The sequence below is a fragment of the Copadichromis virginalis genome, linkage group LG6 (assembly GCF_057382275.1).
Source record: "Copadichromis virginalis isolate Kocher_CV1m ecotype Utaka linkage group LG6, C_Virginalis_male_GT1.1, whole genome shotgun sequence".
In the NCBI taxonomy this organism is placed as follows: Eukaryota; Metazoa; Chordata; class Actinopteri; order Cichliformes; family Cichlidae; genus Copadichromis; species Copadichromis virginalis.
In genome coordinates this window covers 30,853,510-30,975,405 of record NC_140623.1, presented here as the reverse complement: position 1 = coordinate 30,975,405, position 121,896 = coordinate 30,853,510, and the positions used below count along the sequence as shown (strand labels likewise).

Below are 121,896 nucleotides of genomic sequence, written 5' to 3'. Positions count from 1 at the left end.
AAAAGACTAAAGTTTTTGGTAGGCCAACCGGAAGGCTGGCGACAAAGGTGGGGACCCTCAGGCGACAGGCTGGGACTTCGCAGGGCACATAGTAGGCTCCGGTGACCCCTCAGACCACAGGTTCAGGCGGCACGGGTCCCTCTGGCTAAGTCACTGAGGCATGCGGAATCTGCAGGAAGCTGGAATGGGTCAGCTGAGCACCCAGCAGACGCAGGAAGTTGTGTTCAAGGACTACTGGGGTTCCAGAGTTGGCTGAGGCCACAAATTCATTCTCTGGATAGGCTTTGGGCAGAGCCTCAATCTCTGGGGGAATCCAGTTTTCGCAGCAGGGGAAACAGTCTCAGAAGGATCTGACCAGGAGGCACAAGCATCATTACTAGTCTCAAAATATACAGTTACAGGAGTAACAAGCTTAGGAACACAATATTCAGTCTCTGGGGCTGTTGGCTGATACACACGACACACTGACTCAACTTTCTCAGGCTGACCAACACATGACAGAGTGGTGTAATTGACTCGCTTAGGAATATGATTAACTATTTTACATGGTACTTGCTAGGAAAAAGCAGTTTTAGGCAGAGCTGGCTTGGCAGCAGAAACAGTTTCAGAAACAGGGGTTCTGTACAGACACAAATTTGCAAAAAATGTGTAAGTGTATCTTAAGTGTATCTTGTACTACAGAAAATTAAGATAATAAAGCAAAACATATTACAGAATTTATGTAGCTTGCCACTGCAGCTAAGAAATTACAGAGTTAAGTTTGTGAAAGCTATTAAAATGCATAAAGGGACCAAAAAAGTTAAGACCCATGTCCGGTGCAATCCACTCTAGAGACCCCTATTCTCCTTCTGACAGCTAGAAAGGAAAGCATCTTCACCCTAACACGCTATGTTGTACTGGGCAGCTTGTTATAAATGTAGATAAATGTTTAATTTATGCTACAGTGTTGTATCTGTTTGCCCACAGACAAACATGCTCCTGTGAAATCCTCCAAAATCCAAACTGCACATTGCCCAACATGCATAATGCTGTGTATTGGCCAAATACTGATTGGTTGACTAGTGGACCTGTCAGGAAAAGAAGTGACAGCAGTTTAGTACAAACGAGAGACGTGCAAAGAAAAAAAAGAAAAGAAATCAAAGATCAAAAATTACATTATGAAAAGTAGGCAGTGGCTGCTATGGACACATCTAATTGCTTTTAACACTTGGTTTAACCTCAGCTCCTTATATGTTTTAACTTTGCTCTTCTCTGTATTTGTCTGACAGATCAAAAACAGCACAAGGAAACCCACAAACCAGTTGTACCACATTTATTGATACTTCCACATCAGAAAACAGACTCTCTCTCTCTGTGTAGATGGGCGGTCTGAAGCTGCCCACAGACTGCCAACGGACTGTGACTTAAGACCACAGAATGAATAAACAAGTCAATTATAATATAAAATGCATGTTGCTTTAAAAGTTGATTATTTATTTATTGCAATATTTGCAATATTTATTGCAATATTGCAATTGCAATTGCAATATTTATTGCAATATTTTTTATATTATTATATAATATTATTGCAATATATTGCAATATTTATTGCAATATTTATTGCAAGATCAGTTTTGTTAATGTATTTTTTGATGTATTCAAATAAGTACTTATTTCATATATGTATATTTTTACCTTCACTTGGTTGCCCTGAAATCATAATTCTACAGAATCATGATGTGACTACAGCCTGGCTTTTTTCATTAACTACTTAGGTCAGGGTCATAGATTATAAATGAGAGGCAAACCTAAATCATGGAAATAATACAGTTTTTTGGCTACGCCTCCTCCAACGCATGGATTAGAAACGTATTAGCAGGACAGTACTGTGAACGTTAAAACTACAAACCCCAGAGGTCTCCATATTCAAATCCTTTCCCGCTGATTGGATAACGTAGGATCCAATCGCTTGGTCGAGACGTGTCTCGCATTCATAGCATCCTTCTGTCATGGCGTCTATTTGGGCTAAATCCATTGTTAACCTGCAGGTCTTGGCTGTTTTTTTCTGCCTAATGGTATGTCTGCCACCGGGGGGAGGACAGAAGAAGAAAGAGGTAATGTTTCAACCGTAAAAATGTGTTTTTCATGTAAAATGGCCACGCTACTCACTGAAAGGGATGTGCAGGTTTAACCTACCGGTGTTTTTAAGCTAGTCTGGGTTAGTCAGAATTCCCAGGAAGTAACTCAGAGAGAGGCTCTTGACATGCCGTTTCTTAGTTGCAATAAATTCCATTGGTGCCAATATGTGTTTTAAAGAAAAGTCTTATAAAAAGGTGTGCTTGTCACGTTTTCTGCGTCACTACGCCCTCCTGTGTTTCTGACGATGACAAAAGGACACGCATGAATAAGCAGAGCAAGCTAATGCGGGCTGTCAACAGCTGCTGCATGCAAAGTGTGTTTTGTTTGGAAAGAGTTTCTATTGGTGCTTTTTGGCACTGCTCACTCAAACACTGGTGCAGTGTGGCGAGTAATGACTTTATTTTGAAATCTGTCAGAATAGGAAGTGTTACGGTTTACTTATTAGTAGTTTAATAATGCTGGTGAGGATGCCAGAATACCCACAACTGATAGCAGCGTGCTGAGGTTTCTGTGATGCGCCGGTTGCCGGATTAGTAAAAGAGGGTGGTGTGGTTTTATTGAAGTTATAGTGGAACAGTTTAATCCAAAAGGATAGTGAGGGGAAAGTCATTGTAATGTATTTACAATATGAATAAGGTCTGTTCACCAGCTTTGTATTTGATTCATTAAAGTAAGTAATACATGTTCTGAGTTACAATATAAGCCTCCTAATTATATCAACAACAGGCATATGACACATATTTTAGCAATTTTGGGATGATGTGCAACGTTGGTATTGTTTTATTATTTGTTCTTGATTTAGGGGCGATCGTGGCTCAAGAGTTGGGAGTTTGCCTTGTTGCCGGAAGGTTGCCGGTTCGAGCCCCGGCTCGGCCAGTCTCTGTTGTTGTGTCCTTGGGCAAGACACTTCACCTACCGCCTACTGGTGTTGGCCAGAAGGGCCGATGGCGCAATATGACATCCTCGCTTCTGTCAGTCTGTGGCTACAGTCTACAGTCTGTGGCTACAACTGTAGCTTGCCTCCACCAGTGTGTGAGTGTGTGTGTGAATGGGTGGATGACTGGGTGTGTAAAGCGCTTTGGAGTCCTTAGGGGGGACTAGTAAAAGCGCTATACAAAGAAAGGCCATTTACCATTTAGTTCTAGTCATAGTCTTTTGACTAAATATGGACGTAGTGTTTTGTGGGAGAAACGTTTCGTCACTCATCCAAGTGACTTCTTCAGTCTCAGCTGACTGCAGGTTTCCCCAAATCTTATAAATAGTACATTTGCATAATGACTGGAACCAGCCCACTAAAGGAACAATGGGCTGGGAGGTCAGTTCCTTAATCATAATTATGCAATTATCCTTCAGTGGGCTGATATTTTGGGGGTTTTCATGAGAAACAAGGAGCATGACAGCTAGCTGAACCACCCTTTCAACACTGTTTCCTGCATGCAGATCAAATTGTGAGTGTCTAACCTTATTGCACAAGAGATTTCTTTTGATTGAAGCACTTCATCTTGCCTTTCTTCTAGGGATGTTCCTAGTGACTAATTTCTAAATCAACTAAATGTGAAAAAAGAATTAGGCTAACTGACCAGTCAAAAACTAAGAAACCCTGAGCTACCAAGTTAAATCTGAGAACTGTTTAATGAACATGTTTAATGACAAAGTCTTATGTTTCCAACCTCCTTAATGGCATATGTGTCAAGACTTAAAATTTTAACAACAGGCTTTAGTAGTTTTTGTTTGAACATGTAGTTTTTATTGCTTTTGATAACATCAAATGTAGATATCATCTGTGATGCAAATATCTAAAGAAATAAAAGTGTAGAACCTCATGCTTGTTTGGTCATAAAATCTTGAGCACCTTTTGTAAATGGCTCTTGACTGCACTGTCAACCAAAATGGTTATCATATTGGGTGGTGATGCAGGAAGTGGAGTCCGCATCTAGTCAGATTTAGAAGTAGTTTTAGGTAAACTCGTCAGCATTCAGCACTGGAGCTAAGAGTATCGGACTGTGTAGAAAAGAGCTACAAAGCACAGCATGTATCAGGCTCTTTTTTTCCATCATATGTTTTCCTATTTTATTTATTGATAGAACATCATATTTTTAAATATATGTAGCCAGACATTTTGTGCTACCAATCTACAATCTACACAAACACAGTAAAAGCCTGATGCTCCCAGCATCAACTAGGGAGTTGAAACAGGAACACTTTATTTTTAAAACCTTAACATTCTGTAAATTTAGACCAAGCCATGTTTAAAATTACATTAATTCTGCTTTTGAACTGTTTGCAGTACATTCATCTTTAAACTAGCACTCCTAAAGTTTTTACCCAACAATTAGAATCAGTGATAGTGCCACTGGCACTGAAAATGCAAAAGTGCAAGGTTTTTTGTTTTCAATTTTGACCTATTTTATAATAAAAAAAAAAGATGCAAACTTTTTTGTATTGTACTTTTTAAAACATGAATACAAAGGGCATATTAGATGCTTGCCTGTGACTCTAGATGCTTGCCTGACAACACAGAATACAGAATTAAGCATTAAATAAGCAGGTTCAAATTTAATAAGCATAGCCACAAAAGTATAAAAATGATATATTAGCTCTCTGGGATATCTAGATGTTCTAGACCAGATTGGATTTTATAGTCCTTTGCCATTGTAGGAATTTTATTTGTCTACATAGTCATGATCAGTGGATTTGTATGTGGGTAACTTCAGTTCAATAATAGGTTTTTGTTGGTTTATCTGCAGAGTTGATTGTAACTTGTGTTGTGATTCTATCCTGTAATGGTTTCCATTATTAAAATCACAAGATCACTTTCTTCCCTTTCATTTCCTTTAGCTATATGTGGTGAAGTTATTTACCTAAAGTCTGATGAACCCTGCTGACTATAGTATGTTGAGCATTTATATATTTTTATAGACCACGGGACTTGGATCAAGTCAGAATGCTGTTGTGCCTTTCCTGTTGGACCACTTCATCAACACCTTTTTTCTGAGCTGACTTTGAAAATGAATAGAAAATTAATTGAGTGGACTAATTGTGGAATGAGTATAAGAAAGAATGCATTGACAAATACATGACAGGTGAATGAACATCTGAATGAATGAATTGAATGTGTCAACTAATGAATGAACAAAGAACTGACTGAGTGTAAGAAATGATGAATAAATAACTGATTAGCCACTGATGAAAAAGTACTTGAATGAGTGAGCAAATGAATGAATAATTGAAAATGGCAAGTTTGCCTTGCTGTAAACCCTTTCTGTCACTACTTCTAATGGCTTGGGAGGTGTATCTGTAATTAATGTGCCATATTGTATCTAGGAGACTTTCAATAATTATAAAGTAACAACTTCAGGCTTGTGTATCTTTATGAAAATGAAAAAATGAAAATGTGTTACTATATAAATAATCCGTTTTGTGTAGTTTGTGGGAAACTGTGGCTGGTTTAAACCAAATTTGTAATGTCTTGTTAAGTGGCAATGACAATGAATAGATTTAAAAAATAGATTATTATAAAATTCTTATTTGTAACATTATTCATGCAAGGGTAGTAAGTGCATCAGTGCTTATTTGCAACAATGCTTTGCTTCACTTTCACAAAAATGCACAGGGGAGTTGCCTGTTATAGTCACAGTCTGTTAGACACTGACCGGCTCAAGGACACCTCTGCATTACCTAATGAGTGGCAGAAAAAGCATTTCTCAATTACTTACCCGGCTTAAATTTATCCAGCTATTATTAGTTTGCTTCTCTGACATTGAACCGCCTCTCTTTAAAACTTTGGAGTTAAAGTATTTTGTCTGCCAACATTTAACTTTGGACCATCCTTTATAAAGTACCAAATAGAAGAGAGGAGGTAGTCACACTTACACACACGCACACACACAAACAAAACACACAGCACACACACACACACACACAGAGTGAGAGACAGCCATACTTTCGATGAGCCACAGGAGAAATATTGAGGGGTTATAATGCCAGTTGCCTGCCAGAGGCCATAGCAGGAGAGGTGGAGGAGGCGGAGGAAGATCTCATTTAGCTGGAAATGGACAAAATGGTGAAGCAGCACTTTGTATTCCTCTCACCAATTTCTGCTCTCCCTCACTGCCCTTTCCTCTGGCTCTGGCCAATGTATGATTTAACTCTAAACTGTAGTGAAGGATAACATGATCTGAATGTTAAAGGTAAAGCTGTTAAATATTTAAATTTTCTTTTGTTAAAGAAGTACACATAGGTTTGCATATTTGTTTGTTTTTTGGCTTTAGTCACTTAACTGGAACTAGATCATAGCTTTAGCTAGGGCTGTGCGATATGACCAAAATCTCATATCCCGATATAAGAATTCTATCATCCGATAACGATATAAATCACAAAAATGTAACATTTTCTGTAAATTCTGTGAGTCTCGGGCAGCTCGACTTGCGGGAAGTGTTTCCAGCTGCGCGTCATGTAGCTGTATTCGAGTGTTTTAACAGATGCATGAAACGATACATTTTTAGACATAAGTTGTAACGGCCGCCGTTTTCTTTGTGAGTATTTATTACACGGCGTGCTGCGGGGGAAGGCCTGTTCTAACGTTTGAGTCTAAGGTTTATTTTTTAGCACCTGGCAGCTCTTGTTTACTTTTTCATCCGTAAATAATCTGCTCTTTCACGTGATTCAGTTTATTTTGAAAAGTCTCAACAGGATCTTGAGCTTTATTGTGAAAGGTTTATGTGGAACATAAACAAGCGGACACGCGATGCTGTTACCGTCGTTGTTGCTAACCACAAAGCATAAAAACAGGCGCTTGTCCATCCGTAGTGTGGTTATATTAAATATAAGAGAAAGAGAGAACTTTAAGAAATTAATATAGCCGTTACATGGAGAAACCTTTGGAATGCAAGCATGCTGATCCACACAGGTATGCACACAGGTGTACACACGGGTATTCACAGACGCGGACTACAGCTTTCTTGGCTGCTGCCTCAAAGCACATTGTGCGCTGTCTATCTTGCGTGCTGCACAATATCGTTTATTATTTAGTATCTACTGATATCTACTGCTAGCTAGTTTATTGTGATGGTGCCAGGTTTTTTTATTATGTTGCTCTTTGTTGTTTGCTTTCGCTTCTGCTTTTTTTCTCCATACAGGTGACCCAGGTGTTTTTTTTGGGGTTTTTTTTGTTTGTTTTTTTGTTCCCCCCCCCCTTCTCACCGTCTCTTCTCCCCTTTGGTTTTCTTTCTCTCCCTCTCTTTCTTTCATTCTTTCTCCCTGTCCTGTCCCGTTTGTAGCAACTGAAAATAAAATAAATTCATAATTATAATAAAGGTCAATCAAATGGACCAATATGGCAAGGCCATGATGATCCACTTGGTAAAATAAATCCGCTTGGCATCTTTCTTGGCCTTAAGACAACAATTCTGATGGCTAAAGATCCAAATGGGACACACAAAAAAAAAGAAGAAATTAATATAGCCACTACAGTGTACATCAGAACGATGAAAAAATATTGCCGTAAACAGTTTATTTTGCGACACCACGAGACAAACGATAGCGTAAAATGAAGCGATAGACGTTTTTATATCGTCATCCGATATATATCGTTATATCGAACAGCACTAGCTTTAGCTCATATTTATTATTTTATTTTATTTTATTTTTTGAAAGTTTTGTAATTATGACAGTCATCCACATGAAAAAAACAAACAAAAAAAACCCCTAACAAACAAACAAACATAATATGCACTGACAATAACATAATGGCACAGTGAAACCCTCAGATCTGCCCGGTCTGGGGGAGCTCCCCTCCACCTCTTTATGTCGTCAGGTTTTTGCTACTGTCCACGCAGCACTTTACAGTCCATCCCTGATGATGTTCGGAAGGGTATTTCCAGTCTCTTTTATGAGCTGCCTTCTAAAAAACAGTGACCACGTCCTTAGCAGGCCTTCCTTCTTCCAGTAGTTGCGTGAAAATACTTAGTTAAGCTCTGGTTATATAACCCACCACCCATCATCCCACATTACCAAAAAAATGTTAGCTCGTATTTATTAAAATACATTTTTGAGATTTTGTCCAGTCTGCATACAAGGGATCTCTTATTGATTCTTAAATAATGTAATTGAACATTCTATGGGAGGAAGTTCAGGCAAGTTAGGATGGTTTGCAAACTGGAATCCGGTTGTTCAGTGATGACGCGACGAATCCTACTTCCGGGTCTAAAGTATTCTACGTTTAATATGGCTTTTGTGTTGTTAACATGTTTAATGTTATGTATTTTCTTCTATTTGATCTCAAAAAGCTCCTAAAACAGTCAGTGATCACTGTTGACCTCCCTCGGCTTTTATTACCGCTAATCATTTATTTAAGCTCAGTTTTTAAAACCTTAGGATGTAACTACAGCCCAGCCCATGCAGCAGTATATGAATGACTAACCTGGTATTATGGATGGATTATCTCAGTTGTTCTCCTGGCTGAAGTTTGGTCCTTTTACAGCATCCTGCCATGCGATTACATTTGTTCCTGACCACCGAGAACACTCACGTTAACTTTTATCGAGTGGAAAAAAAGTTAGCTTGTTTACTTGGCCAGTGGTGTTTGTGGAGAAGTCTGACTATGCAAGCTATGGATTAGAGCAGCAATTTGCTAGCAACCAAAGCAATCAAGAGGAGGTTTATGGTGCAGTCCTTTGCCAACAGGTCAGGAAATTCACTTTTATCCTAGCAACCAGAGATTGCCAGGAGGTCATTGCCCAGTTTCTTGGCCTGTGTGTCAGAAGGCTTAGGATATTCTTGAAAAGTATATTGGAACCTCTATTTGGAAACATGTTTGCATCCTCCGTACAGAATGAAGTAAATCTCCTTTGTCACTATGAGTGGACAAATAACAAAAAGCAGAAAAATAGGTAAAATCTGTAGCTACTATAAAAACTTTGTGACCTACTGTACATTTTGCACAAACTGAACATTGTTCTAGCACATTTATTGTTGGCATGTATACTGCGTGGACAATCGGGCTGGGATTTGATTCCTCAAAACCAATTCTTAAGGTGTGCTGGCAGAGCACATCAAATTTTTATTTATAGTTGATCTAAACAGTCACTCTGGTTTGCAGAGTTAAAAGACAGCTATCATGGGCACATGAAAAGTGCCACAAAATCTTTGAGCAAGTGATGAAAATAAAGGACAGTGAGAGAGTGCTAGAAAGAGAAGTTCAATGTCTGGCTTATTTATCACCTCCACACAGCTGCTTCTGTGCGAAGTGGGAATGAATGATGGATCATTGTTTTCTGAATGTTACAAATATTTGCAACATAGACAATATCTGATGAGTGTTGGAAAAGTGTAAGGTAAAGCATTAAAAATGTCTGTAGTAACTCTGATAAATTATTCTTTAGTGGTAAAAGGAGAAGTATTTAGACCGGGGGTGTCAAACATAAAGCTCAGGGGCTAGAATAGTCCCGGCAAACCATTTGGCTTACTGGAAGGTTGGAAAATGTAAAAGACTGCAAAGATTGTGTGATTTTTAGACTGTATTTTCATAAGTTTCTAAGTTATGTTTCCCACAATGTAAAATGTGAAATGAGATTGAAATTCCTGATCAAGACTGATGATAACAAAAAACAAATTAAAATAAATAAACAAATAACTTAGGCAACAGTACTGAAGCCTGCCTTGTTTTTAATTCCTACTTTTTGTGACTAAGTTAGAGGAAGAAATGGTCATTGAGAGAGAAAGAATATTTATATCCCTTCAGTAAGCCCTCGTTCATCACACCGGCTCTGCTAGATATTAGAGCTGGTTGTGTTTCTGTCTCAAGGCTGACCGCAGCACAAAGAAAGAACCGGTGTAAGCACTTCCTATACCTAGGTATGTGGAATCAGGGGAGGTAAAGAGAAAAAAGTTCAGGGCGGCAGGCAAGAAGAAATTATATATCAAGAGAATTATATATCTTCAGAGAGATAGCGATTGCAAAGTAGTGGGCTTGCTACCACACCCAGGGACCAGTCTAATAAGTGGATGGGAATAATAAGAGACTGCTACCTCTGCACACAGAGGCCCAATAAACTACTGGGTAGGCCCTTCAGGGCATAACCCAAGCCACTTCCACAGTTTAGACTGGGGCTTATAAAGCTGTGTAAGCAGTACTGACTCTTGGTTTTCTGTCTGACTTGTTCATGGGAAATGCTAGCTTACAAGTTACAAATTTTGCTGATTGATTTTTAAGAACCAGCAGATACTGAGAAAATGTGTGGTTCTTTTTGTTGTATCATGTTATATTTTGATGTTTAATGCACTGTGCTGATTTATGTTCTTGAATTTGCATCCATTACCATCTTAAAATATTAAAATATTAAATATTAAAATTTACACGAAACACTTAAGAATCTAGTCAATAGGGTTTTATTTTTGAAAAGGCTGCAGTAGCTTTTGACATCATGCATTAGTCTCTGATTAACCCAGTTTAGCTGGAAACATTATTTATTTGGCACATTGCTGGATTAATTAGAGAAAAACAGACTAAAGACTGTCCAAAAAGGGCTTAAGCAATTTCTGTTAAAAATAACACTACATGTCACGGAATTGTGATTGTTAAGAAGTGCAGCTTTGTGTTTGAGTCTAATTTTAGTCTTTTAAGTGAAAAATAAATTAATAAATAAAAGAAGATTAAATTCTGCAAGACACAAACAATTTCATTACTGGGAGGAATGTATGCTGTGAAGATGATGCTTCTGTCACAGTTGCTTTATTTCTGTCAGAACTTCCTCATCTATCTTACTAAAAACTATTTTATAAGACTGGGTGACTCAGTGATTCTCCATTTTATATGGAATTATAAACCCCATAGAATTAGGAAGGACCAATTCTGCAAGAGAATGAGGGAGGGCTGGCATTACTTAATTTCATTTTGTATTTATTACGGGTCCACTGTTTCTTGCTCTGGTTTTCATTGGATAGATGAGAACTTCCTGGATGGTAAGAGATAAGGCGTGCATTGCTATAGCAATCATGTCCCCTACTTGGAGACATAAATCTTGTTATAGATAAAATCTGTGTTCCATACAACCCCATGATCTATAATGCAATCCATAATACAGGGTGGGCCATTTATATGGATACACCGTAATGGCAATTTAGAAGTCGGCCATCTTGGATACAACTTTTGTTTTTTCATTAGGAAGAGGGCCATGTGACACATCAAACCTATTGGTAATGTCACAAGAAAAACAATGGTGTGCTTGGTTTCAACTTGACTTTATTCTTTCATGAGTTATTTACAAGTTTCTGACCACTTATAAAATGTGTTCAATGTGCTGCCCATTGTGTTGGAGAAATGCCAGCACAGGCATCCAGTATCCGTAGTTTCAGGTGCTGCACACCTCGTATCTTCACACAATAGACAATTGCCTTCAAATGACCCCAAAGATAAAACTCTAAGGGGGTCAGATTGGGAGACCTTGGGGGCCATTCAACTGGCCCACGACGACCAATCCACTTTCCAGGAAACAGTTCATCTAGGAATGCTCGGACCTGGTACCCATAATGTGGTGGTGCACCATCTTGCTGGAAAAACTCAGGGAACGTGCCAGCTTCAGTGCATAAAGAGGGAAACGCATCATGTAGCAATTTCAAATATCCAGTGGCCTTGAGGTTTCCATTGATGAAGAATGGACCCACTATCGTTGTACCCCATATACCACACCAAACCATCACTTTTGTTGCTCCAACAGTCTTGGAGGGATCCATCCAATGTGGGTTAGTGTCAGACCAATAGCAGTGTTTTGTTTGTTAACTTCACTCTTTACATAAAAGTTTGCCTCATCACTGAACAAAATCTTCTGCGTGAACTGAGGGTCCTGTTCCAATTTTTGTTTTGCCCATTCTGCAAATTCTGTGCGCCGATCTGGGTCATCCTCGTTGAGATGCTGCAGTAGCTGGAGTTTGTAAGGGTGCCATTTGTGAGTAGCTAATATCCACCAAAGGGATGTTCGACTAATGCCACTCTCCAGTGACATGCGGCAAGTTCTACGCTGTGGGCTCTTGCTGAATGAAGCTAGGACAGCCACTGATGTTTCTTCATTAGTGACAGTTTTCTTGCGTTCACATTTCGGCAAATCCAACACTGAACCAGTTTCAGGAAACTTAGCAAGCAGTTTGCTGACTGTAACATGGGAGATGGGTGGTCTCGTAGGGTGTCATGCATTGAAATCTGCTGCAATGACCCGGTTACTGCGTTCACCAGATATCAACACAATTTCGATCCGCTCCTCACGTGTTAACCTCTTCGACATGTCAATGGCTGTGAACGAAGAGAAACTTGTAAATAACTCATAAAAGAATAAAGTTACGTTGAAACCAAGCACACCATTGTCACCCTGTACAATTAAAATGTTTGAACTGGAAAAAATATGGAATACTAATAAATATTGGACCACTCTTTTTTTTCATTAATTAATTTTCTTTTACATTCCTCCACTTTGTGGAGGAATGGACCATCCACTTTACTATTCTGTTCAGATATGCATACTCAGAATGCTTATTTTTAGTTGGTCCTCTCTGTCATTTCTTTCTTGTGAAAATAAATGCATTTTTATGTTTTACAGGTCAAGAGAAATAAATATTGTATCCAATTGCCAGTTTTTCTTCTGTTGCTAATAAAACCCAAACCCAAAAAGGCATAATGGTGCCACATTTTGCACATAGAAATGTTTCATTGTACTTCCAGTTAATTCAAGGGTTATTTTGTTTGGATCTTGCTCATTAGCCATAGTTATCTGAATTATTGATGCACTAGTGTCAGGCCTGCTTTCGGAGTGACTGATGGCCCATGCTGCTATGTCATTTTCCACCCCTGTTATTTCTCCCTTTCTATCTCTGTTTTTCCCCCCCTTGAATTTCCAGCATGTGTATCTAATTTCTGAGTGGGAAAAAGATTTTCCACCCTTCCTCCCATTATCCACCCTCTTTCTGCTCTCTTGTCATGTCTCATGTTTTTTTTTTTTTCCAGTAATCACCCTTTTCTGCCCTGCCATGTAACATTTTCATAATTATGTTGTTAGAGATGAAATGGTATGAAAATTTTATTTAATGATTATTGTGACCAAAATGATCACAGTTATCATAATCATTGCACAACTAAAATATGTGGAAAATGTTCAAGAAGTACTGATGCACACAATGATTTATAATTAATTCTTCATACTGCATATAAAATGTGCAAAAATGCTGCTTTTGTAGGAAACCAAAAGTTTGGGTCGTCTTTTGACACATAAAAACATTTAAAACATTAACTAAAAGACATTCCTTTCCCGTTCTATAGGTTGCATTTAAGCAAATGAGATGACCTAGGCCCACTTTACAATATGGAGTCACAAGATGACGATGATACAATGAACGCAAAAACTGACAAATATTAACAGTCATTATTTGAGTCTACTTTTTCTGTTGAAGCTGTTTTTTTTTTTTTGTTTTTTTTTTTTTTTTAACCGACTTGAGTCTTACCGGCTTTTAAAGAACCCTGTATTTGTTTGGGTGACTCTGCAGCCTGTGACCATTTGCAGTCAGTGAACATAGTCTGCAGACACACAATGAGAAAAGTAACACTGAACTCTTACATTATTGACAAGCTTTTCACAAGTTAGATAGAGAAGCTACGATATTTCTGTCCTGCTATGAAAGTGTCTACATCATACACTGAACTAAAAGTTAATTTAGCCTGCATTCACTATAATGTGGAGGTTATGAAGAGATTTTGTATGTGTCTGTACACAGGGTGACCATTTTCTCTAAAGTTTCTTGGCACTCTTAAAATCCAAAGTAAGACCGAACTTTAGACTTAGTCCATTTCGACAGCTGCAAAGCCTTTAAAACACTTCTACTGCCTCCCGTGTTTTTATAGACTCAAAGCAACCTCATGATGCAGAATTTCTTTGTTTGTTAAACTGTAACAAAGACATTGCGGTGTGCCCACAAATTACACAAAAACGTGGTAGAAGGCATGTTTTTGTTTAATTAAATTACTATTTTGGTATAAACATAACCTTAGAGATTCACTTACTAAACAGAAAATCTACCTGCATTTGGTGCTTGGCTGTCACTTTTGAACCCTGATCCCTACACTTCTTCATTACTCATTATGGAAAATGCATTGTTGCCATATTGCTTTATATCTTTATATTTTATTTTTTCCTGTCAACTCTCTTCTCATTCCATCTTCCTTTAGACACCCCCCCCCCCCCAAAAAAAAAAAAAACAAAAACAAAAAAAACCAACTTTATTCCTAAACTTCTGTCTCCCTGCTTCTGTTCCCTTTCTGCACACCCCACCACTGCATCATCCCACCACCACAGTGACAGGGCTTGCTACATAGCTGACATGAGGTGCCATATTATTCTACTGTGTATTATGTGTGTATGTTTGTCTCAGAGCGTGTTTGTGTGTCTGTCTGGCTTGGGGCTGATAAGACGTCGTGGTGTTATCCTCCCAGACAGACCTGTGTGACACTGATGTGTTCACAGGCCACATACGCACTCACACAGAAACATATTCAAGTCCATATTATATGGACTAACATATATACATGTGTACATTTCATTATGTACTGGATTGTTATACTGAATGCCTTTAGATGTATACATGTATGTATTTATTAATGTTAAATTTCACAGATAACTTGTTATTCTTTCTTATTTTTCTTTCTGCTTCAATGGATGAAAGCTAGTGTTAAAATGGGGCTAAAACTGTGTGTGTTCTTTTGTGTTCCTCTGCATGAAAAAGAGATTTTAATATGGCAGACTTATGACAAACACTTGTCATAAGCGGGTAAGTACAGATGTGTTAGGGCAGATAGTAGCTAGGAGAGACAGATTTTTTGTTTTGTTTTGTTTTTTGACCTGGGCACAATATTTAGTGTTAGTCCATGTTAGGGAAGGCTATACCAAGAAATTGAACAGGTAATGCGTTATTAAATTACGTTAACATTGCTTTTTGAAAGAATGTATTTGTCCAGAGGATGTCAGTAATTGCTGTCGTGTTTCTGGCTACTTCTCATTTGCTCAGTCAAATAGTCTTGGAGGCCTGTCATGCAGCTGGAAGAAGCTGTGTTGATGATTATGTTTGGGGTTTGATTTTCGTGATTATAATAGCAGAAAAAAACACCTAAAAGTACTGTGAGACTAATGTTAGAATCTGCTCATCTTTCTCCAGCTAAATATATTTACTAAAAATTTCAACTCTAAGACTCCGCAGTCCTAGAGATCAATTGGCGACTCCCTTCAACCACCGCTTTCTAAAAAAATTGGTAAATGCACTATATATTTTTTTTCTAGTACTTCACGAGTGCTTTCTGTCTAACAGGCACACACTTTCATACTTCAATGCACGCATCAGAGAGCAGCTTGGGATTCAGTATCTTGCCCAAGGATACTTCATGCGTATTCCCCAACCAGTTGTGACTGGTTATTGGCAGTTGCTGTAAAATTGACTGCTAAGCCCCAGTCACACAGGCCTAGAGACTGATCAGCAACCCCCTGGTAACTGCAGGTCATATTCCCCCAATTTGTTGGTAGGAGGTTGCTTGCTGTTGCTACATGAAATTTTTACAAAATGGTATCCATTGCTGCGCTGAAAGCATCACCGTCCTTGCAATCACTTTGGTCACCAGCAAACTGCTGCAGTGGTCCATAGTTTGACCATAGTTTGACTCAAAGATGTTAATGTTAAGTAGCAATGGTAGTGACATTCAAATTAATTGCATGCTGTGTGGTCAGGTGTTTGAACATGTTGGAGATATTTCCCCTCTTGTGTTCAGTGATGAGGTTATTACACAAAAAACTAATTATTACACATATTGCAGAGAAGTCTTTTCTTAAAAGTAATGCAGTATCTTACTTAATTACCCCCAGGAGAAAATAATTTGTTAAATAACTTTTCTTTCACGTTTCTGTTTAAAATGACCCCAAAAGTATAGTCTAAAGTAATTACCATTTAACAATATAAACCTCGACTAGTCAACGATTAGTGGACTAGTCATGATTAAGTCAACTATCAAAATCGTCGATGACTAATTTAATAGTCGATGCATCGTTTGAAGATCCTGAAAGACGCAGGAATAAATAGTAGGATTTAAGAGTGTAATAATGGACTGAAACAGAGGATGGCAGCAATACATCTACAAGGATGCCAGCTGCCGTTAAATACCAGAAAAGAAGTAGAAGCAGTCTGTGGTGTTGTAGCTATGTCCAAATTCAGGGGCCGCACCCTTCGAGGCCACATTTATAGGCCAATTACATCACAACAACGCAACAAATGTCCAAATTCGAAGACTCCTCCAAATGTGGCCAACAAATACGTACTCCTTTTCCCCAGATTTGAAGGATGGGTCGGGTGTATCCTTCGTGGCCCAACCTATCCCAGAATTCAGAGCACAACCCAGCCAGTTTCCAACAATGGCGGCAGCTGCTTAGTTTTAATATTACTCTTTCTGGGTCACAAAATAAACTTTTAAGATATTTTCAGGTGAGAATGTAGCTGTGTAAACTTCAAATATCTGCTCGATTTATCAAGGCATCACATATTTGCAAAAGTGCTCCGTTTTCGGAGACGTCTGTTACCCACCAGCCTGATAGCTGACTGGGAGGTCAAGGCTCACTAGAGCCGGCGAGAACAGCGCACTCCCATCCCACATCGTTTTCATGTGACGTTATTTTTGTGCCACTATTCTGAGCGCATGTAAAAAAAATTTGCAGGTGCAAGTGTCGCATTTTGAGGAAAAATTTATATTGAGCGAAGAAAGCTAAATTTGAGTGAACAGAATTGATTGCTGCGTGCAAAAAAATTTATTTTAGTGTTCCAGCTGACCGGGTGGTCACTCGGGTTAAATGTAATATATAAGGCTGAACTGACAAAAAATCGGCCGACTACACCACCAGGTGTTATAGGAAAAACCATAAAGCCTTTGAACTAGAGCAGGGCGATATGGCCAAAAATATTTATCACGATATATATTTGAAAATTTGCGATAACGATATAACTGACGATATAATTGTGGCGAGACAAAATACAACTCCACAACATTACTAGCGCAAAAACACAACCTTCCATTTATTTTCACTTAAACAAGAAGCTGGTTTTTATGTACATTAAAGCTTTATAAAAATGTAACAGTGCAAATGCAAATTCCTTGCTGAAAGTTTAACCAAAAGGCATTTCCAGTAGAAATGGGCTGACATATCCTGAGCATAACCATGTATAATATCCACTGAAGTTAAAAAGAGGTGCTTTGCAACATTAAACTGCAGTGTGCAGTACGTATCTTTCGGACCATAAGGTGCACGGGATTATAAGGCACATTAAGCGAAACAAAGCAGTCAGATAAATCAAACTTTATTAAACTCATTCTTCTTGCTTCCTCCACTTCTGTACCATTGATTCATTAATGTTGAATTCTCTGGCAGCTTCTCTATTCCCATGTTGTTGCAGTATATTAATGACTGACCTCGTATTGTGGATGGATTATCTCAGTTGTTCTTCTGACTGAAGTTTGGTCCGTTTACAGCATCCTGCCATGCGATTGCATTTGTCTCTAACTATCAGAAACCTTAACGTTAACTTTTTTAAGTGGAAAAGTGTTAGTGTTCGTCCTCCAGCTTCACTGTTTATATTATGCTAACATAGCTGTGTTGCTAGCGATCACGTAGCACATCATTATATACCAGCTAGCCCAACTTCAGTAACCCTATAAACGTCACTGCTGTTTAGTTTCCTGTCTTCATTTATGTAGGAAGTGATAGCAGAGCTGTACGTTTGATTTTTTTCAGAAATCTCTGTCTCTCAGTCAGAACATGCTAGCGAAACTAGCGAGCTAACTTCCGCTAGCTTCCGCTAGCTTCCTGCTAACTTCTAACTCGTTAAATGTAATAAATTTTGTTTTCATGGATGCCTGGAAGTTAAACTTCATAGTTACACCTGGTAAAGCAGCAATGCTGATCGTTTTATTAAAGATGAAAGAATTTAGACAGTTTTTAACTCTCAGTGATGTTGCAGTGTTCATTTGACCTGAAGTATATGGAGTTTAGGACCCAGATTACTCCCAGATTTAAGAGCATCTTAGTCCGACAATAACGACGGCCGCTTGCATGTTCTGCAAAAAAATGTGCTTTGTCATGTATCTGACGGACAAACACCAAACCAGTTCCACATCACTGAAGTTGCACCATTTTTACAAACCAATTCTGGTTCATTTGTTTCACTCAACAATCGGCCATGTGCGTATGAAAACAAAGGCACTGCGCATGCGCGTTTTACTCATATTCTATCGCGATATTTCTTTTTCCTATCGTTGCCTAACATTATACCGGTATTACCGTGAACGGTATAATATGGCCCAGCCCTACTTTGAACTAAAACAAACGCTGTTGTGACAGTGATGTACACTGTCTTGTTGGTATATATGTATGATTTGTATCACCTTCATGTTTCCCTCTCACCACATATCCAAACTGATATCATGACCAGCAGCTTTTACAGCTGTGGCTCCAGCAAACAGCTGATACTAGAAACTAATATTAAATAAATTCTAACAACAGCTGATCAAGCTTAAACGTGCTGCTGTTGTTTACCGCAACATCTGCTGCTTTCCTCTTTCTGGCGCAAAGTGGGCGATAAACAAACAAGAGATGATCAGCTGATCATTGATCAGTTTCATGATTGAAGTAGCAACAGGAGAGGAAGGGGATGAGCATGAGAGAAGAAGAGGCAGCTGACAGCGTAAAGACAGAATAATTCCAGCTTTGTGTCTTTTTCATTCTAGCTGAAGTACGGGACGAATCGCGTTCCTTTTCCCCTCAATATTGTAATTGGTCCAGCCCGGAGTTGATCATGACCAATTGGCTAATCCACCACCTTTCATTGTTTATACCATTACAAAAACAAACAAACAAACATAAAAATGAAAAATCATTATTGGCTCATCGCGCAAATGCCCGGTATGCCCAATGGCCTGTCCAGCTATGCGGTCAGCTGGTGGGTAACAGGTATCTCCGAAAACGTTAGAGCACTTTTGCAAATATGTGATGTCTTGATAAATCGAGCAGACATTTGAAGTTTACACAACAACATTCTTGCATGAAATTATCTTAAAAATTTATTTTGTGACCCAGAAAGACTAATATTTCAAACTCCACCACTCTGTGTTCCTTCGCTACTGCCTTGTTTGTTTTGGACGAAATGGATTCTGGGATATTGCATTTCATCATTTCGATGACAGCCAATCAGATTTTTTTGCATCCAAGTCTGTGATTGGCTGGTTTTGTGGCACAAATATAACTGTGTACAGAAAGAGTTGAGCGCGCACGGGCAGAAATGTTGAGAGCGCAAGCAACACATTGCGAGCAAGCGCAAATGCAAAAACTGAGCGAGAGGGGCTGCTATTGTGTGTGTGTGTGTGTGTGTATGGATAATAGCAAACACTAAAATACATTTTTTGCACGCAGCAAGTCAGTCAAATTTAGCTTTTCTTCGCTCAAAATAAATTTTTCCTCAAAAGTTTTTACATGCGCTCAGAATAGTGGTACAAAAATAACGCCATATTTTCAGACCTCCCGCGGTCTTTTGCTACTCAGGTTAAATATGATATATAAGTCACTTAGATAACTTAAAAATGTTATTGTTTGGATTTTTTCAGTGTTTTATCTGTTCCTGAGTTAATCAGTTTGGCTGAGATTAAAGTTATAGTTTCACACAGCTGAATAAACGTCAAAGAGAAAACTGATTAAAAAGAAGTGTGAGATTGTAGAGAATTTACTCCTGTGTCCTGTTATATTTTAGGGAGCAAAGAACAGACGGCTGAGTTTATTAAACTCCAAATCTGCAAAAAGTGTAAGTTTATCATCTTGTCTTTACTTTTAGTTAGCACATACCTTAAACACTTCAAGCTGTAAGCTAATGATAGTTATATAAAAGCAGATGCAGCGAAATACTACAAAAGTAATTGGATTGAGCTTCACACTGAAAATGGGTAATGACCCAAAGCATGCTGCAAAGCAACCAAAGTATATCTCAAGTAAGTAAACTGGATATTCATCAGTGCCCAAGTTGGTAACCTGGTCTCAACCCAATAGAGCATGCTTTTCAGTTACTGAAGTCAGAGAGACCCACAAACAAGCAGCATGAGAAGGTGGCTGTACTAAAGAGCTGACAAAGGGAAGCAACATTTTTTTACACTTAGTATTTAAACTTTTGAGGATATGAGAATGGGGAACTGTGAAATGAGTATATAGAAATGATTATGATTTTAAAAAGTTAATTCAGTGTGGTTGTTTAACTCTTTTAATTAAAGTGCTCTTGAAACATCTTGAATGTTTAATTTTAAATCCATTGTGGATGGATTTTGGATGGATTTTAAATCTACAGGCAAAACGACATGGGTGTTGTCCAAATAATTACGGAGCCAACTGTGACACAATGAACCAAATCAGTTTAGATTAAAGCTGAATGCCAAATGTCTTTTATTGTCAGACCTCCATCTATTTCTCCCTTTCACTACTATGAGTTTACTAATTTTGGAAACTCTTGCTCTTGACCCTATTGGAGTTCTAGACAGGATGAAGTGTCATCAATTTTAGAGTTTTTACTTAAGACAGTTATCTGGGAAAACTAAAGTGAAGTCACATTGCTTCATTTAAGTCATATGAATCTAATAACACCACTGTCTTATTTGAGCAGTAAAAACCTAAAACTATTACATACATGGTACATAAAAACTAAGAATCATACATAATGTATATCATTTAAATACAATAACAACATGATCAAAACACAGGACACTGCTGGTGACAAATACGTGATCTCACACCTAAGGATGGGAATTGATATGAATTTAGCGATTCTGATTCATTTAAAGCGCCTTGAGGCAACTTTTGTTGTGATTTGGCGCTAGAGCTGGGCGATAGAACGATAACGATATGTATCGCGATATAACTTTTACTCGATAGAGAAATTAAGCTATCGCGATAGACCTCGCCGCTCTTGTCCTCTAAAAAAAAAAATTTAAAAAAAAAAAAGGTCAGCCAATCCAAATTCAGTAGCGCAGAGCCGAACCAATCACAGCCGCAGCGTCACGTCGCGTGACTTGTTACGTACAGCACAAGTGCCAAGCCGCACGTGTGTTTGTTTGGGAAGCAGCCAGCGCATAATGGAGGAAATGAGTGTGCCGACTAGAAAAATCAACCGAGCGTGACCGAAGAGAAAACAGATGATGGTTCCAATGCCGAAGAGATTGTCGAACGGAAGAGCCATAGAAGTTCCGTAGTGTGAAGGTATTTCGGCTATTTCAAGTCTGACAAAAAACAGAGTAGCGTGCACTGTAAATTGTGCCGAAAGCAAGTCTGGAAATACAATAAACTGGTGCATGCGTCACACTGTGCGCCACGTTATTGTTTCGGTGAAATGAATTTCTACAATACTGTTACTGTTAATTCTACTCTCTGCAGTGTTTAAATGCTTACATATACACACAGTTACTGTCCCTCCACACATACGACTCGGTTCTGCTTCTATGCCCCAGCTTTGTTTACTTTTTCCCACCGAGGCTTCTAGACTTCTGATTGGCCAACATTTCTGCACGGCTAGGAATCTAGCGCCACCTGCTGCTTTGGCATGTTCATAGCAGCGTTTTCCTTCATTTCTGCCTTTATGTGTGGACGGGATTATTTTTTAAAACGAAAACGGAAAATCTCCGTTTTCAAAAATACCCGTGTACGTGTGGACGTAGCCTCAGTCTCTGACTGGAAGCGCTAATTCGTCATTCGGCTTTTGTCAGACTAAAGTAACTGTTAAAACTGTTTGAAAAGCTAAGCTATACAACAAGGAGAGATTGAGAATTTCCTTTTAGTTCTCAGTTTATTTGATATTGACAAAAGTTAGTCAGTTTTGTCTGTTCTTCTGTAAAACAAACTAAGATTTATTTTTAGAATTAATATTTTGTTTCTAAGTGGAATTGACAATTTAGTCTGTTTCGTTTGTTCTATTTTGAAACTTAAACGCTTTAGCGGCTGCCTTTTGTGTAGTTTGCAATATTTGCCTTTATTTATCTGAAAAAGTCTCATGTTCCTTAAGTACATCTACCCTGTTGAACTTATTATGGGAAATAAATATTTAAAAACAAGCTGCTGATTATTTCACATTTTACTTGTGAGCAACGGCACATTTAAATCTTACAAATATAGTTATTTGGCTTATATCGTGATAGATATCGTTATCGCCTGAAATGAAAAAAACATATCGTGATATGAAAAAATCTCATATCGCCCAGCTCTATTTGGCGCTACATAAATAAAATTGAATTGAAATTGAATTGAATTGATTGCAGTGCTAATATCACTTATCTATTTGAATCCTTATCAGTTCTCATTGATTTCTCATTGGCTCAGCTTTGGGAGTCACCAGTGACATAAGTTACTTACTCCCAGAGCAAGCAATTTGTTACACTACTTGTTACATTGCTTTCTCTGTAAAATGACCTAACGCATTGTCATAATTACCATTAAACAATAGAGAACTATAGGATAAAATCCCACAGACCAACACAAATCCCTATCCTAATGAGGACCCACATATGATCTTATTCCTAATATTTGGGTATGAAGAGAAAGCTGACTGGACAAGGCAGCTTTGAAAATTGGCACAAAGAGATTTGAAAGCGATTGCCATAGTGATTATATTTTAAGTGATTATATTTTAGAAACATGAACAGGTAGAAACAGAGGCTGAAACCTGCCTGTTCTGGGTCAGGGAACTGTGCTGGGGTCAGCATTCACTCAACTGTAACATCACTTTGAGTTCTTGGCTAGCTTAGCATTAGCATGCTATCTGTGCAGATGCTTGCAAAGAGCTGACATTCTGTTAAAAGTATAATGAGGTTGTTTCTGTCCTGGATGCAGTTTGCACTTTACCATTGCACTTTTGTGCAAAAAAAATAAATAAATAAAAGAATACAAGTAATGTTTATATCCACGTTGCACACTGTGTCACTATTTTCCTCCTCTGGCACACAAACTGAAATCAGCTGATTGCAGCGCAAGTGCAAGTAGAACTGATCAGCAGAACTGATAGGCAAGCAGACTAACAATTTCAAGTAATTGAACTGGGTTCCCAATTCCCATCTCTAGTCATGTCACGCTTTTATTTATTTTAAGTTTTTGATTCCTATGTTGACAAAAACAACAACAAGTTAACAGAAGCCTATGCTGAAATGCAGTAAAACTTTCACAAAGACTCTCTTGACTGGAAAAAAAGAAAAAAAAAACTGTACTATGACTGACAGATCATGTCTAACAAGGAGCTTGATTTACGATGATTGCAGTTCTTATTTTAGCTGAGCAACTCGTGGTCACGTATCATCCATACTGTTATTGAACAGCCAATTAGTCTCGCTTGATGAGCTCAGACCGTTATCTGTTTAGCACTAGTTCACCATTTCCCAACTGACACCACTTTGCAGTTGGCTATAAGACAGCTGGGCTATGAGAAATAACATTACTGCAGTTGCTCTAAGTTCTGCATTCTGAGCAATTGAACAAGGGCTTAAGCTTTTAATGCATGGGTTTTATTTCCAGGCAGTAAAATAAAAAGGTTCTGGACAGCAGCTTCTCTGCATTGGCTTTATGCTGGCTCATTCTGAAATGGCCTCTTTAGCCTGTTTGCCACCCCACTCTGGTGTATGTGCTTCATTAAACTAAGGTTAAACATAAAAAATAAAAAAAAGTTGCCATCATTAGATAAGATGTTTGCTCACAGGTTATGTTGCTCAGTCTTGTCTCTTTGCTTACTCTTAGCTTGCTTAGAAAAGCAATGCTAAATCCACTGAGTAACCCATCATATTAGAAGATTCTTTATATAATCCTGATTTATGTTAAACTATTAGTTGAAAATATTTTTTAGTATTGTTTTTTTCCACAGTATGCACAACAGTTTCCTTTGCAGTGTATTTTGTTTGAATATGGTAGTAATACATTAGAACAAAACAAATTGTTGTCTGACATTCAGTCTCTCTTGGATTCATTTGAGCAGAGATGTAGTGACTTTCAGTAGCCTGTTATTTGATTGAAATTTTAAATGATTGTTATCCAAGTGATATTATCCATGTTGAAGTTTAAAAACTGCTTGAGAAGAATGGAGGAAGAAAGTACGCAGACCAGACAAAATGTAAGGAAACTGAATTGTAGAGCATAGACAGTAGATTTGAAGAAAGTTCAAATTTCTAATTGATATTCTTTGGAGGTTTTTCATAGAATTATTGTTGAAAGCTGTGAGAATGAGTGAAACTGCTTACCAAGGCGTGAATGTATATCAAATGTGAATGAGGCTTATTAGGAGTATGTCTGTACTAATACTAGGAATAGATTTTAAAGGCTAATGAAGTAGCAAAATAGGCCAGTCATACTTTTTAAAAATATGTGTGTTGTGCACTTGGCCCTGACTGAGCCTATTAAAAACTTTTTTTTTTTTTTTCGCCTGTCCCATTTGGTTCTTTAGCCATCAGAATTGTTGTCTGAAGACCAACAAGGATACCCAATGGATTTACTTTGCCAAATGGATCATCGTGGCATTGCCGTATTGGTCCATTTGGTCGATCTTTGTTTTTATTATTTATTATATTTTATTTCCAGATGTTACAGACGGGACAGACATGAGTGAGAGATAGGAAAGGGAGAAAGAAAGAGGAAGGAAAGGAAAAACAGAAGGGGAGAGGGACAGTGAGAAAGGGGGGGAGAAAAAAAATAAAAATCTCCTGGATCACCTGTTGAGAGAAGAATAGAAAACAAGCAAAAAAAGACAAAAAAAAAAAAGAAACAAAGCAACATACTAAACACAACACCATCGCATTAATCTAGCTAAGTGTAAACAGCAGTAAATACTAAATATTCAATGTTGTTGTGCAGCACGCAGGACAGATGTGCTTCGAAGTAGCAGCCAAGAAAGGTGTAATTTGGGTCTACGAGCAGTGAACACCCGTGTGCATACCTGTGTGGATCAGCGCGCTTGTATTCCAAAGGTTTCTCCATGTAACGATCTGCTAGGGAGTGTGGGGGGGCCACAGCCCCGTCCTCCAGGGTGTGAAGCAGGTATGGAGGAGATCAAAACTCCAGACATCCAGAGGCCCCCAGAACACAAGAAACCATGGAAGACCAACAGAGGGGCAGCCGCGCCACTGTTCCAGTAAGAGCTGAGGAGAGTCCCAGATGAGGGTTCACTCAGCAGCCGCGGAGCAGAAGCCAGGGGGAGTCTATTAAAGCCTATTAAAAACTATTGATGTATATCTCAGACAGGTGTATCAATCTAAACTGAGACCCCCCCCCCCCCCCCCCCCCAAAAAAAAGAACCTTCATTTTTTTTGTTGTTAGACAGGACAAGGAATGTGTTTACTTTTTTCTTTCTCACCTAATTGAAGTGTGCTGAAGTGTATCTGAACTGAATTACTTGTAACCATAGATCTTGTGCTGTTGGAACGCACTGAATGGTTAATTAAGGGATGAAACAAAATAAATGGCTTTCAGAATAATTATTTTAAAATATTCATGATTTAGTGTCCAATAGTGTCCAAAAAAAAAAATGTAATAGTAAATGGTCGATGGTGCTGTAAATTTCTTGAATATGGTCTGTTATCATATTAAGAAGAGATTTTGTGGCAGAATGCATTTATAAATAAGTGTCATTTCTGATTACATCCTTCTTTTAACATTTTTTTTTTAAACGTATGGCCATGAACCAGGCTTTGTTTGATTTTTGAATCAAATATGTAAATATGTTTGAGTCCAGAGTACTTTATTGGCATGGCATTTTCAAGAACTGACTGACTACATATACACCCTTCAGATTTACACATTTCTCTAACATGCTCCTGTCACTCTTTAGATCTCATCTCTTTATTTTTTGTATAGTTTTAGTGCGTCAAATGGCAAATTCTTTATCTTTACATACTCATTTTTACACAATAGCCTTTCACACCATTTGACTAAAGTCCTTGAGTCTTCTGCTTTCTTATTTTTCCTCTGATTTTCCTGTAAGATGGATTAAGAAAGATGGGGGTTGTAGATCAAGCTGTACCACCATATTGCTTCTGTGCTTAATAAAACCACAATACCACCCACAACTGAATTGTGCTCCTAAAATCACAGAGCACACTGTAAAGATTGGCCCTTTCTTTGTTCCTCTTTTAAAAGTTTCAATTACACACTCAAATTGTGTGTGAAATACTAAATGAATGCTGCACATATTGCACATATTGCCACAGTAACAGTGTAACACATACATTTTTGTTTGTTTGTTTTGTCTTTTGCTCACTTCAAATTGTGAGGCACATTTCAAGTAGAGAAATTACTCAACTTAACTTAACTCATTAAAAAAGCCAATCTAACATTCGCTTCGTTTCTGTTCAAATTTAAAGGAACAGCTAACACATCTTTAGGGCTCCACTTAGGTATTCTTGTTAAGAATAAAATGATTTTGAAATGGTTTTGAAATACAGTGCTGTGCAAAGGTTTTGAGCCACCCCTGAATTATTATTTTTTTCCTTCCAAGGAGCCAGACTTTCTTGTAAATGTTTTACAGTAGTCTTGAGGAGTAGTTCTCCAGTAGTTGTCTTTGGACGTTGGCTCAATTGTCACTTATTTTTAGTCCAGTCCTTATTCCTGAACCTTTTCAGAGGGTTATTTATAATAAAATCAGATTTATAAAGGTCAGTTTTATAATAAACTCTGTTAATAACACATTGAAATATTACAAAGTTAAAGGTCATAAAACGAAATCTTATGAAATTGTTTGCAATGTGTTAGTTTTTTTCCCCCCTTGGTTTCTCTTTTTGAGGATATTTCAATGTGTCTTTGGTCTCGAACAAACTGTTATTTCTCGTCATTCCCCCCAAAAAATGTATTGCTGGCTAGTAATATATCACAATTTAAAAGTTTACCATGTGCAACCGTAAATAATTTGGCCTACAATGCTGCCTTGTATTCCTTCAACTATGTGTGGGAAGGAAAATAATGTGATGTCTAGTAAGATATTCAGTTCAATTCATTCTTATTTATATATTCATTCAATGCTGTCTGGAAAGCATCTGATTACCAACTTCTTAATTTTTCAGCGTGATAATGATCCCTAACACCAATGAAAACACATTCTAACACCTTAGTGAAGTCCTGGGAGCTGGGACATCAACATTACTGAAGCTGTGTGGAATCATACTGGCGGATAATTGAACAAAAGGTGCAAAGATCCAAAGGAGAGCTTTGCAGCATTCTTCAGGAAGTCTGGAGATCTATTCCTGGAGACTATTTACAGAAATTACAAGAAATCTTTCCTAAGAGCTCAAGCTGTATTGAAGAATAAAGGTGGTCAAACTAAATAATTCAATTCAGTTTTATTCATATAGTGCCGAATCACCACAACAGTCACCTCAAGGTGCTTTAGATTGTAAAGTAAAAACCCTACAAAAAGAGGGAGAAACCCAAACAATCAAATCACCCCATTTGAGCAAGCAACTCCCTTTCAACATGAAGAAGCCTCCAGCAGAACCAGGCTCAGGGAGAGCCAGCCATTTTCCGTGACCACGTGGGGGTGAGAGGACGGACCTTCAAACTTGTTAGGATTGTGCAAACTCTGTTTTGCCCTGTATGCTGTATTTCCACGTGTGTTTGCAATTGTTTTAATAAACTGCTGCACAGATTTGCAATTTTCCTAGAAAACTATAAAGAAATGAGGGGTGTCTCAAGACTTTTGCAAAGAACTACAATTTTTTGCAGTGCACTGAAATTCATTTAGATTTGGTCCCTTCCAGAAAATATAACTTTAACAATATAATAAAGTTCCTCTTAATGATTAACTCTTCAACGCAAAGCAACATTTGTGTCCTTCTCGATGGTATAAAGTCAGGTAAGCTAAGCAGTATGTGTTCATTCTAATAGTCCTGTGGAGTAGTTGTATGATTGACCTACCTTTTCCTCATCATGGAATTCCACTAATTTTTAATAATTTCAGTTAATATTGACCTTGTTCAGGTTTAAAACTGATATTAACTCACATTAGACTTGAGACCCTTTCCCAGTAACATAAGGTTTTAGTTTTTTTTCTGACTGCCTGACCTTCTTCATAACTTTTTCTTTCTCAGTTTCTTTTTCTTTATTACGTTCTCTTTCTCTCCCTCTGTCATCGTTACTTGTTACTTGCCCAAATTATTTATTTATTTATTTTTTCATTTTTCCCCTCATACCTTGTTTTCATCCTTTTTTTTTTTCTTTTTTTTCATTTATTTTCTGATCCTCCTTCCATCCACCTGGATTTATTGCTGGAAGTAGTATAGTGACCATATGCTCCTTGATTCTTGCACTGACTCGCTATTGTCAGACTCACCCCTTGCCCTGTGTCTCTATCCTGAGTTCTTTTTTTTTTTTTTTTTTATTAGGATGTCTTTATAACAAAATCAAACTGCACCATTGCTCTATAAAACCAATTGGTGCTCTATATTTGAAAAGGTGGGGGAAATGAAAAATAAGGGTAGAGGACAGGATGAATATAAATCAAATACAGTCACGTAATGTTTTATGTATTTGACATATTTTAAAAAAAACCCCACACACAAAAAACCCCAAACAATTGTAGTCCTTAGGTAAATTAGTTAAAAACAGCGCGCATGACGTAGCGTAGGGCTGTTCGATATAACGATATATATCGGATGACGATATAAAAACGTCTATCGTTTCATTTTACGCTATCGTTTGTTTCGTGGTGTCGCAAAATAAACTGTTTACGGCAATATATTTTCATCGTTCTGATGGTCACTGTAGTGGCTATATTAATTTAAAGTTCTCTCTTTCTCTTATATTTAATATAACCACACTATGGACGGACAAGCGCCTGTTTTTATGCGTTGTGGTTAGCAACGACGACGGTAACACCATCGCGTGCCCGCTTGTTTATGTTCCACAAACCTTTCACAATAAAGCTCAAGATCCTGTTGAGACTTTTCAAAATAAACTGAATCACGTGAAAGAGCAGATTATTTACGGATGAGAAGTAAAAAAGCGCCGCCAGGTGCTAAAAAATAAACCTTAGACTCAAACGTTAGAACAGGCTTCTCCCCGCAGCACGCCGTGTAATAAATACTCACAAAGAAAACGGCGGCCGTTACAACTTATGTCTAAAAATGTATCGTTTCATGCATCGGTTAAAACACTCTACTCCAGCTACATGACGCGCAGCTGGAAACACTTCCCGCAAGTCGAGCTGCACGAGATTCACAGAATTCACAAAAAATGTTACATTTTTGTGATTTATATCGTTATCGCTGGTTGCTGGAGTACTTTTCTATGCTGTGGTGTGCTGGGGGAGCAGCACAGCAAAGAAGGACTCATCCAGGCTGGAGAAACTGATCAGGAGGGCTAGCTCTGTGGTCGGCATGAAGCTGGACACTCTGGTGACAGTGGCAGAGAAAAGGACATTAAAGAAACTGATGGACATTATGGACAATGCCAGGCATCCTCTGCACACGGCCATTAACAACCAGAAGAGTCTGTTCAGTGACAGGTTGCTTCTCCCCAAGACAAGAACTAACAGACTTAAAAACTCCTTTGTCCCACACGCCATCAGACTGTTTAACTCCTCTCTGGAGGGGAGAGGGAGGGGAAACAGGAGGACAAAGGAGGGGGGAACAACTAAGCTGTAGTGCCTCTTCACCTCACTGTGCAATACCTTTTGTGCAATACTTTTGTAAATAGTCAACAGTGCAATAGACTCAATACTTGAAATGTGCAATTCACTTGTATTTTTATTTTTTATTTTTTATTCCTATTTATTCTATTTATCCCCTTCGTATATTTTATTTATATTGTCTCTGTATTTCTATATATGTGTGTGTGTGTGTGTGTATGTGTGTGTGTATATATATATATATATATATATATATATATATATATATAAAAAACAATACTGTAACTTCTGTCGGTGCTGTGCTTTTTTTGGAAATCTAATTTCCCAGAGGAACCCACCCGAGGGATTAATAAAGTTCTATCTTATCTTATCTTATCTTATCTTATCTTATCGGTACGATAGAATTCTTATATCGGGATATGAGATTTTGGTCATATCGCACAGCCCTAACGTAGCGCGCACATGTTATTATTTAATGAAAATTAAACCAAAATGAAGAAGCAGTGTGATTAAAAACAAAGTATGCACCATCCTTCAAAACCTTGAAGAACCACTCTACACAGAAATAACATAGAAGTAATTATTTTGCATGTGGTAATCAGTCTTTCACATCATTGTAGAGGATTTTGACAGTCTTCTTTACACTGTTGCTTTATTTATTTGAGATTTGTGCTTATTTGTTTAGTCACAGATGTCTTAAGATCCTATACAGCAATTCAATCAGGTTTTTCCCCAGCCATCAGATTTGCTATTGTGCTTGAGACCATTATCCTGTTACGTGATCCATTTTTAGCCAAGCTTAAACAGTTGTACAAATGGCCTCATATTTCACTGTGGAATACTTTGGTATACATGCAAGATGCCCAGATACTGTGTTGCAAAAAAGCCTACCCCTTCACCACTGTGTTCCCCTGTTGGTATGAGGTGTTTGTGCTGATTTGTTGTGCTTGTAAAGCTGCTCTGTCCTGATATGTGCTGTTTTAGAGAGAAGCGTTTTTTTTCTCCTTGATCATTCCATGGTCAAACCTTGGGGTTAATTATTTTAACTATTTTGAATATTTTTCAAATTCATTTGGAAAATAATAATCTTTTTCACAACACAATGATTCTCTTCAAATTGTTTGGACACGGCCCTAGAAGTCTTTCCAGATCAATAAGCAGCAACAACTGCTTCTCAAACATCGATATTGATGTATTTCCTCTTTAGTATTGTTTGAGACAGCTAAATCCTCCAGAACATCAGTTTTTATAGGTGATGGTCACATTTGCTGATGATTAGTTAATCAAGTGCATTTGATAATCAGCACCTGGCTGCTACTTACCCTCTTAATTCTTGTTAAAATATTGTTCCACAAGTAATTCTCATAAGATTGCTTGGTTTTTTTTTTTTTCTTTTTTTAAACGAAAATCAGCAAACAAAAAAAAGCGGAAAAACCCTTCCAACCATAGAGATTAAATGTAGTCCTTTGGTTTATGGTGTAATGCAGACTTTCCAAGTCTCTCTTTGATCTGTGCTGGCGAGCTGTTCCTTGAGCGAAACACCCCATATGGAAAAGATATATATAAATCTTACAAGACAGATAAAAACTTTATATGAAACTTGTATGAAAAGCATATTTACCGTGCTTGGTAAATATGGCCCAAAGAGTGACTCGTTTGAAAAATAAGTGATGTCAAATTGAATTCAAATAGGAAATAAACCGTTTTACATAAACCGTTTTACCCAGAGCTCTAAACGCAGGTCTTAATGAAGCCGTTTCATAATATAATCATTTACCCTTTGAACATTCAGTCTAGTCATTCGCATGATGCATGTTGTTTTATTAGTTTCATGTTCTTCGCATTTGGCCTGTATCTCTTGTTAATGGGCATTTAAACTGTCAAAAAAAAAGTTAAAAAGTTCAGTTGAAACTTTGCAGACAATCTAAACTAACAAACACAAAAGACTTAGGCACCCTATGGGGGGAAAAAGACAGAAGATTTAAAATGTCAAACCATTTGCCTTGGAGGTTTGGAAAAAAAACTGTAATCTGTAAGGAAAAAAAATAGGCAAACCTTCAGATATTCTATAAGCATCGCTGACAGAGACAACCATTGGCACTAATAGAAGAAAAGATATAAAGTAAAATTAAATCACCGGAGGGTGACGGATTGACAAAGGGAACAGAAAAATGCATTTATTTCAAATAATTGTTATTAGGCAGATAAGCTGACAAATCCTTACCCAAACATGTCTAGTGACAAGTCATGATATTTCTGGGAAGCACAGATTATGGGCTGACAAGTGTGGAGTCGGCAAAATGAATGCTTGTTTTATTCAGTGGAGGTGAGAGAGAGAGGAGCAATAACTGACTTGCACAGATATGCTGCCAATATGTCTGATGTTATATGTGATAGCATCTTAACACCTTATCTGTTCTCTACCTTTTAAAAATCCTGAAAACATGTTCACAGAATTTCCCTGATTACGTGTGTGTGTGTGTGTGTGTGTGTGTGTGTGTGTGTGAGAGATCTGCTTGAAAATGGACAAATTGATGCAAAACAAATGTTTGCATTATTTTTAGTCTGGGGGAAAGTTTTCTTATTATGGCTTTGTGCTCACGTGTCCATATTAATAATTGTTCTCTGTTATGTTGTCTTGTTCCCTCTTTTAAACGTTATTTTTCAAATATGTTCTTTCCTCTTTTTTTTTTTTTTTTTATCCCCTTAGTTAGTACCCATTGCCACATGCAGGATTCTTTTTTTATTTTCTATCCCACCACTAGGGCTGCCACAAACGATTATTTTGATAGTCGACTAGTCACCGATTATTTTTGCGATTAGTCGACTAATCAGATCATCATCCATTGGACGTACAGCTTATTGCACCAGCAGCATCTGGTCTTACATAACTATCATTAGCTTACAGCTTGAAGTGTTTGTGCTAACTAAAAATAAAGACAAGATGGTAGTTTATTAATTTTTAATGAAATTTGCAGATTGTTTCGGTGAAGTTTAATAAACTCCTTGCTTTCTAAAATATAACAGGACACCGGGGTATATTCTCCAGCGTCTCACACTTCTGACAATCAGCTGTCTGCTTGACAGTTTTAGCTGTGCAAAAACTATAACTTTAATCTCAGCCAAACCAATTTACTCAGGAACAAATAAAATACTAAAGAAAGCCAAACAATAACATTTTTAAGTTATCTAAGTGACTTATATATATGTTTAACCTGACTAGCGAAAGACGGCGGTGGGTTTGAAAACGATTTGCCGGGAGTCCGGTGTTCTCACGGCTCTAGTTAGCCTTGCCCCCGCCTAGCTAACGAGCTAGTGGGTAACAGACGTCTCCGAAAACGTCGGAGCGCTTTTGAAAATATGTGGTGTCTTGATAAACTGAGCAGATATTTGAGGTTTACACAGCTACATTCAAGCCTGAAAATATGTTAAACGTTTATTTTGTGCCCCAGAAAGAATAATAAGAGTAAAGTTAAAACTAACTAGCTGCCGCCATTGTTGACAACTGCGCTGGGCTGCGCTATGAATTCTGGGACACTGCTTCTTCTTCTTCGGGGTTTAACGGCAGCTGGCATCCTTGTACATGCAGTGCTGCCATCTTCTGTTTCAGTCCGTTATTACACTCTTAAATCCTACTACCGGTACTCATTCCTGCGTCCTTTGTGATCTTACAAAGCTTCAAACGATGCGTCGACTATTAAATTAGTCGTCGACGATTTTAATAGTCGACATAATCGTGACTAGTCGACTAATCGTGGCAGCCCTACCCACCACTGAATTAATTTATACACCCTGATTTCTTTAACCTCTTGCTAACATCCTTCCTATATTTTTCATTATATCTTATTCAATATAAATAAATAAAAAGAAAAGAACCACTGAGTATTATTTTTTTCCTTCCTTCCTCAATTCCTGTGTCCTCTTGAGCTTTTATAGTGCATCAGTATATGAGTATCCTTTATGTATCTTTACTTTAGCACAACACAGAAAGGTCATCATAAGGACACTATGATTACAAGAAACTGACCATGAATAAGTCTTTGTTGGGTTTTACAAAAGCAACATGATTCTGATGATGAGAGAGGAAGAGCGAGTCTTTGTTCCTTTATTATATGAAGTCAATTTCTAGTAATCCCCCTTTCAATGGGAGAACTGAAGCAAACTGTTTGGAGGCTGATGACCAAAGCAGAAACCCATTCACTCACAATAGCCCTTGGTTAAGACTGCCTGGAGCAAGGGATTGTTGAGAGAAACAAACACTGTTAGCTTTTATGTTGAGTATTCACAGATCAAACCCCTGGCTGTTTGCAAATGAGGTATATAAAGATACTCCATAGAGGTTTTAAGACTAATGCTGATGTGAAACACACATATACAAACATATGTAGGAAACTTTTAAATCATTTATTTCAACCCCACCCCTTCCCGTGCATGTGCCCTTGTTATGGCACCATCATTGAAGAGTGTTACAAATTGTACTCTCTACATTTCTTCAAAGGAACTTCTCAGTTGGCCTTTGAAGACAGAAAAATGAAGACAGGACAGTTTGTTTCTCTGTGCATGCTTTTTCGAAATGACAAAAAAAAATTTGCATGTGCATTTTATCTTTTAAACAGTGAAAATCAAAATGAGAATTTAAAGTGGCACAATAGAGATTTAAACTAATTGACCTCTGTGGCTTTTCTAAAGTAGAAACTACAATTTTTTTTCAAATGAGAGGTGAAGGACTTTTATTAAGAAAAAAATACAAAAATAAAACTCGTAGCAGCCATGACTGAACGAGTCGAATCAGTCTTTAAAATGTTCCTCGAAAATCTTTCTCACATCATTCTTCTTCACAGAAAACCTTTGCTGCCTTTTTATTTTGGGTGGGAACTTTAACCTCTGTCAAACAAAGTGATGCAAAAGTGTTATCAGCTGCAAAGTTGACCATGTCAGCTTTTGATTCAACACTACATAGCTGACAGATTAATTTATAACTAGCTTTCTTAATTCACAAACTGGTCCCTTGTTTCACTTACTGATATATTTTCTAACAGTTTTATGGCTGGCAGAGTAAGTGTATGGTTGTGCAACTAGATGACTAAGAAACTAACTGGCCTCTTTCATGCCCCACTTAACCTCTTTCTACATGGTCATTGCTGGATGAATCACTTGCCTTATATGTCATGCATCATACTCCTGGCTGTCTAATCACATCTCTTCAAATTATCTTCCTGTGCTGTTGGGATGCACTGCTAGTAAGATCTTTGTGGGTTTGTTGTAAAGTAACTTTTGTTGTATTTATTTTACAAGTCATGACACTCAGTTCTTAGCACTGTAGTGGCTTTGCGCTGAAAGCAATGTGAAATGACAGTGAGGTGTTTGACAAGAGGATAAAACAATTCAGGAAACAAGAAAAGCAGGGGCACAGAATGAACTGGAGATTAAGTAAGAAATAGATATGATGAGACAAGAGAGTGAGAGCAAAATGGAAAATTGTGAACATAGAAAATATTTATTTCTAGGTTTACTTCTAGTGTTACAATTTGCTCCATACCCTATGAACTATAGTTTTTTTTGTGTGTGTGTTACAGAGAGGTTAAGGGATTCATATTTAGTAATACAAAAGGAGATGGATAAAACAGGATATCTATAGACCATTTGTGCGTTTTACTCACTGGATAACACGCACACATGCACGCTTGGTTAAGATTCATTTCCATGCCCACGCCAAAGTGTGTGTTGTGACTCTCATATAACAACTAGTGCTTTGGTGACAAATTGATGTGATTCTTATATTTAACATTTTGTATTGCCCAAAGTTAAGTTTCAAAAAGCAAAGAAAGCACTACAATGTGTTACTTTTCACATAAGTTTCTTTTTTGCATCACTCAACTTGTTTATGACTCTCTTATGTGCACCTGTTTATGCTTCATTTTCTATTGTTACCAAGGGTCTTTTGAAGTTTCCCAACAACATTGTTTTTTTGTTTTTGTTTTTTCACAAAGTGCTGTATCCTTGACATAGGATAGATTTTTTTTTTTTTTTTTTTTAACTTTTTTACTTTGCAGTGTGTATGGTTTCATTAGTCATCTGAAGGCATCTTTAAAAAAAAAAAAAAAGGAAAGGCAAAGCAAAGCCAAAATTAAAGTCTTTTTCTTCTATGTTTAATTATTCAGTGCTAGAAGAAGAAAATGCTACATTTCAAAATGATGAATGTTAGACGGTTCAAGAACAGTATTCAGTTTACTGTATGCCTGCGATATGCATTTTAGGTAGAATTCATTGGAATGTTGTGGGCTTCTACTTTTTACATAAACCCCTGTGCCCAGCCTATAGCGTTGTTTGTGGATATTTTGATTTGGATCAGGTGACTGACTTGGTGTCAGAGCTTTAACTCTGATACTGCTGGATAAACAGAAACTCACTCAGGAACGAGGTCACACAAAGCTCAAGTTTTCACTCGCGAGAGGGAAGCAGTTGTTTCCAACCCACTTCAACTTGCGTCCCCCTGCAGGCTGCTTTTATTGCTTACACACATGAATATGCATAGTCTCATTAACATGTGACATCTTACACAGGCATATATGTGAACAAAGAGCAGTGTGTGTGTGTGTGTGTGTGTGTGTTTGTGTCAAGATATGGCCCTGTGAACGCCTCCTTAAAAAGCTGGTGACAGGAGTCCAGCGGTCCACCTAACCAAAGGGCTCTTACACTTAAGCAGATACAGAGTAGGTGTCCTCCCATAGTATAAATCAGAAAGAGAACAGTCTTCGCAGACTGCTAAGGATCAGACATCCTATCAATATGCAATTGATTATATACCTCTAAAGATTATTGATTATATGTTCCTAAGTACAAATGACAATCGTGAAATATCACTCCAACACTTGGCTATTAGGAACATTTCATTTCTTTGCCCCATTATCATACCACAGTATAGGGGTATGCTGTTGTCATCATCTGTCTTTGAAGAGTCATCCTATCTGACCTTACACGTCATACACAATGACTAAATTTGACATTTAATGACAGTCTTTTGCATTGTCAAAAAAAATGTTCACTTTCAAACACATTCACAAAGAAAATAACCAGGAACGTTGGAGTGCAGTTAATCGCATATATAGCTTAATAAGTCTCTTATTTGCCCACGCAATTATTTTACTTGATTGAATTTTAACTGTGGGACTGGACAAGTTGAGAAATGCTTTCAAGCTAAATTAAACTACTTTAAATTGCTAGTTTAGTAGAGCTGTAAAACATTAATACTGGTAGCAGTGCAGCTGTAAAATAATTTCAGTAAGGCTAATCATACATGCCATAAGACCCATAATTTCACTCTCAAAATGGTGTGATAATGTAATTATGCAGTTTTATGCCAATTAGTTGTCAGAAAATAATGTAGTACAGTGCAAAATCTAAATTTAAATATAAATGTATGTTTTGTGGCTTGCTTTTATATTGTCTCAATAACTTTTGTGTTTCCTTGCTGCTTCAGCCCCTCATTTTAGACCTCCATACAGCAGCTCATACCTGAAAATTGGCAGAAGTAAAAGTGTTTGTTTTTTTTTTTTTTCTAGTTTTTTAAACTAGCTACTCTGTAATGGTCCTGAAAAAATAGTGTGCAATCTTATCTATACTCACATAGTACTTCTGAATCTTTTCAGTGTGTGTGTGTGTGTGTGTGTGTGTGTGTAAAACAAATGTTAGACAGTGCATCATTACTGCAGTATGATTGGCATCCAGGACTGACAGTTCTCCTTTTGGGGGTGAATGCACACGGGCAGCAACAAGGTACATAAATCAAAGGCAGAAAAGCAGAGGTGTATAGAAACCACTTTGTACCTCATGTGGACATTCACACTATTGTGTATACATTTGTGTTTTTGTGTAGTACTTATTGTTGCCTTTTCGTGTTCCCTTGGGAATCTCCTTCCTCATTATACATGGCTCTCCTGGGCCATGTATATATAGGAGTGTGTGTGTGTGTGTGCGTGTTGTCTAAAACACACAAGCAATACTGCAGAAACACATGTCAGCAGCTGTGTGTATTGCCTATTTCTGCCTCACTCTCTTCCTCTTCCTCCTTTTAGTTTTTGTTTGTCTCTGTCAATCTTGTCCCCAGGCAGTTTACTGGAGAGATTTAGACAACAGCTCTGCTTTCTTCAGCCAAGTCTATGACCGTGTGTGTGTGTGTGTGTGTGTGTGTGTGTGTGTGTGTACGTACATGTAAGAGTGAGCAAAAAAGATTTTGTGCCCAATTAGTAGCTGGAGTGAAGTGCAATGCTAAATTATTTAGTTACTGTCTACTTGATCCAATGCTACCAAATTTGGGGAGAGAGTAATGGAGACAGTAAGATGAAAAGTTAATCTACATATGTAATATGTGATGACAGAATGCTTGCCGCTGATCTCTGCCATGCTTCAACCCTGAATTAAATGTCCCTCTGCCAATACCAGAGATGCGTGCATATGATGGCTTCTAAAAACTGACAGTGAGAATTAGAAAGCATGATCGTAAACTAGGCTTGGGCAACTGGACGAATATATCGACTATCGACGATAGGCTGAGCCCATCGTCAATTGTTTTTACAGGGATGATTTATTTATTTATTTGCCCATGAGTAAGTTTGCTAATAACGATGGAGCTAATAGGAGCATCAACAGAAAAAAAAAATAATAATAATAGCGCTGTTTTAACAGCATCCTCTTTCATCTGCGAGCAAATGCACCCTCCTCAGAGTCCGCCCAAATGCTTGTTGATGGAGCTGCAGAAGGTGGTGATAGCTGCATACTCAGCCGGATGGTGGACACGTACATGCTCATGCAAGTTAGTCGTGTTTGAGTACTTTGCTCGCACTATACGTCTGCACAAGCGGCACACCTCTTTGCCTCTTTCCTCTCTACCTCTTTCATCTGGTTTAAAGGCAAAGAAATCTCACATTGGCAACTTTATATTTTTTTTTTAGTGCTGTCATCGTCAATGCGCCGTCATCACGACTAACGCGATTAACAATTAACCCATCTGGAGTCGAAATCCCTGAAATGCCCCTGTCGGGCAGTTTGTCCGAAGTTTGTTCATTCTGCACTCCAGATGGGTTGAGCGCGTAAAAAATTTAAATTGCGTTAATTGTGATGACCACGTTAACGCCGCATTACCGCTGACAGCCCTAATTTTCGGGGGGAAATTAGTTTGTACCCTATTAATATTTATAGGCCAGTAGTCAAACCTATTTTTATTTAAGTCTTCTACCACCCACCACTGAGTCACCCTTGGACTTTCAGTCAGAGTATACATGTTTCACATGAGGAGAAAAGGCTGGAAGAAACATTGCCGTTTTTTAAGATAAAATGTAAGGAAGCAGGATCATACATACTACGGTCTTATTTCCCTGAATTGTTACTTAACTATGATTGCATTGTTCTTCTTTTTCCTATAAAATCCTAATGGGATGTATTATTTCCACCTCTTTCTTTTTCTGGGTGTTCAGAACCTGCTGTCAGAGAAAGTTGACCAGATGATGGAGTGGTCTTCTCGGCGTTCAGTTATCCGGATGAATGGGGACAAGTTCCGTCGTTTTGTCAAGGCCCCACCCAGAAATTACTCTGTCATCGTCATGTTCACTGCCCTACAGCCTCAAAGGCAATGTTCTGTCTGCAGGTATATACACGTACACGCGCAGTACACCTACTGTAGGACACAATGTGCCATAGCTCTTACTGTAACAGCTATTCCTTTGTCCTTCCCGCTATTGCCCAAGATGTCATGCCCTCCTGTGAGTTTTCTCAGTGGGCTACAGTGAAAAAGTCCTTTAAACTCATGTTCTTTTCTTCTGTACTACCAAAAAGGAAATGAATACTGTCCACAGAACAAGTCCCATAGCCACTTATATACTAGAAGCATTAAATGCACAGGGAGATTTAAAAAAAATAACAACAACAACAACAACAGACAAAACTCCAACTGCAATCTTAAATTGTAATTACTACTTAAAAAAAAATCCAACCTGTATCACATTTGCAGCAGAATGAGGTACAACACAGCAAGGTCAAGTACCTGTATAACAAATTAGATTACTCTCTCTAAGATTACTGTCTCTCTAATCTAATCTGAGGTTCTTCAACAGTTTTTTTTTTCTTGTCTTGTCCGTGATGGTGGAGAGGTTGGAATGGAAGAAATTGATTCTGTGTAAAGCTATGTTTTATACGCATAATGAGTAGGGATGGGTATCGTTTAGGTTTTATCCGATACCAGTACCAAACCGGTACTTTTGAAACGGTGCCGGTGCTTAAAGAATGGAGAACACACACTTTGTCCAAAAACCTCTTATGTTTATCTGGTTTTGTTTTTTTTTTTGTAAAAAGATAACAATGTTAGCCTTTTCTGCAGCTATAGGGCATATATGGTATCACTCTTGGCTGGAAGCAGTGCTTAATCAATAGAAAAAAAACACCAGTTTTGTCTAAAAACCTTGATTAAGAATTCTGGTTGGGTTGGATCAAATACTTATTTCACTCAATAACAAAAAAAATATTTATTTATAACTTTTATGTCATATATTTTGCTTTTTTGTTTTGTTTTGGGGGGCAGGTAGATATTATCTCTCTCCATCCGAATGAAACTACCATGAAAATTAGACACTGTTCATTTCTTTGCAAGTGAGAAAAATTAAAATTCAGCAGTGGCTGAAGTAATTATTTCTCTCATTCTATTTTTAATGAAAATTTGTTCTTATGTGAATCTACAACTTTAACGCCCTGACAAGTGTTAAATTGTATTTCAGCACCATGGACAGTTCTTATCATGGCACTGGAGTTCATAATTGAGACAGCTCTAGAGCTGTCCATGGTTATGAAAGCTTCTTGTCAGAGAACCCAAAATGTGGTGTTACGTGTGATACTGCAGTCTGCTGCATATTACTTAATTATTTCTTGCTTGTCTGATGGTTGGTTGTGATGATGGTTTTTGATGGTATTTTTTTTTCAGTCATACTAATTTATATTAAAAATAGTGGCTATTACAATTTTTAGGAATTTTCAGTTTGAGAACTCAAATAGTGAATGCTTACACAAATAACAAGCTTAATCTGAAAATGTAGTAAAAATTACATACAAATTTAGTCTGTAACTGCTTCATTTTGTATGGTAAACCTAGCCAGCTCCTCTTTGCTATGTAGTAAAAACCAGGTAGCTGACCATATCGTTGTGTCCAAAGGGGCATCCAGCCAGCTGATGAAATCATCACTGACCTTCTCTATCTTGACCTGGCTGGTTTCTTTAATCAGCCACTCTTCTACGTTATCAGTCACTTGATTAGATAAGTTATTCATCAGCCATGTCAGTACCACACAGCAGGCAGACAGAGTGAATGGACTCAGTGTATGAAAGTAATGCAACACAAAAAATTATTGTTTCTGTTTTTGGCGTTCGTATAAAATTATCTTTGCTGAAATTGCATGACAGTAACTCAATAAATCATTGCCAAACCAGATTCTGCAATTTACAGTTTCATACACACCATAAATACAAAGTCCTTTCATTCAAAATATCTAAATTCTAAATGTTTGTTTGTATGTGTTTTTAATCTAACAACAAACTAGGGAACTTATATAATACGTACTATATAAAACTATATAAACTACTATATAAAACTTATACTGTATAATTAACAGATGTATACATTAATGTCACTCCTTTTGTCTTTTGTCTTCACTTTCTCTGTCTTTCCTTGTTCCAAGCATTCTCTTATTAACATTAGTGTGACATCATTAGAAAAAGAGAGCAAGGAGAGAATGTAAGATGGATGTTAGATGGTGACCTGAGTGTCTGCTTTAAGAGGACTATCGGGCAGTGAAAACGATGGCTAATCACTGGAGTCCTCACTCCCACATCACTCTTAAGCTCTGTCCCAGTTTCATACTACATACTAATTTTAACTAGGCTCTTTAAGTTTTGGAATTTAAGTACACAAAAGAATGATTGTTTTTGAGCATAGCACTGATGGAAAATGTTTTTGCACATGCTTGTGTTTTGTGAATGTAATACTGTTGCATTTTACAATAGTAAATTAATATATCTCTTCTGTCTGTCCTGTTTATTTTGTAGGCAGGCAAATGAGGAGTACCAGGTCCTGGCAAACTCATGGCGGTACTCATCTGCTTTCTCCAACAAGCTATTCTTCACGGTAGTGGACTATGATGAGGGAGCTGATGTTTTCCAGCAGGTAACCATTTTCAACTGGTTCGCTTAAACCCACTGCAGTCTTTAGATTGTCATACTCACTACCTAAAGTTGCACTAAAAATAATGATAATTTGATGTGTGTTCATGCATCTGTTGGATTGAGGATAGAACTAGATTGTTTGTTAGTACTTGTTATTCCTCCACTGGTTCCTTCTTTGTTTTTGTTTTACCAGATATTTAAAACTCAGAAAAGAGGCGTCAAAAGAATAGCTGTCATTTTTGTTTTTTGGGGTTTTTTTTTTTGTTTTGTTATTATAAGATACTCTTAGAACTTTCAATAGATGCATATTGATATAAAGCCTGTTTTTAGTTTTTTTCTTTCTTTTATCATGATTTAGATTAACAATAATCCAGAAAAAAACATTTTAAGTGCTAAGATTTTTTTTGCTTTTACTACTTTTGTTTTTGTTCTTTTCTGCTTACTATTTCGGTATATTTTTCCTTCTCTTATATTGTTTTAATGGTTGCTTCTTGTCCTCTGTCTTGTATTTTGTTGTTTAGTATTGAGTTTTAGCATGGTGCAGGGTCCTGACCTGATTTTTGGACTTTCCTTAACCCTTTAAAGCCGGTCTGAGCGGGTACGCTCTGTTTTGCGTAACTATTTTTAAATCCCGGTAGCTCTGCAACCACGTGAGTTAGCGCAATAATTTTTTTTGCATATGAAACCGGAGGAGTTGTACTTACATCTTATGCCATCAGCTTGTCCTAGGTCACAGTTTCCTTCCACATATAGCTTTGCAAAAATTGCATAAAAAGCACTTGCAGCAACAAAAACATAATATTCCAGAAACACGCTTTGCCGATCCGATCAGCTGTTCATCACACTTCCTACGTTGGAATAGATGTCAGCACGAACTTTTGCATGTCCGCCATTACCTGCCCGAAACCGGAAGTGACGTCATTTTCGCGGAAATGTAGTTTTTTTTTTTTTTTTAACCATCAGGGCCTCAGGGCCTATACTGGTGTTTTTAAAAGTTATCTTTGACTTTATGACTTTCTGTGTCGTTTCTGGGATGCTTAGGACTCATATTGCACTGCTGGAAATAGTTTATTTTGATGCATATGCTGCTTTTTTGCAAATTTGCAGTATAATATTTATTTTTGTTTTTCCTGCAGTATATAAAAATTGGTGTATTTCAAAAATAAAACTATGAAGACACTCAAAATAAATTTCCTGTGGTGGGAAACTAGTTTGTGCAACTTTTTTGTATTAACAGTTTTTAGGGATAAGCCTCTTAAATTTCTCTAACTAGAAATATATGTTAAAAAAGCCAAAACGATTTTCAATTTTTTTGTAGTTTATTGCACTTTTTTGCAATTTATGTAATTACTATGCACTTAATGAATAATAAATTATTAAAATCTGGGCTATAATTGTTGTATAGATGTATAGCAACTTGAAATGCTCCCAAAAATGGCACCACACCATGTAAAAATATAATATAAGCTCTGGCGGACTTGGTTCTATGGTAGGTCTTAAAGGGTTAAAGTCCTTGAAGTTACATAGCATAACTGTAAAGATAGTCAAATTTGTTTGATCATTTTGGCAGTTGAAAGGTTTCACATAATAAAACATAACTAACTTTTTCCTTGACAGTTCTCATAAATTTTAACAACAGTCTCAAATGTCTTGGGTGCAAAGTCTAGACAGGATTTGAAACTTCAACAAAAAGTTGAAGTTTAAATGCAGTATTTACCTGACAGCAGCACTTTAGAATTTGGCTCCTGTGAAATGGTACTGATACAAAAGCAGAGTGAGTGCAGCTTTGCTCTCTGATGCTCTCTGGCAGTAAGGATATCTTCACTGAAAGTTTTGGCTAATGTTTTGTTGTTTGTGTCACCTTAATGATGACTCATTCATGAAACTGTTTGTGCTGGAAATACTACTGTGTCCACATTTAAATGACAACATATGCATTTTTATTTGCCGAACTTCATAACAAAATAAAGCTGAGGAAGTGAAAAATGCTACATCATCCCACATGATAGAAGTATTTGGAGGAAATGCCAGCAATGAAAACAAATTCAAGCCTATGCCACCAGTCTGCTAATATGTTATGATTTAGGATAATATTTTGCCCTTGTGTATTTAATGATTCATTAACTTAATATCTTCTTCATTGTGTGTTCTCTTTCTCTTAGTTGAACATGAACAGCGCCCCAACCTTTATGCATTTCCCAGCAAAGGGAAAGCCAAAAAGGGCTGATACATTTGATCTGCAAAGGATTGGCTTTGCCTCAGAACAGCTTGCCAAGTGGATTGCGGACCGCACAGATGTTCAGGTACTTTATAATCAAAACATTTATTCAGTTTTGTGCAGTTGCAGAAACATTCACGTGTTTGTGAGAAATGATGAAGAAACCTGTGTAGATACACCCACAATAGTTTTTGTAGATATGGTTAGAACTGTTGAAATCCCGTGTATTGCAGTTTATTGACCTTTTCGATAAATGGACTGGTATTTATATACTCAAAACACTTTCTGCTACAAGTCTCATTCACTCATAAATTCATACAACACTTTTCTATGTGACTAAGTGTTTTGTCTTCAGTGGATGCATCCCCGACAACGCTTTCCTTCAAATTGGCTATTACTGTGTAATGCTGAGGTGTTTTTGACCCAGGTTGTTTTTTCTCTCTCTCTCTCTCTCTTTGGTTTTCAATTCAACCTTCAGTTTTCAATTCCAGCAAAAAATATGCTTGTAACCTGCTTGCACAAGTTACTTATAATTTTTCCTTGGCAGTTTCCTTGACTAGCAGATGGATATTCTAGAAGCCTACAGTAATGTGCAAAAGTCTTCAATCTCCTTTCATTTCTTTATATTTTGTTAGGAAAATGGGGAATAAGAGTTTGATTGTAACATATAGATAGAGGTGAACTATGTAAGGAAAAAATTGCATATGCAGTTCTAATGAGCTTGAAAGTCATTATTTTGTATGACTATCTCTATTCTTAAACACAACCTGGACTCTTAGGAAAGCTTCTTTGTAATTTCTTAAAGGACTCTTTATAAATACTTCCAGCCTTCTCCATTTATAAATACTACTTTATAAATACGTCCAGACTTCTTAAAGGACATTCGAAGGCACTTTTTTGTTTGTTGGCTTCTTTTTGTTCCATTCTCCGTCATGGTGATGATTTTCTTTAACTGCCAATAAAATAAAATTTGTTGGCAGTATGTTTGGCTCATTGTCATGCTGAAAAATAAGGCAGTTGCTATAACATACCAAAAATATAGTTGATACTTTTCCAGATGCATCTACACGGTGGATCAAACTCTAATGGTTCTTTTCTGTGTTCGTAATGAAATCGATTTTGACAAGGTCACCATCACAACTGAGTGAAATTCAGTTTGATGCAAACCATGACAGATTATCCACAGTGTTTTGTCTATAGTGACTGTAGACACTCACTGTTGTACCTCTGGCCCGATGATCTCCTCTACACATGTTGATGACAATGAACCAATACTTTCATATTTGGAGTCATCGCTCCATAAGGCCTTGGCCTATTGTCAATATTTTTTTTCAATTTATTTCTTGTGTAATTTGACATACCTCAGTCTCCCTTTTCCCCTTCCTTACTTAAGAAAGGCTTCTTGTTGGCCACCTTTCGATTCAGGTTATTTCCTGTTTAGCAAACTTCAAAGGTCAGATGCATTTCTTAAGTCCTGTGTCTTTGCTGTTTGCATTCCCTCTCCTTGTAAGGGCAGGAATTTCAGATTCTGCTCATCAGCTGTTGGGTTTTTTTGTTTGTTTTGCTTTGTTTTTTATGTTTTAAGCACATACTGCACACCATGCTGAGATATGCCAAGCTTATAGTTAATAGCTTTGGGAATCACCTTTTTGTTGCAAAAATTGTATGCCTGCCATACTTTAACTTTTACGTTTTTCTTAGATTCAACTAAATAAATGGAAACAAATTATGTATTTTTGTGACGACTGCTAGTAACAAAGCTGTTTATGTGTAGACACGAGACTGATTCATCCCTTGACCTAGCTACATTTTTTTTGCTTTAATAATTCATACATCAGTGTCCTTTGACTTTGACATTTAGTGTCATGTGTGCACTGTATTCTGGAAATGAAAGTTGAATGGATGGAATACAACAATAAGTTATTCTTGCTTTTTCCTTCAACCTTTCATCAAGATTCTAGTGTGGGTGTAGTAGAACCATGTTAAAATAAACAGGAAAAAAATGTTTTTTCCTCTTTATGCATACATAGTCAAGCATTTGCAGCCTGGTACATGGCAAATTTGTAGGGCAAACTTTTAATAGCTGTAGAGTGTCAACACATTCTCATTTGCAATATAATAATTTCAAGCCAGTTCAATTGTATTTATATAACACCAAATCACAACACCAATCACCTCAAATAAAATTGTCACCAGTTACACATTTATCTTTTAGAACATCTTGATCTGTTGGAATAACAATGTTTGGTATTATAGTCGCACTGAAATATCCTCAAGAAGAAAGACACTGAAAATAGAAGAAAAAAAACATATTGCAGAGAATTTCATAGACTAATTTTATTGGCCTTGGTTGATCACATCCTCAAATATTACTGAGTTTAATGGAACTGAGTATGTACCCCAGTATAATGTCACAAGTTATTATTATTATTATTTTATATAATTAATAATGTAGTTTTAATTCCCAAAGTAGTGTGTGATTATGTGGAGGAAGAGTATTCTGTCAGAAACAGATTCATGGTCTTTGTTCTAGATGGAGTAATTGTGCTTGCTGTGTTGTGGCTCTCTTAAATTTCTTTTTATGTCTCTGTCACAGAAATTAACTGCAAGGAGTTTTTAATTTATATGTAAAATTCATATTTTAGTACTGGAAGTAAATTATTTGAAATTATGGAATTATTTGACAGTTTCAAGGACCCTTTTCTGCTCACATTAGTATTAGTTCAGAAAATGATTTGACATTTTAAATCAGCTTTATATTTGCTTCTCCTTCAATAAAAAACCCTCAAAAATTTCAAATATAAAAAACACTGAATACATAATGTTACTTTCATCCACTCACTGAGTTTTATCTTGAATGTGTAAGAAATCATAGGAAATTTTTGCTTTACATCAGATATAGAATATAATTTTACATACAGACTACTACAAAATTAAAGTCATACAGCAACTGCAACATGTTACCATGTTATTCACTTTCATCTCACTTTCTTTCTGGCTTTTCAGATTCGGGTCTTCCGTCCTCCTAATTATTCAGGAACTATTGCTTTGGCGCTCTTAGTATCTCTAGTTGGAGGATTGCTGTATTTGAGGAGGAACAACTTGGAATTTATATACAACAAGACTGGATGGGCCATGGCTGCACTGGTATGATACATATACACCAACATTAGGTTGGAGTGAAATATTTGTTTTTCCATATTTATCTACTTTTACATGTCAGGGACGTTGTGTGAAATGAGATTAGGGGTGTAGTTTTCTCCCCATTTTAACAAAAATATGATGTCATGTTTTATGTAATGGAAAAGTTACTTATCTATGCTTGACTCTCTCATCTGTTATTTTATCTCTCTCTAGTGTGTGGTGTTTGCAATGACATCTGGTCAGATGTGGAATCACATCAGAGGTCCTCCTTATGCCCACAAAAATCCACAGAATGGACAAGTGGTATGAGTTACATTTCTTTCTTCCCTGCCAGTGCATATAAATGTATATATATGGTTTAATTTTAGTTGTTTTGTTTCTATTTGGCTTTGTACTGTCTTCTGTCCTTCAATCGATCGAACTTAGCTATGTTTTTACCTTAAAAGCTGTATTTTAAGGTATAAGTTAATCTTTTTTACCAGGTTGTAAGTGAAAATATATTAGATCAGTGATAAAAACATCTGTAAGGTTATTGGCCTCAAGTAAAATAGACTCTGTGCCATTACCACCTGCTAATGGGTCAGACATGGGACAGTGCGTGCGTGCGTGCGTGCGTGTGTGTGTGTGTGTGTGTGTGTGTGCGTATGTTACTGGACAGCTGGGAAGAGTCATTTTGTGTTAATATCACCCTAGAGGCATCTCAGAGTCATCTTGGGCCAAGCAGAGTGGGAAAGAGAGAGGTGTTGGCCAAAAGACTTTTTCTTTACCGTAATTCTTTCTTGCTTGTTTTCTCTCATTGGTAAATGGCCTGTATTTATATAGCACTTTACTAGTCCCTAAGGACCTCAAAGCACTTTACATGTTCAGTCATCCACCCATTCACGCACACATTCACACACTGGTGATGGTAAGCTACATTGTAACTACAGCCACCCTGGGGCGCACTGACAGAGGCAAGGCTGCCGGACACTGCCGCCACCGGGCCCTCTGACCACCACCAGTAGACAACGGGTGAAGTGTCTTGCCCAAGGACACAAAGACAGAGACTGTGCGAGCCGGGGCTCGAACCGGCAACCTTTCGATTAAAGACAAACTGCCAACTCGCCACGATCGCCCCCATTTTTCTGCGCTTTCTTCCTTTCATGTTGTCTTCCTTTCAGGTCTTTTTGTTTAACCTAGCTATCAGCCGGAATTAGAGTAATCTATATTTGACAAAGTTTGTGCACATAAACAAGGAATTTGACTCAACCATCCTTTCTTTCATATAGTTGCTGTGTTTTAGAGAATTGCCACTTATTATCAATATGTGTGCAAATACTTACTCACACAGTATTTCCAGATATAGCTTTGCAGGTCATCATTTAGGTTTCTCCACTGAAGTGTGAAATTAAAATAAAAATATGGAAGGAAAATGGAAAAAAACTATGAACTTGGAGGAGAGTAGGATCAGAACAATGAAAGTGAAATGTCCATATAGAAGAAAGGGAGGAATCTGAGAAATTATGTTTGTGTCTGCAAGCCGAGTGCGTGTGTGTATGAGGTGCTGTAAGGGACATTATTACTGAAACGCTCTCACACACACTATTGAAATTTTATCTCTCATACACACTACTGAAACACTCTCACACTGAAACCCTCTCACACACTCCACTGAAAACCAAGGCATTTCAGTTGAACAGGAAGTTGTTTCCTGACAAGGAAACTGAAGGAAAAAGTGGTAGATTTCAAACAAACCACTACACAGATGTCTACTCCGCAACCTGCTAGTAGCCTAAGTGAAGCAGCTGCATTACTTAACAATATATTAGCTTCAGCATAAGTCAAAATTTAGAATAGCAGGAGACGGGCAATATCCTGGTTAATTTTTTTTGGCATATTTGCTTTTTGTCTTTTTTAGCGAAGAAGAAAATATCTTAAAATCGTTAATAAAACCAGGGAGAGAAGGCTTAGTGTTCCTCCATATAGCACAATGGATGTGATATTTACTCAAAAGTATGATGATGTTAAGAATGTCTGAGACACCCAATGCTAGATGATCCATATAAAAAAAATTATATGATGTAATTCAAATGGTGGCACATCATTAATTTTTAGGGAAATCCATTTTTAAGTCACACCAAAAGCATTGTGTGATAGGGCATAGAAAAAAAAGATGTTCTAGGGTTTCATTTTCATCAGTGCAAAAAGAACACGGATCCACCTCAAAGCCAAATCTCTTTTTTTAGAAATTCTGCCACAGGATTAATTTTGTTTATGACTTTAAAGTGTGTTTCTTTAACTTTAGGTAGAATAGGCCATTTCATACATTTCGAGTTTGCTTTATCGAGTGTATCTGAAATAACTAAATTAGAACCATGTTATGTAACCATTCTGTCATAGCTATGAAATATTTTGTATTTGAAGAAACTACTAATACATTTATTATTGCATTTTTTCAAACAGCTGACATTGTCCTAGCAATAAATTAGGAAGCACTGATGAGAAGTTATTGTATATCATAAAGTTTTTAATCAAATGAAGCAGAGGCAGTGGGATCAGTTTACAAAATTAGTTATATTCTCTTTGAGAACAGTTTAGACAATATTCTTCTGAAAAGTCGGTGTAACTTAGAATGACATCGTTCTCATGCAACAAATCTGTTATGAATATAATCTTCTTGTTAAACCAGTCGCTCTTGAAAATTGATTTTCGATTACATTTTATTACCCTATTATTCCATAAGGTTGAATTATGAGGAGAGAAGTTGTGGGTAAATATCGTTTTACTCGTGCAATATCATTGCAAAGTCTCTTTGGGAAAGTTCGATATGTTGATCGGGATTTTATTTACCTCAAAATCACATTTCAAAATAAAGTCTAATCCTCCTATTTTACTAAACAAGGGTTGTGGGATGTGGAAACACAGAGTTGCTCTGTGACAGACAAGATTTTAACCATTTAATTCTGAGGGTGCCAACCATAGATTCAAATTCTGGCGCTTTGATGCCACCTTTATTGTATTCCTTAACAAGCTGAGATCTTTCAATGTAATAGGTTTTATTCCTCCACAAAAATTGGAAAATAACTGTGTTAGCCTTATTAATGTTTTTAGAGGAGATATATAGAGAGTGACAAGGATAAATCAATTTGGAGATGCCTTCAGCTTTAGATACGATGTTTCTGCCAAAATAGTGAGGTCTCTGGTTAACCAGTGGCTAAGTGATTTCTTCATCTCCATGATACGGTTAGAAATATTACAATCTCTTCTAATTAGGCATTTAGATATTATCAGCCCTAAATATTTAACTTTACAAGTCAGAGCTTGTATGAATCGGGAGTTGTTCACATTTTTTGGTATTAAGAGATAAACCAGAAGCTTTAGAGAAAATTGAGTTTTTTCTACCACTGATTTATCTTTCAAAAAAAATAGATGTATCATCTGCGAATTGACTTATTTTGAAGTTTTCATTAAAAATTGATACTCCTTGTATGTTGTTAGAATTCTTTTTTCATAGTGTTGAGTTTTTGTATATTGGCAACAGTTGAGGTGCCAATATAAAAAGCTTAGGGGAAATAGGACATCCTTCCGAATTCCGCGTTTCACGTTCAAGGAAGCTAATATATTGTTAAGTAATGCGGTTGCTTCACTTAGGCTACTAGCACAGCGGTCCCCAACCCCCGGGCCCTGGACTAGTACCGCTCTGTGAGTCGTTTGGTACCGCAAGTGTTGAGGCTTGGGTTTGAAATTTATGGTTTTCAGGGTGTTTATCGCTTTTTTAATCGTTATTTTTATATCTTTTATATTGTTAACTCTGTTTCCCTGGGTCTTTTCCCATGTGTTATGATTAAATATTCTCTTTTTGGGGGGTACCGGTACACGTTTTATTTTATTGTATTTATCCGCGACACCTTAAAGGCCGGTCCGTGAAAATATTGTTGGCCTTAAATGGTCTGTGGCGCAAAAAAAGGGTGGGGACCGCTGTACTAGCAGGTTGCTTGTAGTGGTTTGAAATGTACCAATTTTTCCGTCAGTTTCCTTGTCAGGAAACAACTTCCTGTTCAGCTGAATCAGCCAATAAAGGTGAAAAAAGGAGTTGGTCAAAGTCAAACACATAAGAAAAACACTGACAAAAAAAGTACTTTAAACAACTCAAACCCACAGGAAGAAAATGTTCGCGAGGAATCCCTCATTCTTCTTTAACTTTAAGTTTAAAAAAAAAAATCTATTTAAAAGACATAATTCTATACTTAGCTTGCCTTTTTTGACAGAGTTTGCCATATCACAGCATGTGTGTAAGTGTTTGGTATGTGCATGCTTCTTGTAATTCATGAGTACATGGATTTTGGGTATAGTCTATGTATGAACCTCTGTGCATAGGTTTGTTAAAGCAAAACTATGTTTCTGTCACATTTTGAGGCAGCAGCTTTTGCTTTTTTTTTTTTTTTTTTGGCTCCATAGTGAGACACACTACAATTTCATCTGCTTCACTGTACCATTCGTCAGTTGACAAATCCTTTCAATATAGTGTACCTGGTCTTGCTCGCTCATCATTTTGAAGGAATTACACGGTCTGGTGAATGTGGGAGATTAGAAAAAGAGGTGAGAAAAGGTAACATGAAAAGGGGTGGGAAGAAACAGAAAGGATAAGATGATACTGATCCTTTCTGAATCATCTTCTCATTCACTGCCATTTACCATCAGGGGATGGAGAGAACAAGAGAGGAAGGTTAAGGTGTGGTTCAAAAGTGTAAAGAAAAAAAGACGAGCATCATTTGTAGTCAAATATAGCCAAGCCTAGTCCTGCTCCTATGTCAGATAAGTCGGTCCAAAATTCAAGACAAAGCAAAAATAATAGAGTAAAAGCACACATTGCATGTTGTTGCAAACTATGTGAGTGGAGTTACTGCTGTTAAAGAATAGTGGATGGCAGGATTTTAGGAACACTTTGAAATGTTATTAAGTAAAGGGCACCATTATCACTATAACCTTTTAAGAGCAAAAGTATACTCATTGCACACATTGTCATTGTTATAAAACTTTTTTTAAGTATATTTTGTAGCCTGTCGTAGGCATGCATAGTCAGCATGGTCATTAAAAAAATGGCAGGAACACAGAGTCACACGAAGCTTCATGTTAGCCTTATGGTGATGAATTTTACATCAGTCATACTCAAGTGGACCTTCATGAACTCATGGATATGGAAAGTATAACTGCAGGGTGACACTGTAAAACAATGGTTAGTAATGTTGCATCAAAGCAAGAATGCTTTGGGTTTCAATCGCCTGCAAGTATGGAGTTTGTATGTTCACCCTGTGCCTGCATAGTCTGCCTAACTGTCACAATCTAAAGGTGTTTTGCTAGTTGGTGACTTTAAACTGGCTGTAAGTATGAATAGTCAGGCAGGTATGTTTGTTTCAAATTAGCTGACCACAGGCAGAGTGGGAGTGAGTAGGCAGGGCATGGAGGAGAAAGAGGAGCAGAAGGAAGACAAAAATAAGTAATTATTTGAACTGATAAACAGACTGAATAAGGACTTAGTTGGGACAAAAATAAAGAAAAGTAAAAACTGTATGTATGTACATAACTTTCATTCAATTATATAATGCAAAAGTACAAAACTGCTCCCTGTCATGTGTGCAATACCATGCATTAGCACAGATGAATTAGGTTTTTAAAAAATAAATTATTTCTACACACAAACAATACCATCAACTTCAACTGAAGAAGCTATTTTGGGCATGAATAAAAGTGTTTCAAAATCAAGAGATAGCAAATGAGTGGACTAGAGGGATGTGGAAATGACAGGGAAAAAGAAAGAAGAGCTGAAGGGTACATTAGAGAGCTACATCAGATGAGGGTGTAACCCATTTGTTGTCAAACAGACTGAAAAATTACAGAGAGCACCAACAGTGCCTGAGAAATAGAGTGCCTTTTACACAGAACAAGACAGAGAGACAATACAGCCAGAATTAAAAGACAGGCAGGGGCAAGAGGGGGGTGTGGTGCTTTGGTAGTCTGTATGCATGCAATACATCCACTCCTCCCTGCACGGTATTTGTGTGTTATGTTGATTACTGGCTACTTAGAATATCAATCCTTTTGCGTTGGATAAATGGAATTTTTTTTTTTTTTAAAACAACAACCTCACTGTTCTACATACTTATCTCCATGATAATGTCCCTTACGGCACCTCATACACTTAAGTTTGTGAACACAATAACTCAGGAAAGAGCCAACATAGGACAACATTTCACATTCATACCATAGGTGAATATAGCAAAAATCATGGACTTGAATATCAGTGACGTCAAGGTCAACATCAAAGTTAGAGGTCAAGTTTTCTGAAAATCTTGTAAACACAATATTTTGCGAAAATGGTCACCTAGGATTTTCAAACTTAAACCCTAGGTGTCACGGTCTGCCGAGACAGGCCGCGTGGTGGTGTGTGTGATGGACCCAGGTGCGTACACAAGTGAGTAGACGGGAGTGAACTTTAACAGAAAGTGAGCCTTTATTATGGCTGAAGACAAAGTGTACAAACACAGCAGGAATAGCGTGACTAAACTAGACTATAACTAAACTGGGAAAACTAGTACTGTGACAAACTAAGAAGACTCAGAGACTATGGTGATAACTGCAAAGACTGACCGTGAAAACATGGAGGTGGGAACAGAGACGACGCAACACAGACTGCATGAAACACATAGGCTGTATCCCAATTCAGGGTCTGCAGCCTTAAAGTACGCAGCCTCAACGATCCTCAAGGGCCGCGTACTTAAAGACCGCTAAGGCCGGAAGTGCGAGGCTTGTGAAATGGGACGGTCTAGCCTCCGTTGCGCTGCCCAGGTTGCCTAGCAACCATGATACTAACAGCTGGAAACGTTTCATACAGCTTTGTTTGACAGAAATGAAGGAGAAAATCTTTTGTTCATTTGTTTGTTTCTTTCTACATGAGCTTTGATCATTCTCTGTAAGATTAAGCTCAGCTATTGAACGGCATATATTTTAAAGTAAAGGCTTTAAAACCAAGTTAGTACAAACATCACTTATGTCACATAACTTTGCCGACATGTGGCCAACAGTAATGTTTTAATGTTCTTCGTTATTAAACATTTGCACATAAATAAGTGACATGATATTCAGTACTTAAAGTTTACTCTTCGGGCGCCGTTTTTTTCAGCAAAATTATCCACACTATGCATTCTGGGATATATTGGGCCACGAAGTCTACACCGCCACGTCCTTAAAATTCAGGGAAATTAAGGACGCATTTGAGGGCCGCATTTTGAGCAGCCTTCAAATTGGGACAGCCTTCGTCGCGTCGCGGTGACGTAATCGGCCTTAAAATGCGGCCTTTAAGGCTGCAGACCCTGAATTGGGATACAGCCAGAGACTAAATACACATGAGGGATGATCAGGGGAAGTGGCCACACATGGGAGCACAGTTCCGGTTCAGAGGAAGGTCGCGCGCTGGACGGATCAATCGGTGGCCGCGTTACAGGCGCACTCGATGACGCAGACTGGGGCATGTTCAGAAACAGCTCCGATGATGATGTCAACGTGTTTACGGAAGCGGTTGTGGGATTCTTCGGGAAACTAGCGGATGATACCGTGAAGACAAAGACTATCACAACGTTTCCCAACCAGAAGCCGTGGGTGGATAAAACCATCCGCGACGCTCTGAGATCCCGCACCGCTGCCTACAACACGGGACTCACGACGGGGGACATGGACCCGTACAAAGCCGCGTCATATAACGTGCGGAGGGCGGTGAAAGAGGCGAAGCAGCGCTACGGGAGGAAACTAGAGTCACAACTCCAACAGAGTTACTCTAGGAGCCTGTGGCGGGGACTAAGGACAATAACGGACTATAAAGCACCAACAACCGGTATGACGAACGCGGCCGTGACTCTGGCAGACAAGCTGAACACTTTCTATGCTCGCTTCGAGGCTGCAGCTAAGGACTCCAACGATGCTAGTGCTAGCGGCGCTAACGGCTGCAGACAGGAAGATACTGCCAGCACCGGAAACGTGCTCTTCATCTCCGAGCATGAAGTAAGGAGAGCCTTCAAAAGAGTGAACACCAGGAAAGCAGCAGGACCAGACTGCATCCCAGGTCGTATAAGAGACTGCGCATACCAGCTAGCTCCTGTGTTCACTGAGATATTCAACATCTCTTTATCTCAGTCGGTGATCCCCACATGCTTCAAAGAGTCCATCATTGCTCCTGTCCCGAAGAAACCCCACCCTGCTTCTCTCAATGACTATCGCCCTGTAGCCCTCACCTCAGTAGTGATGAAGTGCTTTGAACGCCTGGTCAGAGACTTCATCATTTCTTCACTACCAGACACACTGGACCCACTACAGTTCGCTTACCGTCCAAATCGTTCCACAGACGATGCCATCTCTCATCTCCTCCACACATCACTCACTCACTTGGACACTAGAAGGGGAATTATGTTAAAATGCTCTTCATAGACTACAGCTCTGCATTTAACACCATAATTCCCTCCACACTCACCACCAAGCTGGAGCATCTGGGACTCAGCTCATCTATGTGTCAGTGGATCTCCAACTTCCTAACTGGCAGACCACAGGCAGTAAGGATGGGCGGACATGTCTCAGCCTCCACCACTCTCAGCACTGGAGCCCCCCAGGGGTGTGTTCTGAGCCCCCTGCTGTACTCTTTGTACACATATGACTGTGTGGCCACTACCAGCTCCACCACCATCATCAAGTTTGCTGACGACACCGTCGTGGTGGGCCTGATCTCTGATAACAACGAGACGGCCTACCTGAAGGAGATTAGGAATCTGGAGAACTGGTGCCAGAGGAACAACCTCCTTCTAAACGTCAGTAAGACAAAGGAGCTGATAGTGGACTTCAGCACTAAGCAGGAGAGGAACTACCAGACCCCTGTCATCAACGAGTGCCCAGTGGAGAGAGTGGACAGCTTCAAATACCTCGGAGTTCACATCACGCAGGACCTGTCATGGTCCTGTCACATCAACACCGTGGTGAAAAAGGCCCGTCAGCGTCTCTACCACCTCAGACGCTTGAGAGACTTCCAACTGCCCTCCAAGGTGCTCAGGAACTTTTACTCGTGCACCATAGAGAGCATCCTGACGGGGAACAGCACCATGCAGGACAGACGAGCTCTACAGAGGGTTGTGCGGTCAGCTGAGCGCACCATCCGCTCCGAGCTCCCTGACCTGCACTCAATCTACAGCAGGCGGTGCTGGACCAAGGCCAGGAAGATCGTGAAGGACCTCAGCCATCCCAACAACAGACTGTTCTCTCTGTTGAGGTCAGGAAAGCGATTCCGCTCGCTGAAGACCAACACAGAGAGACTGAGGAGGAGCTTCTTCCCGCAGGTGATACAGTCTCTCAATCACACCACCACACAGTACTGACCCACACATACAGTTCTTACACACACACTGGACATTCTGGACATTGTTTTCACTTCATCACTTAAATCACTTTAAGCATATTTGCACTGCACAGGACATAATGTGGATTGCGCAACACTGGTCACTATATTCTTCATTTCCAGTTAATACTTGTACAGCTGCTGTTATTGTGTATATATTTATTTATATTTCTCATACATTCTTATATAGTTCTATATTGTGTATTTTGTTGTACAATTATTTTATTTTCAACTTTAATTTGTATATTTTATCTTATTCTTTCCCAGTTAAATTTACCCTTCATTCTAATTTGTGTTGTACAGTTATTTCATTTTTAACCTTAATTTATATTTTATTCCTTCCTAGTTAAATTTACCCTTTTTAATTTTTTATATTTATTTCCTATCTTATTCATAGCCTTTTCCTTTTTTGTTTTCTTTAGGTCACGAGCAGTTGTCCAAGCATTTCACTACATATCGTACTGTGTATGACTGTGTACGTGACAAATAAAATTTGAATTTGAATTTGAGCTGACACACATGAACCTAAGACAGGACAGAAGTGAAACTAAATATACTGACATTGAATACAGACTTTCAAAGTAAAACAGGAAACATGGAGATTAGACATGACATGAACTAAACATAACCACGCAGACATGACTCATGACAGGTAGACGCACGAACCAGGGAGACTGAGTACAAGGGAAGATGACAGAAACGACAACATGAACTTGGCTACATAAGACACACAGACATAAACACATGAAGGGCAAGGGAGACTTAACACAAGGGTAATATAATTACAAATGAGCTAGAATAACTTAATGAACCTAAACAAACAATAAACATGAAAAATAGACTAAAAACACACTCAAAACACTGGGTCGCACGACCCAGGACCATGACACTAGGTGTATCTACAAGGAGGTTGAGGGGTAGCACTTGCAGCTGTCGGTATTTTATAGACTATGCAACAGAGCAAGTGGGTAAGCAGTGTAACAGCTTTTAGGCTGACACTCTGTTAGGCCCTTCAATTAAGACAGGTTTCCTATTGGTCAGTGGCTGCATGGATATACAATACCCATTGCTAGTGAATGTTTGGTTCCATTTGGTTCCACATGCGTGCGCGTGCACACACACACACACACCCACCCACACACACTAATGGAGAATGCACAATATAACCTGAGTTTTTGTCTGCTTTTTTGTTGTGTTTATTGGAACGGTCAAAAGTTCAAACAACTTTGCACAAGATGAACTCAACAAAGAGGTGGCTAGTTTTGTATTATTTCTTTTTTCCTCCCCCCCCCCCTCAGATGTATTATGTATTCAGATGTATTAAACAATGCAGGTCTTTTTTTGTTGTTGTTAAATGAGGCTGAGCGCTGAAATGTTCAAATTAAAAGGCTCCATGTAGACCAACTGGTTTGTTGAAATTGTCACAAAGTGTCACAAAGACACTGGTCATGAAAAGCAGAGTTTTGCATTGTTACCGCCTGCCAGCATCTTAGATTGCAGCTTTCTGATACTTGACACATTGTTCCAGTCAATAATAAGCCCCCAAAATAAAAGAAATAAACTCTGAAGTATATGTAGACGTACATCAGTGTAAATTTACATCAGTGTTGCCGTGGTTTCCCTTCAGGAGGGCTGCATCATTTCTCCTTGGCCTATTAATGCTTCTGTCCCAGGATGATTAGAGGCATGCTTTGTAGGGCTCATGGTGAGTCAAATTAAAGTGGTCACCAAGGCAAATTAAAAAATAATTTATAAGAAACTGTACCTTGAAAATATGCAGTTCACAAAAAAACCACACGTTAACACAATTTAGTGTCTCCATTCCTACACACTTTTACTTCCTGCCTTACTGAGATTTACAGAGGTAAAAATAGCTATTATTGTGGGAAGATCAGCTACTTACATTTTATGTCGGTAGGCTATAAACCAGGGCTGCCCAATCCCGGTCCTCGAGAGCTACTATCCTGCAGCTTTTAGATGCATCCCTACTCCAACACAGCTGAATCAAATGGTTTGATTACCTCTTCAGCATGCCATCATGTTTGGCAAAGGCCTGATAACAAGCCATTCATTTGATTCAGCTGTGTGGGAACAAGGATGCATCTAAAAGCTGCAGGACGGTAGCTCTCGAGGACCGGGATTGGGCACCCCTGCTATAAACTAACTCTTAGTCATAAAGACAGACATTGGGCTATGAGAAACTTTTATTTAAAAGAAAACAAAAATTAAACAAAAAACAACTTGATTGAGCTTGATTCAGAAGTCCCATAAGAGGCTATGGCTCATATCATAGTGGTCATCATATAAAATAATTATATGAAATAATTAAAATTATTTTACCTTGTATATCTTAGTTCACTTTGCATCCATTATGTCATTCTTCAGATTGATTGTCTACTCTGTTACTAATCCCAGCCACATGCAGAACAAGTAACAGTCTGTTATAAATCTCTGACTCAATGCAAGTCATCTCAAGTCCCTCACCTTGGCTGTCTTTCTCTATATATCACTGAAAACAAAATAATTAATAAAATTCTGCATATTTAGGAAGTTAAAAGTCACCTCATTTCACTGATTGACATGTTTTCAAAAAAGAAAACGGGTTTGAATGGCTTTAATTGACTCTTGGGTAATTAAACTGAACTCTCCACGGAGTGCGTAAACACTGAACTGCATAAACACTGAGTAGATAATGAGATTTTAAAGCATTACCTGAATCCCTTAAATAGACTATCATATTTGTTCAAATGAAGGGTTCAATGAACCTAACCAGTCTCACAGCGGCTGTGAATAAATCACGTCTAAATGCTTTCACTTCTTGTTGTTAAGACATTAAGTTGTTATGTGCTGCAGGGCATTCCTCTTTGAATGGTGTGTGTGTGTGTGTGTCTGTCTATATATATATATTTATTTTAGGGGTGCAACGATACTCGTATCGATATTGAACCGTTCGATACAGTGCTTTCGGTTCGGTACGCATATGTATCGAACAATACACATTGTTTTTTAATTTATTTTATCAACTTTTCTTCTGACAATGCTGTCTGTGTTGAGCGCTCAGTGGATCTGCGTTCGACTACTCCGCCTAGGCTGCAATGTCGAGTGCAGATCCACTGAGCGCAGCGCAAGCTAGCAAGACAGAAGCTAAGCTCGTTGCAACATGGCAAATTGAACCTGCCCCACCCTCATTCAGATCTGGCGTTTGAAACTGTCTTGGTTTTCATGTGAAGCATGACCCTGATGGTAAGTGCGTCATGGACAAAAGTAAAACAGTATGTCGGATGTGCCACGCAATGCTCAATTGGTGGGAACATATATGTGTATATATACGTACATGTGTATATATACGTACATGTGTATATATACGTACATGTGTATATATATGTATATATGTGTATATATACGTATATGTATATATATGTATACCTGATTTTAGTCTGTGTCTGTGCCATTACCTGAAAGTAAATACATTCATTAAAAGATAAATGAATAAATAAACTGAAGCCCAAAGCTGGGTCTCTGACAATAGCCGGGCATGGTCACGACAAATAAATAATGCTGTTCCTATACCACTGTTTCCTTAACTTGAGGGCGTTCTGTTTACTAAAGTAATAGAGGTGTTCATTTGAAATGGTTACAAAGTGTGAAGTTGGAGACGTGTTTTAGTTATGTAATTTATTTTTTGTGTGTTTTTATTTTGCAAAACTTTAACACAATTAGTGTGTGGCATTACTGCTTTTGATTATTCCTGTGCATGTGGTTAAGAAAGATTTTCCCAACTCAAAAAACCCCCCAGAAAATTTACAGCAGTTCTGGAGTTTGTGCATTTAAATGTTTGCCAAACGTTGTGTATGTACTGTATGCACTCAGCCATTCTCAAACTCATGTAGAATTTAATTTGAGGATTCACCAGATCTGTTATTTGGAAATGAAAGCCTGTCTGTAATTGAAGGCTGATTCATATGCAACCTGTTATTTCAGAAGCTGGGCTAAACAAATGTATATTAAATGTGAATCAATATTTTATACTTACATGAGTGCAAATACATAATTTCTGTCATAATGTTACAGATGGTTATTCTTGTATAATGATGATTTTAATATCCGTGTTTTCAAATGGGTCCATGAACATAGTCGGCATATACTGCTGTGCACATCTTCATTCTTGTTGAAGAAGAATGTTATCACATGTATACCCAAGCTATTGATCGATTGAATATGTTATTTTTTATGTAACTTGTCTATACAGAGTGGGGCCGCATGTCCAACTTTTATTTACCACTCTACTTAACTTAAATCATTTGTTTATACAAGACAATGTTTTAACCTAATTTGCAGACATGGCAGTCTTAAAAAAGAACCCAAAAACCCCTCCAAAAAGCAAGAAACTAATCCATCAGATTAATTGGAGCAGTAGTAGACTGCAGTTGTACCAGACGCTCCCCAGCATGAACCTGCCTAAATTTATGCAGGCAAGCCATTGTGAGACTATTTAAAAAGGAGAAAATGTATGTGTCAGCATGCTGTGCACCAGAATGGCACCAGCGATCATATAATATTTTTTTTCTTGTGTATTTAAAAAAATGAAACAAAAGTAAAAACAAGAAATATTTAAAACAAAAAATGTTAACACGGGTTTCTGTATATTAGGCATACTCCACAGATTATGGAGTATGTCAGGGTGAGGGTTTCTATGTATTGCACTGAGCAGCAACAGATAGACCTGAAGCAGAACTGAGCAAATGACTAATATTATGTTTTGACCTTTTTGTGGGATTTTGCTTGAAATATAACCATATAATATTGCAAACCTTACAATATAAGAGAAATTTAGTTAATGGCACCAAGTACATTGATCTATTATATAGATCAGAGAATGGGATTTAGTTTTTGGGGGGGTTGCTTTTGTTTGTTTTTTGTTTTTTAAGTAAGAGAAAAAGTTACAAGATGTGACTTCTGCATTAGCTCATTTAAATGTCTTTGTTATCTCAGCAACATGAAGACTAAAGGTTGCTGCTTTTATACCCCAAATCACTTTGAGGTAAATCCTTCTGATTAACGCACACTCACACAAAAGCCACACAAAATGTCTCAAAAGGCTGTTCTCTCTAAACAGTTTAATTTACAAACATTTACTTACGTGTTTTGTGGACACCTGTTTAGCTACGTACACTGAAACATGCACACTCTGTTCTGCTCCGCACATTAATGAATTAAACAGCTACATTTTAATACATCAGGTTAATTGGAAGTGCCCAACCATGGATTGAATAATGTTTTATCCGCCAAGCATTGACTTGTTTTGTGCTTAAGGGTAACATGTAGCAAGTGGAACAATGGTATGGATGTGTTGGGTTTTTTTTGTTGTTTGGAGGGGGTTTTTTTTTAGTTCCGGTAATGAAAGAAAAATCCCCATTGGATACTGACGCACCTATTAGTTTCAGTGTGTGGTTTCCCAAACTTTCTAGGACTTGTTTAATTTGTTTTGTCATTGTGGCAGGTTTTTTTCTTCTTTTTTTTTAACCCTTTCATACTGTTGTGTGTACTTAACGAGCTTAACTAATAGTCTCCTGAAAATGTGAGTGGGCTTCTTAGTGGGTATTAAAATGAAGAGCTCTACAGTTAACTGAAAAAACACACCAGAAGTTCATTCAAAAAGCTTATGTAGGTGTAAGGACAAAAGGCAGCTAGAGATTGTTTGTCTTGCATATCCTGGTCTGAACTATATCTTACAGAGGTTATCAGTTGAAACTCATGTGATGGGTCAATTATCAACTTAGCAAGCAAAAGCTTTAACCTTTTAAAGGGGGCAAATCATGGGTTTAAAGTACCCCCGTCATCTGAAATGGGTTTATCACAGTGTAAGTGTCAATATATCTGGCACAGTGCCCATCTAATAGGTAAACATGATATTAAGAGTCTACAGTATGTTCACAAATGGTGTGTTCTATAGTTGTCATTTTATTTTTCATTTTGTATATGAGTATTAGGTTAGTATCATCACCAGCAAATGCAAATTGCTTTTTCTATTGACACAAAACAGGGAAGTTAGGGAATGGTGAAGGTGCAAGCCACTATCTGCTGTTCTATGTGGAGATGTCTGAGGAGGGGCAAAAACCTCAAAGAAGTACAGACAGCAGCTGCGGTGGAGACTTTTCGTTGTTTTTAACACTCAGCTTCACTTCAGCTCTTTGTATGTTACAACTTCTCTCTTCTCTGCCACTGATGGATGGACTAATAACAGCACTAGGAAGAGGAGACTACAGACCAGATGCACCACATATTTTTGCCACTGCCCCAGAGCCGTTCACTGCAAGTAGACAGGCAGTCCGAAGTTATCCAAAGTGCTACCACTGCTGAACCAAAATTCCCCTTCCAGTTTCAAATGTACTGATTAGGAATAGAGATGGCACGATACCACTTTTTTATGTCCGATACCGATACCGATATCATAAATTTGGATATCTGCCGATACCGATATGAATCCGATATAGTGTTTTTTAATCAACAAAACTGTTTTTTAAAATATCTTGCTGAATTTTGCAAGTCTGCAAGTTCATACTCAAGTTTAAAACAACAACTACACTAAAGCTATTCTGTTATACCTGTATACAAAAAAAATATTTCATAGTTCAGCAATACTGATCAATCTAATAAACTTAGACCTACACCATCCTCCCTATTCTGGTATTTTAAAGAGTACTTAGCGTAAATATTAAGCAACCTAACTAATAGGGTTCCAACTCCCAGCAACAACAAAAATAAATAAATAAAAAATAGGGAACCACCCCTCACGCGCCACCTCATGATGCTTAATCGACATAATCAACCTTAATTTGATGCAGTGTAAAAAAAAATGCACAGAAATCAATTATTTTTCAAGAAATATTAAATAGATTCAACATCTTTCTTCAACAAAATTGCAGACTGCACAGATGGTACCTTCCCAAAGGAAAAAGTACTATAGCTTACTAGGGTATATATATTAGACTTAATAGTCACTATATACAGTAATTGACTTCTATTCATTTTACATCAAATTAAAACTTTGTGTGTCAGATAATTATTTATTAAAAGCTAGACATTTTAAATGAGAATAAGAAAGAAAAGTATGTCTTTGTGCCCCCTTTTCCCTGTTAATGCCCTATCGGCCCCCCTGGCTAAACTTTGCTAGATCCGCCCCTGCACAGTTACCAGCCGTCAGCTACGTAGAAAAAGATCCTGGAGTAGAAAGTAATATTAAATAAATTCTAACAACAGCTTATCAAGCTTAAACGTGCTGCTGTTGTTCAGCCGCTGGTTTCCTCTTTCTGGTGCAAAGTGGGCCAAAAACAAAGACGGACTTGCGACAGAAAAGCCGATCAGCTGATCATTTAGGCAGTTTCACGATTGAAGTAGCAGCCGGAGAGCGAGAGGCAGTCGCTCGTTAAGCTTAACGCAGGAATGCTTTACAAACATTCAGAGATGGACTTACACACTTGCTTTACTTCTCTCGGGGATAACTTTGTCGGAGATGAAATGCCGGGTTGCTAGCGAAGCTCCACATGCTATCCAGACCACGACAGGTCCTGCATGCCACAGCTGCTCTATCACGTGATGCATACTGCTCCAACATGCTAACGTTCTGAGGTGAGTTACGGCTGTTGCAAGTTTTGTGAGGTGCTTTCGTGATATTTAATGGATCGGATTACATTTTTTATTTTTCTCCGATATCCGATCCAGTCATTTAGGTCAGTATCGGACCGATACCGATACGTAATATCGGATCGGTCCATCTCTAATTAGGAATGTAAGGAAAATTTCCAAACAGTTTCCCATTGTTCTAGTACATGAGCTTTGTTTTCTAGTCAGCAAGAAAAGAATGCCAAAAATAATTTTAAAAATCCTAGCTAATGGAGAATAACAGGTTTATACCGAAAACAAAAGGATCTGTTTCAGCACTGAGGCCTCATTGTTTTTATCTGCTTTCAAGTGCAAAAATTCTTCACTTCTCTCCACTGAAGCAAGAAAAAGCTGTCCACCCTCTACTCCACCTCTTTTGTCATCTTCTATTCATCTTTCCATACTTATTCTTGTCTGATAGAAAAGGAATGAACACTACACCAGTCAAGTGGAAAAGCAGACCCTTGATCTGCCTAGACACTGATAATCTGCAGGGATTCAACAATGTTAAACACTCTGAAAGACTTTCTCCCTTCTTCTGTTTGTTTCCTTTCCTCAGACCCTCATTTTGTCTGCTTCTTTTTCTCTAACAGACAGATGTTAGTCAAAGTAGACCTCTGACATCTTAGCACAGGAGCTGGAATCCCAGCATTTTGCTTCGAATCTCAGTGAAGTATGAGCTTCAGCGGGGACATTGATCCAAGCATATCATCAGGTTTAGATGGCTATAAGCTATAGCGGAAAAAAGATCAATTTGTTAGATGTCGATGATTCTGATCATAAAGTGTCTGAAATGCACAGAAATCAGGATAATTATAATTTTTGTTTCTGGAACGGTTAGATTTGATGATCCTGTACTATTTCCATTTTGTTTTTTTATTGTTTTGTATTCGATTCATTCTGAAAGATTTTAAAGTACAATTAATTCAACATTTAGAGAAGATTGTACTGAAGTGGGAAGTTTAGCTTTGGCAGACTGCATAAAACATACCAATTCTCATTCAGAGCAATCATATGTGTATGTGTGTGTGATCGGTAATGTAGGTTTAGGTTGACCTCTCTGCCCACTGCATGAAAAATGTACCCTTTCTATACACCTACACACCACATGGATAATTCCTCAGGCTTGAGTCATATGAACAAGCACATTAATGAATTCTGATCTAGAAACATACTCAAGCAACACACATTTATACAATTAAATACAATTACTTCTCCACTCAGATCCCCACTTTCTATTCATTTATTAAAACACTAGTGACGGGTCTCTTAAAATCCTGTTCGTCCTGTCTATGATGCATTTTATGCCACCCTCAGAACGTCACATTGGGAAAGATTTTACTCAATTATTTTTAAGGTTTATTTGCTTGTTTGTCTAGTGCATTTATAATACACTGCCAGCTGGTAGAAACGCTCCATGGACACTGCAGAAAGAGTATACAACTGCTGTCTGGGAACACAACTGAAGTTAGTTTTAAACAGGCTAAACTATGAATGTGGTTTTATCTGATGATTCAGTTTAGCCCTTCAAAGAACTGGTAGCATTACTGTGTGGTAATACAAAATAATTCCAGAACCACAATCCCACCGTGTCCTTTTGTTTATTATAGAAGTTTTTGAGTTTGTTAGTGACTGAATTACTCGCTGAAAAGAAAATTCTTAACTGACATTGTTTTCTTCTCTTTCTCTTCCCCCCCAGAGTTATATTCATGGCAGCAGTCAGGCACAGTTTGTGGCAGAGTCTCACATCATCCTTCTTCTGAGTATCCTTTAATTAAATTGTTCTTGTTTGTGTGTCACATGTTGCAAAATGCTAATCATCTAGAGTAATATATCTCCATGAAATGTCCAGCAGCTCATCTTGGCAGCAGATTCCTTTAAATCACCATTTCCTCACCCACAGCACCTTTGAGAACTTTTTATGTTTGAAAGAGTGTTCCCTTTTGTTTTTATTTGACTTTTTTCCCTCCAACAAAGTCAAAAATCTCTGTTAAGGCCTTTCTGTTGGACTGAAGAAATTCACAATACAAAGACAATGGGTTGTCCTCTTTTCAACTTTTCTCCTTGCCTGATTTGTTCCAAATTCCAACAGCTCATGATTGAGTGTGTCTTTGCATGTATTTTCTTGGGGTCTTGTTTGGCAGGATATATTTTTCTGTTTGTATTTGTTTACTTCTGTCTGCTTGTATACCCATGTGTACTTGCAGTGGGGCTTCTGTATGTGTGTGGGTAATGATACCATTCATTCCTAGCTGTTCTGTTCACCCCCATAGGAAATAACAGGTCCAAGGTCACACCTGCTGCAAAGCTATATTTATTTGTCCATGGTCACACAGGGTTTTGTTGGGTTTTTTTGTCAATCTTCTGCCCATCTGATTACACCTAAATGAAACATACGCACCTGCTGAAATGGTAACACAGCTACCTTTGTTGTTAATGCAGGTGGAGTGAGCACATTTTATGAGCATCATAGAAGAATGTAATCTTGCTTAATCTTTAATTTATGCATGCGGAAACAGTTACCACATTAAGCTACAAAACCATACTCAATTAAATGTTTCCTTGATGGTATTATTTATTTGTAGACTGTCTAGCATCTTGGTGGTTATTAGTTATACTAAAGTTGCAACTAATATTGGTGCGAATGAAGTGTTAAACAAGTGTTAATTTGTTATGTTTCCAGGGCTTTATATTGTTTATCAAACATGGTGTGACTGTTCAAAATGACATTTTATATTCTTTAAACAAAGCAAATAATTTAAAAGTAAAAATATCCAACAAACAAAGACCTGTTTTAGTTGTGTTTCTAAAGCAGCTCTCCTACAGGTAGCTACTGCATAGTTAATATGCTTTTTATTTCATAATCTAAGGTTCACATATTCATAATGTTTGTTACTATAGACTGATGAGGGTGTAGGATGCCTGCAGGCCAAGGGACTGTTTTGTTTTTGTTTTTTTGTTTATTGGTTTGTTTTTTTAATAGTTTCAGCCCTGCTACAGTCTTTTTCAAGTTCAGTTGCTCCTTGTAAGAGAAAAAGCTGTGGTTGCTTTGACATGATGGAAACTTTATATCAATGCAGATTGGTCTATAGTTATAATAATTTTTGTGACACTCTGTATAGCCACCCAAACAGCCACCTTGCTGTACTTTGAGATCTTGTCTTTGTGTCGCACCAGCATGCCATATCTTTTACCCCAACATCAAGAGAATACCTTAGTTTTTCCCCTGTATGTTCCCATGTGGCAGTCTTTGTTTGTGCACCCCATCAGGCTTTGCCTAGTTGTGTGCATTTGTATGCAGAGCATGCTAGAGAGAAGAATCTGTAATTAGGCCCTAAGCCATGTGAGCCTGTGCTTGAAGTGATTTAAAAACAGCTCAGGTGTTGAATGAAAAAATGTTTGCTTCTGTAATATATAAGTGTTTACAATATTGTATGAGTATTGTATGAATTGTTCACAATTATTAAAGTTTAATCCTAACTGCAAATTACTTTTTGCAGTTAGGATTAAAGTGATTTGTCTTTCTGCAGCTGTGTGTTATTAATAATTTCACTTTATGCATGTTCTACATGAGCACAGACAAAGACTTGTTGTTCAAAAATACTAGCTATGTTATTATTCTTATTACTCTTATGTTATTTTCTTGTGTGTGTATATATATCGATACAAGTATCGTTGCACCCCTAATATGTGTATATTAGGGGTGCAACGATACTCGTATCGATATTGAACCGTTCGATACAGTGCTTTCGGTTCAGTACGCATATGTATCTAACAATACAAAATTTTTAATTTATTTTATCAACTTTTCTTCTGACGATGCTGTCTGTGTTAAGCGCTCAGTGGATCTGCGTTCGACTCAGACTCCGCCAAGGCTGCACTGTCGAGCGCAGATCCACTGAGCTCAGCGCAAGCTAGCGAGACAAAAGTTAAGCTTGTTGCAACATGGCAAATTGAACCTCCTCCATCCTCATTCAGATCTGGCGTTTGGAACTATTTTGGTTTTCATGTGAAGTATGACCCTGGTGGTAAGCGCGTCATGGACAAAAGTAAAACAGTATGTCGGATGTGCCACGCAATGCGCATTTAGCTTGTTAACGTGTTGACGCCGTCCACCCCCATGCACGGGGCGATCCACGGTAACTCGTTAACAGAGATTTGCCGCATTATGGTGTTAATGTCATTTTAATGAGATTAACACTGACAGCACTAGTGGGGACACAATGAATATGACTGCACATTTACACCGACATCATCCTAGTGCAAAGACAAGTGGAAGCAGACAAAAACAACAAGCGCACATGCTACAAACTTTACCCGAGTCATTTAGACAGCCATTAGCACATGATTCTCCTTATGGGGACCTGATATGTTTAATATGCTGCTGAGAATATACCCCAGAAGAAGCGTATAGTATAGCTTTTATTTTGGAAAGAGCCATTTCTCTGTAATAAACTCTCTTTTCCAAAGATGAGTGATTTCTCCATCAGATAGATTTATTTATTTTTTATATATTTTGTTGTTTCAGCAACATTACATTTAAAAACTGTACTTTTGAGTTAAAAATATCTATTTATAATTTTAATAAATGACAAATTAAAAAGGCATGAACATTTTTTTGTATCGAAAAAATATCGAACCGTGACACCAGAGTATCGAACCGACCCAAGAATTTTGTGTATCGTTGCACCCCTAATATATAACATCCTTTCTTTCTTTTAGATTTTTCATTGTTCTATAGACTGTTCTGTTTGCTACACCACAATAGTCATTAAAATTAATAGTTTAACTAACCTTTCTCTCAATATAAATTTCTACTTTCTTCTTTCGTGTTTACGAGTCTGTTGTTTCCTTGACAACCTTGCCCCAGATGCTGCAATCACCATGGGGATGGTGCTTCTCAATGAAGCTGCCACCTCCAAGGGAGATGTTGGCAAGAGAAGAAGTAAGTTGACAAAGTGTGTGTGTGTGTGTGTGTGTGTGTGTGTGTGTGTGTGTGCATATGTATCTGTCTAACTGAAACTAAATACATTGGAGCTGTGGCATACTTGCGTCCCTTATATTGAATATATTTCAGGTATCACTAATAAACTTGAAAAGTTAATTTTCTGTGACTTTATAGAAAAAAACTCATTCATGCAAAATATGTTCTTAATCTACATGAATATCACATAAACAGAAACTAATGGAAATGCTAATGGTATCCAGCTGGATCCGTCTATGATCTTTGCAATTAACAATGGGTGGAAAAAAAAATACTGATAATTACTGAATTTACACTCGCAGTCTGTCTGAAATTAACATCTGATTTACTAAGCAGCAACTAATTATGCAGCCACCAACTATGCAATTTGCAAGTAAAGAAGTTTAATGCCACAGTTCAGTTATGACCTGAAAGTTAAAAAGTATTAACTTGAGAACTGTTAAAAGTAGTGTTGTGGGAAACGTTTTACGGAAATTATTGGTATTCAATTAAAGTTAAATTAATGTATGTAAAATGCTAAATAGATTCACATAATAACGCTCAGAATAATTTAAAAATACACATTCCCCCAGCGATATAACACAACTATTAAGAGCATGGGTTATACCAGAGCAGGATCAATAGAATTTCTGTTCAGCTGTATTTATATGATGCAACTTCAAAACAACAGTCACTTCAAGGTAAAAGAATGCAATATTAGTTTGAAAAGCCCAACTAGTAGGCTTTTTTACAAGCAGGTACTCGGTAACAGTGGGAAGGAAGTAGTCCCTTTTAACACAAAGACATGGTAGAACCAGACCCAAGGTTGGACAGCCATCTGCTGTAACCACCTGGGTGGTGAAGTTTAAAAAAAAGACATAAAGACACTAGGACAAAGCACAAACTATGAGATTAAAAAAATAAAGATTATATCATACCTGATTCTGGACATATATATAGTCAAATGATACACTCAATTATCTGAAACTTCATGTCAGGTGGAGTAGAGGCTAATAGTAAACGTTGATCAGTTTGTATTATATTTGTAAAGGGCACTTCATTGATCACATTTAAGGCGAGTCTGGGATTACAATTTGTAACTCCTTTAATCTTTAAGATTTAGGTTTGTTGTGGAAGTTTTCCATTAAATAAAGCCTGCAGACGAGCGGTGAGCGGTAGCTAACATTCTTTAATCAAAACACACAAAGAACAGACAACCAAGCTTGTGGAGAGCCTACATCAGCGGTCCCCAACCCCCGGGCCTCGGACTGGTACCGGTCCGTGAGTCGTTTGGTACCGGGCCGCGAGAGTTGAGGCTCAGGTGTCAAATGTATAGTTTTCAGGGTTTTTATCGGTCTTCAGCGTTATTTTGTTATCGTTTTTATCGTTTACTCGGTTTTCCTGGGTCTTTTCACATGTGTTATGAATAATTCTTCTTTTTTTCGGTACCGGTACTAGTTTTATTTTGTTGTATTTATCCGCGACACCTTAAAGGCCGGCCCATGAAAATATTGTCGGGCATAAACCGTTCCGTGGCGCAAAAAAGGTTGGGGACCACTGGCCTACATGACCGTGGGGCAGACGGTCAGCAGAGTCTCCCTGAGCCTAGCATGGCTCTCAGTTAAATACCTTCTCCGGGAACAAAAGGCAGCACACAGCTGTTTCACACCTTAAGGTTCACACTCCCTTGCTACCTCCCATAGTCCTCAAAGAGACAAAAGATTCTTCCTGTGTAGCTGTCTGCTTCCCCCAACTTCCTTACTAGACCCCCACCATTTGTCTTACTGTATGAGTGTGAGACTTGTTAAAATCCAGTTGCACCAAGGCATCATACAATAAAATAATGTGATTAATACATAAGTAAAAGAAATTCCTATACAGGTTTCTAGTCTACATATGGATGTAGCCGTTTTTAAATAAACCCCTTAGCTTTAAACGCGCACCATGAGGTAAATCATTGGTTTTAGACTAAAAAAGGATGTTTTGGCTGCAGCCGTGTTCGTTTTTTAAAGCTACTAGTTTAATATTTAGATTAGAGGCTTGGATTTTATCAATTTTGCTTACCAAAATTTAAGCACATACTTCTTAGATGTGCTAAGAACCATAATTTTCCATGCTATTTGTAATATAATTCTAGTAATTTTATTAAAATGCTTGTAACACTTCCAGTCTGCACCAGGCTATGAACCCATTTTATTTGCAGTGAAAGCAGAAGTCTGAAGATTGACTCACTTTTGCAGCCATCCTCAAGTTGCGATTAGAGAAGTTGCAATTTTTGGCAATACATTATAATGTGTGCTTCACTTTTCACCCCTTGGGGACTTTTGCTTGGTGTGCACACATTTGACTATTTATTTAATCACCTTGATCATACCTTTGGTTTGGTGTGGTACTAAAAAGTGGAGCATGTTTTTAGGAAGAAATTATGGTCCCTGACCTCACATGAATGTCTGGGAGTCTTATGATTGTGACACATTACAGATGCAAAGTGGTCACTTGACTATAATAATTCCATATTAAGTATATGTACATATTGTCACTATTACTTCATTCTAATGTGTGTATTTGCTTAAATATGCATATTAAATTGATGATAATATGGAAGTAATTTACATGTCTTTCTCCTAGGTTTCATCTAATAGTTGGCAGTTATCATAATATTTACACCTGCAATATTTACTTTAAATAAATACATTTTAAGATAGAGCTCTCCTCTCTGGTACTTTTTGTACCAGACTGCATGCTTCAAACTGGGTATCATATCAGAAAATTAGTGCAAGCCTCTAAACAGCCCTTAATATTTTACAAGAGTTTGAGGATAATTTGTAGATTATGGCAGGAGATGGATATTAGATGACCTCTCTGGTAATTACCTCAAACACATAGACACGGTTACACACTAGGGGATTTAATTAGAGTTAATGTGATGAAAAACCAACTCAAAAAAGTGTTTCACTTGTCTTTGTGAGGTCCCATATTAAATGATCACTCTATCTAAGGGAAAGAGTATCAACCCTGAGTACTACTTCAGATGTTAAAGCTTGACATTTAAAAATATAATATTTTTTTTAACAACATCAGGACTTGTTTTTCCAATATCACACAAACACATACCACTCTACATACATAGAGACACACACATGCGTAGGTGGCACACTTAATTATCACCTGTAAAATGACAACATATTATGCGCACACTGCAGAGGACGCCATAATTTCCAGCAGTATTTTTAGTATATCGACTACTTCAATTCAGCCTCTTTTGTTGAAATACTACCTACTAATTTACATAAATTAAAGGAACCACACTATGAGGATTACATTATAATGAAACACAATAATTTTAGTGCTTACAGAAATCTTCTATGCAATTTACAGAAAAACACGTGCGTATCAAAGTCATTTAATAGATTGGGATTTATTCAAGGAGGGGGTGGAAAAAATGGAACACAGTACAGGAAATGGGGTGATGCCAACTTTGAATTAAAGGTATACACTGCCAAAATGAATATTGTTTTCTTCAAATGTAAGTTAATTATGGGGGGGTTGATTTTCCTTTGTCTTTTAGCTGCTACCTTTAGGGGTCACCAAAGGAGATCATCTGCCTTATAAAAATAATATGCTATCAAATTGGGGCAACATTGTTGGTCTAATGACAGCAAAGAGTTTGTGCAAAACCTGATCATGTATCTTATCCAGTCAGTACTGCAGTGTTTCGTAGTTTCTTGAGCTTAAATAGTTAATTAGCTTTGTCTTGACTTCAGCTGTTCCCAAAAGACAAATACTTATTTGACTCTTCTTCGGTTTTTAGCTTGTTCGAGGTCTGTTTGGGGCCATTACACTGCTGCAGCATCAATGCTTCTCCTTAAAAATACAAATAGGTGTATGTAGCATGTGTCTGAAGAATGAAGTGGTTCTGTCTCTCTCCCATTTGTCTCTTTACAACACCCTGCTGTCACTCTATTAAGTCAGACTTGGAATTATCCACATGTAATATAGATAAAGAAGCTTTTCTCATTATTTGGTTTGGCCCAGCCAAGATGTTTGTCCCCAGCCTACCCCAGTAAAGAATATATTAGTGAACAAAAAGAAATCACTGTGAACAATTATATTTTTGTAATGGGGGAGGAGGCTTTTATTCTATCTGCTTGGTTTGTTGTAAAGTCAATGACTTATGTGTGATTGTATCTTCTGATGGAGTCACTTCACAGTTTATTCTTTGATTAGCAATTGGCTGCCGAAAACATGAGGAATCATTTAGCTTTACAGTCTATTCATTTTCTCCTCCTAATTAAATAGGCTTAACTTAATATGTTTATTGACTTCCTCTTGCTTGGGAAATGTAAATTTATTTTTACCATGCCAATATATTGTGATTTGAGCCAAGTCATACAGTCAAAAGAGGGATTACCACCTTTGTCGCTGAGGGAAATCATTCAGTTTAAACAACTTGTCATTTCGCCAAGGTCATAAATCACTTGGCATACTTGCATGCCTCGTGTGTGTATCATTATCCGTGGATGCATACTAAGATCTCTCAGTCATAATTGATGAGGTAAGGGAAATGCATCCCTTTCTACTTAATTAATGAAGATACACAGACGTTCTGATGTTCCCACTGTATATGTGGATGTTGCAACCCTGGAAGAGCAAGGACACATGCACTTTCTGTGCAGACTATGTAAAATATACATTATTTTCAATTAAGTCATTTGGTAGCACATTTCTGTAATATAGTACTTGGATATTTTCATCAATTGGGCATCAGTATATTCCTTATTTGACCTCAAAAGGAACATAAGGTAGAGGGGATTCTCCACCACTCGCAGTCTTAGCAGCTCAGTCTCTAGCCTCTCCCCTTACTCTTGGGGAAAACAGTGAATCCCAAGTTGCTGGTGTGTGTGTGTGTGTGTGTGTGTGTGTGTGTGTGTGTGTGTGTGTGTGTGTGTGTGTGTGTGTGTGTGTGTGTGTGTGTGTGTGTGAATGAGAAAAACACTGTCAAGTTTTTTTAAACTAAGGTTAAAAAACTGTTTACCTTTAAATACCTTAAATTTACCATTGTGACAGATGTCCCCTGTCTTCAGTGCTGTGAGCATGTGATTTGTACCGTGTGGTCAATGCACTAGGTCGTCAGTATGCATTCTCACTTTGAAAAAAGTTGGGACACTTTGTAACGCGTAAATAAAAAGAGAATGCACTGATTTGGAAATCTCAACCATCATTTTATTCACAATGGAAAATGTCAAATCTGAAGGCTTAAATTTTAAAATTTAGTCATTTTGAATTTGATGGCAGCAACAAATCTCCAAAAAGGTGGGACAGGGCCATGTTTACCACTGCATAACATCCCCTCACCTTTAACAACGGCCTGTAACCATCCGGGAAGTGAGGAGACCAATTGCTGGAATTGTAGGAAATGAATGTTGTGCCACCTTTTTCTTGAATTTATTTATTTTTGGTGGGGGGCTCATAATACACCAAAGATTTTCAACAGGTGAAAGGTCCAGACTGCAGGTAGGTCAGTTCAGCAGTTCAGCTGTGATACATGCTGTAATGGGTTTAACATAATTTTGATGCATGGAAACGAACAAGTTTTAAAGGAACATACAGTATGTGCCTTTCAGCATTTGTGATGCATTTCCAGATGTGCAAGCTGCTGATTCCATAGGCACTTATTCACCCCCTCAGAATCAGAGATTCAAACAATGTGCTAATAACAAGGTGCATAGTCAATCTCCTCTTTAATCCACAGTATGCTCGGTCCATGTTTTCCAAAATGAATTTCAAATTTTTGATTCATGTAACCACAGAACAGTTTCCCACTTTGTCTCCATTCATTTAAATGAGCTTTGCCCTGGAGAACACGGCAGCATGTCGTGTTAACCTGCATTTGTGGATATCATGGAGATATCACAGGCGATGGAGATGTTCAAGATTCTTTATTTGTCTTATGCATAGTCATAAGAGTGGTGTGTCCTGAACGGCTCCTTGACTGTGCAAAAGAGAAACATTAAGTAAAGTAATGTTTAAATTAAAAATCTGAAATTTTAAATTAAATAACTGAAAATGTACTTTGTGCAAATGGAATGTTAAAGTGTTTTGTGCCCTATTAGCATAGCAATATATTGACAGAGCAATGCAAGTAGAATAAACAAAATGATCAGAGTAATGTAAAAACAGGGTAATGTAAACCCGTTTACAATACAGTAGATGTTTCTGAGCCCATGCAGAGATTTTTGTGACAGAATCATAGCTTTTCTAATGCAGCTCCACCAGAGAGTGAGAGGTTTGCAGGCAATGTCCCTTGCACACAGAGATTTCTGCATATTTTCAGAGCTGTTCGATAACATTATTTGCAATAGATGATAATTTTATTTTGAGGAACAATATTCTGAAATTGTTGCACAATTTGTAGATGCAATTTTTTTCCAGTTTGATGAAACGCTGCCCATCTTTACTTATGAGAAACTCTCTAAGACACACTTTTTATATAGCCAATTATGTTGTTGACCTGTTGCCAGTTAACCTATTTAGCTGGAAAATGTTCCTCCAGATGTTTCTTTTTTTGTGCCATTTACCTTTCTAGCCTTTTGTTGCCCCGTCCAAACTTTTTGAGACATGTTGCTGCCATAAAATTCAACATGAGCTCAAATTTTTGTTATAATAAATTTTCTCAATTTAACCATTTGATAGGTTTTCTATGTTCTGTGAAAAAATATAGGTTTATAAGATTTGCAAATAATTGCATTCTTTTTGTTTATTACACAGATTTGGGGGAATTTGGGGTGCAATATCACTTGCTCTCTTAAATATCACAACAGCAAATGTAGTCTTATACAGTACATCTTATATTTTACCAGCCAAATGTTTTGATGTCAACTTTCTCGTGCATCCACACTCACCCTCTTGTTCTCTAACACTCTAATTCTCCTTTACGCACACACACGCACGCACACCCCGTGCGTGTGTGTGTGCCCCGTGTAAGGACAAGAACATATCTCGCTATTTAGTCTCCAGGAGAGGTACTCATCCTAATCCCTGATTAACAATATCAGTCGGTGGTGACAGTTTTAATTTAACACAGTACTTCTTAGGGATTAGCCACTGCACAGGGGTGTGCATACACTCATACACTTGCACATACAGTGATAATTCCTCGGCAGATAAAAGGTCATGCTTATGTATATTTCACTTTAGAATAGCCACTGAGGAAATATGATGATAATGGCTTCAAAGATAATTTTCTGTAACCCAGCAGGGTTTATCACGACAAAGAGACAGTAGCACATACTTTAAGGGATTATTTTTAAAGAAAAAAGGCTAAAGGAGACTTTTTTCATAATGTCTAGTTTGTGTTTTATATTCCCTTTCTAGTAATATTCTATTATCATGTTATGTTACCAGTGAGTTGTATGTTTTTGTGTTTAGCCGCTTATAAATTTGTGTTTATACATGTAAACTACCAACATGCAGATAAAAAGATGCTTTTAGTGTGTGCTATGTCTGAATCCTGTAAGCATATTCAATTTGAAAATGGATCAGAGAAACACTTGCTTCTGTGTTTATATTGGGCATGGAATGCTTGAAATGAATGCCTTTAACCAAGAAGAAAAACAATAATCTCAGGCCTTTTTCAAGTTATTATAAAAGAACATATTAGGGTGTCATGAATTTGAAAATGTGCAAGAATAAAATGTGCTTGTAGTAACTTAAAATCTAGAGGTCGTTGTGTAATGAAATATTGTTAATGATATTATAGCACAAGACTTCTAACCAGTAATGCACAGTAAAACAAGTCTGTCTTTGTCTTCTTGCAGTCATCTGCCTGGTTGGCCTTGGCCTGGTGGTGTTTTTCTTTAGTTTCCTGCTCTCCATCTTCAGGTCGAAGTACCATGGATACCCCTACAGGTAACTATAGCAACCACACACCACTGTAAAGATGCTTCCACCACAGCTCAACAATTATTCAAGCGCAATATACAAGCAAACAATGAATCTGAAAATCACTGAAGCTGACATAAAATCACTGCAAAGTTTTTGCTTTCACAATGCAAAAATCAGAGCCAAAACAGATCCATCAGTTCAAATTACTGCCTTGATTTAAAGACAGCTATTCAATCAAAAATACTCTCTCCAAAATATACAAGACACAGAGCCAAAGAATCAGTCATAGAGGCAGTATATTCAATACAAAGTATAACACAAAAGTTTCCTCAATTAAATAGTAAAAGTCATAGGGGTTTTTTCTCCAAAGGGTCTCATGTAGTGAACACACTTTTACATTAAAACCCATTTTCTAGTCAACCTACAGCAATTTGATTCCATTGTGTGCTAAAGGTCACCATAATAATAGATTTAATGCTTAACGGAAAATATCCCACAACTCTTCAGAGTTTGGGTTCAGTTTATCCGTCCGTGAGCAGCTTTAAAACATTACAGCAGCCAAACCCCCTAGCTGTTGAAACTCTTGAAACTCACCTTTGAACAGGATGTCAAGGGGTCTTCATCAAGGCAGATACTTTACAATAATAGAAGCTTGAACTATGAACTCTTCCTTTAAAAAGACACAAATTGTAGTCTTCTAGTTCAGTGGATGGAGTTCAAATATAATAACGATTGTCTTGAGACTTTATTGTGGTATGAAAGTGATAAACCTTTTCTTTATAGGTCTGCTGAGACCATGATTTCCAAAATGAATTTCAAGTTTTGTTTCAATTTAGACCATAAAAACAGTTTCCATTTCATTCCATCCCATCTTAAATGCACAGGGGATAGCAACATTGCCTGGTCTTGCTTGTATTTGATAGAGTGGTTTGGTAGTTTAACCTTGGATTTATGGATGTAACAATGAATGGTATTCACTGAAATGGTTTTCCTGAGCCCATTTAGTTATTTCTACTACAGAGCTGTTTCTAATATAGTCATGTCTAAGGCGCCGTCATTCAATATCAGGTTTGTGGCACTATTGTTTGCATACTGCGATTCCTCCAATTCGATGGATCTTTCATTGCTATTAAGTGCCTCAATCACCGAATTCAAAGAAATATTATTATGCCTGCACAATCTCTGAGTGTTTTCATTGTTAGGGTTTTATTTGTTATTGTGAAATACAGTGGGGCAAAAAAGTATTTAGTCAGCCACCGATTGTGCAAGTTCCCCCACTTAAAATGATGACAGAGGTCAGTAATTTGCACCAGAGGTACACTTCAACTGTGAGAGACAGAATGTGAAAAAAAAATCCATGAATCCACATGGTAGGATTTGTAAATAATTTATTCGTAAATCAGGGTGGAAAATAAGTATTTGGTCAATAACAAAAATACAACTCAATACTTTGTAACATAACCTTTGTTGGCAATAACAGAGGTCAAACGTTTACTATAGGTCTTTACCAGGTTTGCACACACAGTAGCTGGTATTTTGGCCCATTCCTCCATGCAGATCTTCTCGAGAGCAGTGATGTTTTGGGGCTGTCGCCGAGCAACACGGACTTTCAACTCCCGCCACAGATTTTCTATGGGGTTGAGGTCTGGAGACTGGCCAGGCCACTCCAGGACTTTCAAATGCTTCTTACGGAGCCACTCCTTTGTTGCCCGGGCGGTGTGTTTTGGATCATTGTCATGTTGGAAGACCCAGCCTCGTTTCATCTTCAAAGTTCTCACTGATGGAAGGAGGTTTTGGCTCAAAATCTCACGATACATGGCCCCATTCATTCTGTCCTTAACACGGATCAGTCGTCCTGTCCCCTTGGCAGAAAAACAGCCCCATAACATGATGTTTCCACCCCCATGCTTCACAGTAGGTATGGTGTTCTTGGGATGCAACTCAGTATTCTTCGTCCTCCAAACATGACGAGTTGAGTTTATACCAAAAAGTTCTACTTTGGTTTCATCTGACCACATGACATTCTCCCAATCCTCTGCTGTGTCATCCATGTGCTCTCTGGCAAACTTCAGACGGGCCTGGACATGCACTGGCTTCAGCAGCGGAACACGTCTGGCACTGCGGGATTTGATTCCCTGCCGTTGTAGTGTGTTACTGATGGTGACCTTTGTTACTTTGGTCCCAGCTCTCTGCAGGTCATTCACCAGGTCCCCCCGTGTGGTTCTGGGATCTTTGCTCACCGTTCTCATGATCAGTTTGACCCCACGGGATGAGATCTTGCGTGGAGCCCCAGATCGAGGGAGATTATCAGTGGTCTTGTATGTCTTCCATTTTCTGATGATTGCTCCCACAGTTGATTTTTTCACACCAAGCTGCTTGCCTATTGTAGATTCACTCTTCCCAGTCTGGTGCAGGTCTACAATACTTTTCCTGGTGTCCTTCGAAAGCTCTTTGGTCTTGGCCATGGCGGAGTTTGGAGTCTGACTGTTTGAGGCTGTGGACAGGTGTCTTTTATACAGATGATGAGTTCAAACAGGTGCCATTCATACAGGTAACGAGTGGGGGACAGAAAAGCTTCTTACAGAAGACGTTACAGGTCTGTGAGAGCCAGAGATTTTCCTTGTTTGAGGTGACCAAATACTTATTTTCCACCCTGATTTACGAATAAATTCTTTACAAATCCTACCATGTGAATTCATGGATTTGTTTTTCACATTCTGTCTCTCACAGTTGAAGTGTACCTCTGGTGCAAATTACTGACCTCTGTCATCATTTTAAGTGGGGGAACTTGCACAATCGGTGGCTGACTAAATACTTTTTTGCCCCACTGTACATCAGAATTAGCATGTATTATTAAAGATTCTCACTTTCAATGTTGGGTTTTCTTTGTACTAGTTGAATGTTGGGTTTAAAGGAATTGCACATTTTCTTTTTTGAAATGCACTTGGACTCCACTGGTTACTCAATAACTTATTTCTAATATTTTACATACGCTGGAAATATATGTGATGTGGTTTGTAAGACTGTAGCAAGGTCTTGACTTAAAATACAGTCTCAAAAGGCCTAGCTGAGGGTCCATTTTTAAGTTGCTAAAATATGGATGGATGTATTGGGACTTGTCATATACTGATTAGTTAATATTTTATATTTAAAATATAAAAATGTCATAAAAATTAAAACATTTTACAAGGATAGAAACTTTTATGAAAAATGTCTCTAAAGTGGCATTATTTATGGCAATTTTTGCATACAGTGCCGCATATACTGTATTTTCTGCACTATAAGGCACATTTAAAATCTTTTAATTTTCTCAAAAATTGACGATGCACCTTATGTATGAATTCTGGTCGTACTTATTGACCTCGAAGAGATTTTATGTGGCACACAGCATTCACAAATCTGTCAAAAACTGTTTTAGCACAACTTTGGTAAGCTACGAAGCCGCACCACTTGATGGGTTGTCGGAGCATTACGGCTACCGTAGTCAGGAGCCTTGCAGAGTAATCTGGGTCCAAAACTCCAGCCGCTTCAGGTCCCAAAGTCAAAAGAACACTGCGGCATCACTGAGAGTTAAAAACTGTCTAAATTCTTTCATCCTTAATAAAATGATCAGCGTTGTTACTTTACCAGGTGTAGCAATTAAGTTTAACATCCAGGCATCCATGAAAACAGAATTTATTAAATTTAACGGAGTTACAAGTTAGCAGGAAGTTAGCTCACTAGTTTCCACCTAAACATGATATAGCAACAAATGCAATCGCATGGTAGGATGCTATAAACGGACCAAACTTCAGTCAGGAGAACAACTGAGATAATCCATCAACAATATGAGGTTAGTCATTAATATACTGCAACAACATGGGAATAGAGCAGCTGCGAGAGAATTCAACATTAATGAATCAATAGTACAGAAGTGGAGGAAGCAAGAAGAATGATTTGAGTAAAGTTTGACTTATCTGACTGTTTTCTTTCGCTTAATGCGCCTTATAATCCGCTGTGCCTTATCTATGAAAAATACGGCAGTACAGTTTTAAATTCCTATTACTTAAGTCTGATTGTGGCTTTGTTTTTATTCTTAAGTCCATGTTATGTTAGAGTGGCATACAGAAATGTTTAGGGCTAATTCAACTATTCATCAGTTAGATTTCTGTTTCATAAATGCAAATCCGTTTCAGAAATGTTTCTTGTTTACATGCTTCCAGAAACAGTTTATACTCCAAATGTGTTTTTCTTTTTTCCTTTTAGCTTTGTGTTTCACGAAAATGTTTTTAATGTAACACAAGGTTAGACAAAGAAATACTTTATTTATATCTCTTATTTTTCCCTCTCCTTGTTTTTTTCTACCCTCTTTCCTTCTCTACTTATTTTAATCTATCTCTGTCTCACAGCTTCCTTATTAAGTGAACAAACACAGTAGAGGCAGCCAGAAAAAATGTCGAAGAGGTGGTAGGTGAGAAGAAGAGGAGTTGAGAACATACTTGAAGAGGAGGCAGTGTCACTACTGAGTCTAAAGTGCATGGTCTGGTTTCTATTAGTGTATGTGTCGTTGTTGTTTTTTGGGTTGTTTGTTTTTTTTGGGGGTTTTTTTGTTTTGTTTTTACTTAACTACTACCATTAAATCTGCAAGCTGAATAAGAATTGGTTGTCACTTCATACACTGGACAATAAAGGCACCATTTTGCATGTCATGTATCTTTGTTGTTTTTTCATGACTCTTTAGCGCTGAAGTTTTTTATGTGGTTATATAAACTGACCAGTGACAGTGGCAGTCTAATCATTTGTGACATATTGTTGTAAACATGAATTGAACCATATTTTTCAAAAATGCTGTTAAAAGTAAAACTGGAAACGAAAGATTTATGGTGGGTTAATGGGGATAAAAATGGGGCCAAAATCTCTAGGTCAATTCAGTATTTTTAAGTAACATGGACTAAGTAACCCTCTTTATTAAGTACATCTTGTTAGCACTGGGTGGGACTCCATTTTGCCTTCAGAACTTCCTTAATTCTTTATGGCATAGCCCCATATTGATTGTCCATACTGAACAATAGCATGACGGAGTTGCATGTCAAATTCTGTCCCCACAATCTGAACATCACAGCTTCGACACTCATTGGAATTAAGGAGTCATCAGACCAAACAACTTTTTTTTCTTTATCTTCTATTGTCCAGTGTTGTCTGTGAAAGTTCTCAGTCATCCAGGTCATCGTAGTCTAAGAAGCTTGGAAAGAAAAGCGTCTGGACTTCTTTAAGTTACTTAAAGTATTTCACCTCTCATCTGAGAAGCTTCTTCAGGTCTAAGGGTCAAATGGTGGAGAGTCCCAGATTTAAACCCAGTGGGAGTTTCCCAGATGCCTTAACGCCCACTCACATGTTGGGCCATCTGACCTCAGGAAATCACATGATAGGGTGGGGCCATGTTTCACAATGAGCTCACCCGAAACTCTGGCTGATTGTGACCCACACCTGCTTTCACACCTTGGCTCATGTGATTAGGTAGAGGATCATCAGGGGGTCCTTTGTCCCTCTTTGGGGGGAAACTCCCACTGGGTTTAAATCTGGGACTCCACCATTTGACCCTTAAAACGGAAGAAGCTTCTCAGATGAGAGGTGGAACGTCTTCAAGCAACTCAAAGAATTCCAGACACTTTTCTTTCCAAGCTCCTTAGATTGTCCAGTGTTGATGAGTCAATGTGAATTGTAGACTTAGTTTCCTGTTCTTATCTGACAGGAGTGGTATTTGGTGTGGCCTTCTGCTCCTGTAGCCCATGTGCATCAAGGGGTCAATGTGTTGTTGGAACTAGTGTGTATTTAAATTTGTTTTGTCTTCCTATGAGCTTGAAGCATTTACATCATTCTCCTCCGATCTCTGGCTTATCTTAATAGGGCCTTTCTCTGCAAACCCTAGAGATGGTTTAGTGGGAAAGTCTGTAGTTCTGCAGATTCTGCAATACCCAGACCAGTCCATCTGACACCAACATTCACACCAGTTAAAATCACTCTCATCACCTTTCTTCCCCAGTTCTGCCGCTCAGTTTGACCTTTAGCAGTTTGTCCTGACCATGTCTGCATGCATAAATACACTGAGTTGATGCATTTGCTGATTAGACATCTTGTGTTAAGAGTTATGCCTAATAAAATGGCCAGAGTGTAAGTTTATGACAATGATACATAATTGTGTAACATTATATGGATTAACATGGATAAATAAATAAATCAAGTCATTTGCAATTGAGGCGTTAGGGCTTTGAGCTTTTGTTGGTTGCTGAGACTCAGGATGATGGGTTTCGCTCAAGTTTTCACCATGTGATTCCATCTGTGTAGCTGTAACATATTGTCTTAACCTAAGATGAAAATATGTTATTTAAATGTCTCTGTTCCTGCTGTTTCTAAATATTCAATATGCTGACTACGTGTCTTTTAGCTGCTGGGTATATACTATATTGTCATCTGGCAGCTAAATTATACTTCATGTTATGCAGCTGAAACCACTTGGGTGAAATAAGGCAAAGGTTGTGATTGTAATGTAATAGAAAAAAAATAAACATCAAAAATGATTAGTGTGCTGCAGAACACAAACGGCAAACCAGCTGCCCAAAATTAAGTCAGTAAATAAATACATTAACAAACATACCTTAAACTGCCACTGAACTCATCACCAATGTAAAATGGTAGCTCGTGTACTGAGTTTAGAGAAGAATGGTTGGTAGTAATGTTATGTTTCTTGCAGAAAGTGAGAAGCATAGGTCATTTAGAGAATACATACATTTTTAATTCCTTCACTTTTGTATTGCCCACTAAAACAGTGAGTGGGATGTGCAATGGATCCATTTATGTAACCTGCTGTGTGTGGGCAGACAGAGAAATGGTACTTTAGATAGACTGGGTTTGACAAATGTTATAAAAATATTCCAATTCTTGTCTATTTCTGTTTTAAATCATGGGAACAGTGAACCATTCTCCATTTCTCAAATATGGTTTTCAAAATACACAGTTAAGTATTTGAGTTCATCAGAACACGTTCTTAAGTAAAGGTAACAGAGTGGCTTATTCTTTACAGGTAGGACATGGTGTAATCAACTAAATATGTGTAACAGCATGGTAATACGCATAGCCACCCAATATGAAAGGTGACCCAATTCGATAAATGCCCACCCTCTTAAGGCTTGCAGGAAAATACTAACTTCCTTGGAGACCAAGTGTAATCACCGCAATATCTATCCTCAAGTTATACCATATTGAGCTTATTGATTGGGCCAAAAATGAGGCATTATGTTTTGAGGGTTTTTAAGTGCCGTCTGAAGCTGAGAGGCCCTTTGCTGCGACATATTTGAATAAAAGTGAAGAACAATGCTGATCATCAGCACTGCAAGCAGAATCTCCCATCTGTTTTCCCTCAAGTGTTGGCCTTTACGTGTGTCGGAAGAAAGCAGAACAAATGTCACCTTCAGGGGGGATAAGTATTTGCAAAGAGAGCAAAATCAATGTGGATATTAGATAGAGGACAGTTGTAGAACAAAATACACAATTACATGAAGAATAATCTTTCTGCTGGTTAGAAAAAAAAATCACAGTTTGCAGGCTAAAATTACACACTAATCTTTCACAGCTACATTAGTGTATGCAAATTACAAGTTTAGATTACACTGCTTTTCAGCAAAACACACTTTTTCTGCTGTAAAGACCGTTTAAGCTATTAAATGATTGAGTCCTTTATAATGTGTATCCTCCGTGCAGGTACCCAAAAATCTAAAAATACAGCCCATTAACTTGCACAGCTTCCAGATGTGTTCATCTGTTTTGCACAATAGCTTGACATTCTTTTTTTATTTATTTTCTTTTTATTGCACTAAAATTAGCATGAATGCCACATGTAATACAATGTTTTACTCCCAGAACTGATAATGTGAGATGGCAACAGGTTCAGTCCTATAAACCTTGTAAACATCCATCAGAAGACCACCTCCAGTTCCAGTAAATACAGCCCAGTAATTAAAACAAGGTTAAATGAAATCTCAGAAATTAGATTTACTTTGACATTGTGGCCACTGCACTGCATATAAATTAATGCCAGTATTTACAGCAGCCATACATTTACAATTACCTTTAATGTCTGTCTTTTACCTTTAGACCTTTAATGCTCTTTAAAATACACCATCAACACAATTTATATTATGCACAGGAGAATATTTTGTTTGTAACTGGGTTTTGCATGTTCTGCAGTGAACCCTTGCTGCTATATGTCCCTTATTTCAAAATCACATTTATCTAGAATTCTCATCAAATATGAAACTGACTGAAAAACCATGTCACCAGCCACTTCAGTCATTACCTTGCTGGTACCAGACTCCACACTCTATTTCCTTCAGAAATGCCTTAATTCTTTGTAGCATGGATTCAACAAGGTCCCGGTAACATTCCTTGGGGATTTTGGTCTAAACTGACATGATAGCATCGCACACTTGCTGCTAAATATCTATAATGCAAATCTTCCACCACATCCCAAAGGTGCTATAGTGGACTGAGTTCTGGTGACTGTGAAGGCCATTTGAGTACCATAAACACTCTGATGTTCAGTAAGCCATTTTGAGATTATCAGAGCTTTGTCACACGGGGTATTATCCTGCTAGAAGCAGTCATCAAAAGACAGGCACATTGGGGTCATAAAGGGAGGTACGTGGTCAGCAATAATACCAAGATAGGCTGTGGCTTGTAAACAATACTAAGGTGCCCAGAGTGTGCCAAAAAAAATGTACCACACCACAAAGGAGGACGGATCCGTGCTTTCATGTTGTTTATGTTAAATTCTGACCCTACAATGTCATACTGAAATGTGAGACTTGTCATCTTCTCTTATCCACAATAGAAGTTTCCTCTTCTTAGCTGACAGGAGTGGCACTTAATGTAGTCATCTGCTGCTGCAATCCATCTGCTTCAAGGTTCGACTTGTTGTGCATTGCGTACTTTGGTTATAACTGGTGGTTATTTGAATCAATCTTGCCTTACTATCAGCTTGAAGCACTCTAGCCATTTTCCTCTTACCTCTGGCATCAACAAGGCATTTTCATCCAGAGAACTGTTGCTCACTGGATGCTTGCTCCTTTTCAGACCATTCCCTGTAAACACTAGAGATGCTTGGGCGTAAAAAATCCCAGCAGATCAGCAGTTTCTGAAATGCTCAGATCAGCTCAGGTCATTATTTTTGTAAATATGAGTAAATCAGATGCCATCAAGTGGATTTCCGAACTGAAGTAAATATGTGGGGTTACTAGTTTCTTTCACTTAGAGGTAGCAAGAGTGTACTCAGGCTGCTTGCAGTCTAGCCTATGCCAGGATGTGCCTCTACCCCTGTGAAAAGAAAATATTTTCATAGATTTTAGGAAAAACCTGTAATATGCCTCAAAAGCATGAATTCTGCTCCAGTCCAAAAGCACACCAGCTGGGTTACATGATTGTTGTTGTTTAAAAAAAAAAAAAAGAAGAAGTGGTTATTATAGTTCTTTAGTACCTGCTAATATTAATTTCCATGCATCAAGTTAAGCATTAAAATCAAAGAAATACACTTTGTGGCATTTTGTGAAGATGGCAGGTCTGACATTTCTGAGTTATTGGTGGTTCGGTTCTATAGATAGCAATTCAGATAAATTCTTTTCTGGAGCCTGTCTTTCATGTCTGCACTTTGTATCGCACACATACAACAACTGGTGAAGAACAGCATCTTTTTTAATTTTTTTATTTACAGTCTGAAATACAAAGAACTAATGATCTGTCCCTACCATCCTCTAATGGATTCAAGAGTTGGCTGCAGGTTGGTTGTGTTATTTTATCTGTTACTTTGTACTCTTTGGGGATATTGATATCTGGCATTTAAAAAAAGGCTATTGTTCATCATTGCCAATCATGAATAAACTATGTGGACTGAAATAACTTTTCAAAAAAGTCAGTTTTCTGAAATGTGTAAATTAGATTTATCTTCTTTTTTTCCACACAATTTTACCTTTCATTTAAATGTCTCTAATCTCATGCTGCCTGTAATTTTAAACAGCCTCACAGCCACTGGAGCCTTTTTCTTAGAAATGATGCTGCAACCTGCTGTCAGGTCTGATTTGACTCTGCTGTCTGATGTTCTTGGCTTATCTGACCTGTATTTCAACTACTGCTGTGCCACGACCAACTTTGAAAAAACTCTTCTGCTGTCTGTTGTTCAGGGCATGGTGTCACCTCACTGTGGATCAACATTTCCTCCCATAGGCCACAAAAACACTCTCTAGAGGCACCCAGAGCTGTAATGATTATCATCAGAGACCTGCTGTAGTTGTTGCTGTTTTGTTGCATCACTGTCTGTGGTGTGTGCTTGTATCTCTTGAGTTTGTGTAAATGTATCAAAGTGTGTGTGTGTTTATCCATGAGTACATGCATGTTTTGTATTGTTGAATTTATTAGCTAAGGCATATTTGATTTATGGGGAAACAGCTGTGATAGACTGAGAGAAGTTAGAAGCAAGAATTATTTAGCAGTTTGAGTACTTCGCAGTAGGGCTGAACGATATATCGCATTTGCGATAATATCGCGACATGATCAAGTGCAATTTTCTAACCGCAAAGGCTGCGATTATACTCTGGACATGTCCAAATTCATGGGCTGCATCCTCCTGAGGCTGCATTTGTAGACCGATTACGTCACAGCGACGCGCCGAAGGCTGTCCAAATTACTACCATATCCCAGAATTCATAGCACGGCCCAGCCAAACTCCAGTTTCCAACAATGGCGGCCGCTACTAAGTTTTAAAATTACTCATACTAATCTTTCTGGGTCACAAAATAAACTTTTAACATATTTTCAGGCGAGAAAGTAGTTGTGTAAACATCAAATATCTGCTCGGTTTATCAAGATATCCCATATTTGCAAAAGTGCTTCGACGTTTTCAGAGGCGTCTGCTACCCACCAGCTCGACAGCTAGCCGGGAGCTCGAGGGTTACTGATGCGGCCGAGAACGGCACAACTCCCGGCACATCATTTTCAGATCACCGCGGAGTTTCGCTGCTCGGGTTAAACGTAATATATAAGTCACTTAGACAACCTAAAAATGTTATTGTTGGGCTTTTTTCAGTGTTTTGTTTGTTCGTGAGTAAATCGGTTTGGCTGAGATTAAAGTTATTAGATTAGATAAAATAAAACTTTATTAATCCCCCGGGTGGGTTCCTCCTTGGTTTTCACACAGCTGACTAAACGTCAAACAGAAAACTTATTAAACAGAAGTATGAGACAGTCGAGAATTTACACCAGTGTCTGGTTATATTTTAGATAGCAAGAAGCAGACGGCCGAGTTTAATAAACTCCACCGAGACAGCTGATTCAGAAGGCTAGACCGTCCAATTTCACGCCTTTAAATTTTAAAGGCGTGTTTGTGTGTGTGTTTATACAATTGCTATTATGTTTGCACTTTATGTGTAATGTTACTGACTGCAGAGATCAGTAAGATGTGTGTATTTTTTATTTATTAGTTTTATTTATTTAATATTATTTTTTAATTGAATGACTGTCTAGTAGTTCACAGATGTCGAAAAACTGAGTGTGGTAAAGCCACTGATTTTTTTTAATGTATATTTCTGCAATCTGCACATTGTACTGACTTTCATTTTAATGTTTACACCAGGGTTCCTTGTCAGCACTTTATGCTCAGATGTTTGTAAGCTAAAAATAAACTATTGTGTATGTTCAAATATACTGTTGTGATTGAAGAAGTTAAATAAAAATGTCAGTCATCAATTCATGCATCACCTCATGTCATCATAACAGAGGTCTGTCTTCCAGGAAAGAACAGTTTAAAATTAATGTAATATAGTATTGGCCATACTATATGATGTATTGCTTGTCTTTGTTTAATAATACAGAAGACAAAGACCTTAAAAAATAATCGCATATCGCATCGCAATCGCAATATTGGGGCAAAAAAATCGCAATTAGATTATTTTCCATAATCGTTCAGCCCTACTTCGCAGTATTCTCTCCCTTTTTTTTCTTCTGTCACTTTGTAGCATTGTTGGCTGGCCGCCTTTGATAAGCTATTGTTTGTTCATTTTGTAGAACAGCCTATTAAACCCAAAATATGAAGAGCAAAGAAACAAATGACAGGAGAAAATAAGTATCTTTTATGTTAATTGGCAGTTCTTGTTTAAATTATTTGTCAGTTAAATTGTGTTGTAAAATAAATAAAAAAAGTAGTGATGCAGTGGTTGGTACTGTTGGACTACATGTTCTCTATGTTCCTGCATAGGTTCTCTCCAGATACTCCCACCATCCAAAAACATGATTGCTAGGTTAACTGGTGATTCTAAATTGACTGTGGATGTGAATGTAAGCATGAATGATTGTCTGTCTCTCTGTGTTAGCCCCTGCCATAGACTGGTGACCTGTCCAGGGTGTAGCCTGCCACTTTCCCCATGACAGCTAGGATAGGCTAATTAATTGCTCCTGCCTTTTACGCTAATCACATCAGTGAGAAAAGCTATTTCAGGAGGAATCACTGGAGGATTGACAATAACTCTATGTTTCCATGCACAAGTCTTTAACAACCACTTACGCTCATATTTTATTACCTGTTATTTGCTCATCAGTGCAAGTATTTAAGCAGCCAAACACATGGCAGCAACTCAGTATATTTAGGCATTGTTTGAAGTAATGACTCCAAGTCCTGTTTTCTTTTGGTTTTCTGTGTTGGTGTATTTAAAGTATCCCAGCATATGGTGGACATAGAGAGTGGGTCTGAGTGGGTAAACCATCACAGAACCATCAACAATAACAAAAATGTTGTTTGTACAGAAGACTGCATGGAAGACGTGGAAAACAGAGGTTAGTGGAAGAGATCTGAATTTCATTTGCAGAAGTATCTGATCAAAGGCCACAGAGTACTGGGATTAAAGTTATGAAAACTTTAATTGACGATAAGGGGTAAAGAAAAGATTCAAGTCAGGTGACAGATCAAAGGTTCAGACCTACAAAACAAAACCAAATGTACACAATACCACGAAGTCACACTCCAGGAAGAGGGGAGCTTCCGTTCGCCTACAGGGACTGTTTGCATTAAACAACATGTAGACATGCTCAGGATGACCTGCTGAAGTTTAAACTGAGCATGAAAAAGGGTAAAAGACAGATGATTTAAGTGATTGGATAGATGATATGTGTCATATGGTTTGGTATGAATAGTTCCATATCTGTTAACGTGCTGGGATTTTTGCGCTGATAGGAAGGCAACAGCAACTCAGATAACTACACATTAAAGCCAAAACACACAGAAAAGCATCTCTGAACACACAACACATCAAACCTCAAATCAGGGTGCCACTCGTGTCAGCTAAGAACGTGAAACTGACGTTACAAGGGGATTTCTGTTGCAACATTCCGATCATAGGATCGGAATTTGGCTTAAAAAAATATGACATTTTGGGTGTATCCTGCCTTGTGTCAAAGGTTCAGGCTAATGTTGTGCAATTTTCTGCAAGATATTTTCTTGGCACACTTTGGGCCACTTACTATCCAACTGACCATCATTTAAATGCAACAGCATTTAAGTATTGTCGCTGATCATGTCTGTCTTTTTATAACTGCAGTCTACTCACCTTCTGATGGCTGCTAGCAGGAAAACACCGTCACAAAGCTCACATCATCTCAGGATGCTTTTTTGAACATGGCAATAAATTGTACTCACTGAACTCAAATGCCCTCCACCATCATCAGATCTCAGTCTAGTAGAGCAACTTTGGTATGTGGTGGAACGGAAGATTGGCATCGTGGCCAAAAGTCTGCAGCAACTGTGTGATGCCATCATGTCAATTTTGTTCAAAATTCCTGAGGGACATTTTCAACACCTTGGAAAAAAACAAAAAACAAGCCTCTAACCCAAGTGTATATCACCATTTACTTGGCACTGCATGAAGATAAGCCTGGGTTTGGCCTCAAACATAATCACAAATGTATATCATAGCAGCCTTACAAGAGAAAGGGACAGAGTAACTGCAGAGTCTGTTTAAAAAAAAAAGTATTAAAAGAAAGTGTTTAAAGATAACATAATATTTTGGTGTTGATATCTTATGAGATGCAGGGTTCAGAAGAACCATCTACCACATGTGTGCTTTTGCTTGCAGGGGAACTCATCTATTTCATCTATATTTCTGATAAAACCCTGATAACCACGACCACTATGGGAAAAATCTTTTTAAAAAAAACCTTTTGTGTGTGGGTGTATATATGTGAAGTCAAGGACAGAGTAGATGTAATGTTATCTATACTGTCAAACTTTCATTATCTTCTTATGAAAATCCCTACATGTTGCGATTAAAAAAAAAATCTTAAAAGTTCCTTTCACTCTTTTTCACTTAACTTTTTAGCACCACCATGAACTCACTATTAAATTAACTTTCCTGTTCCTTGGGCTATGTCCAAAAACTTGCAAAACTACATTTCCATCAGTCTTACTTTAACTTTCTTTAGTTCATATGTGGCGTTTGGGTTTAATTCCTTTAGCAAGTGTTGCTGACTGTAATTGATGTAAGAAAGCAGAAAGATTAAAACCTTTGTAGACTGTAGATTTAATGCTTCATCTGTGCCTCATTTTGTATTCACAGATCAGTGAAAATGCAAATCCATTGATCCCACCCCAGCAATCCAGAACCAGCTCATACTTATTTGCATAGAATAGAAACGAAGAACTGTGTCCAAAATACACAACTACTGGGAATGGTCCTAAAGTCTGCTACACATATATAATTTTCTTTTCTCTACACTGAATACCTACAGGACTTTGGGGAGTAAATCATCATTTATATTACTAGCTTGTATCTTTTACTCTGCATGACTTGCATATAGTTTGAAGAATCTGGAGATAAATGATAAATGGACTGGTACCTCTCTATTCAGTTGAGCACTCAAAGCACTTTCTTACTACAAGTCTCATTAACCCAATCACACACTCATTCATACAGTTCTTTTATCTACATCTAAGCACTTTCAAACACATTCCCTCTCTCTCTCTTTCTCTCATGCACACACACACACACACTTCAATAGATGCATTGGGAGCACCTTGAGGCTCTGTATTTTGTCCAAGGATACTTTGGCATGTGGGTTAAACAAATCAGGGATCGAGCCACCAATCTTTCAAATAGGAGATGACCCACTCTGCCACGACCCACTGAGTCACGGCCACCTTGCCCATAACATAACCAACGCACAACTCCTTTCTCATCCATACCTTTGCTGTAAAAAACACTCTTCCTATCTTCACAAAGATCCTGCAAGAGACACGAGTCAACTTCCACAGCAACTTTTCTCTTGCAGCGATCTGAAGAGCTGTTATCAGAACCTCCATCCTACAACACCACATCTCCAGCAACCAGTGCCCTGAGACCCAGTTACAAAGTACGCTTATATCATTGTGAAAAAGTGTGTACGTGTGTATTTATTTAAGTCGTGTGTATGTGAAAGACAAGAAAATTAGAGGGAAAAACAAGGTTGCTACACAAGCTGCTAGACCCAAATTGCATTTGCATTTTCCTCTCATGTTTTCTAAATATAACTTTTACAGCTTTTAATTACTTTTTTTTTTCAACAGGATTTCTCTACGTGGTTTTTTTCTTTGAAAAAGATCATTTTCTTTGCAGTCACTGACTTGAGAGGGTTAGTGAAGTTTTTTTTTTTATCTGGCAGTGAGCTTGTAATTGCACTTTGTCATGCACACATATACAAAGAGACACGCTCACGGGCAGACACCTACACAGCTGTATTCGCACACGCACTCTGTACCATGCAGCATATAATTACATGCTGTTACAGTGACGGCCTTGGGGCCTGTCAGCCTGCCGTTGGTTCTAATACCTCAAGTGGGTACACTGTGTTGCCCAGTAATACAGGCTCACATACGCAGTCACGCTGATACCCAGCTGGAGTAGGACGGTTAGGTTTCAAGGCTGACTCTTGACATTCCTGATTCATTTTCTGTGAAGTGTACTTGTCCTACAGCAACATGTAATACACAGTAATTGTCACTACTCTTTCTAACTCACTTTAACTCACCCATTCTCACCAAATTATCAGAGCCTATCAATCTTTCTCTCCATTTCCCCTTTCTGTCCTATCTAAGGACATGGAGAAACAAGATGGCGCGGCCACGTCCAGACGCCTTCCTGACCGCTCCGCTCCGACTATCCACTTTTCTTATTTTTTACCTATTTTTTGCTCTGGTTTACATCCCAAAATCCTCTAGTCTTATAGTATACGACAGCGGATCACTTGTAAACATCGGTGCCAAGGTTGCACATCTAATCTTGGACACTTTTAAACCTGACCCTTCCTGGCCGCCAGAGATTCTACGCGGCGCGGAGAACAACAAAGGACGGGCCGCTCATCTGAGGCACAGAACAAAGAAGCGCCGGGGAAAACGCGCTGGTATTAGGAACAGACTGAGACAGCAGGCGCACTGCCCAGTATCCTACTGGCCAATGTACAATCCATGGAGAACAAGCTCGATGACCTAAGAGCAAGGGTCACCTTCCTTTTTTTTTTTTTTTTTTTTTTTTTGGGTCACCTTCCAACGTGACATGAGGGACTGCAACATTCTGTGCTTCACGGAGACATGGCTGACCCCCACCGTGCCGGACCAGGCCGTAACTCCGTCGGATTCATTCTTTGTGCTCCGCGCAGACAGAACGGCAGAGTCGAACAAAACCAAAGGTGGGGGAGTGTGTTTCATGATAAACAGAAAGTGGTGTGATGCCAGGAGCATTTCTACTCTCTCCAGCGGCTGCTCGCCACATCTGGAGTTCCTGAGCATTAAGTGCCGCCCTTTCTATCTGCCCCGTGAGTTCACCTCAGTCATCGCCACGGCGGTCTACATCCCACCCCAAGCGGACACAGGTATGGCTTTGTCCGAATTACATGATGTGCTGAGCTCGCTTCAAAACAAGGACCCAGGCGCAGCCCTCATTGTAGCAGGAGACTTTAACAAAGCGAACCTCAGACAAGTCATGCCAAACTTTTACCAGCATGTCTCGTGTCCAACGAGAGGGGATCGGATTTTGGATCACTGCTACACGCCATACAAGCAGGGCTACAAAGCTGTCTCACACCCGGCTTTTGGGAAGTCTGACCACAACGCCATCTTCCTCATTCCCCAGTATAAACAAAGCATACGGAGGGAAGATGTGACCAAGAGGGAGGTAAAACGGTGGACTGCCCAATCAGAAGCTACGCTACAGGACGCACTCAACGACGTAGACTGGGACATGTTCAGAGCATGCGCAGTCGACATCAATGAGTTTACGGAAGTAGCAGAGGAGATTATCCCCACTGCGAGAGTCACCACATTCCCAAACCAGAAACCGTGGATGGACAGATCGATCCGCACTGCAGTAAACGCCAGGACCGCCTCCTACAACGCGGGTCTCGCCACTGGCGATATGAGCGCCTACAAAGCGGCCTCATACGCCGTGCGGCGCGCGGTGAGAGATGCCAAACGCCGGTACCGGGAACGTGTGGAGTCCCGCTTCCACCAGGGCGACACACGGAGTATGTGGCACGGACTACGCACCATTACGGACTACAAAGCCAGGGACACTGCGCCGATCAACGCCGACTCTGCATTCACCAACGAGCTGAATCGGTTCTACGCCCGTTTCGATGTTAGCCAGGCGGCTAATGCTATCTACCGCCTGACTACCGAGGACAGTGACGTCATCAGCGAGAGACCGGTGACCAGCATCGCAGAGCATGACGTCCGAGCGGCACTGAGGAGAGTGAACACAAGGAAAGCGGCGGGGCCAGACGACATCACCAGCCGTCTGCTGCGCTGCTGTGCTGACCAGCTAGCAGGTGTGTTCACTTACATCTTCAACGAGTCCCTGGTGAAGTCTGTGGTCCCCACATGCTTCAAAAGATCCACCATCATCCCTGTGCCCAAGAACAGCAAACCCTCATCCCTGAACGATTACCGGCCAGTTGCACTGACCTCGGTAGTAATGAAGGTGTTTGAGAGGCTGCTGAAGAACATCATCTCCTCCTCCATCCCAGACACCACAGATCCGCTGCAGTTCGCCTACAGATCCAACAGATCCACAGAGGATGCCATCGCCCACGTCCTACACACCACTCTCAGCCACGTGGACAAGAAACAGGGTAACTATGTGCGAATGCTGTTTGTTGATTACAGTTCAGCGTTTAACACAATAGTGCCCTGCAGACTGTTCACAAAGCTGAGGGATCTGGGACTTAACAGCCGTCTGTGTGCATGGGTGTTGGACTTCCTCACTGGCAGAACTCAGGTGGTGAGGGTGGGCAGGTGCTTCTCCAACAGCATCACCATCAACACAGGAGCACCTCAGGGATGTGTCCTCTCGCCACTGCTCTACTCCCTCTACACTTCAGACTGTGTGGCCACCCACGGCTCCAACACCATTGTGAAGTTTGCTGACGACACAGTGGTGTTGGGTGCCATCTCCAACAACGATGAGGCGGCCTACATGGATGAAGTGAAGAATCTGGCATCGTGGTGCCAGGACAACCACCTCCAGCTGAACATCAGCAAGACCAAGGAGCTGGTGGTGGACTTCAGAAGGGGTCAGCACAGAGACTACAAGCCCATCATCATCAATGGAGCTCCAGTGGAGAGGGTGCAGTCCTTCAAGTATCTCCACATCTCCTCAGACCTGACATGGGCTGCCCACATTCAGGTCCAGACCAAAAAGGCTAGGCAGCGCCTGTATCACCTACGACAACTGAGGAAGTTCAGGGTCTCTCCAAAGATCCTCAGGATTTTCTATACAGGCGCTGTGGAGAGCATCCTCACACAGAACATGACACCCAACCTGAAAATTTGTTTTTTGTAACCACAACATTTTCTGATACAGTCTGGCAAAAAACAGCAACTGTGCTCAGAATTCAGTTGTATTCAAAAGTAAAACGATCACTCTCAGATAAAGTTAGAAACCACAGAGTCTCTCATCCATGTAGCCTGCACGATGACCTCTGCTCCTCCCGTTGGTTGCTGTTGCTATGGCAGTCTTCCCAGTTTGATTTAGTTATGGACGCTGAAACTACTGTAACTGTTTCAGGGTCCTGTACTACCAAACAAGTTCAACGTACCCAGGGTGCCTTTCTGTTATCTGGATTCTCTTATCTCAGCATCAGCAGTCAGGACAAGCGGTCACACAAAGCCAGCTATCAACTAGGTAAATTAACCCAGGGTTTCCCCTGTGCATTCCCATGAAAGGGATGGCAATGGCAGCATCACAAAAATATGGATAAGCGTATTGATAACAGAGCGGCTTATTTTATGATGGGGAAAAATATGAAAAGGCAAAACGTATAATACAGAGAGAAAGTAACACAGCTGTCACACAAAAACAGTGGCATTATGGAAAAACACTGTGCAGCAGTTTAGAATTATAAGCACTAAATGAACATTACTATATTAATTTGAAGTTAGAAAAAAGCCTGCAAAAATGCAGAATGTTTAACTTTACAGACTTTTCACCACTCTCTCATTAAGACACAGGAGAATCTGATGGATGTTTAATTAAATTAATGTTTAAAAAACAGTTTTAGGTGTCATTCCTGCTTCAGCCTCGGTTGTGTTTAACAGTCTTAGAGTAAAGAATAAATACAAAACACGAACTCAGACTTGGTCTATGTACACATTTGATATAAGTTCAACAATTACAAAAATTTGCTCTGTTTTAGGATGATTTATTAATGTTTTTAGAACAATAAAATTGCTGAGTGCCATTAAAAAAACTATAAAGTAACAAGGTACACCTAAAAATCTATATTGATTAGTGATCATCATGCAGGAAAGACAGACTTTAAATGCTATTAAATTTAGACTCTTTAAATTTAGACTTTAGACTCTCCATCTATCTGCCCACAGAGATCTGACTCTTCCAGGAATGCTGGTGCTACATTCTGAAAACTGACTGGTCAGTAGATGGTGATTTCATATTTGCTGATCTTTAATCTGAGATTTAACCTGTTCTGAAGTAGGTTAGGTCTACAGCACAAGTTACCAAGGCAATATTCTCTTGTGAGAAGTGAACCATCTTCATAGTGCAGAAAACCAAGTGTTAATCATGAAATTATTTGGACAAGATGAAATCCTGCATCTGAGTACATTTCTCAGGTGTATGTAGACATGGTCAAAAAAAAAAAAAACCCATCTATGTGGTATTTTGTGGTGAAACTTGAATGTATGAAGTGGTACAATATGGTACTTTTAAGAGACTGGCCAATGCTATATATACAAACCTAAATTGATACAATTTGTAGCGCTTTACCATGACTTTACCACATAATATACTGTTTGCTTGAAATGCCACACTTTATTTAAGGGAAATAAGAAATGTGAGAATTGTGACCAAAGAGCTTTTATTCACTTATTCACAAAAAAACCAAACGAAACTAAAGAAATCAGTAGCCTGGAATGGAAACAGAAACTAGGCAAAAAGCTGTGTATGCTTATAATAAAGGACTGTGCAAATGGATAATGTTGGGAGTGGTCTAAGAGGGCACTAAGGGGTCAGTAAAACCTTAAATGCTAGGACTACATAAAGCATCAAGCTCTGCTTAAAAACCTGGCCTCCATGTTTTTTGTCAGCTATAAAATTTAAGTACTTATATATATTTTTCCTGCTTTTCAATAACCATTTACAACAAAATAGCATACTTCCCATTTGTCTTGTGTTTTTTCTGGCTCTTCTACTTGTCTGTTCTCCTTTTGAAGGATCTCTAACCTCTTTGAGATCCTGTCTTCCCACCTTCTCAGCCCAGTCTCCAGTTTCCCCAGAGATGCTTCTTTAACAACCCCCCAGGGCCCTGGCAACCAAGACAGCTGTGGTTCCAGAGGCACAGCAGAGACAGTTGCTGTACATCTACAATACAGAGATGCTGAGCAAAAATAGCTATTATACTGAGAAACCAAGTCTGGTTCATGCTGCATGCCCACATACACAGATAATACATAAGTAATACTGTGTGTGGTTTGTGACAAGCAAAGAAATGGTTACCACAGTTACAGGAGAGTATTGTGTAAAATGTGAGACCTTATTTGCATATTTGTAATTTGCATATCACATATGTTTTTTTTTAAGCTGATGAGGAGCAAAGTGTCTGCACAGCCTCTCTGTTGATTGACACACTTAAACAATTATCTTTTTTATGACTTTAAATGACTTTACAGTGATAATAATTTTCCTAACTATGCCGTAACCACTAATTGCCTAACCACAATGTCAACCTTGACATTGAAGGAGCAGCCACACAGGTGGTGATTCATTTGTTTCCTGTTGCTTTGTAGCTGAGGGATTATTGCTGCCAAAAATTCCAGGCTGCGGTTGCCCAGGCAAGCCTGTAATCTATTTGCAAGCCATCATATTAAAATTAAAGATATCCTTCACTTTCACTGTTAGTCATTTCAATCACTGGTATTCAAGTTAAGAAAAGTTCAACCCAGCCACTTCATCTCCATCATCACCAGCAGATAATTTGCCTATCATCACTCGAAGTCTGCCATTTTGCCATTAGACACTGTTGTTCGTGCAACAGAGTATTATAAGTATTACTAGAGACAACAACAGTAATACACATACACACACAAATATTTACCGTAATTGTCGGGCTATAAGCCGCTACTTTTTGCACAAGCTTTGAACCCTGCGGCTTTTAGTCAGGTGCGGCTTTTCTATGGATTGTCCATGAGCGGATTTGTTTTGTTTGTTCCGCTGTTGTACGGCACTACGTTGCCTGGCAGAAGGATCGAGGTTCAAGAGTGGTATGTTGGTCACATGTCCATCCGCCAGGCAACGTAGTGCCGTACGAAGTAGCGCGAAACTGGCAGACCACAGGCAGTAAGGATGGGCGGACATGTCTCAGCCTCCACCACTCTCAGCACTGGAGCCCCCCAGGGGTGTGTTCTGAGCCCCCTGCTGTACTCTTTGTACACATATGACTGTGTGGCCACTACCAGCTCCACCACCATCATCAAGTTTGCTGACGACACCGTCGTGGTGGGCCTGATCTCTGATAACAACGAGACGGCCTACCTGAAGGAGATTAGGAATCTGGAGAACTGGTGCCAGAGGAACAACCTCCTTCTAAACGTCAGTAAGACAAAGGAGCTGATAGTGGACTTCAGCACTAAGCAGGAGAGGAACTACCAGACCCCCGTCATCAACGAGTGCCCAGTGGAGAGAGTGGACAGCTTCAAATACCTCGGAGTTCACATCACGCAGGACCTGTCATGGTCCTGTCACATCAACACCGTGGTGAAAAAGGCCCGTCAGCGTCTCTACCACCTCAGACGCTTGAGAGACTTCCAACTGCCCTCCAAGGTGCTCAGGAACTTTTACTCGTGCACCATAGAGAGCATCCTGGCGGGAAACATCTTAACCTGGTTGGGGAACAGCACCATGCAGGACAGACGAGCTCTACAGAGGGTTGTGCGGTCAGCTGAGCGCACCATCCGCTCCGAGCTCCCTGACCTGCACTCAATCTACAGCAGGCGGTGCTGGACCAAGGCCAGGAAGATCGTGAAGGACCTCAGCCATCCCAACAACAGACTGTTCTCTCTGTTGAGGTCAGGAAAGCGATTCCGCTCCCTGAAGACCAACACAGAGAGACTGAGGAGGAGCTTCTTCCCGCAGGCGATACGGTCTCTCAATCACACCACCACACAATACTGACCCACACATATGGTTCTTACACACACACTGGACTTTCTGGACTTTGGTTTTGCACAACACTGGTCACTATATTCTTCATTTCCGGTTAATACTGCGTGGAAAAGTGTGAAAACATCCACGATCACCAACGGATTTCGAAGGGCTGGACTGCTGCATGATGGAGAGGAGGACACTGCCACGGCCCTTCTGAGGGTGTTCGACTCTGACACTGACAACGAGGATTTCTTTGGTTTTGAAAGTGACAATGAAAGAGAGAAGCGGAGAGTGGATGACGAAGCCATCCTGAACCTGTTCGTTTCCGACACTGGAGGAGAGGACTTTGGTGGTTTTAGTGCGCAGGAAGAAGAGAAAGATGGTGGTGAATGACTGACTTTTCTTCTTGATAAAGCCGTGTCACTGCACCTGAGCCTAAAAGGTAGTCTGAATCTATTTTTCTGGTGTGCTGTAGGTTATTATGTACTACATTTGTTACTCATTTATGAAGCACAGTACATGTTTTGTACTTGTAATTACCGGTACTTGTACATGTACCCTAAAAAGTTATGCAAATATGTACTCATAACTTGTTTTTCAAAATATTAATAAAAGTGATGTCTCCAAACAGCCGTCTCTTTCCTGACAATTCGCTTTGTGCATATTCTCTTACATATGATAAGTCAACATTGAAACACCTGCGGCTTTTAGTCAGGTGCGGCTAATGTATGTACAAAACAGGATTTTCCCCTGATTTTAGCTTGTGCGGCTAATATTCAGGTGCGCTCTGTAGTCCGGGAAATACGGTATTTATATACATTCAATCAATCAATCAATCAATCAATCAATCAATCTTTATTTATAAAGCACTTTTCATACAAAAAAAAATGTAGCACAAAGTGCTTTACATAGTTAAAAGCAGCCCACCCCACCCTCCAACTCACTCCCCGCACTCTCATTAACATAAATGATGTGAATACACACATATCCCCCCCACACACACACACACATACACACACGCGCACACTTAAAGAGTAAAAATTGGGCTGGGCTCGCATGAGCCAAGTGAGGAAACACTATAACAGGGAGCCGTCTGCACCGGGAGCCGGTCACAGACCGCAGCCTCCAGGCTGGGCACACAGCAGGAGGGAGGCCAAGGAGCCCCCCAGCCAGGCTGAGAGGACCCCCAGAGACCCAGCAGCCACAGTCGATCACAGCCCCGGTGCAGAGAGCGCCCTCTGAGGAAACACTGGAGATATGACACAATAGGATATATACAGGGTAAAATGATAAAATAAATAAGAACAGGATACAATATAAATAGAGTAAGAAGGTTAAAAAATGAATAAGAATAAAATCAATAAATATTAGGTAAAGTCTAAATTAATAATAGAATAACAGGATAGAATAAATAAGCATAAAATAAATAAACGCTAAGTAAAAGCTAAATTAAAAAGGTGGGTCTTGAGCCTGTTCTTAAAAACATATACGTTCTCTGCGGCCCTGAGCTCCTCCGGCAGGCTGTTCCACAGACGAGGACCATACCACTGAAAAGCTGCCTCTCCGTGAGTATGTGTCCTGACTTTAGGGACAATTAAAAGGCCAGCACCAGAGGACCTCAGGGTCCGCGAGGGTTCATATGGTAAAAGCAGATCTGAGAGATAAGAAGGCCCAAGACCATTAAGACATCTAAAAACCAATAAAAGAACTTTAAAATCGATCCTGAAACACACGGGGAGCCAATGCAGCGATTCTAAAACCGGTGTAATGTGGGCCCGCCCTCTGGTCTTCGTCAGCACACGAGCTGCCGAGTTTTGCAAAAGTTGTAAAGTTGAAATATTCTTCTTAGGAAGACCAGAGAGCAGGGCATTACAGTAATCAATGCGACTGGTAATAAAAGCATGCATCAGCATCTCCGTGTTGGCCCGAGAGAGAATAGGGCGGACTCTGGCTATATTTTTTAGATGATAAAATCCAATTTTGGTTACATGTTTAACATGTGGGATAAAACCAAGCTCAGAGTCAAAAATAACACCCAGGTTTTTCACTTGTAGCGAAGGACATAGTGAAAATGCCTCTAATTTAGACAAGAGTTTCTCTCTCTGAGCCTCAGGACCGACGATTAAAACTTCAGTTTTGTCCTGGTTAAGCTGTAAAAAGTTTTCTGCCATCCAAGATCGTATATCTAAGATACAGTTAAAAAGGGCATCCATTGGTCTGGTGTCATCAGGAGACACCATAGGATACTGACTACTGAATGGATCAATCATCAACCACCTCCTCTACATGGATACACCAGAAGTAAACAAGATATCTTTTCACTCATCCTCACCAGCATATACAGCATCAACATTGGAATGTCATTTGGACTAGAGAGGTGTAGTCGGATGGTAACAAAGAGAGGGAAGGTAGGCAGAGCTGAGGGGATTGAACCACCACACTACAACTACTTGGGAATTCCATGGGCAAATGGGAACTACAAAGGGGATTTTAGGCAACAACCAGATACCTGCAGAGAGTCAGACATGTCTTGAGGAGTCAGCTGAATCGTAAGAATAAGATCTGGGAAATCAGCACCTACACCCTGCCCGTGATCAAGTACCCTGCTAGGATAATAAGCTGGCCAAAGGAGGAGATACCTCCACCGACATCGAGATAAAGATGCTCCTGATCATGCATGGAGAGTTTCACCTCAAATCCAGCAAAATGAGACTGTACGCTAAGCAAAAGGAGGGAGGCTGAGGATTTGTGACTGCCGAAAGCATTCTCCAGGATGAGAAAAAAAAAATCCATTAGAACATTTGGAAGATGGCCACAACCGACCGTGTGCATAGTGAATGCCTCACGAAGCAGAAACCAGAGAAGGACAAGGAGCAAGTTGAAGAACCATCCTGAAAGGATAGGCCCCTGCACAGTATGTACCACCGGCGGATACAAGTCCAGAGAATAATTTCCCAACGGGGTTTAATAAAGTATACATAGTTATACTATACTTTATTAAACCGCGTTGGAAAATTACTCTCTGCATTTAATCTATTCAGTCAGTGAAGCAGTGGGCAGCCACCAATCCAGCGCCTAGGGAGCAGTGTGTAGGGATGGTACCTTGCTCAGGGGTACCGCAGGGTACGTTCAGTGGATTTGAACCCCTGACCTTTCAATCATGGGTTGAACAATCTACCTACTGAGCTATCTCCTATATAGGAGGAGCTATATAAAAAGAGAGAGGGAGAGAAGAAGCAGGAGTCTTTTATTATCCAGTGAGTTTGCCAGAAAATGGACGATAATAGCTGACCTCGTATTTAGCAGCTCACCTGGCTCACCGCCTTTCTACTTTTTTTATACACCCCTGCCTATGACATCTTGAAACCTGAGCTTGTTCAGTTAGTCCACTGCTTCAGGACCTTTAGTTCTCAGTAGCAGTAATCTGCTGAGCTCTCCTCTCAAAGTCCTTGTCAGTGCACTTTTTTTTCCAGGAGGTTGTACAAATTACACATTGACAGCACAGGCACTGCATGGAGGAGTGGAATTTGAAAGCGAGTAGAGTAGAGCAGTGCACGCTCCCACGGGCATGTTAGAGTCATCAAAAGTAAATGCTATCTGAACTGGTGACATCATTATGAGGAGTGTAACATGGTCTGTGAGGCCATACCATGTAATTCAAACTGTATGGAGTTAAGAGAAAAGGGGGCAGGACAGTCCCTCCTGTTTTTCGAGTACTGCTCACCACTCTGTCTGAAGGCTGATAAGGTCCTCCATGATGCAGTACACCAAATGCGTGTCAAACTGCATGGCAGTCATCTTATTCCACAGCAGGGGAGGTTAAACCGTGTTAAAGCTGTTGGAGAATTTAAAGGACATAGTTCTGATAGTGCACCCTGACCTGTCGAGATGGGTGTAGACACAGTGGAGTAGGTGTGTCGTTAACCCCCACATTGGATTGGTACATAAACAGCAGGGTGTCTAATGAAGACCCAACCAGTAACTAGGGGGAATTTAGGATAGGTCTGTCATAAGCCTTCATGATATGTCAACACTACCAGCTTGTAAGTGTTTTCTGCCTCCTGTATGACACACAGCTAAGGGCACATCCTGTCTTCCAGATAGCGTCATTATGCCGCCCACCGTACCAAAAGTCTCTCTTTTTATGCAGACTTTGGGTGGTTGTTAACATTCTGGACAAATAGTATCCTGCAGCAGCAATGCGCCATGGAAAATGGAGTTTAAAATGTGATGAGGAGGGACCCTGGCCAAGTGCCAGCTCAAAAATGAGCTGCGAGTAAGAACATGCTGTTTGTGTACCTGCCTCTGTGTTTACATGATGGTGTAAAATATCCATGTTCATTGTGTGCGTGCTACTGTTAAGCTGAGGCATCTTCCTTGGGGGGCTCAACCCGGGGTAGCGGTCATGTCCGGTTAGGGGCTCTGTTGGCTCTCCGGTGACTGTTTCCTCGCGACATTCACATTACTCACACTCTCATTACACATACATATAGGATCTTGGGGGTGGGCACGATACACGGAGTCCAAAGTACCATCAGGGTGTACACCCCACCCCTGGCATCGTTGCCCACCTCTCAATTTTAAATACACGTAGACATTGAGGGCTAGCAGGAGGGACCATGCGCTTACCTGCTGCTCTCTGGCAGGTAGCTCCATGCCCTCCTGGGTTTTAAATGCACCTTAGAACACACATGCATCAACATTACAATGAGCGGGTGGAGGGAGGTTTGGAGTCTTCTCTCACCCCCGTTCTCTGCGACCTGCTGGAGCAGGGGGGCTAGGAGGAGGAGTTGGCCGTCCGACTGCGGTCTGGAGTGTGGAGCCTTCCTGCTGCTGCGGAGTCGGGGCGGTCTGCCTCCCCCCACCGCAGGGAAAAGGGAAACACCACCTGGGTCTGGGTGCAGTTCCCCCCTCGAGGGGAGAGGGCACCTAGACCCGGTTTGTAGAGTACGCTTGGGGAGTGTGATCGTGTGTACAACGTCTCTTTATGTCTGTCTCCACGTTGGTTGAGTGTGGAGTAAGTGCATATGAGAGCATGAGGGTGGGAATGGATGTTTGTATCTGTGTGTGCCTGTATGTCTGTGTCTATATGTCAGGTTGGGTGTCAGGCGCCACCTCTCTGGGGACATCTCAGGCCCTCCAAGGTTTGGAGGCCTATCTCCCCCTACCACCACTTCCCCTGCCAGTGGCGGACCCCCTCAGACATCGGTGCATTGGTGGTTCTTTGTGTCCGGGGATGGGCGTCCAGGTACACACCGGCTCACTCCTTGGCGGCCGCTTATCGGGGCCTGGAGCCTGGGGCTCGCTCGGGCCACTTCGGAGGTGGGGTGCCCCCGGCCTCTCGGCCTGGGGCTCGGTCACTCAGGCGCAGCTGGCTGCTGGCGGAGCTCACGGGCGCGTCACTGCAACTCCCCCTGGCTTCTGCTCCGCGGCTGCTGAGTGAGCCCTCATCTGGGACTCTCCTCAGCTCTTTCCGGGACAGTGGCGCAGCTGCCCCTCTGTTGGTCTTCCTTGGTCTCTTGTGTTCTGGGGGCCTCTGGATGTCTGGAGTTTTGATCTCCTCCACACCTGCTTCACGCCCTGGAGGACGGGGCTGTGGCCCCCCCACACCCTCTAGCAGATTATTACATGAAGGAACCTTTTAAAAAAACAAAAAACAAGTGCGTCCATGCTCACAGGTGTACACACGGGTGATCACACCCACAAACTGAACGACACAGGAAATCATTCCTGCCTGTGGCCATCTCCCTGTACAACGCATCCACTTAACACACTGTTTGCTGCTATAACTACACATGTTTCTTTTCCAAATATTTATTTATAAGTGACTTATGTATGTATGTATGTATATATATGTATATATTGTACTATTCTTAGTTAGCGTATTGTCTGTCTTGTCTTAATGTTGGTTTAAAATGGAGCACTGTAACAAAAAATAATTTCCCCCAGGGATCAATAAAGTATTCTGATTCTGATTCTGATTCTGAAACTACACCCTTTTTGGCTCCTACCTCAAAGCACACTGTGTTCTGTTGATCTTATGTGCTGCACAATAATGTTTAACATTTAGTATTTACTGTCATATTCCCATATATCATTGTAATGTTGTTTATTCTATTACTCTTGTTCTCTTCTGCTTGCTTTCTTTTTTCTTTCTCAGCAGGTGATCCAGGTGATTGATATATGCATTTTTTATTCTCTGCCCGTTCTGTTGGTTTTTGTCTTTTGCCCTTCTCCCCCGTCCCTCTTCTCAGCTGTTTCTCTTTCCCTCTTTCTTTCTCCCCTTCTTTCCCCCAGTCAAGTCTGTCCCGTATTCAGTAAGTGAAAATAAAATAAACAATAAAAGGTGAATCAAATGGACCATTACGGCAAGGCTGGGATGGTCAGTTTGGTAAAAAAAAAAAAAAAAAAAAAAAAGCTGATTGCTTATGCAGCTCAGCCCGTTATCTGTTCTCTCCATCGTAACAAACAATCTGCTAAATAAGACCTGTCAGTCAAAAACAGAAAATAAAATGCACACAGAAAGAAAAAACTGACATTTTGTTTAAAGGTGGTTGGAATTTGTGTTTATATGAGTATAAGTACATGTTACTAGCACACTGTATGTAGCTGAGGAGAAAAAAAGGAAGTTTATAAATAATGAGTCACATAGAAACATGCTGCAAATGTCTCTATTTTTGATGGCAGATGCAAAAAGTAAACAAAAATAAGCTAACCTTCCTAATAAAGTAAGAAAAAGCAGATAAAAATGACAAAACAAAACAATGAAAAATGACAAAAGCCTCAGTACTGTTCTATATTACACATTTCATCAACCCACATACAAACACATATGTATTTACTGAATATGCATAGGTCAACAGCATCCCATTAAAACCTAATAAAAGATAATAAATAAATAAATATGCACATGCAGATATACACACTGACTTATGCAGTATACTGTACATGCAGGCTCATTACAGAGTGAATACCACCTCATCTTCTGACTTTATATTGTTCTCATTAGTTCAAATATCAGATCAGTGAACTGAATGGTAATGGAGGATTAAGCAAGGAGGCAAATGTCAGATGGGAGGAAACTGAGAATGAGAATAGAAAGTAAAGGGTGAAGGGATCTTGAGAGAAGATGAGGGGGAGAAAATAGCCCAAACAGGTGATTTAGCATCTGCTGGCAGCTTTATTCTTGGGCAAAAATGCCAGAGAAGACTTGTTGCTTTGCTAAAAGTAGCATGCATGTCTGTCTGTAAAAAGAATGAAAAAGAAAAAATTCTAATTAAAGATATAAATGTTACTTTGTCTCAGACTTTTGTCTCGCAGATGATGCAGTATGGTTATGTTGAGGAGCAACAATTTGTTATATGACATATTTTATAAGCATTTCTCCAAATTGAAAAAGCCTCAAACTGGGACAAATAACAGAATTATATGTCAAGATGCAATACTCTGCTCCATAGTCACAGATGCAATCACTCAGTCAGTGTGAGTTTGTACATCATTACCACAATTGGAACTGACTTCAGGGGTCTTCTGGGAGATTTCTTTGGGAGCTACAATTATAATTTAGATAAGGATAAGGGTTACACAGAGCATGTGCTTTCTGACTGTCATGGAGACACAAAGAAGAAAATCGGATTCTTCCATTAATTCTAAATTAGGCATTACTAATTAGCAGCAACAGCATTGTGACTATTTTGGTATTTTTGTCACACAGGGTTGATTCTGTTACTCTGAGTTTCTTTTTTCTATACTGTTCTTATACAGAACTTGATACAGAATCTCCTTCAGATTAATACCTTTAGTAGGATGAAGCAAAGTCATTCACATTCACAATAGCTTTTAATATAGCAAAGGTCTGTACTGAAAAGATTCAATGGTAATTTTATACTTCTGATGCTATTTTTAAATGCTTTTAGGGAAATCAGAAAACTCAATAACAGTTTAGTTAAGGAGCAAGCTCATGCTGGGAAAAGAAATCTAATGTTAACTCTATAATTACAAGCAATGTAAATACAAAAATGCATTAATACAATTCCATTCTCTTTTTGTCTAATTACATAGTGTACAAACTTTTCAACTAATAAAGTCTAACCCATAACAGAGTGCAAGGATACTTGTGACGACACACCATCGAGTATTTCGAGGTAGTCATTTGGAGAGATTACTACATGGAAAACTGTGCCTAATTATGACACAGTGGGTCTCATTACATTTCTTAAAATAGTAATTTTCATAATATATTTAAGCTTAAGTAAAAAAAAAAAATCTCAAGCTGTGATGAATTTTCTTATATGTTTGGAGGCCCGAAGAAAGCAACACTGTCACTGGCATTTGAATGACTGATGGGATTTTCTGGTATAATCAGGCTTAGTGGGTATTCTCTCTGATGTACATGTGCTAATAATGTTAATTTAGGACCAAGATTAAAGGTTTCCACACCTTTACCTAATCTGCCTTCAACAGCAGAATGGATGTTGCACAGCTTAAACTTCTCATACCATTAAATGGTTATTTTCATTTTCAGAGAAGCAGAAGGAGACAGAGGCAAAATTAATCGAATGAAGTGGCCTGGTTGTATCATTTATTGGCATCTGAATATGACCAAGCTCAGGGCTCTTACCTAAAGGCAAGCCTTATGACTTTTGTAGGATAAATGAATGGGATAACAAACTGACACAGAATGCTGTTTCTGGATGGTACTGAAAAGGCTCTTTGGTTTCCTCTCACAGTCCAAAGACATGCTCGATAGGTTAATTTTTGAAATTCTAAATAGGCCATGGTGTGAATTTGTCTGCTTCAGACCTGTGAAACAGACTTCCAACCTGTTCAGGATGCATCTGCCTCTCACCTCGCCCACTGTCAGCTGGGATAGGCTTCAGCGTCCTGTGCCCTTGGATTATATAAGCAGTTAAAGAAAAAGAAATGGAGTAGAATGAAAGAGAGGGGACAGAATGAAAGGGTTATTTGAGGAACATATGGTTGAAGTACAGTTCATGTGAAAAAGTTGAGCCCACCCTTATGTTGTCTTGATATGTACTCAATCATCCAGGTAAGAAAAAGTTGATTCTGTTCACCTGGAACATTTTCAGTGGGAGAAATGTTTTGTCACTCATCCAAGTGACTTCTTCAGTCTCAGCTGACTGCGGCTTTCCCCAAACTTATAAACAGTACATTTGCACAATGACTGAAACTAGCACCACTGACTAACAATGAGGTCAGTTTCATGATCATTAATATGCAAAGTTTTGTGACCATTGATCAATTGATCTGTACCATTCACAGAGAGCTGGGGAATAGCTGCAATCACAGCATTGTAGGATACTAAAAGATGTACCCTTAGGCCCCCTCCTCGATTCAAAGATGGTCGCATTCCTCCCTGTCCAGGATGTGGACATCCTCATCAGTGAAACAGTATCCACTGGCCTGTAGGTGTAAATAGATTGTCCTTGCCTAACAATTTAGAGTTTGTTTGGTTTCCCCAATGTAAAAAATCATTGCAATCCTCTTAGTGTAGCATTTCATCTCCACTTTAACAGCATACACTATATTACTCTGTTTGTGCTGGAGAATTGGATCCTTGGGGTGGACCAATTTTTGGCGCGGGGTGAGTTTTGAAAGCCACAGAGAAGCGGCGTTTAGAGAAAATGCGTGTCAGTTCCGATACTCGTGACATATAAAGGACTGCTGGTGGTGCTTGTTTCAGTCATTATGCAAATGTACTGGCGTTCAGCCGAGAGTGAAGAAGTCATTTGGATGAGCGACAAAATGTTTCTCCCTCTGAAAACGCTTTGTCCAGATAAACAGAATCCAGTTTTTGGGGAACCACTTATTTCTCTACAATTTTCTTCCAAAGGAGCCAGACTTTCTTGTAATTGTTGTGGGTGAAGTGGTCTTGAGTAATAGTTATCCAGACTTTCTGAAGTTATTTTAAAGATTTTGTGCATTGGTTGCTTTTTCACGTTTTCAGCCCAGTCCTTATACCTGACCATTGTTAGAGGAACGCTTTTTTTTTCTTTTTTAAATTATTTTGCCACCTAACACATACATATGAATTACTCAACCTTAAAAAGGCAGCGTACATAATGGTTGAACCACTATTGTGTCTCCAAAAACACACAACATAGCAAAGGACTAACTCTTAAATTGTATCTTTAGGCACTTCTAGTAGCATCCTGCAATAAACCGCATATGTTTGTTTATAAAAATGCCAAAAAAAACACCAAACACAGTTTGGCAGACATAAAATCGTTTTTGCACCCACAAAGGTATTCCCATCCCCTGCATGTTGTGCACTGTCCATAAAAAATTTGAGGATACTGGGCAGGTGGAGGACAAACGAAGTGGCAAGCATAAAACACGATCCACAGCAAATGAACATTATCTGAAAGTCATGTCCTTAAGAAATAAAATGTAGTGAAGACCTGACACAGAACCTGAGAGGTGCTGGTTCTTCAGTTGAACCAATTGAATCTACCAGCACTGAAGCTTCACTGGAAATAGAAGAATGGCTATCAAGAAGTCTTGCTTAAGGAAGGGAAATAAGAAGAATAGGCGGACATATTCTAATTTAAACAAGAACTAGAAATCAGTGTGTAACAGCAGCTCTGGTGAGGAAGGAGTAGCTAGCAGGTTTAGCGGGCATGTGATGTGGAGGTTACCCGGATAACTCAAAGCTACTCAGTTAAATCAAACAACAGACCTTTATTTGACGTTAGCAACATAAGACCATACAAGCCAGGTCTCCACAGCTCTACTCGGTCCTTACATGCATGCGCAGAGGATGGTAGTCGCCGATGCCTGCCCGTTACAATGGTGAGGTCCCTCTGAACAGACACACAAGCAGCATGTAATGGCTGCCACACTATACTCACACACCCACTTGGGTTGTTACAAGTGGAAACAGGTTTCAAGGAGTGATCGATCCAGATTTTAAATCGTTGGTTCAAAATGTGATCAGTGTTTACAGAGTAGGTCAGTAGAGGTACAACAGTGAGTGTCTACAGCCATCGGTCGATCAAAAGCACAGAATCTGATCCACAGTGCCATCTAGAAAGGATCTGATTGTGAGTGGCTTCACTTTTCTGCATGACAATCAACCCATACAGTCTACCTGGATTTTTTTTTTTAATCACACAATGGTATATTACCAGTCATGGATTCCCCCACTCCCCACATAGCCTCATCTCAACGTTATTGAAGCAGTGTAGGATCATCTTGACAGCATACAAAACAAAATGGTGCCTGTTGGGTCTGCGCTTCCACAGGCCCCGCTGGTTTAGGGACTTATTCCCGTTAACGAAGCAAGACGAACAGCAATTGATCGATTTTACTTGCTAGCAAGGGAGGCTGGTCGGAACCAGACTCTTTGAGCTGAACGCTCCTCGCCTGTTTCCTAGCCAACTTCAAATTTGCATTTATCAAGACTTTTAACCCCAGATAGGCCAATTATGGATCTTCGGATCCACATTATGTGAGCAACTATTCTCTACCGTGAACTAGGTTAAAAACAAACGCCGCTCACGCCTCACAGATGACAGCTTACAGTCCTGCGTGAAGATGAAAGTGATTTTGTACCACGGCTTTTCAGCATCTCTTTATTGACCACTTTACACATACGGTTGCTGTACGCATACACCCGGCTGTAGCTTTTCAGCTCACAGCCCGACAACACAACAGGAGAGAGTGCACAGACTTTAAGGCGGCGAGGCATGATTGCAGGTGCAGCTGAGGTGCGTCTGACTCCCATGCAGCGGCACTGCAGACCACGCCCCGCCACACACATTAACCAGGTAAAATACATATTTAGGCAGAATTTTGGAAGTATCTATTTTTCATTTTTTAGCAGCATAGTGCTTTTTTTCCAATTACTTTTTAAAAGTCAGGTCCGCGGCTCCAAAAGCCCAAAGGCGATATAATGAATGAAAAGGGGGAAAAAAAACCAAATTGCTTGGACACTGCTAGCACAGGCGCCTACAGAAACACAAAGCAGGAGATGATGCATAGCTGAATATGTTTCCAAACCAACTTCATTCTAAGCCAAAGACTAGAAAATATGGTGAAGCATATCTGACCTTTGGTCTCACCTGCACAAGTGCCAAGGCAGGTCTTCCCTGCATAATTGGTTTTCCCTTCGTTGGGAGCAGCGCTGGGCTCTTCAAATCACGGACAAACAGTATCCCACATTCGTGAATTTTTGGTCACAAACACTTGTAATGACTAACTACTCCTGACATTTTGGAGATGTTAGCTTTTCATACAGTAAAGTTACAGCAGGATACAAATAATATCAGGATGATCCTGCCACAATTTGTTCCCCGGTTCAAATCACGGACAAACAGTATCCCACAGTTGTTTATGTTTTCGAACCTATTTTGCACAGAGAGGCATTTTTTGAAGGTGCAGACGTAGCATAAAAGAGTTAGTAGTTACTTTCTTACTACCTGTAATTTATTGCAGATTACTTGTATTTGCTTAATTGTTTACTAAATGTTTGAGATGTGAAATAAACCGCAATGGAGCAAAATATGGGTGTGTGTGGTTGGAGGATGTGTTTGTGCGCGCACGTGCGTGATCATTTTTCTTGTAAAACAAAGGGGGGCCTAGCACTGTCCTAAACAAAGTATAAAGAAATGAAAAGTGGATCAAGGCTTTTTTCACTGCATTGTATAATATGTTCCAAATTAAATCTAGCACTTGTAAAAGTATTATGTATTTCTAAGACTTAAGGTTATGGAAACAATGTCTAGATAACCAAGTCTAATTACCTACTTCAAACACATTAGTTCCACAATGATTTTTATGAGTTATTACTTGTGTAATGATTGACTCTGAGTCAGTGTATTGACTTTTACTCTTCTAAAGAAGGCCCTTTTAAATGATACACAATTATAAAAGTGTAATGTAGTCATGAAATAATGTAATAAAGATATCAGTAAAAAGCTGCAATACTTGCTTTCATGATGAAATTGTATTTTCTGGGTTTGCACTTCGGTTTTTAGGTGTGTGTGTGTCTCAATTTGACTGAGCCAACACAATAACGTAATTCCTTTTTCTTTCGAAGTGTCAATTTTTTGTCAATTCTATTCCTTTCTCAAACATTCTCGAGTATTAATTTTTTCTTTCGTTTGGTCTTCCTCACCTCTTGTCCAGCCCTGTGGCCTCTCATCGAGGTCTCTCTGTTAATATTCTGAGGATCCCATCAGGTCTGACCTCAGGGCAAGCCTCTGAAAAGATTTCATTTTTACTGGAAGCTTGCAATAATTCCTTCATAAGGTTGTAAAATAAGGCCAGAATAAAAAAAATATTAGGACAGGCAAAACCCACAAAAAAATACAGTGAATAAAATACAAATAAGACATGTTTACTAATACATGCTGCATATTGCAATAACGCACCTTCGACCACTTGAGCCTGTGAGTGTGAATGAATATAATAAATCTCCTTAACATCAAAAGCACTAAAGGAAGCTTTTCAAAATAAATGCAGCGTGGTTACTTCCATTTGAAAGAATTTATTGCACAATAATGCAAAGACTATTGCAGCAGATAAATTTAAGGAAAGCTGGACTGTTATCTATGAGTGCTTTCTTGCTGTTGTGGTAGGCCTGCACGAGGACTGAAAAACAATGACTTCAAACAAGATGAACGTTTCTCTCTGAGATTCTGTTGTTATTGCTCTCCTCAAGACCTCGTTCCTGCATACAAATACTAACTGGGAAGTGTTTGCTTTTCTCTCTGAACATACTGTGTAAGCATATAATATACTGCGTGAAAAGTGGTCTGTAAGTAGCACTGTGAATTACAGTAGAAGTACAGATTAATAGCAATTCATAAAAATTTGTAGTCAGCACAGAAAACGTCCAAGAACTGTCAGGAGCAGGTCTGCCAGTTTGAAAAGCAAAAAAAGCTGGACAGGTCATCTAAGATAAGATAAGATAAGATAAGACAAGATAACCTTTATTAGTCCCACACGTGGGAAATTTGTTTTGTCACAGCAGGAAGTGGACAGTGCAAAAGTTATGAGGCAAAAATTAGGATACAATAAGAATAAATACAGTACACAACTGTACAGAATAGAATAAAATAAAATACTATATACAGTAGAATAAAATAAAATAAATATACAATAAGATAAAAATAGAATACAAATACAAATACTATATACAACTGAGTAAAAATACAACGATGACAGAAAAGATTATTGCACTTAGTATTATTGCATATGTATGGATGTGTGTGTTTGATCAGTTAAAGTCTTTATTATGGAGTCTGACAGCAGTGGGGAGGAAAGACCTGCGAAATCTCTCCGTCCCACACCGTGGCTGCCGCAGTCTCCCACTGAAGGAGCTGCTCAGTGCTGTCACAGTCTGCTGCATGGGGTGGGAGATGTTGTCCAACAGTGATGACAGCTTAGCCGCCATTCTCCTGTCACTCACCACCTCCACTGGGTCCAGAGGGCATCCTAGAACAGAGCTGGCCCTTCGGATCACCCTGTTCAGTCTCTTCCTGTCCCCGGCAGAGATGCTGCCGCCCCAGCAGACCACACCATAAAAGATAGCAGAAGCCACCACAGAGTCATAGAAGGTCTTCAGGAGTGGGCCCTCCACTCCAAATGACCTGAGTCTCCGCAGCAGGTACAGCCTGCTCTGCCCTTTCCTGTAGAGGGCGTCTGAGTTATGAGTCCAGTCCAGTCTGTTGTTCAGATGAACACCAAGGTACCTGTAGCTGTCCACAGCCTCAATGTCCATACCTTGGATGTTCAGTGGTTGCAGTGGAGAATGCTTGTCCCTGCGGAAGTCTACCACCAGCTCCTTGGTTTTACTGGCATTGATCTGGAGGTAGTTCAGCTGGCACCAGTCCACAAAGTCTTGGGTCAGTCCTCTGTACTCCTTGTCGTCCCCATCAGTGATGAGGCCGACTATTGCAGAGTCATCAGAGAACTTCTGCAGGAAGCACTGGGTGGAATTTTGGGAGAAGTCTGCAGTGTAGATGGTGAAGAGGAACGGAGCCAGAACCGTTCCCTGTGGGGCCCCCGTACTGCAGACGACCCTGTCCGACACACAGCCCTGAGTCCTCACATACTGTGGTCGGTCGGTGAGGTAGTCCAAAATCCAGGTAGTGAGGTGATGGTCCACTCCAGAGTTCTCCAGCTTGTCCTTTAGAACCGAGGGAAGAATGGTGCTGAAGGCACTGGAGAAATCAAAGAACTTGATTCTCACAGTGCTTCCAGCGGTCTCCAGGTGAGCGAGGGAACGATGTAGGAGGTGAATGACGGCATCATCCGCTCCAATGCCAGGCTGGTAGGCAAACTGAAGTGGGTCCAGTGATGAGCTTATTAGGCGCCGAAGCTGAGCCAGGACCAACCGCTCCAGGGTCTTCATCAGGTCAGAGCCACCGGTCTGTAGCTGTTGAGTTCTTGGGGCATGAAGTCTTTGGCACTGGTACAACACAGGAGGTTTTCCAGAGCTGTGGGACTCTTCCCAACCTCAGGCTCAGGTTGAAGAGGTGCTCCATCACCCCACACAGTTGGTCCGTGCAGGACCTGACGACCCTCGAGCTGATGCCATCTGGGCCCGCTGCCTTCTTGCCATTAATCCTCCTCAGTTCCCTCCTAACCTGGGTGGTTGAGAGAGACAGGCTGGAGGCTTGTGTTGAGTGTGTATTGGATGCTGTTGTTGGGGGTGGGGGGGAGTGAGCAGGGTGAATAGAGGAGGTGTGAAGAGTCTGAGGTGTCAGAGGTGGAACAGCAGCAGTGGGGGTGGGTGAGTCTGCAGCCGATGTTGCAGACTGCCTCATGGCTGAATCAAATCTGTTGAAGAAATGATTCAGTTCATTTGCCCATCTCACATCCCTCCCAGGCAGAGAGTTCTGCTGTTTGTGGCCCGAGATGGTTCTGAGGCCTCTCCAGACTTCACCAACGTTGTTTTGTTGAAGCTGGTTCTCCATCTTCTGCCTGTAGCTGTCCTTCCCATTCCTTATCAGTCCCCTCAGCTCTCTCTGCACCCTTTTCAACTCCTCTTTGTCTCTGGATTTGAAGGCCCTCCTCTTCTGCTTGAGGACGGTTTTAATTTCTGGGGTAATCCAAGGTTTGTTGTTGGAGAAACACCGTACAGTCCTGGTAGGTACGGTGTTATCCACACAGAAATTTATATAGTCAGTAATGCAGTAATCTACCATCCTCATGCACAAGGGAGATGTTTGTGTGTAGCTAAAAACAGTTGTACAAATTATAATCCTGATAGTAGGGGGACACACTGCTCCAGAAGTTGAACCATTTTCTAAAAACTGCAGGCATAGATCAGACTCAGTTTAATTAAACATGTAAACTGTGGCTTAAATAGATTTGCCGTATTTATTTACGTCTGTTTCGAATGATCTTATGTGTTACTTAATGTGGTTTGATAGGTAGAGATCACTTGAAAAAAATGAGAAATAAATTAAAGTAAACAATATGATTAATAATTATTAAAATCTAATTAATCCACATAGCATGGTAGAAGCCCAACAATGGCAGGAAGTAAGACCCAGAGTCTAGACACTGATAGTGTTGGAGATGATTAGGGCATTTGAGTACCAGGATGAGGTAGAGGTGGAAAGGAGGAGAGCCATGTAAGCAAATTACTGAATCATGTGATGACGACAGGAATCAGTTTGACAGTGTGGGAAAACAGAACTGCCAAAACTGATAGACCACCAGGCTCAAACACCCAGCACTGCTGGACTGAACACAGATCTTATATTGAACTCATGCAATATAATAAACAATATAATAAACAATAAACAATTTAAACAATTTGCATGTTTAAATAGTTTTTTATTGCAATTTAAACATGCAAAAGGCCCTATAAGTTATTCTGGCGCTTTATATTTATTACAATTCATAAGTACTGTTATGGCTAACATTTAGGGACTTGAATATCACACTGTTTCTGTATTTGCTGTGGATATACAATTGTGAAAAACAAAGTACATGTTCTTTCAGTTAAAAGGGTTTTCCATATCAGGACAAAATAAAAAAAATCATCTTATTTCTTGCAGGTTTTAAAAGTTCATCCATCTTCATCCGCTTTGTCCGGGGCCGGGTCGCGGGGGCAGCAGCCTAAGCAAAGAGGCCCAGACCTCCCTCTCCCCAGCCACCTCCTCCAGCTTGTCCGGGGGAATACCAAGGCGTTCCCAGGCCAGCCGAGAGATATAATCTCTCCAGCGTGTCCTGGGTCTGTCCCGGGGCCTCCTCCCGGTGGGACATGCCTGGAACACCTCACCCAGGAGGCGCCCAGGGGGCATCCTTGTCAGATGCCCGAACCACCTCAGCTGGCTCCTTTCGATGTGGAGCAGCAGCTGCTCTACTCTGAGCCCCTCCCGGATGGCCGAACTTCTCACCCTATCTCTAAGGGAGAGGCCAGCCACCCTTCGGAGGAAGCTCATTTCTGCCGCTTGTATCCGCGATCTCGTTCTTTCGGTCACTACCCACAGCTCGTGGCCATAGGTGAGGGTAGGGACGTAGATCGACCGGTAAATTGAGAGCTTCGCTTTTACACTCAGCTCCCTCTTCACCACGACGGACCGGTGCAGCGTCCGCATTACTGCAGCTGCAGCCCCAATCCGTCTGTCGATCTCCGGCTCCCTTCTCCCATCACTCGCGAACAAGACCCCGAGATACTTGAACTCCTCCACTTGGGGCAGGAACTCATCCCCGACCCGGAGTGGGCACTCCACCCTTTTCCGGCTGAGAACCATGGCCTCAGATTTGGAGGTGCTGATCCTCATTCCCGCTGCTTCACACTCGGCTGCGAACCGTTCCAGTGCGAGCTGGAGGCCTTCACCCGATGAAGCCAACAGAACCACATCATCTGCAAAAATCAGAGATGAGATTCTGAGGCCACCAAAGCGAAAGCCCTCCGCCACTTGGCTGCGCCTAGAAATCCTGTCCATAAAAATTATGAACAGAACCGGAGACAAAGGGCAGCCCTGGCGAAGCCCATCACCCACCGGGAACGAGTCCGACTTATTGCCGGCAATGCGAACCAAGCTCTTGCAACGGTTGTATAGGGATCGAATGGCCCGTAGCAATGGGCCAGACACCCCATATTCCCGCAACACCTCCCACAGGACACCCCGAGGGACATGGTCGAATGCCTTCTCCAAGTCCACAAAACACATGTAGACTGGTTGGGCAAACTCCCATGCACCCTCAAGTATCCTGGAGAGGATAAAGAGCTGGTCCAGTGTTCCGCGACCTGGACGAAAACCGCATTGTTCCTCCTGTATCCGAGGTTTTAAAAGTATTTAGCAAAATCCTCAGATTAACAACAAAATGTAAGATATTACACTGTGCCATCATTTATTTAAGAAAATTAACCCAAGCTACAGACGCAGTGTATAAAAAAAGTAAACCATTACTGCTTAATTAAGTGAGTAAGCAGCAGCTAAGTGTTGTTAATAAAATGTACCTGATCAACTGATCATTACTCAGCAGATGTTTTGGCAGTTTGCTGCTCTGGAGCATTCAGGTCCGTGTTAACAAAATGGCAAATAGAAAATACATCAGCAATGATCTTAGAGAAGAGCTGATTATCCAGAAATCTGTGAACGGTTATAAGGCCATTTCTAAAGACTCTGAAGGCCATCAATCTACAGCGAAACATCCAAGACATTTGGAAATCTTCACAGTCGCTATTCCAGCAAAAAACAAGAAGCTGCAAAATATCCGAGAGCTGCATTTCAGACTCTACAGGCCTCAGTCAGCATGTTGAAGTACACGATAGGCTACAGAGCTTAGGTTACAATTTTGAAGCTAGAGGACCTGAACACCTGGCAGTCACTGAGTGGATCATGAACTTGATAAGGACCAGAAGAATTTGGTCCTGGTATGTAAAAACCTTAGAAATCCAAGAGGATTCCATTTTTTACATGAATATATTGTCTTGCGAAATTCTCCATGTGACTTTCATCTTGTGTGACTGGGAAAGTTTGAGCTCTTTGTAGGGCAAGCAGCAAATGAGAGATGAGATGCTTTGGAAGTGCTAAACTGCAGGTCTACTATTAAGGAGAAGACATGAATGGCACACACCTACTAAAATTGCAGTAAGATTTTTTTGATAACCTTTGCATTTTGACTAGAACAGAGAGAAAAGTAACCCTAACAAAAGAGACAATGCTGAGAGGAAGGGCAGGTAGTTTCTTCACAGAAGGCACTTTAAAAATAGGCTGCATGGAATCTGCTCCAACCTTATTAAAGCTACAATTAAGTGTGCTAAGTTGTGGGCTATAATGGCGAAACAGCGTACAAGATGGTAAAATATTATATCTAACATCTTTTTCTTTTGCAGCATTTTAAATTGTGTAGTGCAGCCTTCTACAATGGAGAAGCATTGTTGCCGGCCATGTCCACAAACAAAATATGTTTTGGGTTTTTTTTTACATGAAAAGAACAATCACACCTTCCATTGTTAGCTATACCACATCCTGCTTTTTCTTCATGTTTTGATGATGCCGATTTTGACAGTGACAGTCAATTATATTTTTCAGTTGAAAAACTAAGTGGGGGAAAAAAGCCAATCCTCATTTAAAGAAAAGAGTAGATTCCTATTAGAGTCTACAATGTAATGGTCAGACATGGAGTGGGAAGAGACAATAAGTGTGTCTGCATTTGTGTGTGTACGTGGGCGTTTAGATGGGTATCACTGTAGGCCGTGAAGGCCTGGGCCGTTTATTTAAAGAGCCACTATAAATGTTGAAGCTGTGATAATGGCTGTGGGGCTGAGGGATGACATTTTGACAAACACTGCTTATTATAGAAATGGTTTTATCAATGTGTTTACAGTGCCATCCAAGTTGCAGATTGTGTGTGAGCCCGTGTGTGTGAATGTGTATGAAAGGATGTGTGTAAGCGAAAATGTATGTACTGAAGTGTGACAGAGTATCTTAGCTTTGCTGTGCGTATGTGTGTGTGTTGCTAGACCTCTGAATTGCCATAACTGGGGAGTGAGAAAGACAATAACCACTAAATGTGCTTGTTTTCTTTCATTTATTTTCTGAAGTGGGAAGATGGAGGGGGAGGAGATGAAGAGAACAATCTTACAGCTAAAAGCAAAAGATAAAATGAGGGAGGAAGAGAAGAGGAGGGGATGGCCAAATGAAACTTAATAACTTTTATACATCTTGTTTCGCTGTCTGTAACTTTCCTGCTCCTAGTTTCTGAAACTAGTAGGCATCAATTGTTTAGGCACAGTCCTGCATGCAAAACACCCAACCTCTCTCACACACACACACACATACACACACACACATACACACACGCCTGCACAGACACACATTAGGCATGCCGGCTGTCACGTTCAAAAATATGGAGCACAGATCTCCCACTGCTGCCAGCTCGCAGTGAGAATGTCAGGTCATTTTAACTTATCCATTGTGTTTATATTTACAGGAGGTGAGTCAAGATGTTCTTATGATAGTCATCTCAGTGAATGACCATTTATTACTCTGCCATGTTAGAGCTTACTTTGTGTTTGTTTGTGTGTAAATGCAAAAATATGAATTAGTCCATCTCGGTGGAAAAGCTGATTTGTATTGTGACTGTCATGATTTCTCCTAGCTTCCCATTTGCGCTCTTCATTCTGACAGTGTATTGCCTCAGGCCTTTATTGGGCCAATAATATGTGTACGTCCATGTGTAGCCTTCTCTTTCCAATCTGTCACTTATTTTCCTCCACAAGCATTCACTGTCTGTGATGTCACTTGATTACCTTGTTACGGCCGCTGGCCTCAGGTGGCCCCGCCTTCCTCCATGGAAGCTACAGTGCTCCAGGACTCACGGGGGATTGGCTGGCCCGGACATATGCCCGCCCCAACTTCATGCGGATCCGAGCCTGTCAGACTACGCACACCATTGGCTGCCGCAGGAGCCTGGAGTACGACGGACAAGTGACACAGCTGTCTGCAGTTATGACAAGTGACACAGCTGACTGCAGTTACCTGATAGTATAAAAGGCTGAGGAGTCTTCATTCGTCGAGGGACTTGTTGATTTGAACAGACTGTACAGAGAGTCCCTCCCTTTTGCCTTTTGCCTGTGTTTTGTGTTGCCTCCTGCGAGACGTTTAGTAGAGCAGTGCTCTACTGGTGTTATTAATCGTGGTGTTTGCTTAAAGTTTCTCTGCTGCCTAGTGAGTGGTTTCACTAACGGATTTCAGTTGTGTTAATAAACCTTATGTTTGTCGTCCTATCTAACTCCTTGGTCTCTGGGCTCGTTTATGTTACGTCCGCTGCCGCCTAGCAGAGCCGGGCCGTAACATAAGTGGGGGCTCGTCCGGGATCCCTCATAGGGGGTCTTTGTTCCTGGGAGTGGGGGTTAAAAAAAAAAAAAAAAAAAAAAAGGGACTGAAAATGTTTTAGCTGACGGTCTGTCCAGTTTGTAAACATGTTTTACTGCTTTTGTCTTTTGTTGTTGTTTATGCTCAGTAACGTTGGCTTCAGCCCAACATAGTTGGTATTGTAAGGGGAGGGGTGTTACGGCCGCTGGCCTCAGGTGGCCCCGCCTTCCTCCATGGAAGCTACAGTGCTCCAGGACTCACGGGGGATTGGCTGGCCCGGACATATGCCCGCCCCAACTTCATGCGGATCCGAGCCTGTCAGACTACGCACACCATTGGCTGCCGCAGGAGCCTGGAGTACGACGGACAAGTGACACAGCTGTCTGCAGTTATGACAAGTGACACAGCTGTCTGCAGTTATGACAAGTGACACAGCTGACTGCAGTTACCTGATAGTATAAAAGGCTGAGGAGTCTTCATTCGTCGAGGGACTTGTTGATTTGAACAGACTGTACAGAGAGTCCCTCCCTTTTGCCTTTTGCCTGTGTTTTGTGTTGCCTCCTGCGAGACGTTTAGTAGAGCAGTGCTCTACT

At 39.4% G+C, this 121,896-nt stretch overlaps 1 protein-coding gene across 1 annotated transcript; it reads left to right on the top strand.

The window, feature by feature from the left end:
- Window positions 1-1,940: 1,940 nt before the first annotated feature.
- LOC146708101 (dolichyl-diphosphooligosaccharide--protein glycosyltransferase subunit TUSC3) lies at window positions 1,941-81,980 on the top strand. Its single transcript, XM_085459839.1, has 10 exons — window positions 1,941-2,093; window positions 39,279-39,448; window positions 41,893-42,010; window positions 44,172-44,312; window positions 47,234-47,374; window positions 47,585-47,674; window positions 66,145-66,208; window positions 69,316-69,390; window positions 77,226-77,316; window positions 81,681-81,980. The coding sequence occupies exons 1-10, from the start codon at window positions 1,989-1,991 to the stop codon at window positions 81,694-81,696; spliced, it is 1,011 nt and encodes a 336-aa protein (XP_085315965.1). The 5' UTR covers window positions 1,941-1,988; the 3' UTR covers window positions 81,697-81,980.
- Window positions 81,981-121,896: the final 39,916 nt, after the last annotated feature.

What these genes read in the sequence shown, in the direction of transcription:
- LOC146708101 (XM_085459839.1), top strand. Translation starts at nt 1,989, where the DNA reads ATGGCGTCTATTTGGGCTAAATCCATTGTTAACCTGCAGGTCTTGGCT. An exon ending in GAGCTGATGTTTTCCAGCAG is followed by an intron (nt 42,011 to 44,171) that starts GTAACCATTTTC and finishes TCTTTCTCTTAG; the next exon opens with TTGAACATGAACAGCGCCCC. An exon ending in ATCCACAGAATGGACAAGTG is followed by an intron (nt 47,675 to 66,144) that starts GTATGAGTTACA and finishes CTTCCCCCCCAG; the next exon opens with AGTTATATTCATGGCAGCAG.